General features: G+C 41.0%; 7 protein-coding genes and 3 long non-coding RNA genes across 19 annotated transcripts; 5 read left to right on the top strand and 5 right to left on the bottom strand.

Moving 5' to 3' along the window:
- The first annotated feature begins 303 nt into the window (after window positions 1–303).
- On the top strand, window positions 304–4133 carry LOC107075493 (uncharacterized). Of its 2 annotated transcripts, XR_011183595.1 has the most exons (4): window positions 304–491; window positions 1364–1414; window positions 2363–2413; window positions 3072–4133. It is a non-coding gene; the product is annotated as an uncharacterized lncRNA (long non-coding RNA). The 2 variants fall into 2 exon arrangements; XR_001477008.2 differs by lacking the exon at window positions 2363–2413 and having other exon boundaries at window positions 315–491; window positions 3072–4132.
- A 2574-nt stretch (window positions 4134–6707) lies between these two features.
- On the top strand, window positions 6708–11100 carry LOC107075490 (tachylectin-2-like). 3 transcript variants are annotated; one of them, XM_069183764.1, is made up of 5 exons: window positions 6708–6807; window positions 7512–7600; window positions 8907–9759; window positions 10415–10595; window positions 10827–11100. In XM_069183764.1, the coding sequence occupies exons 2-5, from the start codon at window positions 7558–7560 to the stop codon at window positions 11040–11042; spliced, it is 1293 nt and encodes a 430-aa protein (XP_069039865.1). In that variant the 5' UTR covers window positions 6708–6807; window positions 7512–7557; the 3' UTR covers window positions 11043–11100. The 3 variants fall into 3 exon arrangements, with proteins under 3 accessions (XP_069039865.1, XP_069039867.1, XP_069039866.1); XM_069183765.1 differs by lacking the exon at window positions 6708–6807 and adding an exon at window positions 6854–6940; XM_069183766.1 differs by lacking the exon at window positions 10415–10595.
- Window positions 11101–14791: 3691 nt separating this feature from the next.
- LOC138225048 (uncharacterized) lies at window positions 14792–19981 on the top strand. Of its 2 annotated transcripts, XM_069183768.1 has the most exons (5): window positions 14792–14843; window positions 15531–15619; window positions 16170–17019; window positions 18248–18428; window positions 19714–19981. In XM_069183768.1, the coding sequence occupies exons 2-5, from the start codon at window positions 15580–15582 to the stop codon at window positions 19921–19923; spliced, it is 1281 nt and encodes a 426-aa protein (XP_069039869.1). In that variant the 5' UTR covers window positions 14792–14843; window positions 15531–15579; the 3' UTR covers window positions 19924–19981. The 2 variants fall into 2 exon arrangements, with proteins under 2 accessions (XP_069039869.1, XP_069039868.1); XM_069183767.1 differs by lacking the exon at window positions 14792–14843.
- Window positions 19982–27654: 7673 nt separating this feature from the next.
- On the bottom strand, window positions 27655–32018 carry LOC138225047 (uncharacterized). Of its 2 annotated transcripts, none has more exons than XR_011183601.1 (3): window positions 31712–32018; window positions 29963–30056; window positions 27655–28584 (listed from the first exon to the last, which is right to left on the bottom strand). It is a non-coding gene; the product is annotated as an uncharacterized lncRNA (long non-coding RNA). The 2 variants fall into 2 exon arrangements; XR_011183600.1 differs by lacking the exon at window positions 31712–32018 and adding an exon at window positions 30729–30956.
- Window positions 32019–32159: 141 nt separating this feature from the next.
- On the top strand, window positions 32160–35746 carry LOC107075488 (uncharacterized). Its single transcript, XR_011183602.1, has 5 exons — window positions 32160–32417; window positions 32731–32821; window positions 33492–33940; window positions 34527–34707; window positions 35484–35746. It is a non-coding gene; the product is annotated as an uncharacterized lncRNA (long non-coding RNA).
- Window positions 35747–39247: 3501 nt separating this feature from the next.
- LOC107075489 (tachylectin-2-like) lies at window positions 39248–43756 on the bottom strand. Of its 2 annotated transcripts, none has more exons than XM_069183761.1 (5): window positions 43663–43756; window positions 43273–43363; window positions 41563–42415; window positions 40728–40908; window positions 39248–39485 (listed from the first exon to the last, which is right to left on the bottom strand). In XM_069183761.1, exons 2-5 carry the CDS (start codon window positions 43310–43312, stop codon window positions 39276–39278), a joined length of 1284 nt encoding a protein of 427 aa, XP_069039862.1. In that variant the 5' UTR covers window positions 43313–43363; window positions 43663–43756; the 3' UTR covers window positions 39248–39275. The 2 variants fall into 2 exon arrangements, with proteins under 2 accessions (XP_069039862.1, XP_069039863.1); XM_069183762.1 differs by having other exon boundaries at window positions 43654–43687.
- A 1323-nt stretch (window positions 43757–45079) lies between these two features.
- LOC138225046 (tachylectin-2-like) lies at window positions 45080–50487 on the top strand. The gene is made up of 5 exons (XM_069183763.1): window positions 45080–45184; window positions 45892–45985; window positions 47381–48230; window positions 48843–49023; window positions 50215–50487. The coding sequence occupies exons 2-5, from the start codon at window positions 45982–45984 to the stop codon at window positions 50422–50424; spliced, it is 1245 nt and encodes a 414-aa protein (XP_069039864.1). The 5' UTR covers window positions 45080–45184; window positions 45892–45981; the 3' UTR covers window positions 50425–50487.
- A 5460-nt stretch (window positions 50488–55947) lies between these two features.
- On the bottom strand, window positions 55948–113158 carry LOC107075487 (tachylectin-2-like). Of its 4 annotated transcripts, none has more exons than XM_069183904.1 (5): window positions 60213–60303; window positions 59427–59517; window positions 58040–58889; window positions 57268–57448; window positions 55948–56215 (listed from the first exon to the last, which is right to left on the bottom strand). In XM_069183904.1, the coding sequence occupies exons 2-5, from the start codon at window positions 59464–59466 to the stop codon at window positions 56006–56008; spliced, it is 1281 nt and encodes a 426-aa protein (XP_069040005.1). In that variant the 5' UTR covers window positions 59467–59517; window positions 60213–60303; the 3' UTR covers window positions 55948–56005. The 4 variants fall into 4 exon arrangements, with proteins under 4 accessions (XP_069040005.1, XP_069040004.1, XP_069040003.1 ...); XM_069183903.1 differs by having other exon boundaries at window positions 60204–60290; XM_069183902.1 differs by lacking the exons at window positions 57268–57448; window positions 58040–58889; window positions 59427–59517; window positions 60213–60303 and adding exons at window positions 110044–110224; window positions 111648–112500; window positions 113065–113158.
- Window positions 63922–70309, bottom strand: LOC138225089 (uncharacterized). Its single transcript, XM_069183935.1, has 5 exons — window positions 70196–70309; window positions 68005–68084; window positions 66586–67438; window positions 64975–65155; window positions 63922–64536 (listed from the first exon to the last, which is right to left on the bottom strand). Exons 2-5 carry the CDS (start codon window positions 68045–68047, stop codon window positions 64333–64335), a joined length of 1281 nt encoding a protein of 426 aa, XP_069040036.1. The 5' UTR covers window positions 68048–68084; window positions 70196–70309; the 3' UTR covers window positions 63922–64332.
- On the bottom strand, window positions 85854–92275 carry LOC138225082 (uncharacterized). The gene is made up of 5 exons (XM_069183925.1): window positions 92166–92275; window positions 89981–90060; window positions 88573–89425; window positions 86976–87156; window positions 85854–86536 (listed from the first exon to the last, which is right to left on the bottom strand). The coding sequence occupies exons 2-5, from the start codon at window positions 90021–90023 to the stop codon at window positions 86333–86335; spliced, it is 1281 nt and encodes a 426-aa protein (XP_069040026.1). The 5' UTR covers window positions 90024–90060; window positions 92166–92275; the 3' UTR covers window positions 85854–86332.
- Window positions 113159–121896: the final 8738 nt, after the last annotated feature.

Here is a 121896-nt window from a genome sequence, read left to right as displayed (position 1 = left end):
GTGCTTTGCATATGGAAGGGGATAAAGTCACTCCCAGACCAGTCCATCAGGTGCAGGAGCAAGGAATCGTTTCACCAGGTGAATAGAAAGAAAATTTTGGGTTATGGGCTTCAAAAATTCAGAGTGGGATTTAGCCAGGACACTAGGATTACACCTTATAAATCTTCTCATAGTACTCGTATTTTAGGTGTATAATACCTACAAAAGACAATAATGTATTATACAGATGTTTTCCATTCTGTAGGCAAGGGCTACAAAGTTAAAAAAAACTTGCAGTGTTTCAAGGACAGCCTAGAATTTACATACGGATCGCAGGGCAGAATTCTCCTTCAATTAGCATATAGAACAGCGTCTAATCTCGTGATAACCAATGGGAGCTTTTACAAAAACAAGTTAAACAAAACGGACATGGTTATCGGCTTTTTTGCGATAAGAGTTGTGTACAAAAAGCAGAGAGTTGGGCTTTTTCATCTTTTTCTTCTGGGCTTCAGGTAAGTGAATCACTTCACCTTTCTGAAACCTTTTGCAGGAACTTTACGTGAAGACTTACTGATGTTGTGGGCTTTTTAAAAAATTTAATCACTAGCATATTTGTGGAACATGCATGTAGTGTATACATGTATAGTGCCACCCCCCATCCCTCATAACATTTACTGTAGTAATACAGAAATACAGTATGTCTATATATGGATATATATTACATAAACTTTATGCAAAGTTTAGTGAAGCAAAGTTGTTTAGCGCACCGCCACTATAGTTGTGTCTCAGTGAACTTGTCTGGTGATATGTAACAAACTGTACAAATGTGCAGATATAAGCAGAACTTCCCTGTACAAGTTTCTGAGTGAAAGGTTATTGTATGTATGCTGAACAAGCATCTTATAACTTAAGTCATGTCTCTTATCTTATTGCCAACTATGTAAAAGATAGATGCAGCAATACTAAGCTTTAGCAAAAAGTATGTTCGTTTAAAAAGAAGAACAACCTTTAATTTCTTCATATGTTATAGGGGATATCATTCCTTGTGAAAAATTCAAAACAAAAATAAAGTGTTTTGCTGATAAACTGAAGATAATAAGTGTTTCTTTGGCAGTATTGTATGTAATACTTAACCTGTGTGCTTATCTGTTTGAAAATGTCAATCAACGTTAGAGCCAGTTTCAATTTTTGTGAAAGCTGTTTGTCTGGATATAAAAATAAACATTGTGATGTCTGATGTAACCACTTTCTGATGGAAAACATATATTAACTTTGGATCATACAGGCCAAATGACCTTCTCTCATCTGTAACCTTGTTTATGTTTTCATGAAAGTACATTATAATGTGGAAAATGAATTCACTGTCTTTCGTTTGCTCTTCCAGTAACATTTTTATCCTTGTACCAGTCCCTCAGACAGGCTAAGTGCACCCCAGGTAATTTATCTTTTATTTTTTCACAGCACACATGGGTGAATTTGAATAATACAGGATCTGCCATTCCTTTCCTACAGTACATAGGAAAGTACATAGTACTTACGGATTTGTTCAAGATTGACTCAGTCTAGACAACAGTAACTTGTTAAACAATTAATCTCAGTGGAACTCAGGAACATTGTGGTATTGATTGTGTAGCGGTTAAAATGATCTGCTCCCCATGCATGCAAGCAAGCTGTTGCAACAGAATATTGTCAATTTGCACTATAAAAACATCTTGTCATTTTTCCATAAATAGCCAAACAGCCCAAATAAAAACACAGCAGTAAAAACACTTCCCATGTTGTAAACAAATGTTGATCTGTGCTGACTATACAGACCACTGGTACCTGCCAGCATACAGACGTGTAATAAAGATGACTTTCCTCCTGTGCAACATCTGTTTCTGTTTTTCAAACTCCAAGAGAAGCCCTGTTTAAAAGAAAAAAAAAATCTTCAATTTCATACCTGTGTTGCCTCATGGTAGATTTGTAGATAGATAGATAAGACTTTATTAATCCCGTAGGGACATTGATGTGTTACAGCAGTCCAGCCCAAGACAAGCAAAAACAGACATCAGAATAGTTATAAAAATAAAAGACAACAAAATAAATATAAAATACATAAATAATAAATACATAGGTGTGTGCAAAATGTGATGACCATAGTCACTGTAATGTAGTTTTGTTGAAAAAGATTTCTTCTATATCAAACAAACTAAAAGTTCAAATAAAGCACACTCATTTTAGACTTAGATTAGATTTAGTAATGACTTGTACATTCATGTACAATATAGATGTATTCTCAAAAGTACTTCATTTGGATTTTGCATAGTATATTACAGATAATGAAACAACCATCTCTATATTGTTTCCACAATTATTAATGTGATATATTGTACTTTCCCAGCAGTCATATCACCCTGCAATTCACAGCTGGCAGCCCACTGAAGCTAAGCAGGTGTGAGCCTGGGCAGTACCTGGATGGGAAACCTCCTGGGAAAAACTAAGGTTGCTGCTGGAAGAGGTGTCAGTGGGGCCAGCAGGGGGTGTTCACCCTGCTGGCCCCATGTGGGTCCTAATGCCCCAGTATAGTGACGCGAACACTGTACTGTAAAGAGGCGCTGTCCTTCGGATGAGACATAAAACCTCCTAATAATCCCCATCTATGAATTGGCTTAATCGCTCTGCTCTCCTCACAACTGAGAGCTGATGTGTGGTGAGCGTTCTGGCACACTATGGCTGACGTTGCATCATTCAGGTGGGGCTGCACATTGGTGGTGGTGGAGGGGAGTCCCCATTACCTGTAAAGCGCTTTGAGTGGAGTGTTCAGAAAAGCGCTATATAAGTGTAAGCAATTATTATTATTATTGTTATAGTCTCCAGTTGTGATGACTACTTGTACCGCTGGACCCAGGCTTCTGAGGTCGAGAGAGTGGTACTGCCCCAGTGCAATGGCTTTCCAACATCTTCCAAACAGATGAGCTGCACAAAGTACAATCGTCATCATTTGACATGATGGACAACCATCATATTGTACTCAATCAGACTTCATTGTCAAGTCCTTCTCTTCAGGCTCTCCCTCATTACTGTAACTATTTTCTCTCTGTCTTGTACAGGAGTCTTTGTTCAGAGACAAGATGATGAAGTTAGTGGTGATCTGCCTTCTCTTCTTCCTGACACCTCTTCACAGCCAGGGTCACAACTCCAGTCCCTGTAAATCCACAACCAACAACAACGGTTACAACGACTTCAGAAAAAAACATTTCCCCCAAGGCTTCCCGAGACAAACTGACAAAGAAACATGGAAAGCTTTTTTGGAAAAAAGTGGTCTCTGTGGCAGAACGAAAATCCAGTCTTTCATTGATGCAAGCAGCGAATATGAGCTTAAAAAAATATGCAGGAGAGGAGGCAAGAGATACAGAGACAATCTGTGTATAAGCACTAGTGATTTCCGTCTTTTTGAAGTAGAAAGTATGAAAGACAACAATGGGAAATGTCTGGTTAAGGCTGTAAAGATTGACAACAAGCACATCATTCTTGCTTGTGACAAAATTGGGAATGAGTGTGTGCCTGTACATTATCAGGCTAATCCTAATGATGAGACTTCAGATAAATTCAATAATGTCTGTAGTTAAAATTCAGCAGAATAGTATGTTTAAGTGTCTTTAAGTTGTTAACTGCAGGTAATGTTTTTAAGTGGAAAAGGTCTGAATTATAATGGGATAATTGTTGCTTTCTTCCATTACTAAAAAAAAATGATAGCTCATTTTGTCAGTTTTATTCTCTTCTGTCTCACGTCATGCTCAGTAGATGGAAATGTAACGTTTTTCATTAGCTGCTTTAAGAACAATTAAAAAACTCTTTGCACAAGCTTTGACAAAGATGCAAAATAACCCATCCATCCATTTTTTACCTGCTTCTACCAGTTCTGGGTTTGGTTGAGAGTGAGAGAGAGTTAGTGGCACCCTGAACTGTAGAGGGTTCAGCTACTGTGCTTCAACATCACCAGCCAGCCGACAGGCCTAATACCAGTTTAAGGTTGAAAGTTAGAAAGATAAAGATGTGCAAGAATTTCATTATGGACTGGATTTAGAAAACACAGGTGGATCCAGAGAGAATTTAGCAGTTTTTAATATGCATTCCTAGATTAATTTAAATTTCCCAGAGTCTCTGTAGAATAGTAGATTTGTGGTGTTCATAGCTGGAAACTGGGCACTAGTGGTTAAGCCAGGTAAGGCACACCCAGAGACATGGAACGTGTATCTTCTGGTGAGGACTGGCTGGGGATGGGGATTGGAAATTAAGAGTTTAGACTTTAAAAGGAAGAGAAAGGAGAACTAACAGCTGTGTACCTGTTCCTGCCCTCCTGACAATTTTATTGAAGATCAAAGAGCTGTTCTGCAGGAGATGTCAAGGAATTATTTGGACAGTTATACAAATACAGTACCTCTGAGTGATTAACTAGTTTTTGGACTGAGCAGACTTCTCTGAAAAGAGACCAGTGGTACTGTACAGTACATCACAGAAGCCTGGCTTCCCTACTCAGTGGGGGAGTAGGATGATAGTAGCTCAGACAGGTACTGAGGTGCCGAGCCATGCAGAGCCTTGTAGGTAAGCATGAGGCTTTTAAAGTCGACATGAAACCGAAGAGGAAGCCAGTGCAAGGACTTCAGGACAGGAGTAATGCGATCACTTGCACTAGACCTGGTCAGGATTCTGGATGCTGAATTCTGGACATACTGGAGTTCAATGTTGATTTAGAAACCAAGTGAATAGAGTATTACAGTAGTCAATTTGGGAGAAGAAAACTGTGTTGACCAGCTTTTCAACAATGTTAGTGACAATATGGTACGTAGTCTGGTGACATTTATGTATTCCTGAATGATGTTTTGACAATATGTTGCACATTAAAGACCAATATCTTAAAATAAATTCACCACTGCAGCAGCAGTGCAGTCACCATCTAAAAACAGACAGTGCATACAGTCATACAGTAGTGCAAGAAGGCAGAGATGTCTGTGAATTTCTCACAAACTCTGAGGTACAAGGAGAAATGGAGAATTGGATGTAATTATAGTACATTTTTGGTTCACAATAAATAAACAGGGTTTACCCAGGGTAAACAGGGTGTGTATGGTAATAGGGATGTTGTTATAGGTTTATTTGTTACCTGAAAAGCCTCAGGGACTTTAGGTTTGTGGATGTCAATGTGAGTTTTGAGTGTGCAGACTCTAGGCACCAGCACGGTAGTCACAAAGAGACTGGGAGAGAACCAGTGTAGCAGTGCATAACTGTAATTCTTTTTAAAAAAAAAGCTTTTTGACATTATATTTGCAGTATAGAGGAAGCTCTCCAGAAACATCAAAACAGTAATGAGTGAAGAGTATTTAAATATTCCGTTTTATCCCATTAAGATCCCAATTATAATGCACTTTACCTATTAGAAGGAACTATTTTAACTGCCTGTAAAGTGCTGTACAGCCCTCTCCATAGAACACTAGAATTTAGGGAGGCCAAACAGTGCCCAGAGTAAAGAGTAACTAGGATGCTGGGTTAACACCCCTCCTCTGACCAACAGCATACAGTATCTATCATGGCTGAACAGCCATCATAGGAATTTCACATCCCATCCAAAGGAAGGCACATCCTACATCATCTCCCCTGGTTACTACACTGGGACACTGATTTAGAAACAGTGCAGATAGAAGTGTATATCAGACCAAGCCATCCTCAGCTCCTGACATCTACTGAGTTCAAGATAGAGGGCTGCAAGGCTAACATTTGACACACAACTAATGTATCTAGTAGAAAGCACATCTTTCTTCAATAAAGTACTGTTGTTTTAATCAAGGTCATGCACTGCCAAAGATGTTTTCATTCCATAAAAAGGAATGTGGTGGGACACTTAGATCATACTGTATCAGTAATCCCAGTGCACAACAGATACTGTGCCTTGTGAAACATTCACCCTTGCAATAATGTCCTGTTTGTGCAGACACATCACTTAATTTTGCAAACTGAACTTTTAGAGGTAAAAGAAGATAAGTGTAATCACAAAATGTGAATAAAGATCACAAACAAAATATGCTGTTTGCACATATATTCACTTTACTTGGTGTTAAAACCTTTGGAAGCAATTACAGCCGTAAGTGTTTTGGGGATAAGGCTCTACCTGCTTTGCACTCTACAGCCTGGGCCACATGTCTTGAATTCACTTTTCTTCTGGCGACAGTCAAGATGAATAATTGCCCAGGGTATGCAGTGTGGGATTTTAATTGAAGGCATCGCATCAGTAATTGTCACAATTTACCAGTGTCCCTTTAATTAGTTTACGGTGTAATTCTGATACTTACATTAATCAGTTTGTACTATTTGTATATTAAAGCAGAGTGAATGTTTTTGTATTTATAAGAAATTCGTAAGAAACATACAGCCAAACATCCGTTTGACAGTAAAGTCTCATTATATACACATACAGAACACACACTGTGCATACACAAGTTCGATTCTTGTACTGTATTTCTGCAATCGTTCCTCAAAACTACTGGCATAGAGGATACGAGGTGTAGAATGAGGCCGCAAAACTGTACAGCTCATATTCGTAAAAACGGAGAATTTGTGTCGTGGCTCGTCGTGTTAAGCTAGCTAGCGCATTGAGGTCTATCGGTGTCCAGCCCTCGCTCCTGTGCATTCAATACTGCGCTCCTTTTAAAAGTCTCCTACTCCGACATCATTGGTCTGTGTTGAACACGACGCGCGGAGCTCAGGGTTTAAAAGAGCCGACAGGAAGAGGTGGATTGAGGTTGATTGGTTGGGCTTTAGAGGTGGAAGAGGAAAGGATTTCGGTCTGTTGTGAGTCTATATTTATTTGCTTATTTAAGGAGCACTTGGGTTACTACTTAACAAAAGCTGTTCGTGTGTTCTCCGGATTTTTCATAGTTGCGAAGAGTTTTGCTGATGAAAGTGGGACTTCTGCTCCCGAGCGGTAAAGTGCTATTCTGACCTCTCCAAACTCTTCAGAGCGCCTGCTTTCTTATATACAGTAGCTTTAAAATGTAGTTAATTCTTCACAAATGAGTAACGGTATCCTTATGACGATTCGGAGCTGAGTGAGGGAAAATAAATAGTACTAGGTGGCTTTTGCTCCCCTGAAACCCCAGTGAACGAATCTGAAGATTTAATAGGCACTGAATTTTAATCTTCACGGTTTCTGAGTGACGAAGTGTACTTGTTTTCCTTTCTCTATATTACCTATTTTGACCACGTGGTCGTCTTTAACTTGTTTCGTATGTGTTCCCCTTATGTATAATGCAAAGTGAATAAACTTCTCGCTTTTCCTTTTAAAAAAAACTTGTATTGTACCTCTTCCTGGTTTGCTATCGCTAACATTCTACCTGGTGCGTGTGTAAATAGACATTAACCTGGAATACTGCAAGTACTTTTGCCTACTGTATATTACGGAAAGAATAACGCGTTCTTGTAAAACGGGGGAGGTTTTTGGTTTTAGATATTAGTGCAAGGGGAAGGTAAACTTAAGTAACTTAACTGTTTTGCAGAAACGCCGGATTTCTCTTCAATAAGAAGCCTTTTAGAACTCTAGCCATGTCGGATGAGGTTCCTAGCGCTTCAGCAGCAAAGAATACGTGTGAGTGTTGATCTGTTTTGCACAGATACTGTATGTGTAAGACTATCAGTAGCTGTTGGGGGGTGATAAAATGGAATTTGGTGCACCACGTATCCATTATTATTAAAATATAGATGAGCTTGCAGATTCCTACATGGATGTCAACTATCTGGTAATTGATCCTAAAACGGGATTTGGTTTGTGGTAACGCTTTTTAAAGAGGGCGTGTCCAGTCCTGGTCCTGGAGGGCCAGCCTGCAGGGTTTCCTGGTTCTTTTCTTTTTTTTTAAAGAAATAGCAGCATCTGAAAAAGTGGGACAAGTTAATGTTGACAAGCTGAGTTAGTGTGTGTAAATGCCAGCCCTCTAGAATCAGGATTTATAACCCTTAACAGATAAACAATGCACAATATATTGGGTATGACCTAGACTTATTTACCATTTCATGTAGCCTTAAACACTATATAATTTGGTTCAACTCCAGAAATTCAGCTTTTATCTGATGACTGCATCATCTCTGAATAACTGAATAAAAAAAAAAAAACTTCTAATGCATAAGGCAACTGTTCATATGCTTTCTTTTGCTGATACTGCTTATTTATACATGTTATTCTCTTGCAAGGTGATGAATGAGTTTTCTATGTGACATGTAAGACTGTGATGCATTCCAGCCCCAACTCAAACTTGATGGTTTTAATTTACTGCTATAATATGATAGTCATGCCTGAATGCTGAATTTCAGGAAGTGTGGACATGTGTGCTCTGGGAGAATCCTTAACTGCACTTCACAAATGAGCATTATTTCTATACATGCAGAAACTGTATTTCAGAAAATGGGTCCTGAATCTTGAATGCTTGCAGTAAAAGGGATGACTTGTACTACTCTTCTGGGAGTAAGCAAGAACCTTACTCTTGCTCCTCAAGCCCTCCAATGTTTCTCCAAGAGAACCTGGAATTGTTCTCCACCAGAAGAGGCATGCAATCTCAATCGGATCCTGTGAGAGGTGTCCAGTCACCTTTGGTGTCCCAAGTTTCTCATTCCTCTAGACCGCACCACTGAACATAGTTGGTTTGATTCAAGGATATTTGTATATTTTGTAGGATTTCCTTATCTACTTATGGGCAAAATTGGACCTAGATATCCTTGATTATTGTCACATTCCCTTGCTGAGAACTTCTGTGATGTTAGTCATAGTGGATCACAACAGGAAATATTACTTTCTACAATGCTTTACGTATTGTGGAAAGCATGCACACTTTGTAGGCTTTGTGAGCGTGTCAATAGCAATGTTTTTTTTTTTTAACTTGAATCTATTGATGTATTCGTAGGCCCAGTGTTGTTTGGAATGGAGAGTTCAGGGTCCGCCCATATGGGACTGCCCCCAGTTGATTGCAACGAAGTGTTCCATCAGCACGCTAAGCACATTGGGAACCTGCAAGGCTTCTCCCACATCCTGTTTAGTCCGACTGGGATAATGTATGCGGTCCGTGATGCAGACATCTATGCAGGGTTTCCTCCAGTGAATCCTGACGAAGACTGGCTGACTAAGGCGAAGTGTGTTGGTAGAGGAAAATGGGATCAGTTTCACTCCCTCTTCTTCCATCCAGAAGGCAGCCTCTATGCTGTTTCAGATGATGGTGAACTGTACAAGGGCCCCCCTCCTGATAATGAGGAAGTGTCCTGGTTGTACAAGGTTGCCAAGATGATTGGAACTGTTGGATGGCTCTTCCCTTCCCTGTTCTTTGACCCTGAGGGTATCCTGTATGCTGTGACGTCGGAAGGGAAGCTGGTTAAAGGAAAACCTCCCACTGAAATGAATTGTGACTGGCTCAATAATGCTGAAACTCTTGGAAGTGGAGGCTGGCCAAAACTTACCCATTTCATTGCCTTCTCTCATGATGGGAATCTGTGGTGCGTCTCCAAGGATGAAGGGAAGATGTACTCTGCCCCACCGCCAGTCCAGTCTTCTGCTGATGGCTGGCTTGAAAAAGCCCAGTATCTTGGCAGTGGTTATGATCGCTACGAGATGCTTGCCTTCACGCAAGATAAAACCATTAACAAAATCTTAAGCTTGGATTTTAACGTCGCCAGTGCAAAAATTATTTCGCAAGAGCCTCTGACCGTTGGGCAACATGACTGCGACAACACAGCAGGCACTGTTCCTTCAACTGCCACTCTCCAGTAAGTTGATCACTTTTATAGTCTTGCATTTAAAAACCTCAGTTTTGTTTCTGGTGCAAACTCCTCTCACCTCTTGGGGAAATGAGATTCTTTGTTTTGTATCCTCACCTGACCAATTGACTTGTAGGAACTGGTCAGGTGACTGGAGGGGGGGCAGATGAACTCCCAAAGATCTCTGGGAAATGTAGTCCAGGTCACAGCTATTGGTTTGATGCTGCCATTCTTGCTTGGCATCCCAACATTTAGAGATCTTAAGCAACTAAAGGTAATCTCTTAGGTTGAAATGCCATTGCAAGAAGATTAGCCTCCATGTTTTTTCACTACTATAGCAACCAGGAGACAGTTCTGGACTGAGCTGTTAGTGTGTTCTCAGTCCTTTCCTGTGCATCCACATGCTTTAAACTCAATGACGGAAACTTAATTTGATGTTGAAGGTGTTTTAATGTACAAATCTCCAAGACCTCTGATGGGGGTTCCAGTCACTTTCAAAAGTAACATTTCCACAGTTTGTTCACTTCAGCCCAAATGCTTCATATAACCAATAGATGTGGATGGGATTTTAGTTCAGTTTAATATGCATTTGTTTAAAAAAATGTATTATATGTCTTGATTTGATAGAACAGCAAAAGAAATGATTTTATTTTCGATTGGTTAGGTTTTCAGAGCCCCTTATTCTGGAAAGCTCCTTTTCCCATGTGTACGAATTTACTGTGGCAGCTGAGGCATCAACAACCTTTAAGGCTGGAATCCCAGTGGTCGCAGAGAATGTAACTGCAGTCACTCTTGATGTTGGTACAACTTATACCTGGAACTTTAAAGAGACCGAAAGGAAACAGGTAATCGGAACTAGATATACCTAAGCAACAGAAATGCTTATTAAATCTCCAGTCAGTAAATTTGTGTGTGGCTACTTCTATACTCTTTCCAGGGTAGTTTCAGCTCATCTCTTCACATCCACAGCTAGACCATACAGAAGTCACTCTTACTGATAAGACTTCCCCCTTGTCTTTCTAATTTTGTATTCCAAGGCAAATCAATACTACACTTGCATTGTTCTGTCTCTCAAGGTTGTAGACCCCTCTACCTTGAGCATCCTGGTGCCCCCTGGGAAGGCTGTGAGATTCAAGGCTTTTGTTCAGAAGAGAACTCTGGATGTTCCTTATACAGCGAAGGTGACCACTGTCTTTGGATATGAAACCACTATTACTGGAAGATGGCTTGGAGCTTCAGTCTCCAGAGTGGGAATAAAGGAAGAAATCCTTGACCCCAAAAAGGAGCCATAGATCTGATGAAGACCTGTATGAAGTGCTTATTTCTCAATAAAGGATCAAATGACTGCAATATTGAAATTGATGGATTGCATTATTTTCATAACCTGATTCCCTGTTACTTCTAATGTACAAAAGTTTTCTGAATTTAGTGTGATCATACTGTATTCTCCAGATTGGTCTGTTTTTTTTTTTTTTCCACCTCCCAAACAATATGCTTGTTGGATTAATTGGGGTCTCTGAACTTCCTGACTCTGGGTTGCAGTAATGTGTACCTGGAATACAATAAGCAGCAGCATTCTTTAAAGATGAACTGCAACAAGTCTGCAAAATACATGAGTAATCCCTCATCCAGAATAAACATGAGGGAAATGTTAAACTTAACTGTATCTCTCCTCTTTTGGAGAAATATGCTCAACCTCCTGTAGGTAAAGAATACTGGAATCTGGACAGAACAAAATCAAAGTTCATTTTTTTTTATTTAAGTGGTATGCCAAGACTGTAGAAATTTGCACACACTTAACTCCTATTTTGTATTGCTGTACTTAATTTTTAGTCTGTTCCGATGTCGGTTTTTGCTTGTCTTGGGCTGGCCTGCTGAAATGCCTAAAAGTCTTATCTCTAATGTAAATCACCCTTTTTATATACAAGGGTGGAAGCTGGTGAGTAATTGCTTACACTTATATAGCACTTTTCTGGACACTCCACTCAAAGCGCTTTACAGGTAATGGGGGTCTCCCCTCCACCACCACCAATGTGCAGCATCCACCTGGATGATGCAATGGCAGCCATCGTGTGCCAGAACGCTCACCACACATCCGCTATCAGTGGGAAGGAGAGCAGAGTAATGAAGCCAATTTATAGTGACTTATTAAAGTCAAAGGTTTATCTGCAGTCTGCCTGTTCACAGCCTTGCTATCATTTGTTTGTCAAACAAATGCTTTTTTTTAAACCAGCTGGAGGGTCACAGTCTGGCAGTAATCCAGTTTGCCTCCATGCCTGCTATGCCAACGTCTTATACATCATGTGTGCTACGAGAGTGAGGGCAGAGTTTGGATTCCAAACATCACATATCTGCATAGAGGTGACAGGTACTGTACACTGAAATTATTTGTAAAGTGCGCTGGAGAATCTCTAGTGTTACGTTCCACATCCCTCCCCTAGTGAGCGCTCCTACCCCTTTCGATTATGATTATTTTCTATTTCCTGGTGCGTCTTGTTTGCTTTTCAGTTAAAAGCCTAGCGTCTCTGCAGTCCTGGGCTCAGTATTGGAAGATGGACGTTAAAAAGCTTGACTAGAGTATTTTCTGGGTTCTCTCGAAGGCGGGCCTTTTCCCCAGCGTCCTGATCGCCTGGGTCAAAGTATCTGGTCTCGTTATGTTTTTAGCTCCTGTTCCTGTGCCGGTTCTGACCCGGTTCCCCTTTTTAACCGTTTGTCTTGGATGGATCTCCCGGCTCTTGGATTATGTACTGCGCCCCGACTTCCCTTTTGGATTTCCTTGGACTTGGTTGGTACCGCATTTCCCCCATGCACCTGCTCACTACAGTCACCGCCCCTGTCTTGTCCACCCATCCTAACCCCGTTGTACCTTCCTCCATGGTCTTTTACGGATTATACCGTCCGCATAGGGTCTTTAATAACGCACTCCACGGGAATCAAAACCGGCTCCCGTGACATCTAGCATCTCAAGTAAAGATCCTGGGAAATAGTGTGATGCGTGCTTGTACAATATCAGTATTAAGGTATCCAAGAAATGTTCAAGCTCTCAATACAGTGTAACTTCCAGTGGAAATGAATGAAAGAAGGAAGGACTGTGAATGCAAGATGATAATAATTGCTAACACTTATACAGTATAGAGTGTTTCTGGACACTCCACTCAAAGTGATGTTGTGATGGCAGCCATAGTGTGCCAGAACACTCCCCACACACCAGCTCTCAGTGGGTAGCAGAACAGAGTAATGAAGTCAGTTCAGAGGTGGGGATTATTAGGCCATGATTGGTAAGGAAATTTGGCCAGAACACCAGGGTTACACCCCTACTCTTTTCAAGAAACACCCTGGGATTTTTAATGACCACAGAGAGTCAGGACCTCGGTTTTACATCTCATCCAAAGGACGGCACCTGTTTACAGTACAGTGTCCCCATCACTATACTGGGGCATTAGGACCCACATGGACCACAGGGTGAGCGCCCCCTGCTGGCCCCACTAACACTTCTTCCAGCAGCATCCTTAGTTTTTCCCAGGAGGTCTCTCATCCAGGTACTGACCAGGCTCACACCTGCTTAGCTTCAGTGGGTTGCCAGTTGTGAGTTGCAGGGTGATATGGCTGCTGGATACTATCCAATCTTGCACATGATCCTCTAATGAGCCCCAGGAATCAGCTGGGACTGCTTTCTCAAGTCAAACACTTTTGCAGGTAAGTGTAGGGGGTTGAAGTAAGCTCTGTGCATTACTGTACCACACACCTGTTCATTTGCAGAGTTGACAAAAGCTACTGACTGAAAATGCAGGCTTTGCACACATGAGGAAGACAACATAGAAGGGTTTGATTTGGAAAGTTTTTATTCAAAAACTCTTCATACTGTATAGTCAAAAGATACACTCACTTGTGAAAATGTAAAGAGCTTCCAGCTGAATGAATGCTATTTTCAGTGGTAGGTAATATGTTGGTGGATTAAGGAACATGAGTTTTTGTTTCAGAAACCTGAGCAACATGTACTTGGAGAATTGCAAGATCTTGGAAGGGGGCCCCTCTAGATCATAGCTGATGCACACTATTACTATCAGCTCCCACCCCAATGTATTTTACTATTTAGAATTGGTTAGGTTTTCAGAGCCCCTTATTCTGGAAAGCTCCTTTTCCCATGAGCACAAATGTACTGTGGCAGCTGAGGCATCAACAACCTTTAAGGCTGGAATCCCAGTGATCGTGGAGAATGAAACTACAGTCACCCTTGATGTCAGTACAACTTATACCTGGAGCTTTACACAGACTGAAAGGAAACAGGTAGGTTATCAGTACTAGATATACCTCAGCACCAGAAATGCTTATTAAATCTCCAGTCAGTAAATTTGTGTGTGGCCGACAACTTCTATTCTTTTTCCACTCTATACTCTTTCCAGGAAAGTTCATCATCTCTTCACATCCGCAATAGACCATACAGAAGTCACTATCACTGATAAGACTTCCTCCACGTCTTTCTCATGTCGTTTCTAAAAACAAATTAAAGCCTCACTGCTGTGTTTTAAGATCTTATCTAAGTACAGTATGACTGATTCTGATCATTTCGCTCTGCAATTAAAGCCTCAACATTTTTTACCCCAATGATCGCCCTGTGTTGGTTGCTTCCTGAACCCGCGCTAGTTTAGCAGCTGCTTCTGACAAAATCCGTCTGTGTGATGTATCAGAATAACGGTGTCAAGGGGAAGACTAATCTGTACTTCAAACTTAGAAAAATGATCTATCTGTGGGTTATATATTAGGTTATATTACAAAAATGATCATTACATCACCACACGTAGTACACAGCGTCCCTTTGTCAGCAATTTAATTCGGGAGCTTTATTACACATTTTGTATTTTGTATATTTGGAACAAACACAGAGTAAAGCTCTGTTTGACAATATATATCCTGTGCGCCATCTCCTGTTTCTGATTCAATATTGAAACCCCGTGACAGTCTGCTTGATTCAGGGTAGAGTGATCGTCTGTCTGACGTCATTGGCCTGCGTTACTCACACGGGGCGGAGCTCAGGGTTTAAAAGAGGGGGCAGCTGTACAAGCTGCGTGGTTGGTTGTTTTGGGGTTGGAGAGGTGAGGTTGAGGTTTTAGTATTTTTAAGCTTTTTTTTTTTGAACGAAAGAGCAGTTAAATGTTTTTGTGTGCACCCGTCCCTGGCTTTATAAGCACAAGCTTTCTGCGGTTTAGCTATAGCTATGTATGTGTTTTCACCTGTTTTTCGCATTTCCGAAAATTTCACAAAAAAGATGGTGCGTCTTTCGTAGCCTAACGAAAAGCGCTATCCTGACCACTCAAGCAGTTCATCAATGCGTCTGCGTTTTTTAAAGCTTTTCCAGACTGTGGGGCAAATACAATGGCTACTATATCCTAAGCAAGTGCACTTCCAATGATGAAAGTTTTTTACTCGGAGTTCTGAAGAGGGCTTTCGATTAACCTCGGCCAAATTGTTACCATCAGAACAGCGTGAGGGACTGGTCTAGTCGTCTTCCCTGCTTTTAACTGTTTTAAGATCTGTTCCTTTTTTCAGTTTTGCCATGTTGTGCCCTCCTACTGTTTTTCATGGTGTTCTGGTGAACTGTTAATGTGAAAGGAAAAGTTCCTGCTGATTTGTGTATTTAAAGTGATGTTTGATGTTGCTAATTGGCTTGGTGCTTCACCACTAATGTAGAAAATACATCTTCCAAGTTTTAGTATGGGGATCCATATGAGAAAAGGGATCACTCTTAAAATAACTATTTTGGCTATGGAACTGTTTTGCAGGTGCATAGAACCCTTACCTCCTCTTTGGCAAGAAACGACAACCTCAACCATGTCTGACCAAGTTAAGACTTCAACAGCAGACAATATGAGTGAGTATGTCGAGCTATGGTGCTGTTTAGGTACCAGAAGCATCTTGATCTTCCAAATTGGGTTGCCACTTGGACAGCTGCTCAGTGGTCATCTTGAACCTGGGCTTGCTGTTGCAGTAATGCTTGAAAGCACACAGGTTTTGCCTTCTCTTCCTGTCCTGAAAGGTGCCTCATTTGTAAGTAGAGGATAGTGTATCTACATTGCTCCTGACAAACAATGCCATATCATTAATGAGAGAGGGGGTCCATTACTCTTGTGGCTGGAGATGCTTTGGTGGTTTAAATGGGTGGCTTTCATGGCTCAAGGGTGTGAGTGTTTCCTGGATGTGTGTTTGGGTAACCTAGTGGTCTCCTTCAATTGTGCATTAATCTATTGGTGCTGAACTGGATTGTGAGAGGGTGGGTTTTCCCCTCCATAGCAGGCTGCACTAGAAACCTTGATTGTATTATGATGCATGCAAAGCAGTAGAGGTTGTGAGAATCATCAGAGATCTAAATAGAAAATGTTGTGATGCATCCCATGGATCTCTTTCAATAATTGTATTCATAGGTGTGTTGCTGTTTGCTGTGGAGAGCTCAGGATTTGCCCAGATAGGATTACCCCCAGTTGACTACAATGAAAGCTTTTATCATCATGCGAAACCTGTTGGAAATCTGAAAGGCTTCTCTCACATCCTGTTCAGTCCCACTGGGATAATGTTTGCAGTCTGTAATGCAGACATCTATGCAGGGTCTCCTCCAGTGAATCCGAATGAAGACTGGCTGACTACAGCCAAAAAAGTTGGCAAAGGAGAATGGGATCAGTTTCACTCCCTCTTCTTCCATCCAGAAGGCAGCCTCTATGCTGTGACAAAAAGTGGGGAATTCTACAAGGGTCCCCCTCCTGAGAATGAGTACGTGTCCTGGAGGTACAGGGTTGCTACAAAGATAGGAACTGGAGGATGGCTTGTCCCTTCTCTGTTCTTTGATCCTGAGGGTATCCTGTATGCTGTGACATCAGAAGGGAAGCTGGTTAAAGGAAAACCTCCCACTCAAAAGGATTCCGACTGGCTCACTCATGCTGAAACTGTTGGAACTGGAGGCTGGGCAGAACTTGCCTATTTCATGGCCTTCTCTCCTGATGGCAATCTGTGGTGCGTCTCCAAGGATAAAGGGAAGATCTACTCTGCTCCACCGCCAAAGCTTGCCACCGACAACTGGCTTGAAAGAGCCCAGAATCTTGGCATTGACTACAATCGCTACCAGATACTCGCCTTCACGCAAGATAAAACCATTACGAAAATCATAAGCTTGGATTTTGAAGTCAACGTTGCAAAGATCCTTTCCAATGTCCCTCTGACCGTTGGGCAGCATGACTGTGACAACACTGCAGGCACTGTTCCCTACACTGCCACTTTCCAGTAAGTTGATCATTCTTGATGCTTTTTATGGTGCAAGCTGGCCTTCCCACACAGGGAGACCCTAAAAGCCAGCATTTAGAGGTATCTGAAACTGTATTCCAAGGTCTTGTAGAACAACCAAAGCTCTTCCCTCAAATTTGTGGAACTATGTTGGTCCCTGTAAAATGTGAAGATGTGAGGCGATTCCACTCGGCTCCAGCATCCAGGATTCAGTTCTGCCTCAGTCCAGTTCTGAGCTCTTGGCTTCTCAAAACCTTCCTGTACATCCACATACTAGACTAGATCAGATGTCTTTCAAATGAAGACCCCTCAGCTTCCTGCCTCTTCTTAAACTATGCAGTTAACCAAAAAAAGGGAAAGTTTTTGAAAAGATCCTTTCAAAGGATTTCTTGGTCACGGTTTAATCCCTGCCCAAGAGCTGATAGCAGCAGTTTCTTTAGGTTCTTGATTTAGAAACCAATTCTAAACCAATAGCCAGCACCCATATCGCCCTGCAACTCACAACTGGCAGCCCACTGAAGCTAAGCAGGTGTGAGCCTGGTCCATACCAGGATGGGAGACCTCCTGGGAAAAACTAAGGTTGCTGCTGGAAGAGGTGTTAGTGGGGCCAGCAGTGGGGCGCTCACCCTGTGGTCCATGTGGGTCCTAATGGCCCAGTATAGTGACGGGGACACTATACTGTAAAAAGGGGCTGTCCTTCGGATGAGACGTAAAACAGAGGTCCTGACTCTCTGTGGTCATTAAAAATCCCAGGGCGTTTCTCGAAAAGAGTAGGGGTGTAACCCTGGTGTTCTGGCCAAATCTCCCATTGGCCCTTACCAATCATGGCCTCCTAATAATCCCCCTCTATGAATTGGCTACATTACTCTGCTCTCCTCCCCACTAATAGCTGATGTGTGGTGAGCGTTCTGGCGCACTATGGCTGCCGTCACATCATCTAGGTGGATGCTGCACATTGGTGCTGGTGTAGGGGAGTCCCCATTACCTGTAAAGCGCTTTGAGTGGATTGTCCAGAAAAGGGCTATATAAGTGTAAGCAATTATTATAATTCCAAGAACATGCCTTCACAGATGTACTGGTTCTGGGCAATGTTATCCGCTGATTTCCTTTGTGACTTCTGAAATATTGGCCATCAGGTGTGGAAAGGGCACCACAACCTACTATACAATATTTTTTGTTAACAACTTGACAGAATGGTAAATAATGCATTTCATGTTCAACTGGTTAGGTTTTCAGAGTCCCTTACCTTGGAAAGCTCCTTTTCCCATGAGCATGGATTTACTGTGGCAGTTGGGGCATCGACAACCTTCAAGGCTGGAATCCCAGTGATTGCGGAGAATGAAACTACAGTCACCCTGGATGTCAGTACAAGTCACACCTGGAGCTTTACAGAGACTGAAAGGAAAGAGGTGGGTTTTTAGTGCTGGATTAACCTAAATGGAAATGCCCATTAGCTCAACACACTCAATTAAGGCGAGATGGTTGCAGTGAGGTGTACAGAACATGTAGTTCTATATTCAGAATATAGACTTGCATTTTGCATCCCCTTCAAGCTATTCATCTAGCAGCATCCAAATAGATTGGGGGACTCTCAGGCAACTTCACTGAATACTTAAAACTCTTCTTAGTTTACACCTTCCTTTTCTTGACATGACAACTGAAATAGAAGAGATTGGAAACTAAGCAAAGTCATAAATTAGCTTGAATGCCCACTGTCCAACTTCAAAATGAACATCCAAGAGGCTTAAACAAGCCTATCTAAATGCAGCTTCTACCTTTTCTAAATCCCTATTGCCTTTCTGCTAGAATGCTAGTGACAAATAGATCCTCTGGTTTAAATCCAGTTCGTGCTTTTAACCTTACCCACAACACTTTCCTTTGTATGAAGGAGTGCTACATTGGCAACTTTACAGGCAATGGGGTTTGTCCCATTTTGACTCTGCTTGGAGATGGCCACTTACACATGGCTAGCATCTGCTGAGTAGTTGCGAAAGGCTGGTAGAATACAATCGACCCCTGGTCATTTCTCTTCTCTTTAAAGATTTAGGAACTGCAACCATTTGTTAAGGCTTTGCCTCTGTCAATATTAGTCTTCCTGAAGCACGTTCTGTGGTTTCTAAATATTCCCTCTTCTCTCTAAGGTATCTCCTCTGCTTTTTGTAGTACTGGAAAATGCCTTTTCCCTTGTGATATCCTTTTCTGTGTGTTGATCGCTAACCTGGACAGGAAAACTACAGTATATCTATTGTACCACAGGTTTTGCAATTCCTACATGGGTCGGGGAAGGTGTCTGAAATAAAATGTTGACTCTGTAGTTTTGAGTCAAATGCTTTAAGAAAATCCATTTATAAACTGGGACTAGTTCCTGCTCATTTTCATAACTTGGTGGGAATCAAGAAATGTTTGGATTATTCTTCACAATACCCTGTTTTGTATCCAGGTAGTATTGTGAGCAGTTCTAATTGATCTTCATGCCTGAGTAACTTGCTCCAGACACTGCTTGGGAGTTTCCCAAACTCCCATGTACATGGATAATGGGGTCAGAGGGGAAGAGTAGCCCCATAGTCTCATCACATAAATCAAATTTTCCTTCCTTCACAATGAAAATGCTTTTTTTTTCCCCTCCCTGGCTTCTTTCTAATTGTACTTCCATAAGTGAACATGCCAAGTGTTGATTTGCTGTTTTCTCTGAAGGTTGTCGACACCTCTACCTTGAGCAGCACAGTACCCCCTGGGAAGGCAGTGAGGTTCAAGGCTGTTGTCCAGAAGGGAACCCTGGATGTTCCTTACAAAGCGAAGGTGACCACTATCTTTGGATATGAGACGGTTGTTACTGGAAGATGGCTTGGAGCTTCGGTGTCCAGAGTGGGGATAAAGGAAGAAATCCTTGACCTCAAAAAGTAGCCATAGATCTGGCAAAGACCTGTATGAAGCATATTATTCAATAAATGGGCAAATACTAGCAGTTGTGAAGTTGTATTTGTTCTTCATAATTGGCTTTTGTGCTATCTAAGAATACAAATTTTGACAGTGACACAATTTGTGCTGATGTACAGAGCCAAAAAAACATTGGATTTGAAATGACTGTGCTTAAAATGCAGAATGTAAGCTTTCATTTGAAGGTATTTACATCCCTCTTGGGCGGGCCATATAGGAATTGTGGCCCTTTTTTATATATATATAGAAAGTAATTGGACAATTGGCTGCCCAGTTGTTTCTTGGCCATCTGTGTTGCATTATGAGTTCATGCCCAAGAGAGCTAACAAAGGGTCTAGAGTTGATTCTAGATATGGCATTGGCATCTGGAGTCTATTGCTATCCTCTCTAAACATGAGGACCAAAGAAGTGTTCATGCCATTAAAACAGGCCATCATGAGACTGAAAAATGAGACTATAAATTAGGTGTGTCAATCAACTGTTTGGTACATTAAGAAGCAAGAATGCACTGATGAGCTTAGCAATAGCAAATGACCTGGCAGACCACGGTAGTTGATGACTGAAGAATACTTTCAAGTGTGAGGAAAAAACCCTTTTCGACTGAACAGGTCAGCAACACTCCGGGATGTAGATGTGTCCAAGACTACCATAAAGAGAAGAATACTCCAGTATAATCTCAGAGGGTTCACTACATGGTGCAAACCACTGGTAAGAAAGACCAGGTTACAGGTTGGTAAGAAGTACATAAAAAAAGCCTCTAGAGTTTGGAGATAAAGCCTTCTGGACAGATGAGACAAAGATTAACCTGTACCAGAGTGGCGGAGGGGAGTCCCCATTACCTGTAAAGTGCTTTGAGTGGAGTGTCCAGAAAAGCGCTATATAAGTGTAAGCAATTATTAATTTTTATTATTATTGCTCTGTATCAGACAAAAGTAGGGAGACAAAATGGATCTGCTCATGATCCAAAGTATACCACCTCACTGTGAAACATGGTGGAGGTAGTTTCATGTCTTGGGCATATTTGAATGCCAATGGAAATGGCTCACTTGTCTTTATTGATGATGTGACTGCAGATGCAGCAGCAGGATGAATACTGAAGTGTACAGAAGCGGCTAATCTGCTCAGATCCAATCAAATGCTTCATACCTCATTGCAGCAGGCGAATGACCCCAAGCATACTGCTAAAGCAACTATGGACTTTTTCAGGTCCAAAAACTGGAATGTTATTGACTGGCCAAGTCAATCACCCAACCTTAATCCCATTGAGCATGCATGTCACTGAAGAAAAAGCTCCCAAAACAATCAGGAACTGAAAATGGCGGAATTACAGGCCTGGCAGAGCAACACAAGGAAAGATGAGTCACAGACTTCAGGCAGTCATCAATTGCAAAGGATTTGCAACCATGCCAAATTGTAAGATTATGTGAATATGGCCAATTACTTTTGGTCCCATGAAATGGAAGGGGGGGACTGTGTATAAAAAGAGCTGTGATTCCTATATGGTTCACCCAATATGTATGTAAATACCCTCAAATTAAAGCTGACATTGTGCACTTTAATCTCATTGTTTTATTTCAAATCCAATGTGCTAGAGTATGGAGCCAAAACAACAAAAATTGTCACTGTCCAAATACTTACTGTAGAAACCAAGAAATTCAAGCCTGAAGTGTTCGTTCATCCAGCCAAGTGTTTTTGTATGCATACAAGGAACTACAATAAGCACATAACAGTTATAGTACCTATCGTAGCTCAAAGTGGATATGGTCCTACAGAACTTACAGTATATATACACGTTTTCCCCCCCTCCTGTCTTTGATGTAACCGAAGGAAATAGAAACCTTTCTTTGTCATCAGGAGTTTAGTGTAAACATTTCCAATTTGGGTAAACATTCACCATTTGGGGGTAAGTACAGGGGGAGGAAAAGCCTTTGTGATCAACCAGGCGTGATGATTACAGTTCAGCATGTAAAAGCCATTAGCAGGCTCCATCAATCCCCCCTTGGAAAATAGGAACATAGCTTCCATTTTTCAACAAAAATGCGTAGTCTGCTAACTTTACTTCATACTTGTGTACTGTCCTAACATTTGTATTGATGGTGATGCAGTGATTGTACTCTTAATACATGTGATTATAACAATTATACACACAAACAACACTACTCCTAAAAACAAAAAATAAAAATAGTCTTTATGTTGTGGATTCCACCAGAGGTTGGACACGTCGACAGAAGGAGGCATGAATCCAATGGTCCTTCCTCTGGACTTTCACAGTCTGTCATCAGCAGCATTTGGTACGGCCCCTCCCACTCAGTCTGAAGCGTCTGGGATGGTAATCTTTTTAATCCACACCCAGCTCTCCCGTCTATAGGTCGTGGCCTCCAGGAATGGTCTTTCCCCAGGCCGCCTTCACTTGGTGGGTGGTGAGGCCATTGGCCTGTGTAAGCAAATGACAATACTGCAACACAGAATTAGTTAATTGTCTCAGATCGTTATGGTGGGCAACAAAAGTGTCAGTGAGATGCATTGACCTCCCTGTGACTTCAAAAGGATTTAGTCTGTGGTCCGGTTGGTCCTAGCTCTCAAACTACACAGCTCCATCCAGGAGACCCCTCCCACATAATACTTGGTGAGTCTCTTCTTGAGGGTTCGATTAACCCTCTCCACTTTCCCTGAAGACTGAGGATGATGGGGGCACTGTAGTTCCCACCTCACTCCCGGTGAGGCGATCATAGCCTGACACCTTTCTAGTGAAGTGTGTCCCTTGATTAGAATCCAAGCGGCAGGGCAGTCCCCACCCATTGGGAAAACCAGCACACCATTTGACTCACACCCAGGTCTCCAATTTCAGGCAACAAAAGACATTAGGCAGTGAGGGCATGCAGGGGATTTGGTCTGCTGGCAGCGCCACACCTCATCATGCAGCTCCACATTTTTTTCCACCAACAGTGGTCTCAGACCTGCATTCCCAGGGCTGCTTGCCGGGTAGCCTTATCTGCATAGTCGTTCCCTTGAGTTACTGGAGATATTTCTTATTCTATAATTTACACTTTATCACAGCTACTTCATTCGGCAGCTGCAAAGTTTCTAACAGTTCAAAGATCAATCCAGTATTCTTAACTGGAGTCCCTGCTTTGGTGAGGAAATCTCTATTCCTCCACAGCCATCCAAAATCGTGGCACACCCCAAATACATATGCAGTATACAGTAGGTTTAAATTGTTACTGTTTTTCCTTTAGCATATTTACAATACAAGTTTCAATCATTGCTCTCAACTCGGCTTCCTTTGCTGAGGCAGTGGGGGGCGTCTTTCCAGCTGTTAACACATCAAATTATGTCGTAACAGCTCAGCCTGCTCTCCATTCTCCCCTCATGCACCAGAGAGGACCCATCAGTAAACAGTATTAAATCTTCACGGTCCCCCACCCTTTGGCTACAGCATCTAATGGTCCCAAATAGTATCTCACGGATGGTGCCTACCTCCATGTTCCTGTGTCAGCACAGCTGCCCAGAACCCACTTTCCACAGTTACATACAAAAGAGTGGTAAATCCATCTGAGGAAACCCCAGTCTCAGCACCTGTAAAATAACTTTTTTCAACTCATTAAAGGTGGCTTCTGCTCCGGAACCAAGGCAGTCTTGTCCTTGGGCTACACTCGGCCATTAAGCAGATCTGTTTGTGCTCACTCTGAAAAAGAGTCCACCCAGGCTCTGTTAAAATGACACAATTCTAGACACACTTGGGCCTTATCATATCTAGCTTTATGTACTTTTTTAACTAGAAACACTAGAACCTGAAGCAGCTCAGACTTTCCTCATCAGGGGAAGCAATCAGATCTTGTACTCAGTAAGTACAACTCACTGCCCCCTACTCCTGTGGCCTCCTGCCGTCTACCCACATACTCTATACCACACCGTTCAGCAGTACAATAAGACAGTTGTGCTCCTGTATCCCATAACAGAGAAACAGACATCCCATTAGTAGTACATTTTAGTTTTAACTCATTTTGCTCAATGGACTAGGACAGACTTAGGGAGGCTACAAGGGAACACTCTAGGTAAACAGATCTCTCAAAGGCCTGTTTATCTTCCCCAGACAAACTTCTTAGCAGGGAGATACATTTTTTTCCCTGTTCCTCCCTGTCAGATGAACCCCAGGACAAGTCCCTGCTTTTCTTCATCCTGCATGTGCTTTCTGCAGCTTCTCTTAAAATGACCTGTATTCTTTTACAATAATTGTGAACCAGAGATCTCCCCCGGTCTTATTTAGTTTCTGAGATTCATCCAATTTCTGTGGAATACACCCCATGTGAACTGCTCCCACCTTAGTGTAACATTTCTCTCCATCTGTCGGCAGAGTTTAACCAGTTCTGCAAATTTCACAGTGGTGTTATCCACCAGACATGTTTCTGAATCTACAGCATGTTAACAATGTCTGGTTTCAAGCCATTAAATAAATTTGCTTAATTACCAATGAGGAATTACCCCTTAAACTTAAATCTAAGCAATATAAAGCACAAATGCTCACTACTGCAGGTCTGTACTCTCCCCATATATTTCAACTTTGTTTCAATTAATTTTATACAAATAACATGTTTCGAGAACTCATTTAGGTCCACCTGTACTGTGCTGGTATTTGTACTTATATGTTTTAGATGCTCTTATATTTTGTAGTCACTTAAGTTGCTTTTTCATTTCCTTTAGTCAAGTCTCTTTAGTTAAGTCTCTAGCCAGTCCGGCTGGCTAGACACACTCGCACCGTCAGTTACTATACTAAACTTCACAGTTACACACTGAGGTCTTTCACACACACACACACACACACACACACACACGTTGTATATGAATAAGACACACATACACATTAAGAATATTTTTTTCGTACGACATCCTTAAGGTCTTAGATTAGGTTTTATACTTTGTGAACATTTTAGTTATAATTTAATTATAACGAGTTATAGTTTGTTTTGTCTTTACATGTATCTCTTTTAACAGCGTAACTTTTCATAAACACATCATCACTTATTCCAATATAAGTCTGTTTATCCTGACACCTCTGGTCAGGCACTTTCTGACAGTCCTGCTCAGACCAAACCATTTGATCATCCATATTTCTTTTTCAGCTTCTCCTCACACACACTGAGTACTTTTCACCCAGTATTCAAACACCTTTCCACAAGCTGCAACATCCCACACACCCTCTGGCAGACCTAACCTTTTCCTCAATTTTTCTTCAGTTTCCTTCAACCTTTTTTTCTTACTCACATAATCTGATAGCTGTACTATCATCTCATCACACCACTTTTTATCAATTCTGAAAACAACAATGAAACCGGAACATACAGCACCAAACTGAAAATGCCTGCCCGGGACAGCATCGGGCCTTACAGCACCTAGATAGAGAGTGCCTGCCCGGGACAGAATCGGGCCTTACAGCACCTAGATAGCCATTAGCAGGCTCCATCATTACGTCTCCTGTTTGGAGAGTAATCCAGTTGAATATGGTATGCTACAATGTTTTCTCCAGAGGTTTAAGGAAGAGCTCTGAGAAACCAGACATGAGAAACAGTTCTTTAGAAGACTGCTGGATCTTCTCATCTGATCAATCCAGGGTCTGGTCAGTTCCACTAGATCAGTTTTGTCCAGATCTTGAGTTATACAATGATTGCTCTTGCAGAGAAAGGTTATATGCCCTTCACTTTGCTGACACAAGGAGAGGACTGGAGCATGAGGAGGTCCTGAGCCAAACAACCTCATTTTAGCTGTAATGGCTGTAATTTCACTTTCTCAGCCTGTTCACACGATGCAGCTTCCCATCATTTTACAGTATTAATATTGTCCTCCAATGGGACCTGATAAATTCCTATTTATTCCTGATAAATGTACCTTGCAAGTTGCAGGATCTAGTATCTGAATTAATAAGTTACTGCTGGAGATGGTAAAGCAATGCTAGACAAGGCAGGAGTCAGACATGTGCTGTACTGTGACAGGACAGTGTGAGCAAGTAGCAGAGTGTGTGTTCAACAGGGGAAAGCCGTGAAAACACTTTCCAGGATGTAATCCAAAAAACAGTTGTACAACTGTTTAATTCATTAAGTTTAATTTTTTGTTTTTAATTTAAGATGTGTAAAAAGTGTTCCTTATTTCACCCCTCTACTATACAGTTGTCCTCTAGCTGGTTAGCAATGCTTTAAGTTGAATCATACCGTATATAAACAGTTTTCTTCAATTTTTTTAAAATTAAGACACTCTGAAGAAACCTACAGGCAAAGATGACACTGCAGTGAGAAGTTAAATCACAGTGGATCTTGCTGGGAATTTATGCTTTTATACCATCTAGCCTTACCCCACCCTTTCAGTGCTGCTGCTTGGGGAATCCTGGCATCCACCCTGAAATATAACCATGCAACTGTTTATCAGAAGGGACACCATGTAAAGTGGATTCTAGATTCAGTTGGTGGTGCTTTTGGAAAAGATGCATCTATTTAACATCCTCCATTTATTGCTTTTAACACAAACCTATAGTATTTTACATGTAACAGGTTTATTCCATGCTGAATAAAAGAAAGAAAACGCTTTGGTCATGGAGCCTTCTTCAAGTGAGCCACACCCGTGTTGCTCACACCTGAAGAGGGTTCACGGCTGAAATGTTTTCTTTTCCCAACACAGAATAAACCTATTACTTGTTCCTTTGCAGCCTACACATGCTGACGCAGCTACCCACCTGAACTATAGTTTACTGCTGGAGATGGTGAAGCAGTGCTAGATAAGGCAGGAGACAAACGTGCTGTACTGTGAAAAGGGATAGTGTGATCAGGGAGCACAGTGGGTGTGTGAAAAAGGGAAAAGCACCCAAAATGCTGTTCAGGCTGCAATTCAACCATGGACAAAACCCGTCAGGAGAAAACAGAGGAGAGAGCTGTTCCTCCACAGCAAGCAGAACACTGGATTGTTTAAGCTTTTACTCTTTAGACACGGGACAATAATTGTCGATAAACCCAGACAGTTCCAATTCTGAAGATCAAATCCTCTTGCCTTCAGTGTTGCTACATAGCACTGCACAACTCCATGAATAAAGAAACCTTGTAACAGCAACTCATTGGGTCTCATTTGAGGCCAGTATAAATATTGTAGAGGTTCAAACGGCAAGCTGCAACATGCACATTGGCTGAGAGTGAAATCACAGCCAGGACAGCTAAGATGAGGATGTTTGGCTCAGGACATCCTCATGCTCCTCTGTTCATGTCAGAAGAATGAAAGGTTTGTATGCCATTCTCTGCAAGAGCAATTGTACAGTTGAAGATCTAGGTTAAGTGGAATGGAAGCAGACTCTGGAGAAGTAGGGACTTTATGCAGTAGATGTACACATAAAATGGCTCAAGGAACAGCAAGGTAAAGTGAAACTGCAGACATACCTTGCATAATGCAGGACTACACCCACAACACAAAATAACCAGTCGGAACACCCTGAAATATTGGCTTGCACAGAAGCCCATTAGAAGTGTTTCCCCACCAAGTTATGAAAATGATAGGAACATATTCATTCCAAGTCCCTGAAAAACAAAAATACTGAATTCCACAACTGCCAGTATTTGCCCATTGTAGCATACCATATTCAACTGGATTACTCTCCAAGCACTTACAGCATTTGTATTGTTAAACGCACAACCCCAGATAATGAAACGCATACAACCTCACAACTGCTAGTATTTGCCCATTTATTGAATAATATGCTTCATACAAATCTATGGCTACTTTTTGAGGTCAAGGATTTCTTCCTTTATCCCCACTCTGGACACTGAAGCTTCAATCCATTTTGTCACAGTCATGTTGCCCGACAGTCAGAGGGACATTGGAAAGAATCTTGGCAATGTTGACTTCAAAATCCAAGCTGAAGATTTAGCTAACGCTTTTCTTGCATGAAGGCAAGTATCTGGTACATATTGTACCCAATGCCAAGGTTCTGGGCTCTATCAAGCCAGTTGTCAGCAGCAAACTTTGGTGGAGGAGCAGAGTAGATCTTCCCTTTATCCTTGGAGACACACCACAGATTGCCATTGGGAGAGAAGGCCATGAAATGGGTAAGTTCTGCCCAGCCTCCATTTCCAACAGTTTCAGCACTACTGAGCCAGTCTTGATTCATGTGACTTGGAGGTTTTCCTTTAACCAGCTTCCCTTCTGATGTCACAGCATACAGGATACCCTCAGGGTCAAAGAACAGAGAAGGGAAAAGCCATCCTCCAGTTCCTATCTTAGTAGCAACCCCGTACCTCCAGGACACACACTCATTCTCAGGAGGGGGACCCTTGTAGAATTCCCCACTTTTTGCCACAGCATAGAGGCTGCCTTCTGGATGGAAGAAGAGGGAGTGAAACTGATCCCATTCTCCTTTGCCAACTTTCTTGGCTCTAGTCGTCAGCCAGTCTTCATTCGGATTCACTGGAGGAGACCCTGCATAGATGTCTGCATTATGGATGGCAAACATTGTCCCAGTTGGACTGAACAGGATGTGAGAGAAGCCTTTCAGATTTCCAACACGTTTCGCATTGTCATAATAACTTTCATTGTAGTCAACTGGGGGTTGTCCCATCTGGGCAGATCCTGAGCTCTCCACACCAAACAGCAACACACCTATGAACACAAATATTGAAAGAGATCCATGGGATGCATCACAACATTTTCTATTTAGATCTCTGATGAATATTCTCACAACCTCTACGGCTTTGCATGCATTATAATACAATCAAGGTTTCTAGTGCAGCCTGCTATGGAGGGGAAAGCCATCCTCTCACAATCCAGTCCAACACCAATAGGTTACTGCACAATAAAAGGAGACCACTAGGTTACTCATACACACACCCAGGAAACACTCACTCTTGAGCCATGAAAACCACTCATTCACACCACCAAAGCACCTCAGGTCACAAAAGCTCTCTTATTAATGAGATGCATTGCTTAGTCATGAGCAATGTAGATTAAACTGCTTCTAGTTACAAATGAAGCACCTTTCAGGACAGGAAGAGAAGGCAAACCCTGTGTGCTTTCTTGGGAAGCATCACTTGAAGAACATCATCCATGGTTGGTACCCTCCCCATGCCCCTGATCCAGTGCACCAAAGAAGGAAACCCCAGAGGCATTGCATTTATTCAAGAATCCAATTCATCTTCCAGCTCTTCTCCCTCCAACTATACAGAGGCTGTTATGACAGGAGTGGCCTTGCATCTGAACTCTGAACAGTTCATTTGTGACTGCGTATTTAGAACTATTAACCATAACGAAGTTCAACTGTAGACCTTCACGTCTCATTTCTTAAGCCTTAATAGACAAGGGATAGTTATTTCTGGACCATCAATTACAAACAGGGCCAGTCCCTCCCACTATCACTCTGAAGGTAGCTAGATTTCCACCCCATTGAGGAAGGGCAAGTTAACCCAAACACTGAGCAGCACAGACAGGCATCATGAGCTCTCAGGATCAGGAGTACAGTGGTACCAATGATACAAGTAACCACCGACTTCCTTCTTCAAGTGCTACAAGATTGAGCAACAGTGGTGTGCCAGCGTGAACCAACTAGTGAAACATCTGGGGGAAAGAGAGGAGAAAGTGAACAAGTGGTGCTCATGCTCCTTTTTCTAGGGGCAGCACATGAATTGGTTAATAAGCATGTCAAGTCTAGTGACAGCTAAGATAGTAATTAACCCTCAATGGCTAAAGCTTACTTCAAACAAGGGTTACAGGATTCAGATCATAAGTGCTGCCATTACCATATGTTCTCTAAACCAGCTCTTAAGGGGTTAAATCAGGAACCAGCTGGCTTACAAGCTTCTCCCACTTGTTCAGGTGCTGCTCCTTTCAAGAGACCTTGATGGGACACCCCTGCTTTCAAGCATTACTACCACACCAAGTCCAGGTTCAAGATCACCACTGAGCAGCTGTCAAGGTGGCAACCCAATCTGGAAGATCAAGATGTTTCTGGTACCCAAACAGCACCACAGCTCCATATACTCACTCATATTGTCTGCTGCTGAAGTCTTAACCTGGTCAGACAGTTGAGGTTAAGATGTTTCTTGCTGAAGAGGAGGTACTGTAAGTGTTCTATGCACCTGCAAAACAGTTCCACAGCCAAAGTAGTTATTTTAAGAGTGATCCCTTTTCTCATAGGGATGGCCATATTAAAACTTGGTACTTAACCACAATATTAAAAAAAACATACATCTTCCAAGCCAATTATCTTTGAATCAAACAATTTAAAAAACAGCAGCAACTCTTCCTTTAGCAAGTATAGCTCACCAGAACATTATGAGAAACATTAGGAGGCATAATGTCACAAAACTAAAAAAAGGAACAGATCTTGAAACAGTGAAGACAAGTACACCAGTCCCTCACGCTGTTGACCTCCACTTTTCGATTGCCCGAGGTTAAGAAAGCCCTCTTCAGACCTCCGAGTGAAAACCATCATTGAAAGTGCACTTGCTTAGGATATATTAGCCATTCTATTTGACCCCACAGTATGAGAAAGTTTTTAAAACACAGACGCACTGATGAACTGCTTGAGAGGTCAGGATAGCACTTTCCGTTAGACTACGAAAGAGGCACCATCCTTTTTTCGAAATCTTTTGAAACGTTAAAAACAGGTGAAAACACATGCATAGCCACAGCTAAACCCCAGAAAGCTTGTGCTTATAAAGCCAGGGACGGGTGCACACAAAAATATGAAACAGCTCTTTCGTTCCAAAAAAAAAAAACTTAAAAATACTTTTAAAAAACAACCTCACCTCTCCAACCCGAAAACAACCAACCACGCAGCTTGTACAGCTGCCTGCTCTTTTAAACCCTGAGCTCCGCCCCGTGTGAGCAACGCAGCCCAATGACGTCAGACAGACGATCACTCTACCCTGAATCAAGAAGACTGTCACGGGGTTTCAATATTGAATCAGAAACAGGAGATTTCGCACAGGATAAGGACAGCCAACATCGCACTGTAGTGCAGTACAACAACGAGAAAATACCCGCCGTTTGAAATGCTCCGTTTACGAATGTGAGCTGTATATAAATATATACTTGTGGATAAGTCTTACGTGGACTGTGTACTGAGAGTCTCATTCCACATCACAGGTCTACACAAAGCCGGTGAGCCAGCGACTGACACAGGATTGCAGAATCAGGTCAATAGCGCTCTTGAGCTTGTGATTCTGTACTGCATATATTCTCAAAGAGAGCTTTCCTATGTGTTCCAAATTTACAAAATACTAAATGTTTAATAGAAGTCCCGAATTATATTGCTAACAAATTAAAGGAACGCTGTGTAATACGTGTGCTGATGTAATGATCATTTTTTTAATATTACCCAATAAATATATAACCCAAAGATAGATCATTTTTCTAAGTTTGAAGTACAGATGAATCTTCCCCTTGACACCGTCATTCTGATACATCACACAGACGGATTTTGTCAGAAGCAGCTGTTAAACTAGCGCGGGTTCAGGAAGCAGCAAACACAGGGCGATCACTGGGGTAAAAAAAGTGTTTTAGGCTTTTGTTTTGCTTTTCGAAACGACATTAGAAAGACGATGGGGGAAGTATTTTCAGTAAGAGTGACTTCTGTATGGTCTATTGTGGATGTGAAGAGATGATTAACTTTCCTGGAAAGAGTATAGAGTGGAAAAAGAATAGAAGTTGTCCCCCACACACAAATTTACTGACTGGAGATTTAATAAGCATTTCTGGTGCTGAGGTATATCTAGTACTGATAACCTACCTGTTTCCTTTCAGTCTGTGTAAAGCTCCAGGTATAAGTTGTACTGACATCAAGGGTGACTGTAGTTTCATTCTCCACGATCACTGGGATTCCAGCCTTAAAGGTTGTTGATGTCTCAGCTGCCACAGTAAATTCATGCTCATAGGAAAAGGAGCTTTCCAGAATAAGGGGCTCCAGAATAAATGTGGTTTATTACACATTTTGTATTTTATATATTTGGAACAAACACAGAGTAAAGCTCTGTTTGACAATATATGCAGTACAGAATCACTAGCTCAAGGGCACTATTGACCTGATTCTGCAATCCTGTGTCAGTCGCTGGCTCACCGGCTTTGTGGAGACCTGTGATGTGGAATGAGACTCTCGGTACACAGTCCGCGCACTGACTTGTCCACACGTATATATTTATATACAGCTCACATTCGTAAACGGAGCATTTCAAACGGCGGGTATTTTCTCGTTGTACTGCACTACAGTGCGATGTTGGCTGTCCTTATCCTGTGCGAAATCTGCTGTTTCTGATTCAATATTGAAACCCCGTGACAGTCTTCTTGATTCAGGGTAGAGTGATCGTCTGTCTGACGTCATTGGCCTGCGTTACTCACACGGGGCGGAGCTCAAGTATTAAAAGAGGGGGCAGCTGTACAATCTGTGTGGTTGGTTGTTTTGGGGTTGGAGTTTGAAGGGCGGCGGATACAGGTCCACCGTGAGTACTGTATGTTTAAGGAGCGGTTTAGTATTTTTTTTAGGTTTGTTGAACGAAAGAGCTGTGTATTGTTTTTGTGTGCACCCGTCCCTGGATTTATAAGCATACGCTTTCCGAGTTTTAGCTATAGCTATGCCTGTGTTTTCACTGCTGCAGATTTTTTTTTTAAACTGATGTTTGACTCAAAGATATTTGGCTTGGTGCTTCACCACTAATGTAAAATAATACATCTTCCAAATTTTAATATGGGCATCCCTATGAGAAAAGGGATCACTCTTAAAATAACTACTTTGGCTGTGGAACTGTTTTGCAGGTGCATAGAACACTTACCTCCTCTTCAGCAAGAAACATCTTAACCTCAACCATGTCTGACCAGGTTGAGAGTTCAGCAGCAGACAATATGAGTAAGTATATGGTGCTGTTTAGGTACCAGAAGCATCTTGGTCTTCCAGATTGGGTTGCCACTTTGACCAGTGGTCATCTTGAACCTGGACTTGGTGTTGCAGGGGTGTCCCATCAAGGTCTCTTGAAAGGAGCAACACCTGAACAAGTGGGAGAAACTTGTAAGCCAGCTGGTTCCTGATTTAACCCCCTTAAGAGCTGGTTTAGAGAACATGTGGTAGTGCCAGCCCTTGTGATCTGAATCCTGTAGCCCTTGTTTGAAGTAAGCTTTAGCCATTGAGGGTTAATTACTATCTTAGCTGTCACTAGACTTGACATGCTTAACCAATTCATGTACTGCCCCTAGAAAATGGAGCATGAGCACCACTTGTTCACTTTCTACTCTTTCCCCCTAATGTTGCACTAGTTGGTTCACACTGGCACACCACTATTGCTCAATCTTGTAGCACTTGAAGAAGGAAGTCAGTGGTCACTTGTACCATCAGCACCACTGTACTCCTGATCCTGAGAGCTCATGACACCTGTCTGTGCTGCTCCAAGTTTGGGTTAACTTGCCCTTCCTCAATGGGGTGGAAATCTCACTACCTTCAGAGTGAATGTGGGGGACTGGCCCTGTTTGTAATTGATGGTCCAGAAATAACTATTCCTTGTCTAACAAATTATGGTTAATAGTTTAAAATACACAGGTCAATGCAGTGGAGTTCAGCTGCAAGACCACTCCTGTCGCAACAGCCTCTGTATAGTTGGAGGGAACCTCCCACTCACAAGGATTCCGACTGGCTCACTCATGCTGAAACTGTTGGAACTGGAGGCTGGGCAGAACTTGCCTATTTCATGGCCTTCTCTCCTGATGGCAATCTGTGGTGTCTCCAAGGATAAAGGGAAGATCTACTCTGCTCCACTGCAAAAGCTTGCCCCCGACAACTGGCTTGAAAGAGCCCAGAACCATTTACTACAATCGTTACCTGATAGTTGCCTTCACGCAAGAAAACCATTAGCAAAATCTTAAGCTTGGATTTTGAAGTCAACATTGCCAAGATCCTTTCCAATGTCCCTCTGACTGTCGGGCAACATGACTGTGACAACACTGCAGGCACTGTTCCCTACACTGCCACTTTCCAGTAAGTTGATGATTCTTGATGCTTTTTATAGTGCAAGCTGGCCTTCCCACACAGGGAGACCCTAAAAGCCGGCATTTAGAGGTGTCTGAAACTGTATTCCAAGGTCTTATAGAACAACTGAACTTTCCTCAAATTTGTGGAACTATGTTGGTCCCTGTAAATGTGTGGAGATGTGAGGCAATTTCACTTTGCTCCAGCATCCAGGATTCAGTTCTGCCTCAGTCTTATTCTGAGCTCTTGATGTTCTCAAGACCTTCCTGTACATCCGCATACTTCCTGCCTTTTTTTTTTAAAGGGTCCTTTTCTTGGTCACAGTTAGAATCCTGCTCAAGAGCTGACTGCGATAGCTTATCTTCAGGTTCTCAATTTAGAAACCAATTCCAAGAACATGCCTGCACAGACGTGCTGTTTCTGGGCAATGTTCTCTTCATTCCCTTTCAGAAGTCCAAAATATTGGGCAACAGGTGTGGAAAGAGCTCTTGAGGCCAAATTTGGATCACTCTGTAGTCCATAAGCTAATGTGCAATATTTCTTCTTTACAACATGACAGAATGGTAAATAATGCATTTCATGTTCAACTGGTTAGGTTTTCAGAGTCTCTTACTCTGGAAAGCTCCTTTTCCCATGAGCATGGATTTACTGTGGCAGTTGGGGCATCGACAACCTTCAAGGCTGGAATCCCAGTGATTGCGGAGAATGAAACTACAGTCACCCTGGATGTCGGTACAAGTCACACCTGGAGCTTTACAGAGACGGAAAGGAAACGGGTAGGTTTTCAGTCCTGGATATTCCTAAATGGAAATGGCCATTAGCTCAACACACTCAATTAAGGTGAGATAGTTGCAGTGAGTTGTACACAACATGCAAGTCTATATTCTCTGAATGAGCTACATATTGCATTCCCCTCAAGCTATTCATCTAGCAGCATCCAAATAACTGTATGTGCTATTCTTGACATGTTAACTGGGAATTAACCAATTACATGTAAACAGTGGAGTGAAATCGGTCAGTTACTTTTGTTTCTGTGGTTTTTAAATATTCCCTCTTCTCTCTAAAGAATCTCTGTAGCTTGTTGTAGTTTTTTTGGGGGGGGGGAATCTTTTCCCTTGTGATCTCTTATCTTGGGATATTGTACCACAGATTTTGGAATTCCTGCATGGTGGAGGGGAAGGTGTCTGAAATACTTTAAAACTGACTCTGTAACTTGAGTTTTTATATCACTTTATAGACCAGGACTAGTTCCTGCTCATTTACGTAACATGGTGGGATTCAAGAATGGTTGGATTGTTCTTCACAATACCCTGTTTTGTATTCAGGTAGTATTGTGTGCAGTACTTCTAATTGGAACTAGAACTTCATGCCTGGGTAGCTTGCTCCAGACACTGCTTGGTAACTTTTTAAAGCTCCCATGTACACAGATAATGGGGTCTGAGGGGAAGAATAGCCCCATAGTCTCATTCTTTTCTCGCAATTAAAATGCTTCTTGCTAATTTCACTTCCAAAAGTGAACATGCCAAGTGTTGACTTGCTGTTTTCTCTGAAGGTTGTTGACACCTCTACCTTGAGCAGCACGGTGCCCCCTGGGAAGGCAGTGAGGTTCAAGGCTGTTGTCCAGAAGGGAACCCTGGATGTTCCTTACAAAGCGAAGGTGACCACTATCTTTGGATACGAGACGGTTATTACTGGAAGATGGTTTGGAGCTTCGGTGTCCAGAGTGGGGATAAAGGAAGAAATCCTTGACCTCAAAAAGTGGCCATAGATCTGGCAAAGACCTGTATGAAGCATATTATTAAATAAATGGGCAAATACTAGCAGTTGTGAAGTTGTATGTGTTTCATTATCTGGGGTTGTGTGTTCTAACCAATACAAATGCCATAAGTGCTTGGAGAGTAATCCAGTTGAATATGGTATGCTATGATTTTCTGGGACAATGGGGAAAATACTGGCAGTTGTGGAATTCATTAGTTTTGTTTTCATTCAGGGACTCGAACTAATCCATTCCTATCATTTTTGTAACTTGGTGGGAAACACTTCTAATAGGCTTACAGTATGTACAAGCTAATATTTCAGGATGTTCTGATGGGTTATTTTGTGTTGTGTACATTATGCCAAGTGTTTGCAGTTTCACTATACCTTGCTGTTCCTTGAGCCATTTTATGTGTACATTTACTGCATAAAGTCCCTACTTCTCCAGAGTCTGCTTCCATTCCACTTAACCTAGATCTTCAACTGTACAATTGCTCTTGCAGAGAATGGCATACAAACCTTTCATTCTTCTGCCACGAAGAGAGGCCTGGAGCATGAGGATGTCCTGAGCCAAACATCCTCATCTTAGCTGTCCTGGCTGTGATTTCACTCTCGGCCAATGTGCATGTTGCAGCTTGCCGTTTGAACCTCTACAATATTTATACTGGCCTCAAATGAGACCCAATGAGTTGTGCAGTGCTATGCAACACTGAAGTCAATAGGAGTTGATCATCAGAATTGGAACTGTCTGGGTTTGTCTAGAATTATCCCCTTAAGTCTAAAGAGTCAAAATGGACAATCCAGTGTTCGGTTTGCTGTGAAGGGAGCAGCTCTCTCATATGTTTTGTCCATGGTTGAGTTACAGCTTGAACAGTGTTATGGTTGCTTTCCCCTTTTATTACACATTGTGCTCCCTGATCGCACGGCCATGTGTCACAGTACAGCACATGTCTGACTCCTGCCTTATCTAGCACTGCTTTACCATCTCCAGCAGTAAAATATTATAGGCCCATGTTAAAAGCAATGAATGGAGGATGTTAAAGATGCATCTTTTACAAAAGCACCACCAAATGAATCTAGAATCAGCTTTGCATGAAGTGTCCCTTGTAATAAACAGTTGAATAGTAATTTTTCAGGTCGGATACCAGGATTCCCCAAGTAGCAGCACTGAAAGGGTGTGGTGAGGCTAGATGGTATAAAGCACAAATTCCCAGAAAGAACCATGTAAATTTAACTTCTCACTGCAGTCACCTACAGATGATTAAAACTCATTTACAGTGGAAGGAATCCCCCCCGTTCACCACTATAGGGCCAAGACAGCCCTCTTATTGTTCTCTCTCCCTAATTATCATATGAGACTATCGGCACCACTGGAGTTTCTAATTAAGAACCTTATATTGCATATTACAGAATATTATTCTGTTATATTACATAATGAGTAATTACAAATGTTATTACAAAATATTACATTCTCACAATTTAATAAAAGGAATTTATCAGGTCACATTGGAGGAAAACATTAATACTGTAAAATGATGGGAAGCTGCATCGTGTGAACTGGCTGAGAAAGTGAAATCACAGCCAGAACAGCTAAAATGAGGTTGTTTGGCTCAGGACCTCCTCATGCTCCAGTCCTCTCCTTGTATCAGCAAAGTGAAGGGCATATAACCTTTCTCTGCAAGAGCAATCATTGTATAACTCAAGATCTGGACAAAACTGATCTAGTGGAATGGAACCAGACCCTGGATTGACCAGATGAGAAGATCCAGCAATCTTCTAAAGAAGTGTTTCTCATGTCTGGTTTCTCAGAGATCTTCCTTAAACCTCTGGAGAAAACATTGTAGCATACCATATTCAACTGGATTACTCTCCAAGCATTTACAGTGCAGTCCATAAGTATTTGGACAGTGACAATTTTTGTTGTCTTGGCTCTGTACACCAGCACATTGGATTTGAAATGAAACGATGATGATAAGGTTAAAGTGCACAATGTCAGCTTTAATTTGAGGGTATTTACATACATATTGGGTGAACCATATAGGAATCACAGCTCTTTTTATACACAGTCCCCGCTTCCATTTCATGGGACCAAAAATTTCACATAATCTTACAATTTGGCATGGTTGCAAATCCTTTGCAATTGATGACTGCCTGAAGTCTGTGACTCATGATGTCACCAGGCGTTGGGTATCTTTCCTTGTGTTGCTCTGCCAGGCCTGTAATTCCGCCATTTTCAGTTCCTGATTGTTTTGGGAGCTTTTTCCTTTCAGTCTTGTCTTCAGTGACATGCATGCTCAATGGGATTAAGGTTGGGTGATTGACTTGGCCAGTCAATAACATTCCAGTTTTAGCAGTATGCTTGGGGTCATTCGCCTGCTGCAATGAGGTATGAAGCATTTGATTGGATCTGAGCAGATTAGCCGCTTCTGTACACTTCAGTATTCATCCTGCTGCTGCCATTTGCAGTCACATCATCAATAAAGACAAGTGAGCCATTTCCATTGGCATTCAAATATGCCCAAGACATGAAACTACCTCCACCATGTTTCACAGTGAGGTGGTATACTTTGGATCATGAGCAGATCCATTTTGTCTCCCTACTTTTGTCTGATACAGAGCAATAATAATAAAAATTAATAATTGCTTACACTTATATAGCGCTTTTCTGGACACTCCACTCAAAGCACTTTACAGGTAATGGGGACTCCCCTCCACCACTCTGGTACAGGTTAATCTTTGTCTCATCTGTCCAGAAGGCTTTATCTCCAAACTCTAGAGGCTTTTTTATGTACTTCTTACCAACCTGTAACCTGGTCTTTCTTACCAGTGGTTTGTACCATGTAGTGAACCCTCTGAGATTATACTGGAGTATTCTTCTCTTTATGGTAGTCTTGGACACATCTACATCCCGGAGTGTTGCTGACCTGTTCAGTCAAAAAGGGGCTTTTCCTCAATTGAAAGTATTCTTCAGTCATCAACTACTGTGGTCTGCCAGGTCATTTGCTATTGCTAAGCTCATCAGTGTATTCTTGCTTCTTAATGTACCAAACAGTTGATTGACACGCCTAATTTATAGTCTCATTTTTCAGCCTCATGATAGCCTGTTTTTATGGCATGAACACTTTTTTGGTCCTCATGTTTAGAGAGGATAGCAACAGACTCCAGATCCCAATGCCACATCTAGAATCAACTTTAGACCATGTGTTAGCCCATTTGGGCATGAACTCATAATGCAACACAGATGGCCAAGAAACAACTGGGCAGCCAATTGTCCAATTACTTTTGGTCCCCTAAAATGGGAGGACTATATATATATAAAAAGGGCCGCAATTCCTATATGGCTCGCCCAAGAGGGATGTACTGTAAATACCTTCAAATTAAAGCTTACATTCTGCACTTTAACCTCATAGTCATTTCAAATCCAATTTCTTTTGGCTCTGTACATCAGCACAAATTGTGTCACTGTCAACATTTGTATTCTTAGATAGCACAAAAGCTAATTATGAAGAACAAATACAACTTCACAACTGCTAGTATTTGCCCATTTATTGAATAATATGCTTCATACAGGTCTTTTCCAGATCCATGGCTACTTTTTGAGGTCAAGGATTTCTTCCTTTATCTCTACCCTGGACACTGAAGCTCCAAGCCATCTTCCAGTAACAACCGTCTCGTATCCAAAAATAGTGGTCACCTTTGCTTTGTAAGGAACATCCAGGGTTCCCTTCTGGACAACAGCCTTGAACCTCACTGCCTTCCCAGGGGGCACCGTGCTGCTCAAGGTAGAGGTGTCAACAACCTTCAGAGAAAACAGCAAATCAACACCTGGCATGTTCACTTATGGAAGTACAATTAGAAAGAAGTCAGGGAGGGGAAAAAAAAGAAAAAGTATTTTCATTGTGAAGGAAGAAAATTTGATTTATACGAGACCATGGGGCTACTCTTCCCCTCTGCCCCTATTACCGGTGTATATGGGAGTTTGGGAAATTACCAAGCAGTGTCTGGAGTAAGCTACCCAGGCATGAAGTTTTAGCTCCAATTAGAACTGCTCACAATACTACCCGAATACAAAACCGGGTATTTTGAAGAATAATCCAAATATTCTTGATTCCCACCAAGTTATTGAAAATGAACAGGAACTAGTCCCTGCCTATAAAGGGATTTTCTTTAAGGATTTGACTCAAATTACAGTCCACATTTTAAAAGTATTTCAGACACCTTCCCCGACCCATGTAGGAATTGCAAAACCTGTGGTACAATAGATATACTGTAGTTTTCCTGGCCAGGTTAGCGATCAACACACAGAAAAGGATATCACAAGGGAAAAGGCATTTTCCAGTACTACAAAAAGCAGAGGAGATACCTTAGAGAGAAGAGGGAATATTTAGAAACCACAGAACGTGCTTCAGGAAGACTAATATTGACAGAGGCAAAGCCTTAACAAATGGTTCCTAGATGCTTAAAGAGAAGAGAAATGACCTGGGGTCGATTGTATTCTACCAGCCTTTTGTAACTCCTCAGCAGATGCTAGCCATGGCTGCTTACACTTCTCCAAGCAGAGTCAAAATGGGACAAAACCCATTGCCTGGAAAGTTGCCAATGTAGTGCTCGTTCATACAAAGGAAACTGAAGTGGTGATGGACCAATACATTCAGTTGTGGGTAAGGTTAAAAGCACAAATTGGATTTAAACCAGAGGATCTATTTGTCACTAGCATTCTAGCAGAAAGGCAATAGGGATTTAGAAAAGGTAGAAGCTGCATTTAGATAGGCTTGTTTAAGCCTCTTGGATGTTCATTTTGAAGTTGGACAGTGGGCATTCAAGCTAATTTATGACTTTGCTTAGTTTCCAATCTCTTCTATTTCAGTTGTCATGTCAAGAAAAGGAAGGTGTAGCTTGAAGGGGATGCAAAACGCAAGTCTATATCCTCTGAATACAGAACTACATGTTCTGTACACCTCACTGCAACCATCTCGCCTTAATTGAGCACGTTGAGCTAATGGGCATTTCCATTTAGGTTAATCCAGCACTAAAAACCCACCTCTTTCCTTTCAGTCTCTGTAAAGCTCCAGGTGTGACTTGTACTGACATCCAGGGTGACTGTAGTTTCATTCTCCGCAATCACTGGGATTCCAGCCTTGAAGGTTGTCGATGCCCCAACTGCCACAGTAAATCCATGCTCATGGGAAAAGGAGCTTTCCAGAGTAAGAGACTCTGAAAACCTAACCAGTTGAACATGAAATGCATTATTTACCATTCTGTCAAGTTGTCAACAAGAACTATTATACTGTATATTAGTTGATGGACTACAGAGTGATCCAGAAATGTGAGCTCTTTCCACACCTGATGGCCACTATTTAAGAAGTCAGAAAGGGAATGAACAGATAACATTGCCCAGAACGAGCACGTCTGTGCAGGCGTGTTCTTGGAATTGGTTTCTAAATCAAGAACCTAAGAAAACTGCTGCTGTCAGCTCTTGAGCAGGGATTAAACAGTGACCAAGAAATCCTTTGAAAGGATCTTTTCAAAGGGTTTCCCCATTTTTTGGTCAACTGCACAGTTTAAGAGGCAGGAAGTTGAGGGGTCTTCATTTGAAAGCCATCACATCTAGACAAGTATGTGGATGTACAGGAAGGTTTTGAGAAGCCAAGAGCTCAGAACTGGACTGAGGCAGAACCGAATCCTGGATGCTGGAGCAGAGTGCAATTGCCTCACATCTCCACACATTTACAGCGACCAATGCAATATGAGGGAAGATCAGTTGTTCTATAAGACCTTGGAATACAGTTTCATACACCTAAATGCTGGCTTTTAGGGTCTCCCTGTGTAGGAAGGCCAGCTTCCACTATAGAAAGCATCAAGAATGATCAACTTACTGGAAAGTGGCAGTGTAGGGAACAGTGCCTGCAGTGTTGTCACAGTCATGCTGCCCGACGGTCAGAGGGACATTGGAAAGGATCTTGGCAATGTTGACTTCAAAATCCAAGCTCAAGATTTTGCTAATGGTTTTATCTTGCGTGAAGGCGAGTATCTGGTAGCGATTGTAGTCAATGCCAAGATTCTGGGCTCTTTCAAGCCAGTTGTCGGTGGCAAGCTTTGGCGGTGGAGCAGAGTAGATCTTCCCTTTATCCTTGGAGACGCACCACAGATTGCCATCAGGAGAGAAGGCCATGAAATAGGCAAGTTCTGCCCAGCCTCCAGTTCCAACAGTTTCAGCATGAGTGAGCCAGTCGGAATCCTTTTGAGTGGGAGGTTTTCCTTTAACCAGCTTCCCTTCCGATGTCACAGCATACAGGATACCCTCAGGGTCAAAGAACAGAGAAGGGACAAGCCATCCTCCAGTTCCTATCTTCGTAGCAACCCTGTACCTCCAGGACACGTACTCATTCTCAGGAGGGGGACCCTTGTAGAATTCCCCACTTTTTGTCACAGCATAGAGGCTGCCTTCTGGATGGAAGAAGAGGGAATGAAACTGATCCCATTCTCCTTTGCCAACTTTCTTGGCTGTAGTCATCAGCCAGTCTTCATTTGGATTCACTGGAGGAGATCCTGTATAGATGTCTGCATTACGGACTGCAAACATTATCCCAGTGGGACTGAACAGGATGTGAGAGAAGCCTTTCAGATTTCCAACAGGTTTCGCATGATGATAAAAGCTTTCATTGTAGTCAACTGGGGGTAATCCTATCTGGGCAAATCCTGAGCTCTCCACACCAAGCAGCAACACACCTATGAACACAAATATTGAAAGTGATCCATGAGATGCATCACAACATTTTCTATTTAGATCTCTGATGATTCTCACAACCTCTACTGCTTTGCATGCATTATAATACAATCAAGGTTTCTAGTGCAGCCTGCTATGGAGGGGAAAGCCATCCTCTCACAATCCAGTCCACCACCAATAGGTTACTGCACAATAAAAGGAGACCACTAGGTTACCCATACACACAACCAGGAAAAACATACTCTTGAGCCATGAAAGCCACCCATTTGCACCACCAAAGCACCTCAGGTCACAAAAGGAATGGACTCCTCTCTCATTAATGAGATGCACTTCTTAGTCATGAGCAATGTAGATTAAACTGCTTCTAGTTACAAATGAGGCACCTCTCAGGACAGGAGGAGAAGCCAAGCCCCATGTGCTTTCTCTGGAAGCATCACTGCATCAAAAAACCTCAAGCTAAAGACTCTGGGCATGGGGCTGCCTCTTGAGGAGTGGCATCAATGGTTGGTGCCCTCCCCATGCCCCTGATCCAGTGCACCAAAGAAGGAAACCCCAGAGGCATTGCATTTATTCAAGAATCCAATTAATCTTCCAGGATTCAGATCCAAGGGCTGGCACTACCACATGTTCTCTAACCCAGCTCTTAAGGGGTTAAATCAGGAACCAGCTGGCTTACAAGCTTCTCCCACTTGTTCAGGTGTTGCTCCTTTCAAGAGACCTTGATGGGACACCCCTGCTTTCAAGCATTACTGCAACACCACGTCCAGGTTCAAGATGACCACTGGTCAAAGTGGCAACCCAATCTGGAAGACCAAGATGCTTCTGGTACCTAAACAGCATCACAGCTCCATATACTCACTCATATTGTCTGCTGCTGAAGTCTTAACCTGGTCAGACATGGCTGAGGTTAAGATGTTTCTTGCTGAAGAGGAGGTAAGTGTTCTATGCACCTGCAAAACAGTTCCACAGCCAAAGTAGTTATTTTTCTCATAGGGATGCCCATATTAAAATTTGGAAGATGTATTTTTTTACATTAGTGGTGAAGCACCAAGTCAAATATCTTTGAGTCAAACATCAGTTTAAAAAAAAAATCTGCAGCAGTGAAAACACAGGCATAGCTATAGCTAAAACTCGGAAAGCTTATGCTTATAAATCCAGGGACGGGTGCACACAAAAACAATACACAGCTCTTTCGTTCAACAAACCTAAAAAAAAATACGAAACCGCTCCTTAAACATACAGTACTCACGGTGGACCTGTATCCGCCGCCCTTCAACCTCCAACCCCAAAACAACCAACCACACAGATTGTACAGCTGCCCCCTCTTTTAAACCCTGAGCTCCGCCCCGTGTGAGTAACGCAGGCCAATGACGTCAGACAGACGATCACTCTACCCTGAATCAAGAAGACTGTCACGGGGTTTCAATATTGAATCAGAAACAGGAGATTTCGCACAGGATAAGGACAACCAACATCGCACTGTAGTGCAGTACAACATCGAGAAAATACCCGCCGTTTGAAATGCTCCGTTTACGAATGTGAGCTGTATATAAATATATACGTGTGGGTAAGTCTTGCGTGGACTGTGTACCGAGAGTCTCATTCCACATCACAGGTCTACACAAAGCCGATGAGCCAGCGACTGACACAGGATTGCAGAATCAGGTTAATAGCGCCCTTGAGCTTGTGATTCTGTACTGCATATATTGTCAAACAGAGCTTTACTTTGTGTTTGTCCCAAAAATACAAAATACTAAATGTGTAATAAAACTCCCGAATTAAATTGCTGACAAAGGAACGCTGTGTAATACGTGTGGTGAAGTAATGATCATTTTTGTAATATAACCTAATATATAACCCACAGATAGATCATTTTTCTAAGTTTGAAGTACAGATGAATCTTCCCCTTGACACCGTTATTCTGATACATCACACATCACACGGATTTTGTCAGAAGCGGCTGTGAAAACAAGCGCGGGTTCAGGAAGCAGCAAACACAGGGCGATCACTTGGTTAAAAGAAGTGTGGAGGCTTTATTGTGGTTGTCGAAACGACATTAGAAAGACATGGTGGGAAATATTATTAGTAAGAGTGACTTCTGTATGGTCTCTATTGTGGATATAACGCTTCGGGGTTCAGGTGGGCGACCTTGCCGCATCAGGTCGGTCATAGACCGCTGGGGGCTCGAACCCAGGACTCTAGCGTCACTCAACAGGGACCCAGCCCGGTGAGCTAAACAGACATCTCTCCACAGCCCAGTGGCGGCTGTGGTCCTGCTATTACAGGGAAGGGCGGTGACGTCACCGCTCTGGTAAGCTGGCTCTTACACAGTGCCTTTCGGCCGTAAGCGTTACATTATGAACTATCCTGGAAAGAGTATAGAGTAGAAAAAGAAAAGAAGTAGCCCCCCCCGCCACACACAAAAACACATTTACTGACTGGAGATTTAATAAGCATTTCTGGTGCTGAGACTCTCAGTACACAGTCCATGCACAGACTGATCCACACGTATACAGCATTTCAAACGGCGGGTATTTTCTCGTTGTTGTACTGCACTACAGTGCGATTTTGGCTGTCCTTATCCTGTGCGCCATCTCCTGTTTCTGATTCAATATTGAAACCCCGTGACAGTCTGTCTGACGTCATTGGTCTGTTTTCCACGCAAGGGGCGGAGCTCGGGGTTTAAAAGAGAGGGCAGCTGTACAAGCTGCGTGGGTGGTTGTGTTGGGTTTGGGGAGTTGAGGCTGAAGGGCGGCGGGTAGAGGTCCAGCGTGAGTACTGCATGGTTTTTAGGGAGCGTTTTAGTATTTTTTTTTTTTAGTTTTGTTGAACGAAAGAGCTGTGTACTGTTTTTGTTTGCATCCGTCCCTTGGATTTGTAAGCATTAGCTTTCCGAGTTTTAGCTATAACTAAGCATGTATTTTCACACCCGCTTTTTGCAAATAGGATGAGGTGTCTTTCGTAGCCTTACGAAAAGTGCTATCCTGGTGTCTCGAGCACTTGATTTAGTGCGTCTGCGTTTTTCAAACTTTGGGGCAAATACAATGGCTACTATATCCTAAGCAAGTTCACTTCCAATGATTGAAGTTTTTTTTACTCTGAGTTGTGAAGAGGGCTTTCAGTTGTCCGAGGATAAAAAAAAAACTGTAAAGGTCTAAGTAACGTGACTTCTCACCTTTAGAAGAGCGTGAGGGACTGCTGTACTTGTCTTCCCTGCTCTTCACTGTTTTAAGATGTATTCATTTTTATTTTTGTGACATTATGCCTCCTAACGTTTTTCACATTGTTCTGGTGAGCTATGGTTGCTAAAGGAAGAGTTGCTGCCATTTTTTAAAATTGTTTGATTCAAAGATAATTGGCTTGGAAGATGTATGTTTTTTTAATATTGTGGTCAAGTACCAAGTTTTAATGTGGACATCTCTATGAGAAAAGGGATCACTCTTAAAATAACTACTTTGGCTGTGGAACTGTTTTGCAGGTGCATAGAACACTTACAGTACCTCCTCTTCAGCAAGAAACATCTTAACCTCAACTGTCTGACCAGGTTAAGACTTCAGCAGCAGACAATATGAGTGAGTGTATGGAGCTGTGATGCTGTTTAGGTACCAGAACCATCTTGATGTTCCAGATTGGGTTGCCACCTTGACAGCTGCTCAGTGGTCATCTTGAACCTGGAGCAGTAATGCTTGAAAGCAGGGGTGCCCCATCAAGGTCTCTTGAAAGGAGCAGCACCTGAACAAGTGGGAGAAGCTTGTAAGCCAGCTGGTTCCTGATTTGACCCCCTTAAGAGCTGGGTTAGAGAACATGTGGTAATGCTGGCCCTTGTTTGAAGTAAGCTTTAGCCATTGAAGGTTAACTACCATCTTGGCTATCACTAGACATGCTTATTAACCATTTCATGTGCTGCCCCTAGAAAAGGAGCATGAGCACCACTTGTTCACTTTCTCCTCTCTTTCCCCCAGACGTTTCACTAGTTGGTTCACGCTGGCACACCACTGTTGCTCAGTCTTGTAGAACTTGAAGAAGGAAGTCAGTGGTTACTTGTATCATTGGCAGCACTGTGCTCCTGATCCGGAGAGCTCATGACGCCTGTCTGTGCTGCTCAGTGTTTGGGTTAACTTGCCCTTCCTCAATGGGGTGGAAATCTAGCTACCTTCAGAGTGATAGTGGGAAGGACTGGCCCTGTTTGTAACTGTTGGTTCAGAAAAAAAAACTATTCCTTGTCTTAGAATTAAGAATTGAGGGATGAAGGTCTACAGTTGAATTTCATTATGGTTAATGGTTCTAAATACACAGGTCAGAAATGCAGTGGAGTTCAGCTGCAAGACCACTCCTGTCACAACAGCCTCTGTATAGTTGGAGGGAATAGAGCTGGAAGATTGAGTTCTTGAATAAATGCAATGCCTATGGGGTTTCCTTCTTTGGTGCACTGGATCAGGGGCATGGGGAGGGCACCAACCATTGATGCCACTCCTCAAGAGGCAGCCCCATGCCCAGAGTCTTTAGCCCGAGGTTTTTTGATGCAGTGATGCTTCCCAAGAAAGCACATGGGGCTTGGCTTCTCCTCCTGTCCTGAGAGGTGCCTCATTTGTAACTAGAGGATACTGTGTCTACATTGCTCTTGACTAACCAATGCCATCTCATTAGTGAGAGAGGGATCCATTCCTTTTGTGGCCTGAGGTGCTTTGGTGGTGCAGATGGGGTGGCTTTCATGGCTCAAGGGTGTGAGTGTTTCCTGGGTGTGTGTATGGGTAACATAGTGGTCTCCTTCTATTGTGCAGTAACCTATTTGTGTTGGACTGGATTGTGAGAGGATGGCTTTCCCCTCCATAGTAGGCCACACTAGAAACCTTGATTGTATTATAATGCATGCAAAGCAGTAGAGGTTGTGAGAATATTCATCAGAGATCTAAATAAAAAATTTTGTGATGCATCCCATGGATCTCTTTCAATATTTGTGTTCATAGGTGTGTTGCTGTTTGGTGTGGAGAGCTCAGGATTTGCCCAGATGGGATTACCCCCAGTTCACTACAATGAAAGCTTTTATCATCATGCGAAACCTGTTGGAAATCTGAAAGGCTTCTCTCACATCCTGTTCAGTCTGACTGGGATAATGTTTGCAGTCCGTAATGCAGACATCTATGCAGGGTCTCCTCCAGTGAATCCGGATGAAGACTGGCTGACTACAGCCAAGAAAGTTGGCAAAGGAGAATGGGATCAGTTTCACTCCCTCTTCTTCCATCCAGAAGGCAGCCTCTATGCTGTAACAAAAAGTGGGGAATTCTACAAGGGTCCCCCTCCTGAGAATGAGTACGTGTCCTGGAGGTACAGAGTTGCTACTAAGATAGGAACTGGAGGATGGCTTTTCCCTTCTCTGTTCTTTGACCCTGAGGGTATCCTGTATGCTGTGACATCTGAAGGGAAGCTGGTTAAAGGAAAACCTCCAAGTCACATGAATCAAGACTGGCTCAGTAATGCTGAAACTGTTGGAAATGGAGGCTGGACAGAACTTGCCTATTTCATGGCCTTCTCTCCTGATGGCAATCTGTGGTGTGTCTCCAAAGATAAAGGGAAGATCTACTCTGCTCCACCGCCAAAGTTTGCCACAGACGACTGGCTTGAAAGAGCCCAGAACCTTGGCATTGACTACAATCGCTACCGGATACTTGCTTTCATGCAAGATAAAACCATTAGCAAAATCATAAGCTTAGATTTTGAAGTCAACATTGCAAAGATCCTTTCCGATGTCCTTCTGACCGTCGGGGAACATGACTGTGACAACACTGCAGGCACTGTTCCTTACACTGCCACTTTCCAGTAAGTTGGTCTTTCCTGATGCTTTTTATGGGGCAAGCTGGCCTTCCCACACAGGGAGACCCTAAAAGCCGGCATTTAGGTGTATGAAACTGTATTCCAAGGTCTTGTAGAACAACCGAAGCTTTTCCCTCAAATTTGTGGAACTATGTTGGTCCCTGTAAAATGTGTGGAGATGTGAGGCAATTGCACTCTGCTTCAGCATCCAGGATTCAGTTCTGAGCTCTTGATGTTCTCAAGAACTTCCTATACATCCACATACTTGACTAGGTTTGACATCTTTCAAGTCAACACCTTAACTTCCTGCCTCATCTAAAACTGTCCATTTGAACAAAAGGTCCTTTCAAAGGATTTCTTGGTCACAGTTTGATTCCTGCTTATCTTGGTTCTCAATTTAGAAACCAATTCCAAGAACACGCCTGCACAAACGTGCTTGTTCTGGGCAATGTTATCTGTTCATTCCCTTTCTGACTTCTTAAATAGTGGCCATCAGGTGCGGAAAGAGCTCAAATTTCTGGACCACTCTGTAGTCCATAAACTAATATACAGTATAATAGTTCTTGTTGACAACTTGTCAGAATGGTAAATTAACGCATTTCATGTTCAACTGGTTAGGTTTTCAGAGTCCCTTACCTTGGAAAGCTCCTTTTCCCGAGAGCGTGGATTTACTGTGGCAGATGGAGCATCGACAACCTTCAAGGCTGGAATCCCAGTGATTGCGGAGAATGAAACTACAGTCACCCTGGATGTCAGTACAAGTCACACCTGGAGCTTTACAGAGACGGAAAGGAAACGGGTAGGTTTTCAGTCCTGGATATTCCTAAATGGAAATGCCCATTAGCTCAACGTGCTCAATTAAGGCAAGATGGTTGCAGTGAGGGGTACAGAACATACAAGTCGGTTTTCTGAATACTGAGCTATATATTGCATTCCCTTCAAGCTATTCATCTCCCAAGTTAATTGAAGTCACCCAAGAGTCTAGCAGCATCCACTCAGTACAGTAGGTTCTGAATACTTAACGCTCTTTAGTTTACACCTTCCTTTTCTTGATATGATAACTGAAATGTCAAAGGTTTGGGGAATTAAGCAAAATCGCAAATTAGCTTGAATGCCCTCTGTCCAACTTCAAAATTACTATCCAAGAGGCTTAAACAAGCCCCTTTTAAATGCAGCTTCTACCTTTTCTAAATCCATATTGCTTCTCCTAGGATTTTAGTCCCAAATGGATCCTCTGGATTAGTTATTTTTGTACATCTATCCACAATAGAACTTACTGGTCCATCACTACTTCAGTTTGCTCTGTATGAAGGGGCACTACATTTAGACTTTGCTGGGAAACATGAGTAAAGGACCAGAGCATCTGCAGAGGGGTTAAAGGTTGGTAGAATGCCATCAGCCCCTGGTCACTTCTCTTCCCTTTAAGCATCTAGGAACTGTAGCCATTTGTTAATACTTTGCCCCTATCAGTATTGGTCTTCCTGAAGCATGTAAACAGCTGAATGAAATATTCAGTTACTTGGTTTCTAAATATTCCCTCTTCTCTCAAAGGCATCTCCTTGGCTTTTAGTAGTACTGAAAAAAGCCTTTTCCCTTGGGATCTTTTTGTGTGGATCTCTAATCTTGGGAGACTGTACCACAGGTTTTGGAGTTCCTACATAGGGTGGGGGGGTGTATGTCTGAAATACTTTAAAACTGTTGACTCTGTAATTTTAGTCAAATCCTTTAAAGAAAATCAGTTTTATATTTGTGTAGCATTGTTTAGTTCCTCTAATTGGAGCTAGAACTGCAAGCCTGGGTAGCTTCCTCCAGCCACTGCTTGGTAATTTCCAAAACTCCTGTGTTCACAGATAAGAGACAGAGGGGAAGAGTAGCCCCATAGTCTCATCACATAAATCAAATATGCCCCGCCCCCCCCACAGCTTCTTGCTAATTGTACTTCCTCAAAAGTGAACATGCCAAGTGTTGACTTGCTGTCTTGCCTCCAAAGGTTGTTGACGGCTCTACCTTGAGCAGCACGGTGCCCCCTGGGAAGGCAGTGAGGTTCAAGGCTGTTGTCCAGAAGGGAACCCTGGATGTTCCTTATAAAGCGAAGGTGACCACTGTCTTTGGATATGAAACCACTATTACTGGAAGATGGATTGGAGCTTCAGTATCCAAAGTAGGAATAAAGGAAGAAATCCTTGACCTCAAAAAGTAGCCATAGATCTGGAAAAGACCTGTATGAATATATTTTTTTTAATAAATAGGGAAAATACTAGCAGTTGGGAAGTTGTATGCGTCTCATTATCTGCTTCCTTGTGTTCTAACCAATACAAATGGTTAGAGAGTAATCCAGTTAAATACGGTATGCTATGAGTTTCTGGGTCAATGGGCAAATACTGGCAGTTGTGAAATTCACTATTTGAGGTTTTTCAGGGACTCTATAGGTACGGACTAGTTCATTTTCATAACTTGGTGGGGAAACACTTCTAATGGGCTTCTGTGCAAGCCAATATTTCAAGGTGTTCTGACTGGTTATTTTGTGTTGTGGGTGTAGTCCTGCATTATGCAAGGTATGTCTGCAGTTTCACTTTACCTTGCTGTTCCTTGAGCCATTTTATGTGTACATCTACTGCATAAAGTCCCTACTTCTCCAGAGTCTGCTTCCATTCCACTTAACCTAGATCTTCAACTGTACAATTGCTCTTGCAGAGAATGGCATACAAACCGTTCATTCTTCTGACACGAAGAGAGGCCTGGAGCATGAGGATGTCCTGAGCCAAACATCCTCATCTTAGCTGTCCTGGCTGTGATTTCACTCTCGGCCAATGTGCATGTTGCAGCTTGCCGTTTGAACCTCTACAATATTTATACTGGCCTCAAATGAGACCCAATGAGTTGCTGTTACTAGGTTTCTTTATTCATGGAGTTGTGCAGTGCTATGTAGCAACACTGAAGTCAAGAGGATTTGATCTTCAGAATTGGAACTGTCTGGGTTTATTGACAATTATTGTCCTGTGTCTAAAGAGTAAAAGCTTAAACAATCCAGTGTTCTGCTTGCTGTGGGGGGAGCAGCTCTCTCCTCAGTTTTCTCATGACCGGTTTTGTCCATGGTTGAATTGCAGCCTGAACAGCATTTTGGCTGCTTTTCCCTTTTTCACACACCCACTGTGCTCCCTGATCACACTGTCCCTTTTCACAGTACAGCACGTTTGTCTCCTGCCTTATCTAGCACTGCTTCACCATTTCCAGCAGTAAACTATAGTTCAGGTGGGTAGCTGCGTCAGCATGTGTAAGCTGCAAAGGAACAAGTAATAGGTTTATTCCATGCTGGGAAAAGAAAACAACGTTTCAGCTGGGAACCTTCTTCAGGTGTGAGCAACACGGGTGTGGCTCACTGGAAGAATGCTCCATGACCAAAACGTTTTCTTTCTTTTATTCAGCATGGAATAAACTTGTTACTTGTAAAATATTATAGGTTTGTGTTAAAAGCAATAAATGGAGAATGTTAAATAGATGTTAATTAACTTATTAATTCAGATACTAGATCCTGCAACTTGCAAGGTAATACAGTATGAAAATTAGTACCATTAGCATAAAATAAGAAAGTGATGCATGAGGTTCTAAGACTATCTATTGGCTTGACAATAGGACCTCACAGGCTGTAACTCAGCCATGGACAAAGCATGACATCATGAGAGAACACACAGAGGTCAGACCTGCTCCCTCCACAGCAAACAGAACACTGGATTGTCTAAGTTTTGAAACTTTAGAGATGGGGCAATAATTCTAGATAAACCCAGACAAACAGCCCCAGTTCTGAAGATTAACTCCCCTTGACTTTAACAAGATTGCTACATAGTACTGCACATCTGCTGCCAGATGTGGGGACAATGTTGCACATCCTTTACAGCTTTCCAGCACTCAAATCCTGAAACTGAGGGTTCTCCTGGTCATTTCCAGCAGAAATCATAGCTTTAGGAAGCAAAATGTTTAAAAAATGTGGCCCTCCACACAATAGTATAGTTTGGAATAAATCCAATGTACAGTAATAACCTCATTTCTGTTCTTCAGCCACAGAGTTGTAAAGAAATGTAATTACAGGAATTTGTCAGGTTATTTAGCTCAGGACCTCCTCATGCTTAAGTCCTCTCCTTGTTTCAGCAGTGAATGGCATTTAACCTTTCTCTGCAAGAGCAATCAAGATCTGGACAAAACTGATCTAGTGGAACTGACCAGACCCTGGATTGACCAGATGAGAAGATCCAGCAGTGTTCTAAAGAACTGTTTCTCATGTCTGGTTTCTCAGAGCTCTTCCTTAAACCTCTGGAGAAAACATTGTAGCATACCACATTCAACTGGATTACTTTCCAAACACTTACAGTGCAGTACGTAATGATGGAGCCTGCTAATGGCTTTTACATGCTGAACTGTAATCATCACGCCTGCTTGATCACAAAGGCTTTTCCTCCCCCTGTACTTACCCCCAAATGGTGAATGTTTACCTAAATGGTAAATGTTTACACCAAACTCCTGATGACAAAGGAAGGTTTCTATTTCCTTCAGTTACATCAAAGACAGGAGGGGGGGAAACGTGTATATATAAGTTCTGTAGGACCATATCCACTTTGAGCTACGATAGGTGCTATAACTTTTATGGTGCTTATTGTGGTTCCTTGTATGCATACAATAAAAAATAATAAAATTGGCTGGGCAAACGAACACTTCAGACTCGAATTTCTTGGTTTCTACAATTTGGCACTGCGAGCAGGGTAATCCAATGACACGAGACTTTCCCACCCAGCACCCGAGACGGTATTCTGTGCACAAAATCAGAGGTAAGGACTCCTCTTTCCAAAAGTCCCGACTCTCTTGTGCTGTGGTGGGCAGGCTCCCTTGTCCAGCGAGTATAGCCTAAGTATAAGTTTGCCACGCAAGCAGAAGAAATTCCCTGGCCCGAGGGAGGCACCGGTGCAGTTGTGGGTAAGTGCTGAAAGGCCTGATTCTGTCCCGGGCAGGCATTCTCTATCTAGGTGCTGTAAGGCCCGATTCTGTCCCGGGCAGGCACTCTCTATCTAGGTGCTGTAAGGCCCGATTCTGTCCCGGGCATGCATTTTTGGGGCGGAGCGGTGGCTCTGTGGCTAAGGATCTGCGCCTGTGACCGGAAGGTTGCCGGTTCAAATCCCGCGGCCGGCAGAGGAATCCTACTCCGTTGGGCCCCTGAGCAAGGCCCTTTTAACCCCAACTGCTCCAGGGGCGCTGTACAATGGCAGACCCTGCGCTCTGACCCCAAGCTTCTCTCCCTGTCTCTGTGTCTGTGTCTCCCTGGAGAAAAGCTGGGGTATGCGAAAAGACACATTCCTAATGCAAGAAATTGTATAGGGCTAATAAAGAAACATTATTATTATTTCTGTTTGGTGCTGTAAGGCCCGATTCTGTCCCGGGTAGGCATTCTCTATCCAGGTGCTGTAAGGCCCGATTCTGTCCCGGGCAGGCATTTTCTGTTTTGTTTACCCAAATGGTAAATGTTTACACTAAACTCCTGATGATAAAGAAGGGTTTCTATTTCCTTCGGTTACATCAAAGACAGGAGTGGGGGGGAAACTTGTGTGTATATATATAAGTTCTGTAGGACCATATCCACTTTGAGCTATGATAGGTACTATAACCGTTATGTGCTTATTGTGGTTCCTTCTATGCATACAATAAAGCTTGGCTGGACAAAAACACTTCAGGCTCGAATTTCTTGGTTTCTACAGTAAGTATTTGGACAGTGACAATTTTTGTTGTTTTGGCTCCATACTCTAGCACAGTGGTTCTCAAACTGTGGTACGCGTACCTGTAGTGGTACGTGGCGTGCCGCCAGGTGGTACGCAAAATGACCCTGGAACTGTGTTGTGTGCGCTTAAAAAATCAGGACGGGTTTTCATATTTTGTATTTTTATACGTGTCGAATACGCAGCCTACGCACTACGCACTACGATACAGTGCACGCTAATACTTCAGTGGACACAAGAGATACTCTGTAATTCTATACCACTCTCTAGGAATGTGTGCTACGGCCACAAGTGACCAACTGTATTTTAAAAAATCTACTGTATCTCCAGCAAATAGGGAAAAAGGAGAATGTGCGTGATTTTGGAACAATGCCAAGGTTGTAAACACAGGAATGCATAGAAATGCGTGCTACGACCGCTGGTAATCTTGTGAGCACAGGAAAGTGTGAAAAATATTTAAGAACTAAGTTAATTTGCGCATGAAATAAATACTTAAAATAAACACTGAAATAAAAATGGAAACGTGAAAAAATGCAAGCTTGTGGATTGCTAAAGCAGGTAAGCCCCACAATATTATGCGTGGAGAAAAAGATGCTAAACAGCTCGACCTGCTGCTCCCCCCGCCAGAAAGACACAGTCATTCATAGAATTATTGAAATGAAGGATTATATCAAAAGTACGCTGACAGAGCGCGTTAAGATGAACAAGATGTTTTTCCACTGTAATTAGATGAGTCTGTAGTCAATTTGGCCAAATTGCTCGTTTACGTTAGATACGAGTTTGAGGGTACGTCCCATGTGGACTTTCTGTTCTGTAAGCCGCTACCAACAGGAACTACAGGAGAGCACGTATTTCAGCGAATGAATTTATTGAAGAGAATGGCATCGACTGGATAAAATGTGTCTGAGTTTGTACAGACGGTGCTAGAGCAATGACAAGCTGACATAACGGTGTAGTTGCACGAATTAGAGAGGTTGCTCCAGAAATTAATGGTTTAATTGCAACATCCACCACGAGACCTTTGCCGTCAAGAAAATGCCTGACGATTTAAAATCTGTTAGACTGTTGTGAATTGTATCAAGGCTCAAAAAATTAATTCACATCTGCTTTGCTCGACTAAACAGACTCACCCCTCTCATTGAAATGGTGCTTTTTTAGTTTTATTTGTTGTTTTTCTGTAAAACACTTTGAGAAGCCACATTTTAATATACAGTATCAAACAAAGTTTATTATATGTATGTGTGAGTGTGTGTGCGCGCACATGCGCTCATGTCGGTCATTGAGAATTTCTGGGGTTCCTATGAGAAGATGACTTGTACAGTAGGTGGTACTTGGATGCTTTGGTTGGAGTAGGGGTGGTACTTGGTCCAAAAAGTTTGAGAACCACTGCTCTAGCACATTGGACTTGAAATAAAACAATGAGATTAAAGTGCACAATGTCAGCTTTAAATTTGAGGGTATTTACATATATATTGGGTGAACCATATAGGAATCACAGCTCCTTTTTATACATAGTCCTCCCATTTCATGGGACCAAAAGTAATTGGACAATTGGCTGCCCAATTGTTTCTTAGCCATCTGCGTGTTGCATCATGAGTTCTACAGTAAGCCAACTCATGTGCATGTGCAGAGAGCCAACAAAAGGTCTAGAGTATTTTAGATGTGGCATTTGCATCGGGAGTTTGTTGCTGTCCTCTCTAAACATGAGGACCAAAGAAGTGTAAATGCCATTAAAGCAGGCTGCGATTCCTACATGGTTCACCCAATAGGGATGTGAATACCCTCCAACTAAAGCTTACATTCTTTACTTTATCCTCATAGTCATTGTTTCAAATCCAATGTGCTGGTGTACAGAGCCAAACCAAATATTGTCACTGTCCAAATACGTATGGACAGCACTGTATATGGTATTTATATTCTTAGATGGCACAAAAGCAGATTATGAAGAACAATTTCACAACTGCTAGTATTTGCCCATTTATTGAATAATATGCTTCATACAGGTCTTCATCAGATCTATGGCTACTTTTTGAGGTCAAGGATTTCTTCCTTTATCCCTACTCTGGACACTGAAGCTCCAAGCCATCTTCCAATAATAACCGTCTCGTATCCAAAGATGGTGGTCACCTTTGCTTTGTAAGGAACATCCAGTGTTCCCTTCTGGACAACAGCCTTGAACCTCACTGCCTTCCCAGGGGGCACAGTGCTGCTCAAGGTAGAGCTCTCAACAACCTTCAGGAGACAAAACAGCAAATCAACACCTGGCATGTTCACTTTTGGAAGTACAATTAGAAAGAAGCTGGGGGGGGAGGATAGATTTAATTGTAAGGGGAGAATATTTGATTTCTACAACTACAGGCCTATTCTTCCCCTCTGCCCCTATTATCCATGTACATGGGAGTTTGGGAAGTTACCAAGCGGTTTCTGGAGCAAGCTACCCAGGCATGAAGTTTGAGCTGCAATTAGAACTGCAGGCAGAACGGGGTATTGTGAATAATAATCCAACCATTCTTGATTCCCACCAGCTTATGTACATGAGCAGGAACTAGTCCCTGCTTATAAAGGGATTTTCTTTAAGGATTTGACTCAAATTACAGAGTCAACATTTTTAGGAGTATTTCAGACACCTTCCCCGCCCCAAGTAGGAAGTGCAAAACCTGTGGTACAATAGATATACTGTAGTTTTCCTGGCCAGGTTAGCGATCACCACAGAAAAGGCATTTTCCAGTACTACAAAAAGCAGAGGAGATACCTTAGAGAGAAGAGGGAATATGTAGAAAACACAGAACCAAAGTAACTGAATATTTCACTCCGCTGTTAACATGCTTCAGGCAGACCAATAGTGACAGAGGCAAAGTCTTAAGAAATGGTTACAGTTCCTCTTTAAGCATCTTGAAGAGAAATTAACAGGGGCCGATTGCATTCAACCAGCCTTTTGTAACTACTCAGACGATATTCTTGAATGTTCATTTTGAAGTTGGATAGTGGGCACTCAAGCAAAACCATACATTAGCTTAATTCTCAATCTCTTCTATTTGAGTTGTCATGTGAAGAAAAGGAAGGTGTAAACTCAAGTGTTAAGTATTCAGTGAAGTTGCCCGAGAGTCCCCCAATCTATTTGGATGCTGCTAGATGAATAGCTTGAAGGGGATGCAAAATGCAAGTCTATATTCTGAATACAGAACTACATGTTCTGTACACCTCACTGCAACCATCTTGCCTTAATTGAGCATGTTGAGCTAATGGGCATTTCCATTTAGGAATATCCAGCACTGAAAACCTACCTGTTTCCTTTCCGTCTCTGTAAAGCTCCAGGTGTGACTTGTACTGACATCCAGGGTGACTGTAGTTTCATTCGCCGCAATCACTGGGATTCCAGCCTTGAAGGTTGTCGATGCCCCAACTGCCACAGTAAATCCATGCTCATGGGAAAAGGTGCTTTCCAAGGTAAGGGACTCTGAAAACCTAACCAGTTGAACATGAAATGCATTATTTACCATTCTGTCAAGCTGTAAACAAGAAATATTGTATAGTAGGTTGTGGACTACAGAGTGATCCAGAAATTTGAGAGTTTAGGCTCAAGAGCCCTTTCCACACCTGATAGCTAATATTTCAGAAACCACAAAGGAAATGAGTAGATAATATTGCCCAGAACCAGCACATCTGTGCAGGTGTGTTCTTGGAATTGGTTTCTAATTCTAAATTACCTAAACCTCTCCCATTTTCCATTCAACTGCAATTTTAGAAGATGCAGGAAGTTAAGGTCTTCATTTGAAAGGCGTCAAATTAAGTCAAGTATGTGGATGTACAGGAAGGTTTTCAGAACACCAAGAGCTCAGAACTGGATCCTGGATGCTGGAGCAGAGTGCAATTGCCTCACATCTCCACACATTTTACAGGGACCAACATAGTTCCACAAATTTGAGGGAAGAGCTTTGGTTGTTGTACAAAACCTTGGAATACAGTTTCAGACACCTCTAAATGCCAGCTTTTAGGGTCTCCCTGTGTGGGAAGGCCAGCTTGCACTATAGAAAGCATCAAGAATGATCAACTTACTGGAAAGTGGCAGTGTAGGGAACAGTGCCTGCAGTGTTGTCACAGTCATGTTGCCCGACGGTCAGAGGGACATTGGAAAGGATCTTTGCAACGTTGACTTCAAAATCCAAGCTTATGATTTTGCTAATGGTTTTATCTTGCGTGAAGGCGAGTAACTGGTAGCGATTGTAGTCAATGCCAAGATTCTGGGCTCTTTCAAGCCAGTTGTCGGTGGCAAGCTTTGGCGGTGGAGCAGAGTAGATCTTCCCTTTATCCTTGGAGACACACCACAGATTGCCATCGGGAGAGAAGGCCATGAAATAGGCAAGTTCTGCCCAGCCTCCAGTTCCAACAGTTTCAGCATGAGTGAGCCAGTCGGAATCCTTTTGAGTGGGAGGTTTTCCTTTAACCAGCTTCCCTTCTGATGTCACAGCATACAGGATACCCTCAGGGTCAAAGAACAGAAAAGGGAAAAGCCATCCTCCAGTTCCTATCTTTGTAGCAACCCTGTACCTCCAGGACACGTACTCATTCTCAGGAGGGGGACCCTTGTAGAATTCCCCACTTTTTGTCACAGCATAGAGGCTGCCTTCTGGATGGAAGAAGAGGGAGTGAAACTGATCCCATTCTCCTTTGCCAACTTTTTTGGCTGTAGTCAGCCAGTCTTCATCCGGATTCACTGGAGGAGACCCTGCATAGACGTCTGCATTACGGACTGCAAACATTACCCCAGTTGGAGTGAACAGGATGTGAGAGAAGCCTTTCAGATTTCCAAGAGGTTTCGCATGATAAAAAAAGCTTTCATTGTAGTCAACTGGGGGTAATCCTATCTGGGCAAATCCTGAGCTCTCAACACCAAACAGCAACACACCTATGAACACAAATATGGAAAGAGATCCATCACAACATTTACAGTAGGTCTCAGCTGATTCTCACAGCCTCAACTGCTTTTCATGCACAATACAATCAAGGTTTCTAGTGCAGCCTACTATGGAGGGGAAAACCCATCCTTTCACAATCCAGCCCAACACCAATAGGTTACTGCACAATTGAAGGAGACCACTAAGTTACCCAAACACACATCCAGGAAATACTCACACCCTTGAGCCATGAACGCCACCCATTTGCACCACCAAAGCACCTCAGGCCAAAAAAAGGAATGGACCCCCTCTCTCATTAATGAGATGGCATTGTTTGTCAGGAGCAATGTATATACACTATCCTCTACTTACAAATGAGGCACCTTTCAGGACAGGAAGAGAAGGCAAAACCTGTGTGCTTTCAAGCATTACTGCAACAGCAAGCCCAGGTTCAAGATGACCACTGAGCAGCTGTCCAAGTGGCAACCCAGTTTGGAAGATCAAGATGCTTCTGGTACCTAAACAGCACCATAGCTCCACATACTCACTCATATTGTCTGCTGCTGAAGTCTTAACCTGGTCAGACATGGTTGAGGTTAAGATGTTTCTTGCTGAAGAGGAGGTAAGTGTTCTATGCACCTGCAAAACAGTTCCACAGCCAAAGTAGTTATTTTAAGAGTGATCCCTTTCTCGTAGGGATGCCCATATTAAATTTGTCACTTTAACAATATAAAAATACATCTTTCCAGCCAATTATCTTTGAGTCAATCAAAAAATCAGCAGCAACTATTCCTTGAGCAAGAATAGCAGAACACCGTGAAAAACAGTAGGGGGCATAATTGTGAGAAATTAAAAAAAAAAATGAACAGATCTTAAAACAGCAAAGAGCAGGGAACTACAATAGTCCCTCACGCTGTTCTGAAGGTGACAATTCACGTTACTCTGACCTTCACACTTTTCTTAACCTCGGGCAACTGAAAGCCCTCTCCAGAACTGAGAAAAAAAAACATCATTGGGAGTGTACTTCCTTAGGATATAGTAGCCATTCTATTTGCCCTTACAGTATTAAAGTAATAAAAACACAAACGCACTAATGAACTGCTTGAGAGGTCAGGATAGCACTTTCCGTTAGACTACGAAAGATTCCCTTTTTGGGAATTTTTCGGAAACGCGAAAAACGCGTGAAAACACATGCTTAGCTATAGCTAAAACTCGGAAAGCTTATGCTTATAAATCCAGGGACGGGTGCACATCAAAACAATACGCAACTCTTTCGTTCAACAAAGCTTAAAATAAATATTAAAACGCTTCTTAAAACAACATACAGGACTCACGGTGGACCTGTATCCGCCACCTTTCAACCTCAACTCCCCAACCCTAAAACAACCAACCACACAGCTTGTACAGCTGCCCCCTCTTTTAAACCCTGAGCTCCGCCCCGCGTGTGTAAAACAGACCAATGACGCCAGACAGACGATCACTCTACCCTGAATAAAGCAAAGTGTCACGGGTTTTCAATATTGAATCAGATGCAAGAGATGGCGTACTGTAGTGCAGTACAACAACGAGAAAATACCCGCAGTTTGAAATGCTCCGTTTACGAATGTGAGCTGTATATAAATATATACGTGTGGACAAGTCAATGCGCGGACTGTGTACCGAGAGTCTCATTCCACATCACAGGTCTATACAAAGCCGGTGAGCCAGCGACTGACACAGGATTGCAGAATCAGGTCAATAGCGCCCTTGAGCTTGTGATTCTGTACTGCATATATTGTCAAACAGAGCTTTACTCTGTGTTTGTTCCAAATATACAAAAATACAAAATGTTTAATAGAACCCCGAATTACATTGCTAACAAATTAAAGGGACGCTGTGTAATACGTGTGTTGATGTAATGATCAGTTTTTAATATAACCCAATAAATATATAACCCACAGATACAGATAATTTTTCTAAATTCGAAGTACAGATTAATTTTCCCCTTGACACCGTTATTCTGATACAGCACATTTTGTCGGAAGCAGCTGTTAAACTAGCGCGGGTTCAGGAAGCAGCAAACGCAGGGCCATCACTGGGGTAAAAAAAGTGTTGAGGCTTTAATTGCAGAACAAAATGATCAGAATCAGTTATACTTTAGGTAGATAAGATCTTAAAACACAGCAGTGAGGTTAAGGTAGAGTGCAAGCAAGTGTACCGAAACAGTACACAGTGAATTAATTCCTAATTTACAGGTCCTATCACTAAGGGGTGTGTACAGTTATAAAACCCATTTTCCGAGATTTTCATTTGCAATGACTTTTCAGAATGTTTGCCTTTCACTTGGGGTTGTGTGTTACAGTATATAAATGAACGTGAAATACATTCTGATTAAATGTGTCTTGTTTGCAATTTCGCAAAATGTTTTAAGTTGGAAACAGTGTTTTGACTTTCTATAAGCATATAGAGTTTCTATAAACTGAGCAGTACAACAGCGAGCAATTACCTGCAGTTTGAAATGATCTGTACAGTATGTGTTCTGCATGTCCATGTAAAATGACTTCATTATCAAATATGCCTTTGCCTGCATGTGTTTTGCCAACTTTCTATTTTACAAAATCACTAAAGGTAGTGGCTTGTGTCCTATCTCTTACAATATGTTGGATTAACACAACAAATCATTACTAAACAAAAAGACTCAAGGGAAGTTAATATACTAATTGTGCAAGCTGTTTTACAGACGTGTCCGAATTACGTTTTTAAGTAATTAAAGGGACACTGTGCAATTTGTGGGGTGGTATAATGAACATTGTTTCTTGCATACCCTACTGAAATACAAAACTGCAAGCTGTTTTATGCACTCTGGGTCATTAATTTTGTAATGAAATACTATGGCAAAGCAAAGAGTCAAGGAAGCATCAAAATGGATATGATTTGGAAAGTGAAAATGTACTGAACTCACTTCAAGCCATCTCATTTTACAGGAACAATTTTTGAAACTTGAATCTGAATACAAAATGTATGTTACAGAGCCGTCTTGGTCTACATTATAATAAGTGTAAAGTGACTTATTAGATACAATGCTTGTATGCATAAAAATCTCAGGAGGGGGACCCTTGTAAAATTAACCACTTTTTACCACATCTAAGAGGCTGCCTCCTGGATGGAAGAAGAGGGATACATTCAATATTGAAAGATCAATGGGTTGCATCACAGAAAAGCTTTCTATTATAGGTAGTAGGTTACCCATATATACAACCAGGAAACATTCATACCCTTGAACCATGAAAGCCACCCATTTGCAGTACTGAAATAAAGCAGGGAGGAATTTAAGCAACACAGTTCACAAAGGACTGAGAGGGAGTTGCCCTCTCTCTCATGAGGTAGTATATCTAGATTATAGTGCACGACCAAGCAATGTGGTTAAAAATGAAGGACTTCTGAGTAAGCATGAAGTTTTGCCTTCTCTTTCATGGAGAGAAAGTATATCATTATATCAGGCTTAGAGGAGTGGCATGCATAGTTTGTGCCCTCTCCATGCCCCTGATCCAATGTACCAAAGAAAGAAACCCCAGAGGCATTTGTTCAATAAAACAGTAGATCTTCCTATAGAGGACAGGATCTAAGTTCTTCAGTGGTTTCTAATAATGTGGAAACCATAAATTCATCGAAGGAACAGAGGAAAAAGAAAAACTGGCAGCTACAGAGAGAAGAGTAAAGTAGGAGCAGAGAGAAGAGAAGAGAATGAGAAGACAGAGAGGAAGACAGAAGACTAAAGCTCCTTGTTCTAATCAGATTTTATGACCAGATTCAAGTTCAGTTTTTGAACTTTGTTAAGAGAACTTGCCATTCTACTGCTTTTAGGAAACTCGGATTTCCTATATAGAGAATCCCTGGGTTACAAACACAATCTACTGGTTAGTGAATGGATTTTATGGAAAAGTGAGGTTCCCATTCATTTCCCGTTCATTTCATAGCATCCTGATTTCTAAGAGGTTGTGATGGCCATCATCCCTCCTCTAGAGGGCGCTCCTACGTTTTCCAATGTGTTGCCAGTTGTATTTGTCCCAGCTGTATCTTATCCTGTTTTCCCTACTGAAGCCCGGCGTCTCCATAGTTCTGGGCTCAGCTTTGGAAGACGGATGCCCGGAAGCCTGCCTACCACCGGGCACAGGAGTGGCCCAAGAGCACAGGCTTCACCATGGTGTCCTGACCTTCTGAGCTTGGGGCTCGGAGCGCCTTGTCCTGTCAATGTTTTAACTATCTGTATTCCTCGTTCCCTGTTCCCTGTGTCTGTCTTGGATGGATCTCCCGGCACCTGGACTTTGGACTGACCCTGATTTCCCCTACTGGACTTCCTTTCGGACTTGTGCACCTACACTCCCCCCCTGCACCAGATCACTGCTGTCACCACCCCCTGTGTTTCCATCCGCCCTGATCCTGCTGTGTCCTACCAGATGTCCTACTCCAGTCACTTCCCGATTATACCATCTCATATAGAGTCTTTAACTACGCATTTCACAGTAGAAACAGCTCCCGTGACAGAGATTTAACTATTAAGTCGAGTAATGAAAGTTAAAATAACTTTGCCCACTTGGCTCAGGGTTAACCTCCTGACATAGGAGGAGGAGGCTAGAGTCCTTCTGGGAGGCCGTGCAGAGAGAACACTGACCAAGGGCTAGCTGCAGAGGTGGAGATGGGGTGGAAGAGGGATGCGAAAGACAAATGTAAGGGACAGAGGGGGATAAAGTACAGTATCTATGATGGTTGAGTGAGAAAGTGATGTCCTGATTAATTACAAATTACAGACAGCTGAGCTTTCATCATAAACTCCTTTAAAAAAGTTGAATTCACGTTTAAGCCTTCAAGAATCAGGGCTTGGTTTATTAAATGCCAATCTTTAGAAAGAGGTAACTCAGAAAACTAACTGCACTCGGGCTCTGCAGGACCAGAATTGGACACTGGTAGTCAACAAGACAAAAGAGAGACAAGCAGAAAACATACACCCTTCAAATATTTTATTGACGCACTTATCATTTTAAATTATTTAGTATTACAAAAATACTAAATATGTTCCAGGCACCAAAATGATTATTGAAATGATATTTAATATTATATTTAATATATAATATAATATTTTTTAATAATTACAAAAATTAAGGAGAAAAAACCCAAGTACCGTATAGTGAAGATGATTAAATGCAATAGCTCTGAACAATCCAACACAAATGGTTTGGCATACAATTAGTTCTAATTATCATATCAAATTGTAGTTTAAAAGAGAAATGTATTCAAACAAATTCCTTGATCAGAGAGAAATTAAGCAAATTAGTATACTTATGCTGTTGAAGGCAATACCCATTTTACTAGATAACAGCAAAAGCTAAATAGCTTTGAATGTTAAATTACTGGCATTTTCATATATATATACTCTGTAAGGTAAAGTATCTGCATGCATGTAACTACTAAACTGTTTTAGTTAACAATAGGCTCTTCCTTTATTGCCACTTTCGAAACTGAAGCTCCAGTCCATGTCCCAGTGATAGTGGTCTGGTGTCCGAAGACAGTGAGCACCTTCGCTGTGTAAGGAACATCAATGATCCCCTTCTGGACTACAGCCTTGAATCTCACAGCCTCCCCAGGGGGCACTGTAGCATTCAGGCTGGATGTTTTAACAATCTGCAATGAAAGAAGCAAAAGCCATTGGCTGGGGTCTCTGCTTTCAGAAAACAGTGGACAAATACAGCATTCAAAACCAGTAAGCTAAAGCAATTCACTGGTTATGGCAATAAAAAAAACAAAGGAAGAGGTAAAGGTTTATTCCATGCTGAAAGGGAAAGAAAGAGACAGTGTTTCATCTGTAGAGCCTTTTTCAGATGTGCTTGAACTTAATAAAAAAACAAAGCAATTTAAGGAGTTAAGTTGTAGTTAAAATGTGCATAACAACAGTGTTCTAGTATCAAAGTCACCATGTTAGTCAAGTGCCCTGTTTTCTTCTTCCATTCCACATATACAAAACAGCGATGTCTTACTCAATTTCTTTGAGTAACAGCCCAGGGGGCTTAAAGGCACCATTCATCTTCAATAGCTTAATCCAGTACTGGGAACATACTGTACCTCTTTCCTTTCTGTCTCTGTAAAACTCCAGTTGTGAGTAGTACTGGCATTAATAGAGACTGTGGTTTCATTCGCAGCCAACAATGGGATTCCAGCTTGAAAGGTTGTTGATGCTCCAACTGCCAGAGTAAATTCATGAGAATGGGTGAAAGAGCTTTCCAAGGTAACAGTTTCAGAAAACCTGAAAAAAAAATCACATTCTATTTTAGAACTTAGTGTTTCAAGGCTGCAGACTGTATCAACCTGGCTGCACCACACTGGGAAAAGGAAGACTTGTGTAAGTACTTGCCTGACATACCAGCCGGGTGAATTTTATGAGCTTCAGAGATAGTGAAGATGGCAAGAGAGGGTTTTTTCATGTTGTTACTGCTTGCTCAAATTGTGGCTGACTAAAGCCTACCCAAACCTGCTGACACTCTCCAGGTGTGGAACCTCCCAGACACAGACAGCTGATGGTGCATCTGCAATTTCCCTCACGGGATCAATAAAGTATCTATCTATCTAAGTAAAGTCATTGATCATGAGAAGAACATGCAAAATCCTCACGGAGGAGGACTGGACTAGAGTCAAACTCAGGATTCAACAGTTTCGAAGTAGTTTCTTTGCAAGTTTTTGGCTGTTCTTTTGCAATGTTAGTAATTTTTGTATCTTCTGCTGGTGCTCCTTCATCTTTCCTGTCACATATTCTAATTCTCCTCAAGCCCGAAAATACCCTCATGACATCATCATTAAATTCAGCATATATAGAGTGGACAGGAAGGTAAGTTGGTAGTTTTTCAAATGTATTGCAGTACATTGATGATGATGATGATGATGATGATGAAGATAATAATTACAAGTAACAAGGACTCCCCTCCACTACCATCAATGAGTAGCTCTGCCAGAGTGCACTAATACACTCATCACACAGCAGCTCTCAATGGGGAGGAGAACAGAGAGTTGAAGCCAATTCATAGATGGAGATTACTGGGAGACCATGATTGTTAAATTCCAATCTGAAATTTGTCCAGGACACCATGGTAACACCCCTACACTTTTTGAGAATCACCCTGTTATTTTTAATGACCACAGAGAGTCAGGGCATCGGTTTTATGTCTCATCCGTCTCACATTATAATGTCCCCGTCACTATACTGGGGCATTAAGACCCACCCAGACTGCAGGGTGGGCACCCCCCACTGGTCCCACTAACACCTCTTCCTGCAGCATTCTTAGCTCTCTCTGGAGGTCTCCCATACAGGCTCACACCTGCCAGTTGTGTTGCAGTGTGGTGATTCTTCTTAACCACTTCTATAACATTTTTAAAATTGTTTAAAGTCAAATTGAGAGTCAAGTGATTTACTGACAGGTTATAGTTTAACATATATGTAGAAATGTATCTAAAGGTAGATTTTTCATTTAATAATATCTCAAAAAAATTTTCAGACATCATTAAATTCAAATTTTGTTACCCTTAAACATCTTTGTGTTAAATTTGCCAAATGATTACCAGCAGTCCTACAATTTAAGTTTTAGATCTATTGGCAGTGTATTTTGTGTGTATTTTTTGTAAGTATTGTGTATTTTGTAATATACAGAAAAATGAAAATACAACTTAGAATGCAGCACTTACTCGAAAGTTGCAGTGTAAGGAACAGAGCCGGTAGAGTTGTCACAGTCATGTTGCCCAACTATCAGAGGCTCTTTTGAAAGAATCTTTGCATCTTTAACAGAAAAATCCAAACTTAAAATTTGACTTATGGTTTTATCTTGCGTGAGGGCGAGGATTGGGAATTGATTGTAGCCAGATCCAAGATTCTGTGCTCTTCCAATCCAGTTATCACTGGCAATCCTGGGTGGTGGGGCAGTGTAGATCTTCCCTCCATTCTTGGAGACACACCACAGATTGCCATCAGGAGAGAAGGCCATGAAATGGGTAAGTTCTGTCCAGCCTCCAGTTCCAATAATCTCACTGTTTTTATTCCAGATGTAGTTCATATCATTCGGAGGGCTTCCTTTAAGCAGATTCCCTTCTGTGGTCACAGTGTACAGGATACCCGCAGGGTCAAAGAACAGAGAAGGGAAGCACCATCCTCCAGTTCCTATCTTCGTAGCAACCCTGTACATCCAGGACACGTACTCATTCTCAGGAGGGGGACCCCTGTACAGTTCACCACTCTTCATGACAACATAGAGTGTGCCGTTTGGATGGAAGAAGAGGGAATGAACTTGATCCCACCCAGACCTTCCTACACACCGAGCTTTCTGCTTCAGCCAGTTCTCATCTGGATTCGCTGGAGGAGACCCAGAATACAGCTGTGCATTACAGACTGCAAACATTGTTCCTTGAGGGCTGAAGGCGACGTGAGAGATGCCTTGCAGATTTCCCACATATTTCGAATATTCACTGAAGTTGTCATTGTAATTATTTGGGGGCAGTCCAATCTTGATACGCCCTGATCTTTCCATGGCAAACAGCACCATACCTTTCCAAAAAAAAATAACTTTTATAATCAAATAGTGAACAAAATAACCAATTTCACCAACTTCAAATATCCTAATCTTTAAAAGACCATTATATAATAGTAATACATTTAATATAAAATCTAACTAATGAAAACAAAGCAATAAGAAAAAAGGACAGATTGTAATGGTTTATTAGGATTTGGTGTCCTCCCAAAGTGGGAAAATAATTAATCAAAACATTCAGTGAGAAACTTGAAATTGTTTTACATACAGTATTTATTATTCTAAGTGAACTGTTTAGAATCTAAATGTTATCTGGCTGTAGAGCTCTTTCAGGTGTTTTCTTTTACATGACGTTAAAAAATTCTGGAGCTTTGAAACCTTCAATCTTGACATTATAGAGTAATTCGTGTAGATCAATTTCAAGATTAATTTCTGAGTCATTGATATCGGAGTCTCAGCCTTTGAGCTCACTGTCATGTGAGTTGATGGTGCCCTGAGTGCCCATTTTATCCCTTCAGACAGCTCCTGTAGATTTGCAAATACAGTTTATCTGTGAAACAATGTCAGTTCTCTACATACTCACACATATTGTCTGCTGCTCCTGAAGTCTTAACCTGGTCAGACATGGTCTCTTTCTGAAGATGAGGTCAACTTTCTGTCTGTCTGCAAAACAGAATTCCATACACAAAATAACATTATTTTTCACATAACTTACAAGTAGGTACTTACTACTTAGAAGTTTCCTAATATTCTAATAAGGCATGTTACATCTACAGTACCACAAATATACAGTATGCCAAACTACCAACTACATTCTGTGTTAATTTTTATTCTGATACATCAAGCGGGTTGTGTCAGAGGCAATTAATAATGAATTTCTTAATTTTTAATTGTTATGCTAGTGTGGATTGAAGCTATATTTGTAGGAAGAAATGAGCAAAATTAATCATATATAGATAAGTTCTTAAGACAGCAGTGAGGTGAAGACAAGTACACTGTGAGAAACTATACATAAACAATACACAGTTCACTCCTTCCTAATTTACAACTGCTATAGTATTACCAAGGGGTGTATCCAGTTATAAAAAAATCTTTTCTAGATTTTCAATTATAATTACTTTTCTGTTTGAGCATTTACATTGCACTTGGAGGTTGTAACTTACAATATGTAAATGAACATTAAATACATTTTAATTAAATGTGTCTTGATTTCAAGCTATTAGGTCACAAAATGTCTTAGTTTGGAAACATTGTGTAACTGTATGTAAAATTCCTATTAGCACTGTATGTGTTGTGTACTGTATGTCCATATAATGTGACTTGATTATCAAACATGGCTTTGCCTGTATGTTTTTTCCAGATATCTATTTTAATAACCACAAAAGACAATGTTCAGAATCCAACATTTTTTAGATTTTCACATAATCTGTTGCAGGACTACATTACTCTCTGGAATTGCCAGGTGGCACAGTGAATCTATCTTAATGTGGCTTTTGCACAAATCCTATTTTAATCATAACAAGTAAATGTTTATTAACCCATTAGTGCTTTCCTGCACTAATCATACTGTACAGTAACACTAACTGACATTTTTCATTTTTTAATTAAATGCAGTAACAGAATTATTCGTAATGAAATATAAATTAATAGTAATTAGAGAACAGACAATTTATTGTTAGAATTGTACATAGTGGCTTTATATACTAATTGAAACAATAAGGAAATATATCTTATTTAAAACAAAAAAGAGGTTTTAAGTGATTTGAATGACTTTCAAAGAATGACTTACAGTACAGTATGTCACTCTAATTGGATGAGCTAAATTAAAAGCTACTAGTGTTACTTTTTCCATTTTCTACAAAAGGTTCAATGAAGCTACAAGCTTTTCATTATCCATTACAGCAATAAGACACCAAGTGTTCATGGAAAACATTATAACTTTATATCATTTTATAATGATAATAAACATTAGGTAGTTCAAACGAGCATGCCAGAATGTTTCCAAAATAACCATAGCAAGTGACTAAGTTAAAGACTCTGATGCAGAAAACGTTTATGAAAAAGATGGAATACTGCTTAAAGTTTTATAAAGCAAATTAATAATTAAATATACAGCATATTATCCACCCATCCATTTTCTAACTGTCACGGAATCTGGGGTATAGCTGTGGAGAGAGACCGGCAAGAAGGGAGGACCCTATGTGTAGCGGCAGGAACAGAGCAAATAAGGGGGTTTGCTCGTGGCTCAAGGTATCGGGCGAAGTCGGAACGAGACATAAGACCTCAGGTAGCGGATGTGGGGCGACGTGGTGAGGCGAGCCTCTCTACAACCAATCCCAATACCGAGCGAGAGGAAAGTGAGACCCGGAAATATATAGCCCCAGACAACAAGACAAACCAGAAGAACATGTAAAGCACAGAGAAACAAGGAACAGGACAGATACATGTACAGTTATGTGATTATTATTTAGTCAAGCAAGATGCAGTAGGACCATACATAGGATTGGTAACAGTAATGTACAACGCTTGCCCTTGGGAATATTATGGTGTACAGCAGTATCAGACATTTACTAAAGTAAATGTACTGTGGGATAGTAATGATTCCCAGAAACATTGCCATGGTATTTTCTTGATATTCTTATGATATAGTATAGTAAAACATTCTGAAGGCAAATCACAACACTTACTGTGGTTATACAATTGTAAATTGGAGAAAATACTGTAAAACACTGTAATGATGACCTGTAACACATCAGCTATGAAATGAAACTTACCTTGGTTACACTCTGAAGAAAGCAGCTTTTGAATCACACTTGGTCCAGCAGGTACTGTATGAGTATCAAGGTAACGATTTCTTCAGTGCTTCCTCTCTGACTGTAAATGCCTGTCCTCAGCTTCATATTTATACATACAGTATAAAAGTAAAAACACCTTAAAACGTTTTGGATTGGATATTATCCTTCAACACTCCCCTTTCACATGCAGATATCAGTTTTTTCTTGAAAACACATCAAAGACACATTTGCAGACAGAACAAGTTCTGTAAGTACAGTATATCGAAACCGTTTGCATTTTTTAATATTCCTGCTTTTATGTAACTGAAATTCATTTGTTTCCCCAAAATTTGATTTCCAAATTAAAACAGAAGTATTTCTTGAACTGCAGCAAAGATTGCAAAATGACTTATGTGACTGCAGTTTCAGTCCAGTGTCTTCATAAAAGACACAGTGTGGCGAAACAACATGTTCAAAATGTTTTTAATATGTAACATAAAAAATTGAATAAAAACTAAACCAAATCATACCCAACATGAATGACAAATGTATTATCTTAAGACAAATGCAAACAGTAAATTCCTCCCTTAATTTAAACATATCCATTAATACCATTTGTCAATGAGTTCACAAGGAAACATATGTATGATAAAGAGTCTAATTTAATAGAACTATTTCTTTTGTCACAATCCGGAACTATAATTCAAAATGGTAGGCTCCCTTTGTAATTAAAGGGTTAAGTGTATAATCCATACATCTATTTTCTAACTTTTTGTATAATACTATTTATATAATATTCAATGTAGAAGATTCATTTATATAATAATCAGTTTATTTGTTTTGAACATTTCCCTTCATTTGAGTACAGCAGGATTTTTGTGATGACATACAGTACTTGGTTTCCCAATGAGGCTGTTGGTGCTTGGTACAGAGGACATATGGGGGATGGGGGCCAGTATATCAATTATCAAGATCTTTTCTCCAGAATATTTTTGAATGGCAATCCCAATGGGGCTGATAATAGTAAATGGGAAAAGGAAGTGAATCAAAGAGGCATGCCATGACCTTGTCAACTTCAACACTAGGTACAGCGTCTATGGTCTTGCTGTTGGAGGTCACAGATTGCAAATATTACAGCTGAAAGGCCATAAAGTAAACAGTGAGTTGATCTGGAGCCAGGGAGATGGAGTAATTCAGAGGCTAGTTTGGGAATCTCAATCAGAGTGGAGAGATAAACCAACTGACCAACTGTCCCTCTTTTCCCATCACGCTCTCCCCGAAAGCAATCAGAAAAAAACAGAAAGTCACATTAACGGAAACTTATCCACAAACTGCAACAGAGAGCTCCACACAACTCAAAAACATTTCAAACTGCTCAACCAAATAAAACAACAATTGCAGGACGTAAGCTTACAAGAGGGGAGATAAAAGCATCAGAGACAGTCTGAGTATCTTCTCAAAGTGCGTTACAAGAAAAGCAAAAGAAAGCAAAAAGACATCTAGAAGATAATAATTCAGGTGGGTAGCTGCATCAGCATGTGTAGGCTGCAAAGGAACAAGTAATAGGTTTATTCTTCAATAAGCTTAGTTCGTGGTTGTTTGTGTTATTCATCCAGGTGGATGCTGCACATTGGTGGTGGTGGAGGGAAGTCCCCATTACCTGTAAAGTGCTTTGAGTGGAGTGTCCAGAAAAGCGCTATATAAGTGTAAGCAATTATTATTATTATTATTATTATTATTATTATTCCTAGTGAAATGGAGTTTATAGCAGATGTTTGAGACAGTTGTCAAAAACCAAGTTCAATAAGAATCATCTGTCAGTAATTCATAATAAATTCTTGACGTCATTTAATCATAATATACAGTATGCTATACATAAACTCCCATTTACTGTAACAAATCTTTCTTCTTAATGTCTTCAGTCTGGGCATCAAGTTTTTGAATTAATTTTAAAGTTAAAAAAAAAGATGTGTCTAAGTCATAGATTTTCTAAATTTGCAATATGGGACACAACAAGAATGGTCTGATTGCATTTGTTAGGCACTGTATTTTTTTAGGTAAGCAATCTTTTTTAAACAAGGTTCTCGGAAGAAAACCTGAATTATCTGAGTAACTAAGATTGAGTACTGTAACTTTTTCCAGGGGGCTGGATTGGTCTTTAAAAGGTAAATTACTACATAAAACAGATCAGGTGGCAGCAAAAATGAGTAACTTACACACTCCTTCGTGGATCATGGAGTATGGATCAACCAATGAATGTGATGCAGTATACTAGATTATCAGTCTATTTTTCCTCATGATAAAGACATTTGGATTTTCCCAGGTAGTATACACTTCCCTGTGTACCCCTAGAGGTTGGGAAATAGATGTTCTACACATGTGATGCTGCTGTACTTAAATTAATTCTGGACAAGGTATGAAGAAGAATTTCAGATTGATTTTTTAATATCTTATAAATAAATCAATATGAAATATTTAACAATAAAAAAAACAAATATGAAGGTTTCTGAGGCTCCAAGTGACAGATATCTTGGTTGCTAAACAATGGCACTTGGAATGTTCCGGACAGAAACAGAGGTCATGGAGGAGTAAGGGGGGGCTTGGGGAGGAAGCCTGTTTTTTTAGTTTATTTTCACTGAAGAACACCATTTCAAGTCACGTAAACCTCACTGAATTTCTTTTACATTAACCAATTTTTTATATTTTACTATGCAGAACAACGTATAATTTGCGAAAAGCCTTCTAGTCTTAACTAAATGAATAACACTGCACACACCCCTGTGCGCGTCTCCTTGTAAAGACCTGTAATTCCCTGTATTGCTGACAACACTCTTTACACAACATACAGGGAGAGGGTTGTCTCCCAGCACTGTGATAAAGCTGAGCAACTGTATTCTGCTATCTCCAGTGTCTCTACTGACCTAAACTACTAATGCCCTCAATTACAATCATAATTCCTTTCATTAATATAGTGTAAGAGAATGGAGAAAGTATCGTCCTGATCCGTGGGATTCACGTTGCGGGTTTGGTATTCTGTAAGAACGATGTGATTTACGAACCCTGTGCGGGTCTACAGGCGAGGTAGCTGAGGTATCCAAGGCAGGCGAGGAGGGAGAGTGGTCAGTTATTCCAGGCAGGGTCAAGACCAGGTAGGAGGCTAGAGGAGAGACAAACAAATCCGATAGGGGCGAGGCAAGAGTGAGAAATCCAAAATCAACACCAAAGAGGCGACGTTGAGGGAGTCCAGACCAGGTAGAAAAAGGTACTGAGGAGGAAAGGACGAGGTGAGCTTAGGAGGTGGAAGAGATCCTACTACCAAGCAATGTAACTTATTGAACTGATTGTTGAAATAGTGAAGGAAGGGGTGTGTAAGGGAAATTGGATAATGAGGGCTTGATTGAGACCAGCTGCAGCAGTAACATATAGTGTTTTTCATTCTAGAAGAACTCAAAGTGCTTTGAAGGGTAAGTGCTTAAGTCGGAACCTTTTTTAAGAAAGCCTGTTTGGACTAAACCAGACAGGAATTTAGCTAGGGCACAGGCAACACCCCCCTCTCATACTTTTTGGAAAGATATAAAGTATAATTCCATTTTTTTTTTAAATTAAGGCGACATGGAGCTTGTTACATAAAGTGATGCCACTGCCACAGCAGAGTTCAATTTCGCAGGCTGTGGCTTCTCAAGAGAAGAACCGCTAGAGTAGAGTATTGGATCCTGAGCAGAGTTAGATCGGTGAGAAAATTTCCAGATGGCGAGAAACACAAAGCCAGAAGTGTAGTCCAGACATCGTGGTCGAAAAGAGAGCAGAAACCCAAAAGCCCAGGTAGCCGATACAGTAGATGAGAGCAATAAGCCAGAAGTGAAGTCCTTAAACCGCATTCAAAAAGGAACGAGTTCTGAAAACCAGGAAAGCCTAATCCAAGACAAAACATAAGGAATGAGTAGAGCTTAACAGGAATTTAAACCCAATGCTGAGCGCTGGGGTTACTGCAGACAGCCCTAAAGCTTGCTGGGGTTTGGAGGTGTGGTGGTGGACAGGTAAGGTGAGTGGTTATCTGATTGGATGTGGTCTATACCTTTTTAACGGGACTGTCGGTTGGTTGCATGAAGTCCTAGATCAGGCCTATCAGGTCCTTGACTGAATCCCAGCTGAGGCCTACACGAGCCCCTCCTTCCATAATCCCCTCAGCAAAGGTGGTCTCAGGCACCAACTGTTCTCCACGGCTCTCTGTCTCGGCAGTCGATCCCTTCTACTGTTTGCATTTCTCTATAGAGCTCTTTCTTGTAGTTCATTCTTGCTGTGTCCCATGTTGCAAAATTCGAAAATTTATGACTTAGACACATCTTTTTTAAAGTTAAAAATTAATTCAAAAACTTGATTCCCAGACTGAAGACTTTAAAAGGAAAGATTTGTTACAGTAAATTGGAGTTTATGTATAGCATACTGTATAATATGATGAAATCTGCTGAGCCTTTGTGCTGCTCTTTAGTGTCATTCCGGCTTTGAAAATCATCTACTTTGGATTCAGCCTATGGGCCGAGTTTCACCTGCTGTCCCCTGCTTGCTGCACACACTTTGCTCCCTGATTCCTGCCTGCTCTTGGTCTATTTTTGAAAATGGGCTATGGCTTACACTACCTGAAGCAGCAGAACATTACACATACTTAGTCTCCTACACAGCTTGGTCTTCCTCATCTTGTCAGCAGTGGAACCACCAGCCTTCCTTAGACAGGAAATTGATGGTTTACAGGCTGATCTGTTGGTGTGGAACTGTGTGATGGAGAGAGTTGGTAGTGGATGTTTGATTGCTAAGCTAATAAGTAGACACACACTCCAACACTTCTTTCAATTATTCCACCAGGTCATCCTGAGAGGTGTCTTTTCCTTTAAGCAAACATTCAGTTTCTGATTAACCCACAGAAGTTGTAAGTGCTATTTTACGATGGTGTCAGATTAGGAGTTTCGCTCACCTTGTGTTCTGAAAAGATGCTTTGAAACTTTGTGTTGGAAGATAGCCACCAGCGCTCAAGCTTGACAGCTGTTGTCTCTCAAAGACAAGTACAGTACTTCCTGTAGAGAAGCACTGCTCCCCTGTGGTCCTGCCTCGGGGCCATCACATAGGAGCGGCAATCTTAAAGGCCATCGGTTTCTCAGAACTGTGCTGCTGACTGATCTTCTCTGTTTTATGCATCTTATTTTAAGCACATCCCAGGCCCTCAGGCAAAGTTGCTCAATCTGAAGTGTGATGATATGTAAATTTCTTTTACATGAACCAATTTGTTTATATTTTACTATGCAGAAAAACGTATAATTTGCGAAAAACCTTCCAGTCTTAAATAAATGAATAACACTGCACACACCCCTGTGCGCATGTCCTTGTAAAGAACTGTAATTCCTTGTTTTGCTGACAACTCTCTTTACACAACATACAGGGAGAGGGTGGTCTCCCAGCACTGTGATAAAGCTGATCAACTCTTTTCTGCTGTCTCCAGTGTCTCTACTGACCTAAACTGCTAATGCCCTCAATTACAATCATAATTCCTTACATTTATATAGTGTAAGAGAATGGAAAAAGGATCGTCCTGATCCGCGGGATTCATGTAGCAGGTTGGGTATTCTGTAAGAACGATGTAATTTACGAACCCTGTGCGGGTCTCCAGGCGAGGTAGCTGAAATATCCAAGGCAGGCGGGAGGGAGAGTGGTCAGTTATTCCAGGCAGGGTCAAGACCAGGTAGGAGGCAAGAGGAGAGGCAAACAAATCTGATAGGGGTGAGGCAAAAGCGAGAAATCCAAAATTATAACCAAAGAGGCGATGTTGAGGGAGTCCAGACCAGGTAGAAAAAGGTACTTAGGAGGAAAGGGCGAGGTGAGCTCAGGAGGTAGAAGAGATCCTAATACCAAGCAATGTAACTGGGTGAACTGATTGTTGAAATAGTGAAGGAAGGGGTGTGTAAGATAAATTGGATAATGAGTCCAGCTGCAGCCATAACATATAACATATAACATCTTCATTCTGGAAGAACTCAAAGCGCTTTAAAGGGTAGCGCTTAAGTTGGAACCTTTTTTAAGTAATCCCGTTTGGACCAAACCAGAGTGGAGTTTAGCTAGGGTACAGGCAACACCCCCCTCTCATACTTTTTGGAAAGATATCAAGTATAATTCCATTTTTTTGGTGGAAAATTAAGGCAACATTGACCTTTTTACATAAAGTGATGCCCCTACTGTATCTAGCTATAAGATTATGAAGACATGAATATTTCTCTATTAAACAGTTTGCGTTTTCCATATATAAACATACAGGTAAAAATAAATTTAATATATTTGTAAAATAAAATTAAATGAATGCCATAAAGAATTTTGTTTTTCATACAAGGTGCTCAGGAGAAAAAAAACAGACATACTGTATCATCACACTTCAGATTGTTCCTTACAAAGCAAAGGTGATCACCATCTTTGGATATGAGACGGTTGTTACTGGAAGATGGCTTGGAGCTTCAGTGTCCAGAGTGGGAATAAAGGAAGAAATCCTTGACCTCAAAAAGTAGCCATAGATCTGGCAAAGACCTGTATGAAGCATATTATTCAATTAATGGGCAAATACTAGCAGTTGTGAAGTTGTATTTGTTCGTCATTATCTGCTTTTGTGCGATCTAAGAATACAAATACCATATACAGTTCTGTCCGTAAATATTTGGACAGTGACACAATTTGTGTTTTGGCTCTGTACACCAGCACATTGGATTTGAAATGACTGAGGTTAAAGTGCAGAATGTAAGCTTTAATTGGAGGGTATTTACATCCCTATTGGGTGAACCATATAGGAATCACAGCCCTTTTAGACATAGTCCTCCCTTTTTAGGGGACCAGAAATAATTGGACAATTGGCTGCCTAGTTGTTTCTTGGCCATCTGTGTGTTGCATTATGAGTTCATGCACAAGAGAGCTAACAAAAGTTCTAGAGTTGATTCTAGATGTGGCATTTGCATCTGGAGTCTGTTGCTGTCCTCTCTAAACACGAGGACCGAAGAAGTGTTTTTGCCATTAAAGTGGGCCATCAGGAGGCTGAAAAATCAGACAGCCAAAACATTAGGTGTGTCAATTAACTGTTTGGCACATTTATAGAAGCAAGAATGCACTCATAATCTTAGCAATAGCAAGTGACCTGGAAGACCACAGTAGTGGATGAGTGAAGAATACTTTCAATTGTGAAGAAAAGCCCCTTTTCGACTGTTGAACAGGTTGGCAACACTCCAGGATGAAGGTATACTGTAGATGTGTTTAAGACTACCATAAAGAAAAGAATACACCAGCATAATGGCAGAGAGTTCACTACATGATGCAAACCGCTGGTAGGAAAGGCCAGGTTATGGTTTGCTTAAAAAGCACATAAAAAGCCTCTAGTGTTCTGGGACAAAGCTTTATGGACAGATGAGACAAAGATTAACCTGTACCAGAGTGATGGAAAGAAAAAAGTGGGGAGAAAAAATGGAACTGCTCATGATAAAACACACCACCTCATCTGTGGAACATGGTGGAGGTAGTTTCATAGTTTGGGCATATTTGGATGCCAGTGGAACTGGCTCACTTGTCTTTATTAATGTGACTGCAGATGGGAGCAGCAGGATGAATACTGAAGTGTACAGAAGCAGCTAATCTGCTCAGATCCAATCAAATGTTTCAAAACTCATTGCAGCAGGACAATCTCTCTCATCCTAGCGTTAATCCCGCATCAGCAGGGTCCGCTTGTCGGCACACCCGTCTCCATTTGGTGGTTTGAACCAAATCTTTGAACTGACGTTGTCATTAAATGCCACCCAGAATACTCCAACTGGCGTGTCGCTCCGCCTGCCGTCAGTGGGGGGGAGGAGAACAAAGTAATGTAGCCAATTCATAGAGGAGGATTATTAGGAGGCATGGAAAATCTGGCCAGGACACTGGGGTTACACCCCTTCTCTTTTCAAGAAACACCCTGGGATTTTTAATGGCCACAGAGAGTCAGGACCTCGGTTTTACATCTCACCAGAAAGACAGCGCTTGTTTACAGCATAGTGTCCCTGTCACTATACTGGGGCATTAGGACCCACATGGACCGCTGGCCTGCTGGCCTCACTAACACCTCTACCAGCAGAAACCTTAGTTTTTCCCAGGAGGTCTCCCATCCAGGTATTGACCAGAATCACACCTGCTTAGCTTCAGTAGGCTGCCAGTTGTGAGTTGCAGGGTGACATGGCTGCTGGCTCTCATTACAGCAGGACAACGACCCCAAGCATACTGCTAAAGCATACATGGAGTTTTTCAGGCCAAAAAGTGGAATGTTATTGACTGGCCAAGTCAATCATCCAACCTGAATCCCATTGAGCATGCATGTCACTTACTGGAGACAAGACTGAAAGGAAAAAGCCCCCAAACAATCAGGAATGAAAATGAATTACAGGCCTGGCAGAGCATCACAAGGAAAGATACCAAACGTCTGGTGATCTGTATGAGTCACAGATTTCAGGCAGTCATCAATTTCCAATTACTTTTGGTCCATGAAATGGGGGGAAATGTGTATAAAAAGAGCTGTGATTCCTATATGGTTCACCAAATACATATGTAAATACCCTCGAATTTAAGCTGACATTCTGCACTTTAAACTCGTTGCCATTGTTTCATTTTAAATCCAATGTGCTGGTGTACAGAGCCAAAACAACTAAAATTGTCACTGTCCAAATAATGTATTTACGGACTGCACTATAAGCGTTTGGAGAGTAATCCAGTTGAATATGGCATGCTGCAATGTTTTCGCCAGAGGTTTAAGGGAGATCTCTGAGAAGCCAGACATGAGAAACACTTCTTTAGAAGATTGCTGGTCAATCCAGGGCCTGGTTTCATTACACTAGATCAGTTTTGTCCAGATCTTGAGTTATACAATGATTGCTCTTGCAGAGGAAGGTTGTATGCCCTTCACTTTGCTGATACAAAGAGACGACCGAAGCATGAGGAAGTTCTTGGCCAAACATCCTCATTTTAGCTGTTCTGGCTGTGATTTCACTTTCTCAGCCAATTCACACGATGCAGCTTCCCATAAATTTACAGTATATATATTGTCCTCCAATGGGACTTGATAAATTCCTGTTATTAAATTCCTTTACAACTCCATGAATCAAAAACAGAAATGGGGTTATTACATTGGATTTATTCCAAACTATACTACTGCATGGAGGGCCATGTTTCTGGAACTTCTTGAAACTTTTTACTCCTTAAAACCATGATTCCTGCTGGAAAGGACCTGGAGAAACATCAGTTTCAGAATTGGCTGTGTAAAAACTGAAACTGCTCTCTCAGACCAGAGAATCCATATTTTAAAAAATCAGCACCCACATGCCTGAACAACTACCGTCCAATTGCACTCACCCCCATCATAATGAAGTGCTTTGAAAATCTGCTTATTCCACACATTAAAGCCAGCATTCCAAAAACACTTAATCCTCTCCAGTTTGCATATCGCACAAACCGCTCCACGGAGGATGCAATCTCTATAGCTTTACACACCACACTTACCCACCTGGATAAAAGGAACACCCATACAAGAATGCTGTTCATTGACTTTAGCTCAGGATTTAACACCATCATACCCATAAAACTTTCTACCAAACTCAGGACTCTAGGTTTAGATACTACCCTCTGTAGCAGGATCCTAGACTTCCTCACCAGAAGACCCCAGACTGTCAGGATTGGCAACCTCACCTCCAACACGCTCACCCTGAACACCGGTGCCCCTGAAGGCTACAGTATGTGCTCAACCCACTGCCTTACTCCCTGTTCACCCACAACTACTGCCAAGTTCAGCGCAAACAACATCATCAAGTATGCTGACGATACCACAGTCGTGGGCCTGATCACTGACAACCATGAGACTGCCTACAGGGAGGAGATAAGACACCTATGTGCCAGACCAACAACCTATGTCTCAACATCAGCAAAGCCAAAGAGCTGATCTTTCACTTCAGGAGACAAGGAAAAGTCCACTCCCCCATCTACATCAAAGGGTCTGCGGTGGAGATGGTGAATAACTTCAAATTCCTAGGTGTTCACATCTCTAGGGACCTCACATGGGCACTCAACACCTCCAGTCTCATCAAGAAGGCACAACAGCGGCTGTACTTCCTGAGAAGGCTGAAGAAAATACGCCTGCATCCACAGATCCTCATCAACTTCTACAGATGTACGGTGGAGAGCATACTGACCAGCTGCATCACAGTCTGGTATGGCAGCTGCACCGCATCTGGCAGAAGGATCCAGACGCTCCAGTCACACACAACTAGACTCCAAAATAGCTTCTTCCCCAGAGCCTTCAAACTGGTGACTCCCCCACTCCCTCCCATCATACTATGATCTCTCCTAACTTCTTCCTGTACCCACAATGACTGTACTCCAACACCACTACATACACGACAACTGAATGTAAGCCGAAATTGTACTTAAAACTGTACTAGATGTAATATTTATTAATCACCATATTATTTTTGTACTGTTCCACGAATTACTTTTGCACTGTATTTGTCCTGTTGTATTCCTTTCTCTGTTTGCTTATATGCAGAGTTTGATTACACTTTCATTTAGTTACACTGTTATTGTGTTACAGTCTATTGTCCTGTCTTCTCTTCTATTTATATACTGCACCTGAGTGACTAATGAGAAACACTTTTCACTATACTGTGCAGCCGCATAAGTATAATGTCAAACAAAGCTGAATTGAATTGAATTCCATGTTTTTTAACATTGTACCCCCATCTGTCAGCAGATGTGCAGTACTATGTAGTAACATAATTAAAGTCAAGGGGAGTTAATCTTCAAAACTGGGGCTGTTTGTTTGGGTTTATCTAGAATTATTCACCCGTCTCTAAAAATTCAAAACATAGACATAGTCAGTTTGGAGGGACCTCTGTGTTCTCTCATGTCATACTTTGCCTGTGGTTGAGTTACAGCCTGTGAGGTCCTATTGTCAAGCCAATAGATAGTCTAAGAAACCTCATGCATCACTTTCTAATTTTAGGCTAATAGTACTAATTTTCATACTGTATTACAGTAATCCATGAGAGTTGGAATCCTTTGCAGATTACACTACAGTCAAAAGTTAAATTACAGTGGTTTTTGCTGGTAATTTTGCTTTTATACCAACCTCACCCCACCATAACAGGAGTCTAATAAGTTACTGCTGGAAATGGTAAACTAGACAAGGCAGGAGTCAGACATGTGCTGTACTGTGACACAGGACAGTGTGAGCAGGCAGCACAGTGTGTATTAAACAGGGGAAAGCAGCCAAAACAATTTCCAGGATGTAATCCAAAAAACAGTTGTAATTTTTTTTTAATTCATTAAATTTATCCTCAATCCTAAAATTAGGATGTGTAAAAAAGGATGTTCATTATTTCACCCATGTACTGCACAGTGATCCTTTAATTGGTTAGTAATGCTTTAATTTGAATCATACTGTATATTAAACAGTTCATACAATTTTTTTTTAAATTAAGACACTCTGATTAAACCTACAGGCAAAGCTCCTTTTGACAGAATAGTCACAATTTGCACATAAAAACACACACAAGTGCTTTCACAGGCCCAATGGTGGTATTCCCTGATCCTGCAGTTCTGTGTCAAACTTACTGGTACATCAGACATTTTTAATTAGAGCATTTCAGACTTTGAATACAGTGTTTTCCCAGGCTGGAGGTTTGATACCTCAAGAGGAGGAAGAGAGCCTCTATGTATTCGCTCAAATTAGCGTTCTTCACTCCTGAAAACTAGGGCGAGTGGAGAGAGGTTCAAGAAAAATTATAGGACATTTCTCTAAAGGTTTTCAGAAATGTGAAAATGATCTGAAGTTGCGTGAGAATGTAATATAAGGTTCTTAATTAGAAACTCTGGTGGTGCTGATAGTAATCCTGGTATCCGACCTGAAATATAACCATGGAACTGTTTATCACAAGGGACACTTTATGCAAAGCTGATTCATTTGGTGGTGCTTTTGGAATAGATGCATCTATTTAACACCCTCCATTTATTGCTTTTAACATGAGCCTATAATACTTTACTGCTGGAGATGGTAAAGCAGTGCTAGATAAGGCAGGAGTCAGACATGTGCTGTACTGTGGCACAGGACAGTGTGAGCAGGCAGCACAGTGTGTGTGTGAAACAGCGGAAAGCAGCCAAAACACTGTTCAGGCTGCAATTCAACCATGGACAAAAATATATCATGAGAAAACAGAGAAGAGTTACTTCATCTGCCTAAGTTTGCCTAAGTTTTGATTCTTTAGACACGGGACAATAATTCTAGATAAACCCGGACAGTTACAATTCTGAAGATCAACTCCTCTTGACTTCAGTGTTGCTACATGGCACAGTTTGAAATGCTCAGTTTACGAATGTGAGCTGTATATAAATATATACGTGTGGACAAGTCAGTGCGCGGACTGTGTACTGAGAGTCTCATTCCACATCACAGGTCTCCACAAACCCGGTGAGCCAGTGATTATGACACAGGATTGCGGTCCGTAGCGCCCTTGAGCTTGTGATTCTGTAATGCATATTGTATATTGTTAAAGAGAGCTTTACTGTTTTTCCAAATTTACAAAATACTAAATGTTTAATAGAAGTCCCAAATTACATTGCTAACAAATTAAAGGGGCGCTTTGTAATACGTGTGTATGTAATGATATTTTTTTAATATTACCCAATAAATATATAACCCACAGATAGATCATTTTTCTAAGTTTGAAGTACAGATTAATCTTCCCCTTGACACCGTTATTCTGATACATCACACAGACGGATTTTGTCAGAAGCAGCTGTTAAACTAGTGCGGGTTCAGGAAGCAGCAAACGCAGGGCGATCACTGGGGTAAAAAAGCGTTGAGGCTTTAAATGCAGAACAAAATGATCAGAATTAGTCATACGTACTGTAGGCAAGATCTTAAAACACAACAGTGAGGTGAAGGCAGTTAGAGTGCAAGCAAGTGTACCGAAACAGTACACAGTGAATTCCTTCCTAATTTACAAGTCCTGTTACTGTTAAAGGGGTGTGTACAGTTATAAAATCCATTTTCCGAGATTTTCATTTGCAACAACTTTTCAAAATGTTTGTCTTTCACTTGGGGTTGTGTGTAACAATATCGAAATGAACGTGAAATACATTCTGATTGAATGTGTCTTGTTTGCAATTTCGCAAAATGTTTAAGTTGGAATCGGTGTTTAGACTTTCTATAAGCATATAGAGTTTCTATAAACTGGGCAGTACAACAGCGAGCAATTATCTGCAGTTTGAAATGATGTGTACAATATGTGTTGTGTATGTCCATGTAAAATGATGCATGTATTTTGCCAAATGTCTATTTTAAAAACCACTACAGGTAGTGGCTAGACTCCTTTTACTAATGTTGGAATAACACAACAAAACTTAACTAAATAAAAAGAATGGGACATTGTGCAATTTGTGGGGTGGTATAATGAACATTGTTTCTTACATATCTTACTGAAATATAAAACTGCAAGCTGTTTTATGCACTCCGGGACTTTATAATGAAATACTATGTCAAAGCAAAGAGTCAGGAAAGCATCAAAATTGATATGATTTGGAAGGTGAAAATGTACGGAACTAACTTCAAGCCATCTCATTTTACAGGAACAATTTTTAAACTCGAATCTGAATACAAAATGTATGTTACACAGCCATCTTGGTCTACATTATAATAAGTGTAAAGTGACTTATTAGATACAATGCTCGTATGCCTAAAAATCTCAGGAGGGGGACCCTTGTAAAATTCACCACTTTTTATCACATCTTAGAGGCTGCCTCCTGGATGGAAGAAGAGGGATACATTCATTGAAAGATCAATGGGTTGCATCACAGAAAAGCTTTCTATTATAGGTAGTAGGTTACCCATATATACAACCAGGAAACATTCATACCCTTGAACCATGAAAGCCACCCATTTGCAGCACTGAAATAAAGCAGGGAGGAATTTAAGCAACGCAGTTCACAAAGGACTGAGAGGGAGTTGCTCTCTCTCTCATGAGATAGTATATCTAGATTATAGTGCACAACCAAGCAATGTGGTTAAAAATGAAGCACTTCTGAGTAAGCGTGAAGTATTGCCTTCTCTTTCATAGAGAGAAAGCATATCACTATATCAGGCTTAGAGGAGTGGCATGCATAGTTTGTGCCTTCTCCATGCCCCTGATCCAATGTACCAAAGAAGGAAACCCCAGAGGCATTTGTTCAATAAAACAGTAGATCTTCCTGTAGAGGACAGGATCTAAGTTATTCAGTGGTTTCTAATAATGTGGAAACCATAAATTCATCGAAGGAACAGAGGAAAAAGAAAAACTGGCAGCTACAGAGAGAAGAGTAAAGTAGGAGCAGAGAGAAGAGAAGAGAATGAGAAGACAGAGAGGAAGACAGAAGACTAAAGCTCCTTGTTCTAATCAGATTTTATGACCAGATTCAAGTTCAGTTTTTGAACTTTGTTAAGAGAACTTGCCATTCTACTGCTTTTAGGAAACGTGGATTTCCTATATAGAGAATCCCTGGGTTACAAACACAATCTACTGGTTAGTGAATGGATTTTATAGAAAAGGGAGGTTCCCATTCATTTCATAGCATCCTGATTTCTAAGAGATTGTGATGGCCATCATCCTTCCTCTACAGGGCGCTCCTACGTTTTCCAATGTGTTGCCAGTTGTATTTGTCCCAGCTGTATCTTATCCTGTTTTCCCTACTGAAGCCCGGCGTCTCCATAGTTCTGGGCTCAGCTTTGGAAGACGGATGCCCGGAAGCCCGCCTACCACCGGGCACAGGAGTGGCCCGAGAGCACAGGATTCACCACGGTGTCCTGACCTTCTGAGCCTGGGGCTCGGAGCGCCTTGTCCTGTCAATGTTTTAACTATCTGTATTCCTCGTTCCCTATTCCCTGTGTCTGTCTTGGATGGATATCCCGGCACCTGGACCTTGGACTGCACCCTGATTTCCCCTACTTGACTTCCTTTCGGACTCGTGCGCCTGCACTCCCCCCTGCACCAGATCACTGCCGTCACCACCCCCTGTGTTTCCACCCACCCTGATCCTGCTGTGTCCTACCTGATGTCCTACTCCAGTCACTTCCGGATTATACCGTCTCGCATAGAGTCTTTAACTACATTTCACGGTATTTCCCGTGACAGAGATTTAACTATTAGGTCGAATAATGAAAGTTAAGATAACTTTGCCCACTTGGCTCAGGGTTAACCTCCTGACATAGGAGGAGGAGGCTAGAGTCCTTCTGGGAGGCCATGCAGAGAGAACACTGACCAAGGGGTAGCTGCAGAGGTGGAGATGGGGTGGAAGAGGGATGCGAAAGACAAATGTAAGGGACAGAGGGAGATAATGTACAGTATCTATGATGGTTGAGTGAGAAAGTGATGTCCTGATTAATTACAAATTACAGACAGCTGAGCTTTCATCATAAACTCCTTTAAAAAAGTTGAATTCACGTTTTAGCCTTCAAGAACCAGGGCTTGGTTTATTAAATGCCAATCTTTAGAAAGAGGTAACCCAGAAAGCTAAGTGCACTCAGGCTCTGCTGGACCGGAATTGGACACTGGTAGTCAACAAGACAAAAGAGAGACAAGCAGAAAACATACACCCTTCAAATATTTTATTGACGCACTTCTCATTTTAAATTATTTAGTATTACAAAAATACTAAATATGTTCCAGGCACCAAAATGATTATTGAAATGAAATTTAATATTATCATAATTTAATGAAATTATTGCATCATCATTTTATAATTATTACAAAAATTAAGGAAAAAACCCAAGTACCGTATAGTGAAGATGATTAAATGCAATAGCTCTGAACAATCCAACACAAATGGCTTGGCATACAATTAGTTCTAATTATCATATCAAATTGTAGTTTAAAAGAGAAATTTATTCAAACAAATTCCATGATCAGAGAGAAATTAAGCAAAGTAGTATACTTATGCTGTTTAAGGAAATACCCCTTTTACTAGATAACAGCAAAAGCTAAATAGCTTTGAATGTTAAATTACTGGAATTTTCATATATATATACTCTGTAAGGTAAAGTATCTGCATGCATGTAACTACTAAACTGTTTTAGTTAACAATAGGCTCTTCCTTTATTGCCACTTTCGAAACTGAAGCTCCAGTCCATGTCCCAGTGATAGTGGTCTGGTGTCCGAAGACAGTGAGCACCTTCGCTGTGTAAGGAACATCAATGATCCCCTTCTGGACTACAGCCTTGAATCTCACAGCCTCCCCAGGGGCCACTGTAGCATTCAAGCTGGATGTATTAACAATCTGCAATGAAAGAAGCAAAAGCCATTGGCTGGGGTCTCTGCTTTCAGAAAACAGTGGACAAATACAGCATTCAAAACCAGTAAGCTAAAGCAGTTCACTGGTTATGGCAATAAAAAAAACAAAGGAAGAGGTAAAGGTTTATTCCACGCTGAAAGGGAAAGAAAAGAGACAGTGTTTCATCTGTAGAGCCTTTTTCAGATGTGCTTGAACTTAATAAAAAAACAAGGCAATTTAAGGAGTTAAGTTGTAGTTAAAATGTGCATAACAACAGTGTTCTAGTATCAAAGTCACCATGTTAGTCAAGTGCCCTGTTTTCTTCTTCCATTCCACATATACAAAACAGCGATGTCTTGCTCAATTTCTTTGAGTAACAGCCCAGGGGGCTTAAAGGCACCATTCATCTTCAATAGCTTAATCCACTACTGGGAACATACTGTACCTCTTTCCTTTCTGTCTCTGTAAAACTCCAGTTGTGAGTAGTACTGGCATTAATAGAGACTGTGGTTTCATTCGCAGCCAACAATGGGATTCCAGCTTGAAAGGTTGTTGATGCTCCAACTGCCAGAGTAAATTCATGAGAATGGGTGAAAGAGCTTTCCAAGGAAATAGTTTCAGAAAACCTGAAAAAAAAATCACATTCTATTTTAGAACTTCTTGTTTCAAAGCTGCAGACTGTATCAACCTGGCTGCACCACACTGGGAGAAGGAGGACTTGTGCAAGTACTTGCCTGACAAACCAGCCGGGTGAATTTCATGAACTTCAGAGATAGTGAAGATGGCAAGACAGGGTTTTTTCATGTTGTTACTGCTTGCTCAAATTGTGGCTGACTAAAGCCTACCCAAACCTGCTGACACTCTCCAGGTGTGGAACCTCCCAGACACAGACAGCTGATGGTGCATCTGCAATTTCCCTCACGGGATCAATAAAGTATCTATCTATCTAAGTAAAGCCATTGACCATGAGAAGAACATGCAAAATCCTCACGGAGGAGGACTGGACTAGAGTCAAACTCAGGATTCAACAGTTTCGAAGTAGTTTCTTTGCAAGTTTTTGGCTGTTCTTTTGCAATGTTAGTAATTTTTGTATCTTCTGCTGGTGTTCCTTCATCTTTTCTGTCACATATTCTAATTCTCCTCAAGCCCGAAAATACCCTCATGACATCATCATTAAATTCAGCATATATAGAGTGGACAGGAAGGTAAGTTGGTAGTTTTTCAAATGTATTGCAGTACATTGATGATGATGAAGATAATAATTACAAGTAACAAGGACTCCCCTCCACTACCATCAATGAGTAGCTCTGCCAGAGTGCACCAATACACTCATCACACAGCAGCTCTCAATGGGGAGGAGAACAGAGAGTTGAAGCCAATTCATAGATGGAGATTACTGGGAGACCATGATTGTTAAATTCCAATCTAAAATTTGTCCAGGACACCATGGTAACACCCCTACACTTTTTGAGAATCACCCTGTTATTTGTAATGACCACAGAGAGTCAGGGCATCGGTTTTATGTCTCATCCGTCTCACATTATAATGTCCCCGTCACTATACTGGGGCATTAGGACCCACCCAGACTGCAGGGTGGGCACCCCCCACTGGTCCCACTAACACCTCTTCCTGCAGCATTCTTAGCTTTCTCTGGAGGTCTCCCATACAGGCTCACACCTGCCAGTTGTGTTGCAGTGTGGTGATTCTTCTTAACCACTTCTATAACATTTTTAAAATTGTTTAAAGTCAAATTGAGAGTCAAGTGATTTACTGACAGGTTATAGTTGAACATATATGTAGAAATGAATCTAAAGGTAGATTTTTCATTTAATAATATCTCAAAATAAATTTTCAGACATCATTAAATTCAAATTTTGTTACCCTTAAACATCTTTGTGTTAAATTTGCCAAATGATTACCAGCAGTCCTACAATTTAAGTTTTAGATCTATTGGCAGTGTATTTTGTGTGTAATTTTTGTAAATATTGTGTATTTTGTGATATACAGAAAAATGAAAATACAACTTAGAATGCAGCACTTACTGGAAAGTTGCAGTGTAAGGAACAGAGCCGGTAGAGTTGTCACAGTCATGTTGCCCAACTATCAGAGGCTCTTTTGAAAGAATCTTTGCATCTTTAACAGAAAAATCCAAACTTAAAATTTGACTTATGGTTTTATCTTGCGTGAGGGCAAGGATTGGGAATTGATTGTAGCCAGATCCAAGATTCTGTGCTCTTCCAATCCAGTTATCACTGGCAATCCTGGGTGGTGGGGCAGTGTAGATCTTCCCTCCATTCTTGGAGACACACCACAGATTGCCATCAGGAGAGAAGGCCATGAAATGGGTAAGTTCTGTCCAGCCTCCAGTTCCAATAATCTCACTGTTTTTACTCCAGATGTAGTTCATATCATTCGGAGGGCTTCCTTTAAGCAGATTCCCTTCTGTGGTCACAGTGTACAGGATACCCGCAGGGTCAAAGAACAGAGAAGGGAAGCACCATCCTCCAGTTCCTATCTTCGTAGCAACCCTGTACATCCAGGACACGTACTCATTCTCAGGAGGGGGACCCCTGTAAAGTTCACCACTCTTCATGACAACATAGAGTGTGCCGTTTGGATGGAAGAAGAGGGAATGAACTTGATCCCACCCAGACCTTCCTACACACCGAGCTTTCTGCTTCAGCCAGTTCTCATCTGGATTCGCTGGAGGAGACCCAGAATACAGCTGTGCATTACAGACTGCAAACATTGTTCCTTGAGGGCTGAAGGCGACGTGAGAGATGCCTTGCAGATTTCCCACATATTTCGAATATTCACTAAAGTTGTCATTGTAATTATTTGGGGGCAGTCCAATCTTGATACTCCCTGATCTTTCCATGGCAAACAGCACCATACCTTTCCCAAAAAAAAATATATAATCAAATAGTGAACAAAATAACCAATTTCACCAACTTCAAATATCCTAATCTTTAAAAGACCATTATATAATAGTAATACATTTAATATAAAATCTAACTAATGAAAACAAAGCAATAAGAAAAAAGGACAGATTGTAATGGTTTATTAGGATTTGGTGTCCTCCCAAAGTGGGAAAATAATTAATCAAAAAATTCAGTGAGAAACTTGAAATTGTTTTACATACAGTATTTATTATTCTAAGTGAACTGTTTAGAATCTAAATATTATCTGGCTGTAGAGCTCTTTCAGTTTTTTTCTTTTATATGACATGTTAAAAAATTCTGGAGCTTTGAAACCTTCAATCTTGACATTATAGAGTAATTCGTGTAGATCAATTTCAAGATTAATTTCTGAGTCATTGATATCGGAGTCTCAGCCTTTGAGCTCACTGTCGTGTGAGTTGATGGTGCCCTGAGTGCCCATTTTATCCCTTCAGACAGCTCCTGTAATACAGTTTATCTGTGAAACAATGTCAGTTCTCTACATACTCACACATATTGTCTGCTGCTCCTGAAGTCTTAACCTGGTCAGACATGGTCTCTTTCTGAAGATGAGGTCAACTTTCTGTCTGTCTGCAAAACAGAATTCCATATACAAAATAACATTATTTTTCACATAACTTACAAGTAGGTACTTACTACTTAGAAGTTTCCTAATATTCTAATAATGCATGTTACATCTACAGTACCACAAATATACAGTATGTCAAACTACCAACTGCATTCTGTGTTAATTTTCCCCTTGAGACTTTTATTCTGATACATCAAGCGGGTTGTGTCAGAGGCAATTAATAATGAATTTCTTAATTTTTGTTTGTTATGCTAGTGTGGATTGAAGCTATATTTGTAGGAAGAAATGAGCAAAATTAATCATATATAGATAAGTTCTTAAGACAGCAGTGAGGTGAAGACAAGTACACTGTGAGAAACTATACATAAACAATACACAGTTCACTCCTTCCTAATTTACAACTGCTATAGTATTACCAAGGGGTGTATCCACTTATAAAAAAATCTTTTCTAGATTTTCAATTATAATTACTTTTCTGTTTGAGCATTTACATTGCACTTGGAGGTTGTAACTTACAATATGTAAATGAACATTAAATACATTTTAATTAAATGTGTCTTGATTTCAAGCTATTAGGTCACAAAATGTCTTAGTTTGGAAACATTGTGTAACTGTATGTAAAATTCCTATTAGCACTGTATGTGTTGTGTACTGTATGTCCATATAATGTGACTTGATTATCAAACATGGCTTTGCCTGTATGTTTTTTCCAGATATCTATTTTAATAACCACAAAAGACAATGTTCAGAATCCAACATTTTTTAGATTTTCACATAATCTGTTGCAGGACTACATTACTCTCTGGAATTGCCAGGTGGCACAGCGAATCTATCTTAATGTGGCTTTTGCACAAATCGTATTTTAATTATAACAAGTAAATGTTTATTAACCCATTAGTGCTTTCCTGCACTAATTATACTGTACAGTAACACTAACTGACATTTTTCATTTTTTAATTAAATGCAGTAACAGAATTATTCGTAATGAAATATAAATTAATAGTAATTAGAGAACAGACAATTTATTGTTAGAATTGTACATAGTGGCTTTATATACTAATTGAAACAATAAGAAAATATATCTTATTTAAAACAAAAAAGAGGTTTTAAGTGATTTGAATGACTTTCAAAGAATGACTTACAGTACAGTATGTCACTCTAATTGACTAGTGTTACTTTTTCCATTTTCTACAAAAGGTTCAATGAAGCTACAAGCTTTTCATTATCCATTACAGCAATAAGACACCAAGTGTTCATGGAAAACATTATAACTTTATATTATTTTATAATGATAATAAACATTAGGTAGTTCAAACGAGCATGCCAGAATGTTTCCAAAATAACCATAGCAAGTGACAAAGTTAAAGACTCTGATGCAGAAAACGTTTATGAAAAAGATGGAATACTGCTTAAAGTTTTATAAAGCAAATTAATAATTAAATATACAGCATATTATCCACCCATCCATTTTCTAACTGTCACGGAATCTGGGGTATAGCTGTGGAGAGAGACCGGCAAGAAAGGAGGACCCTATGTGTAGCGGCAGGAACAGAGCAAATAAGGGGGTTTGCTCCGGGCTCAAGGTATCGGGCGAAGTCGGAACGAGACATAAGACCTCAGGTAGCGGATGTGGGGCGACGTGGTGAGGCGAGCCTCTCTACAACCAATCCCAATACCGAGCGAGAGGAAAGTGAGACCCGGAAATATATAGCCCCAGACAACAAGACAAACCAGAAGAGCAAGTAAAGCACAGAGAAACAAGGAACAGGACAGATACATGTACAGTTATGTGATTATTATTTAGTCAAGCAAGATGCAGTAGGACCATACATAGGATTGGTAACAGTAATGTACAACGCTTGCCCTTGGGAATATTATGGTGTACAGTAGTATCAGACATTTACTAAAGTAAATGTACTGTGGGATAGTAATGATTCCCAGAAACATTGCCATGGTATTTTCTTGATATTCTTATGATATAGTATAGTAAAACATTCTGAAGGCAAATCACATCACTTACGGTGGTTATACAATTGTAAATTGGAGAAAATACTGTAAAACACTGTAATGATGACCTGTAACACATCAGCTATGAAATGAAACTTACCTTGGTTACACTCTGAAGAAAGCAGCTTTTGAATCACACTTGGTCCAGCAGGTACTGTATGAGTATCAAGGTAACGATTTCTTCAGTGCTTCCTCTCTGACTGTAAATGCCTGTCCTCAGCTTCATATTTATACATACAGTATAAAAGTAAAAACACCTTAAAACGTTTTGGATTGGATATTATCCTTCAACACTCCCCTTTCACATGCAGATATCAGTTTTTTCTTGAAAACACATCAAAGACACATTTGCAGACAGAACAAGTTCTGTATGTACAGTATATCGAAACTGTTTGCATTTTTTAATATTCCTGCTTTTATGTAACTGAAATTCATTTGTTTCCCCAAAATTTGATTTCCAAATTAAAACAGAAGTATTTCTTGAACTGCAGCAAAGATTGCGAAATGACTTATGTGACTGCAGTTTCAGTCCAGTGTCTTCATAAAAGACACAGTGTGGCGAAACAACATGTTCAAAATGTTTTTAATATGTAACATAAAAAATTGAATAAAAACTAAACCAAATCATACCCAACATGAATGACAAATGTATTATCTTAAGACAAATGCAAACAGTAAATTCCTCCCTTAATTTAAACATATCCATTAATACCATTTGTCAATGAGTTCACAAGGAAACATATGTATGATACAGAGTCTAATTTAATAGAACTATTTCTTTTGTCACAATCAGGAACTATAATTCAAAATGGTAGGGTCCCTTTGTAATTAAAGGGTTAAGTGTATAATCCATACATCTATTTTCTAACTTTTTGTATAATACTATTTATATAATATTCAATTTAGAAGATTCATTTATATAATAATCAGTTTATTTGTTTTGAACATTTCCCTTCATTTGAGTACAGCAGGATTTTTGTGATGACATACAGTACTTGGTTTCCCAATGAGGCTGTTGGTGCTTGGTACAGAGGACATATGGGGGACGGGGGCCAGTACATCAATTATCAAGATCTTTTCTCCAGAATATTTTTGAATGGCAATCCCAATGGGGCTGATAATAGTAAATGGGAAAAGGAAGTGAATCAAAGAGGCATGCCATGACCTTGTCAACTTCAACACTAGGTACAGCGTCTATGGTCTTGCTGTTGGAGGTCACAGATTGCAAATATTACAGCTGAAAGGCCATAAAGTAAACAGTGAGTTGATCTGGAGCCAAGGAGATGGAGCAATTCAGAGGCTAGTTTGGGAATCTCAATCAGAGTGGAGAGATAAACCAACTGACATTTGGATGGACGAGACTCAGAATGAGTAGGAAAAGGGTACACAACACGAGTTGGCTTCACCGCAGAAGCTTCAGATATGAAGGAAGTGGAAAGCAGAAGATGAAATGATTTGAAAATGACCATGAAGATCTCTAGAGTGGCTTGGTTTGAAGAAGACTAGGTGCTTGGGTATAATGGAGGGATATCACGTGGGTGTAACTGTAGGGTTTGTGCGGTGGTGGTTAAACACTCTGCCTGTACGGACGGGAACTGCATGGAGACAGATATTCCTGTAAAGGTTTATTGCTGAACAATAACATTTACACCTGCCGCGTTCTCGTTCTTTCTCTTCTTGATAGTCCCTCTTTTCCCATCACACTCTCCCCGAAAGCAATCAGAAAAAAACAGAAAGTCACATTAACGGAAACTTATCCACAAACTGCAACAGAGAGCTCCACACAACTCAAAAACATTTCAAACTGCTCAACCAAATAAAACAACAATTGCAGGACGTAAGCTTACAAGAGGGGAGATAAAAGCATCAGAGACAGTCTGAGTATCTTCTCAAAGTGCGTTACAAGAAAAGCAAAAGAAAGCAAAAAGAAATCTAGAAGATAATAATTCAGGTGGGTATCTGCATCAGCATGTGTAGGCTGCAAAGGAACAAGTAATAGGTTTATTCTTCAATAAGCTTAGTTCGTGGTTGTTTGTGTTATTCATCCAGGTGGATGCTGCACATTGGTGGTGGTGGAGGGAAGTCCCCATTACCTGTAAAGTGCTTTGAGTGGAGTGTCCAGAAAAGCGCTATATAAGTGTAAGCAATTATTATTATTATTATTATTATTATTATTATTATTATTATTATTATTATTATTATTATTATTCCTAGTGAAATGGAGTTTATAGCAGATGTTTGAGACAGTTGTCAAAAACCAAGTTCAATAAGAATCATCTGTCAGTAATTCATAATAAATTCTTGACGTCATTTAATCATAATATACAGTATGCTATACATAAACTCCCATTTACTGTAACAAATCTTTCTTTTTAAAGTCTTCAGTCTGGGCATCAAGTTTTTGAATTAATTTTAAAGTTTAAAAAAAAGATGTGTCTAAGTCATAGATTTTCTAAATTTGCAATATGGGACACAACAAGAATGGTCTGATTGCATTTGTTAGGCACTGTATTTTTTTAGGTAAGCAATCTTTTTTAAACAAGGTACTCAGAAGAAAACCTGAATTATCTGAGTAACTAAGATTGAGTACTGTAACTTTTTCCAGGGGGCTGGATTGATCTTTAAAAGGTAAATTACTACATAAAACAGATCAGGTGGCAGCAAAAATGAGTAACTTACACACTCCTTCGTGGATCATGGAGTATGGATCAACCAATGAATGTGATGCAGTATACTAGATTATCGGTCTATTTTTCCTCATGATAAAGACATTTGGATTTTCCCAGGTAGTATACACTTCCCTGTGTACCCCTAGAGGTTGGGAAATAGATGTTCTACACATGTGATGCTGCTGTACTTAAATTAATTCTTGACAAGGTATGAAGAAGAATTTCAGATTGAGTTTTTAATATCTTATAAATAAGTCAATATGAAATATTTAACAATAAAAAAACAAATATGAAGGTTTCTGAGGCTCCAAGTGACAGATATCTTGGTTGCTAAACAATGGCACTTGGAATGTTCCGGACAGAAACAGAGGTCATGGAGGAGTAAGGGGGGGCTTGGGGAGGGAGCCTGTTTTTTTAGTTTATTTTCACTGAAGAACACCATTTCAAGTCACATAAACCTCACTGAATTTCTTTTACATAAACCATTTTTTTATATTTTACTATGCAGAACAACGTATAATTTGCGAAAAGCCTTCTAGTCTTAACTAAATGAATAACACTGCACACACTCCTGTGCGCGTCTCCTTGTAAAGACAACACTCTTTACACAACATACAGGGAGAGGGTGGTCTCCCAGCACTGTGATAAAGCTGAGCAACTCTATTCTGCTGTCTCCAGTGTCTATACTGACCTAAACTACTAATGCCCTCAATTACAATCATAATTCCTTACATTTATATAGTGTAAGAGAATGGAAAAAGGATCGTCCTGATCCGTGGGATTCATGTAGCAGGTTGGGTATTCTGTAAGAACGATGTAATTTACGAACCCTGTGCGGGTCTCTAGGCGAGGTAGCTGAAGTATCCAAGGCAGGCGAGGAGGGAGAGTGGTCAGTTATCCCAGGCAGGGTCAAGACCAGGTAGGAGGCAAGAGGAGAGGCAAACAAATCTGATAGGGGTGAGGCAAAAGTGAGAAATCCAAAATTAAAACCAAAGAAGCGACGTTGAGGGAGTCCAGAGCAGGTAGAAAAGGGTACTGAGGAGGAAAGGGCGAGGTGAGCTCAGGAGGTAGAAGAGATCCTAATACCAAGCAATGTAACTGGGTGAACTGATTGTTGAAAAAGTGAAGGAAGGGGTGTGTAAGGGAAATTGGATAATGAGGGCTTGATTGAGACCAGCTGCAGCCGTATCATATAGTGCTTTTCATTCTAGAAGAACTCAAAGTGCTTTGAAGGGTAAGTGCTTAAGTCGGAACCTTTTTTAAGAAAGCCCGTTTGGACCAAACCAGACAGGAATTTAGCTAGGGCACAGGCAACACCCCCCTCTCATACTTTTTGGAAAGATATAAAGTATAATTCCATTTTTTTTTTAATTAAGGCGACATGGAGCTTGTTACATAAAGTGATGCCACTGCCACAGCAGAGTTCAATTTCGCAGGCTGTGGCTTCTCAAGAGAAGAACCGAAATAGTAGAGTATTGGATCCTGAGCAGAGTTAGATCGGTGAGAAAATTTCCAGATGGCGAGAAACACAAAGCCAGAAGTGTAGTGCAGACATTGTGGTCGAAAAGAGAGCAGAAACCCAAAAGCCCAGGTAGCCGATACAGTAGATGAGAGCAATAAGCCAGAAGTGAAGTCCTTAAACCGCAGTCTAAAAGGAACGAGTTCCGAAAACCAGGAAAGCCTAATCCAAGACAAAACATAAGGAATGAGTAGAGCTCAACAGGAATTTAAACCCAATACTGAGCGCTGGGGTTACTGCAGACAGCCCTAAAGTATGCTGGGGTTTGGAGGTGTGGTGGTGGACAGGTAAGGTGAGTGGTTATCTGATTGGATGTGGTCTATACCTTCTTAAAGGGACTGCCGGTTGGTTGCATGAAGTCCGAGATCAGGCCTATCAGGTCCTTAACTGAGTCCCAGCTGGGGACTACACGAGCCCCTCCTTCCATAATCCACTCAGCAAAGGTGGTCTCAGGCACCAACTGTTCTCCACGGCTCTCTGTCTCGGCAGTCGATCCCTTCTGCTGTTTGCATTTCTCTATAGAGCTCTTTCTTGTAGTTCATTCTTGTTGTGTTCCATGTTGCAAAATTAGAACATTTATGACTTAGACACATCTTTTTTAAAGTTAAAAATTAATTCAAAAACTTGATTCCCAGACTGAAGACTTTAAAAGGAAAGAACAGTTACAGTAAATTGGAGTTTATGTATAGCATACTGTATAATATGATGAAATCTGCTGAGCCTTTGTGCTGCTCTTTAGTGGCATTCCGGCTTTGAAAATCATCTACTTTGGATTCAGCCTATGGGCCGAATTTCACGTGCTGTCCCCTGCTGGCTGCACACACTTTGCTCCCTGATTCCTGCCTGCTCTTGGTTTATTTTTGAAAATGGGCTATGGCTTACACTACCTGAAGCAGCAGAACATTACACATACTTAGTCTCCTACACAGCTTGGTCTTCCTCATCTTGTCAGCAGTGGAACCACCAGCCTTCCTTAGACAGGAGATCGATGGTTTAAAGGCTGATCTGTTGGTGTGGACCTGTGTGATGGAGAGAGTTGGTAGTGGATGTTTGATTGCTAAGCTAATAAGTAGACACACACTCCAACACTTCTTTCAATTATTCCACCAGGTCATCCTGAGAGGTGTCTTTTCCTTTAAGCAAACATTCAGTTTCTGATTAACCCACAGAAGTTGTAAGTGCTATTTTACGATGGTGTCAGATTAGGAGTTTCGCTCACCTTGTGTTCTGAAAAGCTGCTTTGAAACTTTGTGTTGGAAGATAGCCACCAGCGCTCAAGCTTGACAGCTGTTGTCTCTCAAAGACAAGTACAGTACTTCCTGTAGAGAAGCACTGCTCCCCTGTGGTCCTGCCTCGGGGCCATCACATAGGAGCGGCAATCTTAAAGGCCATCGGTTTCTCAGAACTGTGCTGCTGACTGATCTTCTCTGTTTTATGCAGCTTATTTTAAGCACATCCCAGGCCCTCAGGCAGAAGTTGCTCAATCTGAAGTGTGATGATATGTAAATTTCTTTTACATGAACCAATTTGTTTATATTTTACTATGCAGAAAAACGTATAATTTGCGAAAAACCTTCCCGTCTTAAATAAATGAATAACACTGCACACACCCCTGTGCTCATGTCCTTGTAAAGACCTGTAATTCCCTGTTTTGCTGACAACTCTCTTTACACAACATACAGGGAGAGGGTGGTCTCCCAGCACTGTGATACATCTGATCAACTCTATTCTGCTGTCTCCAGTGTCTCTACTGACCTAAACTACTAATGCCCTCAATTACAATCATAATTCCTTACATTTATATAGTGTAAGAGAATGGAAAAAGGATCGTCCTGATCCGCGGGATTCATGTAGCAGGTTGGGTATTCTGTAAGAACGATGTAATTTACGAACCCTGTGCGGGTCTCCAGGCGAGGTAGCTGAAGTATCCAAGGCAGGCGAGGAGGGAGAGTGGTCAGTTATCCCAGGCAGGGTCAAGACCAGGTAGGAGGCAAGAGGAGAGGCAAACAAATCTGATAGGGGTGAGGCAAAAGTGAGAAATCCAAAATTTAAACCAAAGAGGCGACGTTGAGGGAGTCCAGAGCAGGTAGAAAAGGGTACTGAGGAGGAAAGGGCGAGGTGAGCTCAGGAGGTAGAAGAGATCCTAATACCAAGCAATGTAACTGGGTGAACTGATTGTTGAAATAGTGAAGGAAGGGGTGTGTAAGAGAAATTGGATAATGAGTCCAGCTGCAGCCATAACATATAGTGCTTTTCATTCTGGAAGAACTCAAAGCGCTTTAAAGGGTAAGCGTTTAAGTTGGAACCTTTTTTAAGTAATCCCATTTGGACCAAACCAGAGTGGAGATTAGCTAGGGCACAGGCAACACCCCCCTCTCATACTTTTTTGAAAGATATCAAGTATAATTCCATTTTTGGGGGGGGAAATTAAGGCAACATTGACCTCATTACATAACGTGATGCCCCTACTGTATCTAGCTATAAGATTATGAAGACATAAATATTTCTCAATAAAACAGTTTGCGTTTTCCAGATATAAACATACAGGTAAAAACAAATTTAATATATTTGTAAAATAAAATTAAATGAATGCCATAAAGAATTTTGTTTTTCATACAAGGTGCTCAGGAGAAAAAAAACAGACATACTGTATCATCACACTTCAGATTGTTCCTTACAAAGCAAAGGTGATCACCATCTTTGGATATGAGACGGTTGTTACTGGAAGATGGCTTGGAGCTTCAGTGTCCAGAGTGGGAATAAAGGAAGAAATCCTTGACCTCAAAAAGTAGCCATAGATCTGGCAAAGACCTGTATGAAGCATATTATTCAATTAATGGGCAAATACTAGCAGTTGTGAAGTTGTATTTGTTCATCATTATCTGCTTTTGTGCGATCTAAGAATACAAATACAATATACAGTGCTGTCCGTAAATATTTGGACAGTGACACAATTGTTGTTTTGGCTCTGTACAGCAGCACATTGGATTTGAAATGACTGAGGTTAAAGTGCAGAATGTAAGCTTTAATTGGAGGGTATTTACATCCCTATTGGGTGAACCATATAGGAATCACAGCCCTTTTAGACATAGTCCTCCCATTTTAGGGGACCAGAAGTAATTGGACAATTGGCTGCCTAGTTGTTTCTTGGCCATCTGTGTGTTGCATTATGAGTTCATGCACAAGAGAGCTAACAAAAGTTCTAGAGTTGATTCTAGATGTGGCATTTGCATCTGGAGTCTGTTGCTGTCCTCTCTAAACACAAGGACCGAAGAAGTGTTTTTGCCATTAAAGTGGGCCATCAGGAGGCTGAAAAATCAGACATAGCCAAAACATTAGGTGTGTCAATTAACTGTTTGGCACATTTATAGAAGCAAGAATGCACTCATAATCTTAGCAATAGCAAGTAACCTGGAAGACCACAGTAGTGGATGAGTGAAGAATACTTTCAATTGTGAAGAAAAGCCCCTTTTCGACTGTTGAACAGGTTGGCAACACTCCAGGATGAAGGTATACTGTAGATGTGTTTAAGACTACCATAAAGAAAAGAATACACCAGCATAATGGCAGAGAGTTCACTACATGATGCAAACCGCTGGTAGGAAAGGCCAGGTTATGGTTTGCTTAAAAAGCACATAAAAAGCCTCTAGTGTTCTGGGACAAAGCTTTATGGACAGATGAGACAAAGATTAACCTGTACCAGAGTGATGGAAAGAAAAAAGTGGGGAGAAAAAATGGAACTGCTCATGATAAAACATACCACCTCATCTGTGGAACATGGTGGAGGTAGTTTCATAGTTTGGGCATATTTGGATGCCAGTGGATCTGGCTCACTTGTCTTTATTAATGTGACTGCAGATGGCACCAGCAGGATGAATACTGAAGTGTACAGAAGCAGCTAATCTGCTCAGATCCAATCAAATGTTTCAAAACTCATTGCAGCAGGACAATCTCTCTCATCCTAGCGTTAATCCCGCATCAGCAGGGTCCGCTTGTCAGCACACCCGTCTCCATTTGGTGGTTTGAACCAAATCTTTGAACTGACGTTGCCATTAAATGCCACCCAGAATACTCCAACTGGCTTGTCGCTCCGCCTGCCGTCAGTGGGGGGGAGGAGAACAAAGTAATGTAGCCAATTCATAGAGGAGGATTATTAGGAGGCATGGAAAATCTGGCCAGGACACTGGGGTTACACCCCTTCTCTTTTCAAGAAACACCCTGGGATTTTTAATGGCCACAGAGAGTCAGGACCTTGGTTTTACATCTCACCAGAAAGACGGCGCTTGTTTACAGCATAGTGTCCCTGTCACTATACTGGGGCATTAGGACCCACATGGACCGCTGGCCTGCTGGCCTCATTAACACCTCTACCAGCAGAAACCTTAGTTTTTCCCAGGAGGTCTCCCATCCAGGTATTGACCAGAATCACACCTGCTTAGCTTCAGTAGGCTGCCAGTTGTGAGTTGCAGGGTGACATGGCTGCTGGCTCTCATTACAGCAGGACAACGACCCCAAGCATACTGCTAAAGCATACATGGAGTTTTTCAGGCCAAAAAGTGGAATGTTATTGACTGGCCAAGTCAATCATCCAACCTGAATCCCATTGAGCATGCATGTCACTTACTGGAGACAAGACTGAAAGGAAAAAGCCCCCAAACAATCAGGAATGAAAATGGCGGAATTACAGGCCTGGCAGAGCATCACAAGGAAAGATACCAAACGTCTGGTGATCTGTATGAGTCACAGATTTCAGGCAGTCATCAATTTCCAATTACTTTTGGTCCATGAAATGGGGGGAAATGTGTATAAAAAGAACTGTGATTCCTATATGGTTCACCCAATACATATGTAAATACCCTCGAATTTAAGCTGACATTCTGCACTTTAAACTCGTTGCCATTGTTTCATTTTAAATCCAATGTGCTGGTGTACAGAGCCAAAACAACTAAAATTGTCACTGTCCAAATAATGTATTTACGGACTGCACTATAAGCGTTTGGAGAGTAATCCAGTTGAATATGGCATGCTGCAATGTTTTCGCCAGAGGTTTAAGGGAGATCTCTGAGAAGCCAGACATGAGAAACACTTCTTTAGAAGATTGCTGGTCAATTCAGGGCCTGGTTTCATTACACTAGATCAGTTTTGTCCAGATCTTGAGTTATACAATGATTGCTCTTGCAGAGGAAGGTTGTATGCCCTTCACTTTGCTGATACAAAGAGACGACCGAAGCATGAGGAAGTTCTTGGCCAAACATCCTCATTTTAGCTGTTCTGGCTGTGATTTCACTTTCTCAGCCAATTCACACGATGCAGCTTCCCATAAATTTACAGTATAAATATTGTCCTCCAATGGGACCTGATAAATTCCTGTTATTAAATTCCTTTACAACTCCATGAATCAAAAACAGAAATGGGGTTATTACATTGGATTTATTCCAAACTATACTACTGCATGGAGGGCCATGTTTCTGGAACCTCTTGAAACTTTTTACTCCTTAAAACCATGATTCCTGCTGGAAAGGACCTGGAGAAACATCAGTTTCAGAATTGGCTGTGTAAAAACTGAAACTGCTCTCTCAGAGCAGAGAATCCTTTTTTTTTTTAAATCAGCACCCACATGCCTGAACAACTACCGTCCAATTGCACTCACCCCCATCATAATGAAGTGCTTTGAAAATCTGCTTATTCCACACATTAAAGCCAGCATTCCAAAAACACTTAATCCTCTCCAGTTTGCATATCGCACAAACCGCTCCACGGAGGATGCAATCTCTATAGCTTTACACACCACACTTACCCACCTGGATAAAAGGAACACCCATACAAGAATGCTGTTCATTGACTTTAGCTCAGGATTTAACACCATCATACCCATAAAACGTTCTACCAAACTCAGGACTCTAGGTTTAGATACTACCCTCTGTAGCAGGATCCTAGACTTCCTCACCAGAAGACCCCAGACTGTCAGGATTGGCAACCTCACCTCCAACACGCTCACCCTGAACACCGGTGCCCCTGAAGGCTACAGTATGTGCTCAGCCCACTGCTTTACTCCCTGTTCACCCACAACTACTGCCAAGTTCAGCACAAACATCATCAAGTATGCTGACGATACCACAGTCGTGGGCCTGATCACTGACAACCATGAGACTGCCTACAGGGAGGAGATAAGACATCTATGTGCCAGACCAACAACCTATGTCTCAAAATCAGCAAAGCCAAAGGGCTGATCTTACACTTCAGGAGATAAGGAAAAGTCCACTCCCCCATCTACATCAAAGGGTCTGCGGTGGAGATGGTGAATAACTTCAAATTCCTAGGTGTTCACATCTCTAGGGACCTCACATGGGCACTCAACACCTCCAGTCTCATCAAGAAGGCACAACAGCGGCTGTACTTCCTGAGAAGGCTGAAGAAAATACGCCTGCCTCCACAGATCCTCACCAACTTCTACAGATGTACGGTGAAGAGCATACTGACCAGCTGCATCACAGTCTGGTATGGCAGCTGCACCGCATCTGGCAGAAGGATCCAGACGCTCCAGTCACACACAACTAGACTCCAAAATAGCTTCTTCCCCAGAGCCTTCAAACTGGTGACTCCCCCACTCCCTCCCATCATACTATGATCTCTCCTAACTTCTTCCTGTACCCACAATGACTGTACTCCAACACCACTACATACACGACAACTGAATGTAAGCCGAAATTGTACTTAAAACTGTACTAGATGTAATATTTATTAATCACCATATTATTTTTGTACTGTTCCACGAATTACTTTTGCACTGTATTTGTCCTGTTGTATTCCTTTCTCTGTTTGCTTATATGCAGAGTTTGATTACACTTTCATTTAGTTACACTGTTATTGTGTTACAGTCTATTGTCCTGTCTTCTCTTCTATTTATATACTGCACCTGAGTGACTAATGAGAAACACTTTTCACTATACTGTGCAGCCGCATAAGTATAATGTCAAACAAAGCTGAATTGAATTGAATTCCATGTTTTTTAACATTGTACCCCCATCTGTCAGCAGATGTGCAGTACTATGTAGTAACATAATTAAAGTCAAGGGGAGTTAATCTTCAAAACTGGGGCTGTTTGTTTGGGTTTATCTAGAATTATTCACCCGTCTCTAAAAATTCAAAACATAGACATAGTCAGTTTGGAGGGACCTCTGTGTTCTCTCATGTCATACTTTGCCTGTGGTTGAGTTACAGCCTGTGAGGTCCTATTGTCAAGCCAATAGATAGTCTAAGAAACCTCATGCATCACTTTCTAATTTTAGGCTAATAGTACTAATTTTCATACTGTATTACAGTAATCCATGAGAGTTGGAATCCTTTGCAGATTACACTACAGTCAAAAGTTAAATTACAGTGGTTTTTGCTGGTAATTTTGCTTTTATAACAACCTCACCCCACCATAACAGGAGTCTAATAAGTTACAGATGGAAATGGTAAACTAGACAAGGCAGGAGTCAGACATGTGCTGTACTGTGACACAGGACAGTGTGAGCAGGCAGCACAGTGTGTATTAAACAGGGGAAAGCAGCCAAAACAATTTCCAGGATGTAATCCAAAAAACAGTTGTAATTTTTTTTAGTTAATTAAATTTATCCTCAATCCTAAAATTAGGATGTATAAAAAAGGATGTTCATTATTTCACCCATGTACTGCACAGTGATCCTTTAATTGGTTAGTAATGCTTTAATTGGAATCATACTGTATATTAAACAGTTCATACAATTTTTTTTAATTAAGACACTCTGATTAAACCTACAGGCAAAGCTCCTTTTGACAGAATAGTCACAATTTGCACATAAAGAACACACACAAGTGCTTTCACAGGCCCAATGGTGGTATTCCCCTGATCCTGCAGTCCTGTGTGTCAAAGAAACTAGGGCGAGTGGAGAGAAGTTCAAGAAAAATTATAGGACATTTCTCTATAGGTTTTCAGAAATGTGAAAACTGATCTGAAGTTGCGTGAGAATGTAATATAAGGTTCTTAATTAGAAACTCTGGTGGTGCTGATAGTAATCCTGGTATCCGACCTGAAATATAACCATGGAACTGTTTATCACAAGGGACACTTTATGCAAAGCTGATTCATTTGGTGGTGCTTTTGGAATAGATGCATCTATTTAACACCCTCCATTTATTGCTTTTAACATGAGCCTATAATACTTTACTGCTGGAGATGGTAAAGCAGTGCTAGATAAGGCAGGAGTCAGACATGTGCTGTACTGTGGCACAGGACAGTGTGAGCAGGCAGCACAGTGTGTGTGTGAAACAGAGGAAAGCAGCCAAAACACTGTTCAGGCTGCAATTCAACCATGGACAAAAATATATCATGATAAAACAGAGAAGAGTTACTCCCTCTGCCTAAGTTTGCCTACGTTTTGATTCTTTAGACACGGGACAATAATTCTAGATAAACCCGGACAGTTACAATTCTGAAGATCAACTCCTCTTGACTTCAGTGTTGCTACATGGCACAGTTTGAAATGCTCAGTTTACGAATGTGAGCTGTATATAAATATATACGTGTGGACAAGTCAGTGCGCGGACTGTGTACTGAGAGTCTCATTCCACATCACAGGTCTCCACAAACCCGGTGAGCCAGTGATTATGAGACAGGATTGCGGTCCGTAGCGCCCTTGAGCTTGTGATTCTGTACTGCATTTATTGTTAAATTGAGCTTTACTGTGTGTTTTTTCCAAATTTACAAAATACTAAATGTTTAATAGAAGTCCCGAATTACATTGCTAACAAATTAAAGGGGCGCTTTGTAATACGTGTGTATGTAATGATATTTTTTTAATATTACCCAATAAATATATAAGCCACAGATAGATCATTTTTCCAAGTTTGAAGTACAGATGAATCTTCCCCTTGACACCGTTATTCTGATACATCACACAGACGGATTTTGTCAGAAGCAGCTGTTAAACTAGTGCGGGTTCAGGAAGCAGCAAACGCAGGGCGATCACTGGGGTAAAAAAGCGTTGAGGCTTTAAATGCAGAACAAAATGATCAGAATTAGTCATACGTACTGTAGGGAAGATCTTAAAACACAACAGTGAGGTGAAGGCAGTTAGAGTCCAAGCAAGTGTACCGAAACAATACACAGTGAATTCCTTCCTAATTTACAAGTCCTGTTACTGTTAAAGGGGTGTGTACAGTTATAAAATCCATTTTCCGAGATTTTCATTTGCAACAACTTTTCAAAATGTTTGTCTTTCACTTGGGGTTGTGTGTAACAATATCGAAATGAACGTGAAATACATTCTGATTGAATGTGTCTTGTTTGCAATTTCGCAAAATGTTTTAAGTTGGAAACGGTGTTTAGACTTTCTATAAGCATATAGAGTTTCTATAAACTGGGCAGTACAACAGCGAGCAATTACCTGCAGTTTGAAATGATGTGTACCATATGTGTTGTGTATGTCCATGTAAAATGATGCATGTATTTTGCCAAATGTCTATTTTAAAAACCACTACAGGTAGTGGCTTGACCCCTTTTTCTAATGTTGGAATAACACAACAAAACTTAACTAAATAAAAAGAATGGGACATTGTGCAATTTGTGGGGTGGTATAATGAACATTGTTTCTTACATATCCTACTGAAATACAAAACTGCAAGCTGTTTTATGCACTCCGGGACATTAACTTTGTAATGAAATACTATGGCAAAGCAAAGAGTCAGGGAAGCATCAAAATTGATATGACATGGAAGGTGAAAATGTACTGAACTAACTTCAAGCCATCTCATTTTATAGGAACAATTTTTTAAACTTGAATCTGAATACAAAATGTATGTTACACAGCCATCTTGGTCTACATTATAATAAGTGTAAAGTGACTTATTAGATACAATGCTTGTATGCATAAAAATCTCAGGAGGGGGACCTTTGTAAAATTCACCACTTTTTACCACATCTTAGAGGCTGCCTCCTGGATGGAAGAAGAGGAAGTGAAACTGATCCTATTCTCCTTTGCCAACTTTTTTCATTTTAGTCATCAGCCAGTCTTCATCCAGATTCACTGGAGGAGACCCTGCATAGGACTTGTTTAGCATGATAATAGAAGCTTTCGTTGTAGTCAACTGGGCCAGTCCTGAGCTCTCCACACCAAACAGCAAAACACCTATGAATACATTCAACAATGAAAGATCAATGGGTTGCATCACAGAAATGCTTTCTATTATTTAGATCACAGTTAAGGAAGTGATCAGACAACCTACAGTAAATGGCTATACATCCATTATAACAAGTTTTCTAGTGTGTGTAACGGACACGGACTGGAATCCGTGTCAGATCTTGTAGAAGACTGTATGCGATGCGGTAAGAGCTGGAGAAAACAGGAGGCGTGGTAAAAAGGAACACACAGGGGTTTAATAGTGCACAAAATAATAGTGACAGTCCGTGAGACAGTGTACGGGGAAGACAAAACGGCATCCAAATCCAAACGGGTCCAAGGGCAGGTCAAAGCACGGTCCGAAAGTCCATCAACTGGAAATCCATCCTGGGACGCGACAAAGTTAAAATCCCCGGGAGGGGGGAGCACACGGACAAACGAAACATGGAGGTCCAAGAGTGACGGGGCGAGATCCTCCAGACCCCGGGCTCAGGAAACGGGAGGTGTCGGGGATGAGGCCTATGCCCTCAGGAGACGGACGTAGGGTTTCCTGGTGCTAGGCGAGCCTCGCGACATCTTACCCTAATGATGAGCCCTGAGGACTGGAGGAGCTGGTCTTTAAATAATAACACTAAAAGGGTACACCTGGAGAGCTAAATGACACGAACAATAATGAGAGCAGTGGAGCGCCCTCTAGGGAGGGATGTCGGGCGTGACAGTGCGGCCTGCTATGAAGAGGAAAATGACATCCTCTCACAATCCGGTCCATCACCAATAGATTGGTTAGCAAGAGGCTGTGGCAAAATAAAATTAGACCACAAGGTTACCCATATATACAACCAGGAAACATTCATACCCTTGAACCATGAAAGCCACCCATTGGCAGCACTGAAATAAAGCAGGGAGGAATTTAAGCAACTCAGTTCACAAAGGACTGAGAGGGAGTTGCCCTCTCTCTCATGAGATAGTATATCTAGATTATAGTGCACAACCAAGCAATGTGGTTAAAAATGAAGCACTTCTGAGTAAGCATGAAGTTTTGCCTTCTCTTTCATGGAGAGAAAGCATATCACTGTATCAGGCTTAGAGGAGTGGCATGCATAGTTTGTGCCCTCTCCATGCCCCTGATCCAATGTACCAAAGAAGGAAACCCCAGAGGCATTTGTTCAATAAAACAGTAGATCTTCCTGTAGAGGACAGGGTCTAAGTTCTTCAGTGGTTTCTAATAATGTGGAAACCATAAATTCATTGTAGGAACAGTGGAAAAAGAAAAACTGGCAGATACAGAGAGAAGAGGAAAGTAGGAGCAGAGAGAAGAGAAGAGAATGAGAAGACAGAGAGGAAGACAGAAGACTAAAGCTCCCTGTTCTAATCAGATTTTACGACTAGATTCAAGTTCAGTATTTGAACTTTGTTAAGAGAATTTGCCATTCTACTGCTTTAAGGAAACTCGGTTTTCCTATATAGAGAATCCCTGGGTTACAAACACTATCTACTGGTTAGTGAATGGATTTTACAGAAAAGGGAGGTTCCCGTTCATTTCATAGCATCCTGGTTTCTAAGAAATTGTGATGGCCATCATCCCTCCTCTATAGGGCGCTCCTACCTTTTTCAATGTGTTGCCAGTTTTATTTGTCCCAGCTGTGTCTTATCCTGTTTTCCCTACTTAAGCAAGGCGTCTCCATAGTTCAGGGCTCAGCTTTGGAAGACGGATGCCTGGATGCCCGCCTACCACCGGGCACAGGAGTGGCCCGAGAGCACAGGCTTCACCACGGTGTCCTGACCTTCTGAGCCTGGGGCTCGGAGGGCCTTGTCCTGTCAATGTTTTAACTATCTGTATTCCTCGTTCCCTGTTCCCTGTGTCTGTCTTGGATGGATCTCCTGGCACCTGGACCTTGGATTGCGCCCTGATTTCCCCTACTTGACTTCCTTTCGGACTCGTGCGCCTGCACTCCCCCCTGCACCAGATCACTGCCGTTACCACCCCCTGTGTTTCCACCCGCCCTGATCCTGCTGTGTCCTACCTGATGTCCTACTCCTGTCACTTCCGGATTATACCATCTCGTATAGAGTCTTTAACTCTATTAAGTCGAGTAATGAAAGTTAAGATAACTTTGCCAACTTGACTCAGGGTTAACCTCTTGACATAGAAGGAGGAGGCTAGAGTCCTCCTGGGAGGCCATGCAGAGAGAACACTGACCAAGGGGTAGCTGCAGAGGTGGAGATGGGGTGGAAGAGGGATGCGAAAGACAAATGTAAGGGACAGAGGGAGATAATGTACAGTATCTATGATGGTTAAGTGAGAAAGTGATGTCCTGATTAATTACAAATTACAGACAGCTGAGCTTTCATCATAAACTCCTTTAAAAAAGTTGAATTCACGTTTAAGCCTTCAAGAACCAGGGTTTGGTTTATTAAATGCCAATCTTTAGAAAGAGGTAACCCAGAAAACTGCACTCAGGCTCTGCAGGACCGGAATTGGACACTGGTAGTCAACAAGACAAAAGAGGGACAAGCAGAAAACATACACCTTTAAAATATTTTATTGACGCACTTATCATTTTACATTATTTAGTATTACAAAAATACTAAATATGTTCCAGGCACCAAAATGATTATTGAAATGAAATTTAATATTATCATAATTTAATGAAATTATTTCATAATCATTTTTTTAATTATTACAAAAATTAAGGAAAAAACCCAAGTACCGTATAGTGAAGATGATTAAATGCAATAGCTCTAAACAATCCAACACAAATGGCTTGGCATACAATTAGTTCTAATTATCATATCAAATTGTAGTTTAAAAGAGAAATTTATTCAAACAAATTCCTTGATCGAGAGAAATTAAGCAAATTAGTAAACTTATGCTGTTGAAGGAAATACCCCTTTTACTAGATAACAGCAAAAGCTAAATAGCTTTGAATGTTAAATTACTGGCATTTTCCTATATAAATGCTCTGTAAGGTAAAGTATCTGCATGCATGTAACTACGAAACTGTTTTAGTTAACAATAGGCTCTTCCTTTATTGCCACTTTCGAAACTGAAGCTCCGGTCCATGTCCCAGTGATAGTGGTCTGGTGTCCAAAGACAGTGAGCACCTTCGCTGTGTAAGGAACATCAATAATCCCCTTCTGGACTACAGCCTTGAATCTCACAGCCTCCCCAGGGGGCACTGTAGCATTCAGGCTGGATGTATTAACAATCTGCAATGAAAGAAGCAAAAGCCATTGGCTGGGGTCTCTGCTTTCAGAAAACAGTGGACAAATACAGCATTCAAAACCAGTAAGCTAAAGCAGTTCACTGGTTATGGCAATAAAAAAACAAAGGAAGAGGTAAAGGTTTATTCCACACTGAAAGGGAAAGAAAAGAGACCGTGTTTCATCTGTAGAGCCTTTTTCAGATGTGCTTGAACTTAATAAAAAAACACGGCAATTTAAGGAGTTAAGTTGTAGTTAAAATATGCATAACAACAGTGTTCTAGTATCACAGTCACCATGTTAGTCAAGTGCCCTGTTTTCTACTTCCATTCCGCATATTCAAAACAGTGATGTCTTGCTCAATTTCTTTGAGTAACAGCCCAGGGGGCTTAAAGGCACCATTCATCTTCAATAGCTTAATCCAGTACTGGGAACATACTGTACCTGTTTCCTTTCTGTCTCTGTAAAACTCCAGTTGTGAGTAGTACTGGCATTAATAGAGACTGTGGTTTCATTTGCAGCCAACAATGGAATTCCAGCTTTAAAGGTTGTTGATGCTCCAACTTCCACAGTAAATCCATGAGAATGGGTGAAAGAGCTTTCCAGGGTAACAGTTTCAGAAAACCTGAAAAAAATCACATTTTATTTTAGAACTTCTTGTTTCAAAGCTGCAGACTGTATCAACCTGGCTGCACCACACTGGGAGAAGGAGAAATTGTGTAAGTACTCGCCTGACATACCAGCCGGGTGAATGTCATGAACTTCAGAGATAGTGAAGATGGCAAGAGAGGGTTTTCTCATGTTGTTACTGCTTGCTCAAATTGTGGCTGACTAAAGGCTACCCAAACTTGCTGACACTCTCCAGGTGTGGAACCTCCCAGACACAGACAGCTGATGGTGCATCTGCAATTTCCCTCACGGGATCAATAAAGTATCTATCTATCTAAGTAAAGCCATTGACCATGAGAAGAACATGCAAAATCCTCACGGAGGAGGACTGGGCTAGAGTCAAACTCAGGATTCAACAGTTTCGAAGTAGTTTCTTTGCAGGTTTTTGGCTGTTCTTTTGCAATGTTAGTAATATTTGTATCTTCTGCTGGTGTTCCTTCATCTTTCCTGTCACACATTCTAATTCTCCTCAAGCCCAAAAATGCCCACATGACATCATCATTAAATTCAGCATATATAGAGTGGACAGGAAGGTAAGTTGGTAGTTTTTCAAATGTATTGCAGTACATTGATGATGATGATGATGATGAAGATAATAATTACAAGTATCAAGGACTCCCCTCCACTACCATCAATGAGTAGCTCTGCCAGAGTGCACCAATACACTCATCACACAGCAGCTCTCAATGGGGAGGAGAACAGAGAGTTGAAGCCAATTCATATATGGAGATTACTGGGAGACCATGATTGTTAAATTCCCATCTAAAATGTGTCCAGGACACCATGGTAACACCCCTACACTTTTTGAGAATCACCCTGTTATTTGTAATGACCACAGAGAGTCAGGGCATCGGTTTTATGTCTCATCCGTCTCACATTATAATGTCCCCGTCACTATACTGGGGCATTAGGACCCACCCAGACTGCAGGGTGGGCACCCCCCACTGGTCCCACTAACACCTCTTCCTGCAGCATTCTTAGCTTTCTCTGGAGGTCTCCCATACAGGCTCACACCTGCCAGTTGTGTTGCAGTGTGGTGATTCTTCTTAACCACTTCTATAACATTTTTAAAATTGTTTAAAGTCAAATTGAGAGTCAAGTGATTTACTGACAGGTTATAGTTGAACATATATGTAGAAATGAATCTAAAGGTAGATTTTTCATTTAATAATATCTCAAAATAAATTTTCAGACATCATTAAATTCAAATTTTGTTACCCTTAAACATCTTTGTGTTAAATTTGCCAAATGATTACCAGCAGTCCTACAATTTAAGTTTTAGATCTATTGGCAGTGTATTTTGTGTGTAATTTTTGTAAATATTGTGTATTTTGTGATATACAGAAAAATGAAAATACAACTTAGAATGCAGCACTTACTGGAAAGTTGCAGTGTAAGGAACAGAGCCGGTAGAGTTGTCACAGTCATGTTGCCCAACTATCAGAGGCTCTTTTGAAAGAATCTTTGCATCTTTAACAGAAAAATCCAAACTTAAAATTTGACTTATGGTTTTATCTTGCGTGAGGGCAAGGATTGGGAATTGATTGTAGCCAGATCCAAGATTCTGTGCTCTTCCAATCCAGTTATCACTGGCAATCCTGGGTGGTGGGGCAGTGTAGATCTTCCCTCCATTCTTGGAGACACACCACAGATTGCCATCAGGAGAGAAGGCCATGAAATGGGTAAGTTCTGTCCAGCCTCCAGTTCCAATAATCTCACTGTTTTTACTCCAGATGTAGTTCATATCATTCGGAGGGCTTCCTTTAAGCAGATTCCCTTCTGTGGTCACAGTGTACAGGATACCCGCAGGGTCAAAGAACAGAGAAGGGAAGCACCATCCTCCAGTTCCTATCTTCGTAGCAACCCTGTACATCCAGGACACGTACTCATTCTCAGGAGGGGGACCCCTGTAAAGTTCACCACTCTTCATGACAACATAGAGTGTGCCGTTTGGATGGAAGAAGAGGGAATGAACTTGATCCCACCCAGACCTTCCTACACACCGAGCTTTCTGCTTCAGCCAGTTCTCATCTGGATTCGCTGGAGGAGACCCAGAATACAGCTGTGCATTACAGACTGCAAACATTGTTCCTTGAGGGCTGAAGGCGACGTGAGAGATGCCTTGCAGATTTCCCACATATTTCGAATATTCACTAAAGTTGTCATTGTAATTATTTGGGGGCAGTCCAATCTTGATACTCCCTGATCTTTCCATGGCAAACAGCACCATACCTTTCCCAAAAAAAATATATATAATCAAATAGTGAACAAAATAACCAATTTCACCAACTTCAAATATCCTAATCTTTAAAAGACCATTATATAATAGTAATACATTTAATATAAAATCTAACTAATGAAAACAGAGCAATAAGAAAAAAGGACAGAGTGTAATGGTTTATTAGGATTTGGTGTCCTCCTAAAGTGGGAAAATAATTAATCAAACATTCAGTGAGAAACTTGAAATTGTTTTACATACAGTATTTATTATTCTAAGTGAACTGTTTAGAATCTAAATATTATCTGGCTGTAGAGCTCTTTCATGTGTTTTCTTTTACATGACATGTTAAAGAATTCTGGAACTTTGAAACCTTCAATCTTGACATTATAGAGTAATTCGTGTAGATCAGATTCAAGATTAATTTCTGAGTCATTGATATCGGAGTCTCAGCCTTTGAGCTCACTGTCATGTGAGTTGATGGTGCCCTGAGTGCCCATTTTATCCCTTCAGACAGCTCCTGTAGATTTGCAAATACAGTTTATCTGTGAAACAATGTCAGTTCTCTACATACTCACACATATTGTCTGCTGCTCCTGAAGTCTTAACCTGGTCAGACATGGTCTCTTTCTGAAGATGAGGTCAACTTTCTGTCTGTCTGCAAAACAGAATTCCATACACAAAATAACATTATTTTTCACATAACTTACAAGTAGGTACTTACTACTTAGAAGTTTCCTAATATTCTAATAATGCATGTTACATCTACAGTACCACAAATATATAGTATGTCAAACTACCAACTGCATACTGTGTTAATTTTCCCCTTGAGACTTTTATTCTGATACATCAAGCGGGTTGTGTCAGAGGCAATTAATAATGAATTTCTTAATTTTTGTTTGTTATGCTAGTGTGGATTGAAGCTATATTTGTAGGAAGAAATGAGCAAAATTAATCATATATAGATAAGTTCTTAAGACAGCAGTGAGGTGAAGACAAGTACACTGTGAGAAACTATACATAAACAATACACAGTTCACTCCTTCCTAATTTACAACTGCTATAGTATTACCAAGGGGTGTATCCACTTATAAAAAAATCTTTTCTAGATTTTCAATTATAATTACTTTTCTGTTTGAGCATTTACATTGCACTTGGAGGTTGTAACTTACAATATGTAAATGAACATTAAATACATTTTAATTAAATGTGTCTTGATTTCAAGCTATTAGGTCACAAAATGTCTTAGTTTGGAAACATTGTGTAACTGTATGTAAAATTCCTATTAGCACTGTATGTGTTGTGTACTGTATGTCCATATAATGTGACTTGATTATCAAACATGGCTTTGCCTGTATGTTTTTTCCAGATATCTATTTTAATAACCACAAAAGACAATGTTCAGAATCCAACATTTTTTAGATTTTCACATAATCTGTTGCAGGACTACATTACTCTCTGGAATTGCCAGGTGGCACAGTGAATCTATCTTAATGTGGCTTTTGCACAAATCCTATTTTAATCATAACAAGTAAATGTTTATTAACCCATTAGTGCTTTCCTGCACTAATCATACTGTACAGTAACACTAACTGACATTTCTCATTTTTTAATTAAATGCAGTAACAGAATTATTCGTAATGAAATATAAATTAATAGTAATTAGAGAACAGACAATTTATTGTTAGAATTGTACATAGTGGCTTTATATACTAATTGAAACAATAAGGAAATATATCTTATTTAAAACAAAAAAGAGGTTTTAAGTGATTTGAATGACTTTCAAAGAATGACTTACAGTACAGTATGTCACTCTAATTGGATGAGCTAAATTAAAAGCTACTAGTGTTACTTTTTCCATTTTCTACAAAAGGTTCAATGAAGCTACAAGCTTTTCATTATCCATTACAGCAATAAGACACCAAGTGTTCATGGAAAACATTATAACTTTATATCATTTTATAATGATAATAAACATTAGGTAGTTCAAACGAGCATGCCAGAATGTTTCCAAAATAACCATAGCAAGTGACTAAGTTAAAGACTCTGATGCAGAAAACGTTTATGAAAAAGATGGAATACTGCTTTAATTTTTACAAAGCAAATTAATAATTAAATATACAGCATATTATCCACCCATCCATTTTCTAACTGTCATGGAATCTGGGGTATAGCTGTGGTGAGAGACCGGCAAGAAGGGAGGACCCTATGTGTAGCGGCAGGAACAGAGCAAATAAGGGGGTTTGCTCCGGGCTCAAGGTATCGGGCGAAGTCGGAACGAGACATAAGACCTCAGGTAGCGGATGTGGGGCGACGTGGTGAGGCAAGCCTCTCTACAACCAATCCCAATACCGAGCGAGAGGAAAGTGAGACCCGGAAATACATAGCCCCAGACAACAAGACAAACCAGAAGAGCAAGTAAAGCACAGAGAAACAAGGAACAGGACAGATACATGTACAGTTATGTGATTATTATTTAGTCAAGCAAGATGCAGTAGGACCATACATAGGATTGGTAACAGTAATGTACAACGCTTGCCCTTGGGAATATTATGGTGTACAGCAGTATCAGACATTTACTAAAGTAAATGTACTGTGGGATAGTAATGATTCCCAGAAACATTGCCATGGTATTTTCTTGATATTCTTATGATATAGTATAGTAAAACATTCTGAAGGCAAATCACATCACTTACGGTGGTTATACAATTGTAAATTGGAAATATTACAGCTGAAAGGCCATAAAGTAAACAGTGAGTTGATCTGGAGCCAGGGAGATGGAGTAATTCAGAGGCTAGTTTGGGAATCTCAATCAGAGTGGAGAGATAAACCAACTGACCAACTGTCCCTCTTTTCCCATCACGCTCTCCCCGAAAGCAATCAGAAAAAAACAGAAAGTCACATTAACGGAAACTTATCCACAAACTGCAACAGAGAGCTCCACACAACTCAAAAACATTTCAAACTGCTCAACCAAATAAAACAACAATTGCAGGACGTAAGCTTACAAGAGGGGAGATAAAAGCATCAGAGACAGTCTGAGTATCTTCTCAAAGTGCGTTACAAGAAAAGCAAAAGAAAGCAAAAAGACATCTAGAAGATAATAATTCAGGTGGGTAGCTGCATCAGCATGTGTAGGCTGCAAAGGAACAAGTAATAGGTTTATTCTTCAATAAGCTTAGTTCGTGGTTGTTTGTGTTATTCATCCAGGTGGATGCTGCACATTGGTGGTGGTGGAGGGAAGTCCCCATTACCTGTAAAGTGCTTTGAGTGGAGTGTCCAGAAAAGCGCTATATAAGTGTAAGCAATTATTATTATTATTATTATTATTATTATTATTATTATTATTATTATTATTATTATTCCTAGTGAAATGGAGTTTATAGCAGATGTTTGAGACAGTTGTCAAAAACCAAGTTCAATAAGAATCATCTGTCAGTAATTCATAATAAATTCTTGACGTCATTTAATCATAATATACAGTATGCTATACATAAACTCCCATTTACTGTAACAAATCTTTCTTCTTAAAGTCTTCAGTCTGGGCATCAAGTTTTTGAATTAATTTTAAAGTTAAAAAAAAAGATGTGTCTAAGTCATAGATTTTCTAAATTTGCAATATGGGACACAACAAGAATGGTCTGATTGCATTTGTTAGGCACTGTATTTTTTTAGGTAAGCAATCTTTTTTAAACAAGGTACTCAGAAGAAAACCTGAATTATCTGAGTAACTAAGATTGAGTACTGTAACTTTTTCCAGGGGGCTGGATTGGTCTTTAAAAGGTAAATTACTACATAAAACAGATCAGGTGGCAGCAAAAATGAGTAACTCACACACTCCTTCGTGGATCATGGAGTATGGATCAACCAATGAATGTGATGCAGTATACTAGATTATCAGTCTATTTTTCCTCATGATAAAGACATTTGGATTTTCCCAGGTAGTATACACTTCCCTGTGTACCCCTAGAGGTTGGGAAATAGATGTTCTACACATGTGATGCTGCTGTACTTAAATTAATTCTGGACAAGGTATGAAGAAGAATTTCAGATTGATTTTTTAATATCTTATAAATAAATCAATATGAAATATTTAACAATAAAAAAAACAAATATGAAGGTTTCTGAGGCTCCAAGTGACAGATATCTTGGTTGCTAAACAATGGCACTTGGAATGTTCCGGACAGAAACAGAGGTCATGGAGGAGTAAGGGGGGGCTTGGGGAGGGAGCCTGTTTTTTTAGTTTATTTTCACTGAAGAACACCATTTCAAGTCACATAAACCTCACTGAATTTCTTTTACATAAACCAATTTTTTATATTTTACTATGCAGAACAACGTATAATTTGCGAAAAGCCTTCTAGTCTTAACTAAATGAATAACACTGCACACACCCCTGTGCGCGTCTCCTTGTAAAGACAACACTCTTTACACAACATACAGGGAGAGGGTTGTCTCCCAGCACTGTGATAAAGCTGAGCAACTCTATTCTGGTCTCTCCAGTGTCTATACTGACCTAAACTACTAATGCCCTCAATTACAATCATAATTCCTTACATTAATATAGTGTAAGAGAATGGAGAAAGTATCGTCCTGATCCGTGGGATTCACGTTGCGGGTTTGGTATTCTGTAAGAACGATGTAATTTACGAACCCTGTGCGGGTCTCCAGGTGAGGTAGCTGAGGTATCCAAATCAGGGGAGGAGGGAGAGTGGTCAGTTATTCCAGGCAGGGTCAAGACCAGGTAGGAGGCAAGAGGAGAGGCAAACAAATCCGATAGGGGCGAGGCAAGAGTGAGAAATCCAAAATCAAAACCAAAGAGGCGACGTTGAGGGAGTCCAGACCAGGTAGAAAAAGGTACTGAGGAGGAAAGGGCGAGGTGAGCTCAGGAGGTGGAAGAGATCCTACTACCAAGCAATGTAACTGGGTGAACTGATTGTTGAAAAAGTGAAGGAAGGGGTGTGTAAGGGAAATTGGATAATGAGGGCTTGATTGAGACCAGCTGCAGCCGTATCATATAGTGCTTTTCATTCTAGAAAAACTCAAAGTGCTTTGAAGGGTAAGTGCTTAAGTCGGAACCTTTTTTAAGAAAAGCCCGTTTGGACCAAACCAGACAGGAATTTAGCTAGGGCACAGGCAACACCCCCCTCTCATACTTTTTGGAAAGATATAAAGTATAATTCCATTTTTTTTTTAATTAAGGCGACATGGAGCTTGTTACATAAAGTGATGCCACTGCCACAGCAGAGTTCAATTTCGCAGGCTGTGGCTTCTCAAGAGAAGAACCGCTAGAGTAGAGTATTGGATCCTGAGCAGAGTTAGATCGGTGAGAAAATTTCCAGATGGCGAGAAACACAAAGCCAGAAGTGTAGTGCAGACATTGTGGTCGAAAAGAGAGTAGAAACCCAAAAGCCCAGGTAGCCGATACAGTAGATGAGAGCAATAAGCCAGAAGTGAAGTCCTTAAACCGCAGTGTAAAAGGAACGAGTTCCCGAAAACCAGGAAAGCCTAATCCAAGACAAAACATAAGGAATGAGTAGAGCTCAACAGGAATTTAAACCCAATACTGAGCGCTGGGGTCACTGCAGACAGCCCTAAAGTATGCTGGGGTTTGGAGGTGTGGTGGTGGACAGGTATGGTGAGTGGGTATCTGATTGGATGTGGTCTATACCTTCTTAAAGGGACTGCCGGTTGGTTGCATGAAGTCCGAGATCAGGCCTATCAGGTCCTTAACTGAGTCCCAGCTGGGGACTACACGAGCCCCTTCTTCCATAATCCCCTCAGCAAAGGTGGTCTCAGGCACCAACTGTTCTCCACGGCTCTCTGTCTCGGCAGTCGATCCCTTCTGCTGTTTGCATTTCTCTATAGAGCTCTTTCTTGTAGTTCATTCTTGTTGTGTTCCATGTTGCAAAATTAGAACATTTATGACTTAGACACATCTTTTTTAAAGTTAAAAATTAATTCAAAAACTTGATTCCCAGACTGAAGACTTTAAAAGGAAAGAACAGTTACATTAAATTGGAGTTTATATATAGCATACTGTATAATATGATGAAATCTGCTGAGCCTTTGTGCTGCTCTTTAGTGGCATTCCGGCTTTGAAAATCATCTACTTTGGATTCAGCCTATGGGCCGAATTTCACGTGCTGTCCCCTGCTGGCTGCACACACTTTGCTCCCTGATTCCTGCCTGCTCTTGGTTTATTTTTGAAAATGGGCTATGGCTTACACTACCTGAAGCAGCAGAACATTACACATACTTAGTCTCCTACACAGCTTGGTCTTCCTCATCTTGTCAGCAGTGGAACCACCAGCCTTCCTTAGACAGGAGATCGATGGTTTAAAGGCTGATCTGTTGGTGTGGACCTGTGTGATGGAGAGAGTTGGTAGTGGATGTTTGATTGCTAAGCTAATAAGTAGACACACACTCCAACACTTCTTTCAATTATTCCACCAGGTCATCCTGAGAGGTGTCTTTTCCTTTAAGCAAACATTTAGTTTCTGATTAACCCACAGAAGTTGTAAGTGCTATTTTACGATGGTGTCAGATTAGGAGTTTCGCTCACCTTGTGTTCTGAAAAGCTGCTTTGAAACTTTGTGTTGGAAGATAGCCACCAGCGCTCAAGCTTGACAGCTGTTGTCTCTCAAAGACAAGTACAGTACTTCCTGTAGAGAAGCACTGCTCCCCTGTGGTCCTGCCTCGGGGCCATCACATAGGAGCGGCAATCTTAAAGGCCATCGGTTTCTCAGAACTGTGCTGCTGACTGATCTTCTCTGTTTTATGCAGCTTATTTTAAGCACATCCCAGGCCATCAGGCAAAGTTGCTCAATCTGAAGTGTGATGATATGTAAATTTCTTTTACATGAACCAATTTTTTTATATTTTACTATGCAGAAAAACGTATAATTTGCGAAAAACCTTCCAGTCTTAAATAAATGAATAACACTGCACACACCCCTGTGCGCATGTCCTTGTAAAGACCTGTAATTCCCTGTTTTGCTGACAACTCTCTTTACACAACATACAGGAAGAGGGTGGTCTCCCAGCACTGTGATACATCTGATCAACTCTATTCTGCTGTCTCCAGTGTCTCTACTGACCTAAACTACTAATGCCCTCAATTACAATCATAATTCCTTACATTTATATAGTGTAAGAGAATGGAAAAAGGATCGTCCTGATCCGCGGGATTCATGTAGCAGGTTGGGTATTCTGTAAGAACGATGTAATTTACGAACCCTGTGCGGGTCTCCAGGCGAGGTAGCTGAAGTATCCAAGGCAGGCGAGGAGGGAGAGTGGTCAGTTATCCCAGGCAGGGTCAAGACCAGGTAGGAGGCAAGAGGAGAGGCAAACAAATCTGATAGGGGTGAGGCAAAAGTGAGAAATCCAAAATTAAAACCAAAGAGGCGACGTTGAGGGAGTCCAGAGCAGGTAGAAAAGGGTACTGAGGAGGAAAGGGCGAGGTGAGCTCAGGAGGTAGAAGAGATCCTAATACCAAGCAATGTAACTGGGTGAACTGATTGTTGAAATAGTGAAGGAAGGGGTGTGTAAGAGAAATTGGATAATGAGTCCAGCTGCAGCCATAACATATAGTGCTTTTCATTCTGGAAGAACTCAAAGTGCTTTAAAGGGTAAGTGCTTAAGTTGGAACCTTTTTTAAGTAATCCCGTTTGGACCAAACCAGAGTGGAGTTTAGCTAGGACACAGGCAACACCCCCCTCTCATACTTTTTTGAAAGATATCAAGTAAAATTCCATTTTTTGGGGGGAAAATTAAGGCAACATTGACCTCATTACATAACCTGATGCCCCTACTGTATCTAGCTATAAGATTATGAAGACATAAATATTTCTCAATAAAACAGTTTGCGTTTTCCAGATATAAACATACAGGTAAAAACAAATTTAATATATTTGTAAAATAAAATTAAATGAATGCCATAAAGAATTTTGTTTTTCATACAAGGTGCTCAGGAGAAAAAAAAACAGACATACTGTATCATCACACTTCAGATTGTTCCTTACAAAGCAAAGGTGATCACCATCTTTGGATATGAGACCGTTGTTACTGGAAGATGGCTTGGAGCTTCAGTGTCCAGAGTGGGAATAAAGGAAGAAATCCTTGACCTTTAAAAAGTAGCCATAGATCTGGCAAAGACCTGTATGAAGCATATTATTCAATTAATGGGCAAATACTAGCAGTTGTGAAGTTGTATTTGTTCATCATTATCTGCTGTTGTGCGATCTAAGAATACAAATACCATATACAGTGCTGTCCGTAAATATTTGGACAGTGACACAATTGTTGTTTTGGCTCTGTACACCAGCACATTGGATTTGAAATGACTGAAGTTAAAGTGCAGAATGTAAGCTTTAACTTGAAGGTATTTACATCCCTATTGGGTGAACCATATAGGAATCACAGCCCTTTTAGACATAGTCCTCCCATTTTAGGGGACCAGAATTAGACAATTGGCTGCCCAGTTGTTTCTTGGCCATCTGTGTGTTGCATTATGAGTTCATGCACAAGAGAGCTAACAAAAGGTCTAGAGTTGATTCTAGATGTGGCATTTGCATCTGGAGTCTGTTGCTGTCCTCTCTAAACACGAGGACCGAAGAAGTGTTTTTGCCATTAAAGTAGGCCATCAGGAGGCTGAAAAATCAGACATAGCCAACACATTAGGTGGGTCAATTAACTGTTTGGTACATTTATAGAAGCAAAAATGCACTCATAATCTTAGCAATAGCAAGTGACCTGGAAGACCACAGTAGTGGATGAGTGAAGAATACTTTCAATTGTGAAGAAAAGCCCCTTTTTGACTGTTGAACAGGTTGGCAACACTCCAGGATGAAGGTATACTGTAGGTGTGTTTAAGACTACCATAAAGAAAAGAATACACCAGCATAATGGCAGAGGGTTCACTACATGATGCAAACCGCTGGTAGGATTGACCAGTTTATGGTTTGCTTAAAAAACACATTAGAAGCCTTTAGTGTTCTGGGACAAAGCTTTATGGACAGATGAGACAAAGATTAACCTGTACCAGAGTGATGGAAAGAAAAAAGTGTGGGGAAAAAATGGAACTGCTCATGATCCAAAGCATACCACCTCATCTGTGGAACATGGTGGAGGTAGTTTCATAGCTTGGGCATATTTGGATGCCAGTGGAACTGGCTCACTTGTCTTTATTAATGTGACTGCAGATGGCAGCAGCAGGATGAATACTGAAGTGTACAGAAGCAGCTAATCTGCTCAGATCCAATCAAATGTTTCAAAACTCATTGCAGCAGGACAATCTCTCTCATCCTAGCGTTAATCCCGCATCAGCAGGGTCCGCTTGTCGGCACGCCCGTCTCCATTTGGTGGTTTGAACCAAATCTTTGAACTGACATTGCCAGTAAATGCCACCC

This window comes from Lepisosteus oculatus, chromosome 25 (assembly GCF_040954835.1).
Source record: "Lepisosteus oculatus isolate fLepOcu1 chromosome 25, fLepOcu1.hap2, whole genome shotgun sequence".
Taxonomy (NCBI): domain Eukaryota; kingdom Metazoa; phylum Chordata; class Actinopteri; order Semionotiformes; family Lepisosteidae; genus Lepisosteus; species Lepisosteus oculatus.
This window is presented reverse-complemented; position numbering and strand designations above follow the sequence as displayed.

Coding starts and splice junctions, on each gene's coding strand:
- LOC107075490 (XM_069183764.1), top strand. CDS start 7,558: ATGTCGGATGAGGTTCCTAGCGCTTCAGCAGCAAAGAATACGT. Junction 7,601..8,906: donor TTCAGCAGCAAAGAATACGT/GTGAGTGTTGAT, acceptor ATGTATTCGTAG/GCCCAGTGTTGTTTGGAATG. Junction 10,596..10,826: donor AAGAGACCGAAAGGAAACAG/GTAATCGGAACT, acceptor CTGTCTCTCAAG/GTTGTAGACCCCTCTACCTT.
- LOC138225048 (XM_069183768.1), top strand. CDS start 15,580: ATGTCTGACCAAGTTAAGACTTCAACAGCAGACAATATGA. Junction 15,620..16,169: donor TTCAACAGCAGACAATATGA/GTGAGTATGTCG, acceptor TTGTATTCATAG/GTGTGTTGCTGTTTGCTGTG. Junction 17,020..18,247: donor CCCTACACTGCCACTTTCCA/GTAAGTTGATCA, acceptor TCAACTGGTTAG/GTTTTCAGAGTCCCTTACCT.
- LOC107075489 (XM_069183761.1), bottom strand. CDS start 43,312: ATGTCTGACCAGGTTAAGACTTCAGCAGCAGACAATATGA. Junction 42,416..43,272: donor TTCAGCAGCAGACAATATGA/GTGAGTATATGG, acceptor TTGTGTTCATAG/GTGTGTTGCTGCTTGGTGTG. Junction 40,909..41,562: donor CCCTACACTGCCACTTTCCA/GTAAGTTGATCA, acceptor TCAACTGGTTAG/GTTTTCAGAGTCTCTTACTC.
- LOC138225046 (XM_069183763.1), top strand. Junction 48,231..48,842: donor CCTTACACTGCCACTTTCCA/GTAAGTTGGTCT, acceptor TCAACTGGTTAG/GTTTTCAGAGTCCCTTACCT. Junction 49,024..50,214: donor CAGAGACGGAAAGGAAACGG/GTAGGTTTTCAG, acceptor TTGCCTCCAAAG/GTTGTTGACGGCTCTACCTT.
- LOC138225089 (XM_069183935.1), bottom strand. CDS start 68,047: ATGTCTGACCAGGTTAAGACTTCAGGAGCAGCAGACAATATGT. Junction 65,156..66,585: donor CCTTACACTGCAACTTTCGA/GTAAGTGCTGCA, acceptor TTTTTTTTTCAG/GTTTTCTGAAACTGTTACCT. Junction 64,537..64,974: donor CAGAGACAGAAAGGAAAGAG/GTACAGTATGTT, acceptor CTTTCATTGCAG/ATTGTTAAAACATCCAGCCT.
- LOC138225082 (XM_069183925.1), bottom strand. CDS start 90,023: ATGTCTGACCAGGTTAAGACTTCAGGAGCAGCAGACAATATGT. Junction 89,426..89,980: donor AGGAGCAGCAGACAATATGT/GTGAGTATGTAG, acceptor TTTTTGGGAAAG/GTATGGTGCTGTTTGCCATG. Junction 87,157..88,572: donor CCTTACACTGCAACTTTCCA/GTAAGTGCTGCA, acceptor TTTTTTTTTCAG/GTTTTCTGAAACTATTTCCT.
- LOC107075487 (XM_069183902.1), bottom strand. CDS start 113,107: ATGTCTGACCAGGTTAAGACTTCAGGAGCAGCAGACAATATGT. Junction 112,501..113,064: donor AGGAGCAGCAGACAATATGT/GTGAGTATGTAG, acceptor TTTTTGGGAAAG/GTATGGTGCTGTTTGCCATG. Junction 110,225..111,647: donor CCTTACACTGCAACTTTCCA/GTAAGTGCTGCA, acceptor GATTTTTTTCAG/GTTTTCTGAAACTGTTACCC.